Source organism: Hyla sarda, chromosome 8 (assembly GCF_029499605.1).
Source record: "Hyla sarda isolate aHylSar1 chromosome 8, aHylSar1.hap1, whole genome shotgun sequence".
In the NCBI taxonomy this organism is placed as follows: domain Eukaryota; kingdom Metazoa; phylum Chordata; class Amphibia; order Anura; family Hylidae; genus Hyla; species Hyla sarda.
This window is the reverse complement of record NC_079196.1, coordinates 69,649,036-69,793,214: the sequence shown is the minus strand read 5'-3', so window position 1 is coordinate 69,793,214 and position 144,179 is coordinate 69,649,036. Positions and strand designations below refer to the sequence as shown.

Below are 144,179 nucleotides of genomic sequence, written 5' to 3'. Positions count from 1 at the left end.
GTCGTGTTGTGACGAGCAACCCAGCAGCAGTGATTGATCGGTTCACTCGGTCATCCACGTCATCTCAAGTGACATCCGACACCCCCAGTCAACAGTCGGTGGGTTCCTCACACTCAACCCTCAGTTGGCATGGCCTTCATGCTGCTGCCACCTCCAGGCCTTGTCATTGTGCTTCTCTATGGTCTCCTCATGCTATTGCTACCACCTCTAGGCTCTGTCATTGTGCCGCAATATGGTCTCCTCATGCTGATGCTGCCACCTCCAGGCTCTCTCATTCTGCTGCTCTATGGTCTCCTCATGCTAATGCTACCACCTCCATGCTCTTTCATTGTGCCACCATATGGTCTCTTCATGCTGATGCTACCACCTCCAGGCACTGTCATTGTGCCGCCATATGGTCTCCTCATGCTGACGCTGCCACTCCAGACTCTCTAATTGTGCTGCTCTATGGTCTCCTCATGCTGATGCTGCCACCTGTGCTGCTCTATTGTCTCCTCATTCTGATGCTACCACCTCCAGGCTCTCTCATTGTGCTGCCAAGGACACTGCAAAACATAATTAAGGTACTGGTCCCCAGTTTCAGAAATTCCTTTTATTAGGGTCACTTTCAGGACTCCTGATGCCACCTCCAGGCTGTGCCATTCAGCCACTATATGGTATCCTCATGCTTCAGCCACCTCCAGGCTGTGCCATTAAGACACTACATGGGCTCTTTATGCTTTCCAGGCTGTGTCATTCAGCCAATATATTGTTTTCTGATGCTGCTGGGACTGTCTTGGATATTACTTAAACATTTTTATGGTAGCACTAGCAAACATACATGCTCAATAAAAATTTAAACATTGATCTTTTAATGTTAGGGGTTGTGAAGCCCTCTTATGTACACATCCTGTTGCCTGATCCAGGCTGTGTGTTTCAGGAAATACTTGGCTAACTGATGCTGCTGGGCCTGTGCCTAATTTTTTTGGGATGTTATCACTAGCTAACATACATGTTCTATACAGATTTCAATATTCATCTTTTAATGTTAGGGGTATTAAGCCCTCTTGTGTACTTCTGCTGCTGCCTGATCCAGGCTGTGTGTTTCAGCAACTATATGGTTCAGTGATGCCTCTGGGCCTGTGTCTAAAATTTTTGATGTTAGCCCTAGCTAACATACATCTTTACAGATTTCAACATTAACATAATGTTACGGGTTGTGAAGCCCTCTTGTAAACTCATTCTGATACCTGCTCCAGGCTGTGTGTTTCAGGACCTACTTGGCTTAGTGATGCTGCTGGGCTTGGGCCTTCAATTTTTGGATGTTAGCACTAGCTTACATACATGCTTAATTGAGATTTCAACATTGATTTTTCAATCTCAGGGGTTATGAAACCCTCTTTTGCACTCCTGCTGCTGACTGCTCCTGTCTGTGTCATTCAGCAACTACATGGTTTAGTGATGCTGCTGGGCCTAGGACATTACCTATATATGTTTATGGTAGCACTAGGTACCATAAATCTTCAATGGAAATTTCAAAATTCATCTTTTATTCTGAGAGATTGTGAGGCCCTATTGTCTCCTCATCTGCCGCCAACTCCAGGCTGTGGCATTCAGACACTATTTGGTCTCCATATATTTACTATGTATTGTAGGAAACATTTGGCTATCTTTGAGTTACTCTCCCAGCATTATTGCCATGTTGATACCAGACCAGTAATAAAAGGAATATTGCCAAGGACTAGAAGAAACAGGGAACTGTGGATATTGACCACTGGCTGTTGGAATTGACTGACTATCCCAGGTGGTAGATTTACCATTTTGAAGTTCCTCAGTTCCAGTAGTCTTTAAGTTGTTCATTCTTTGTTGTGGTTCTTCAGTTGCAGAATTAAGTTGTATCATGTTTTCCTGTTCCTCCGATGAGATAATGTCACTGGAAAACACAATACTCATATTCTCATCTAATGAAGGATCATTTTCTTCAGAGAACCTATCTATCATTTTATTATTTTGAATGTCAGGTGGTATTCTGACAATTTCTGATTTTAAAGGAATTTTGTAATCTGGTACACAGGCAAAAATAAGTATTTTTAAGCGTACTGTAGCACATTTTTCTGCCCTCATTAGTGCATACCACATACCTACATTTAAGTTGTGTACTATTTTGTACTTGTTAACCTCCCTGGCGGTATGATTCTGTCTGGAAATGTGTACCAAAAGCGGTACAATTTTTTTTAACTCAATTTCACATCTCCCTCCACCCATTTCACATCTCCCCCGTCACATTCCCCTCTCCCTTGTCACATCCCCCGTCACATTCTCCCCCCTCCTTGTCACATTCTCCCCCCTCCTTGTCACATTCTTCCCCCTCCCTTGTCACATTCCCCCCCTTGTCACATTCTCCCCCTTCATGTCACATTCCCCTCCCCCTGTCACATCCCCCCCCTTGTCACATCCCCCCTTCATGTCACATTCCCCTCCCCCCCTGTCACATCCCCCCTTCATGTCACATTCCCCTCCCCCCCTGTCACATCCCCCCAGTCACATTCCCCCCCAGTCACATTCCCCCCCAGTCACATTCCACCTCACTCACATTCCCCCCTTGTCACATTCCCCCCCAGTCACATTCCCCCCAGTCACATTCCCCCCAGTCACATTCCCCCCTTGTCACATTCCCCCCCAGTAACATTCCCCCCCAGTCACATTCCCCCCAGTCACATTCCACCTCACTCACATTCCCCCCTTGTCACATTCCCCCCCTGTCACATTCCCCCCTTGTCACATCCCCCCCTCTGTCACATTCATCCCCCCCCCCCCTTGTGACCTTCTTGTCCTGCAGCAGCATACACTAGGTTTGCCGGCAGATTTCAAACCTAGTGTATTTGCTGCAGAACAAGTCCTTTCCCCTTCAGCCAATCACAGGCTTTACACCACTGTGGCCTGTGATTGGCTGAAAAGTGAAAGGTCCTAGAAGATGAATAGTGAAGAGAGGACACCCCGGACCGCACGGAGAGGAACGACATCTGCAGGGACCGGGACTAGGTGAGCAAAAGGTTTTTTTATTTTACTACTTCTTCCCTTTACACTTAGCTCAGTGTTTTTCTACCAGGGGGCCTCCAGCTGTTGTGAAACTACTACTCCCAGCATGCCCGGACAGCCTTTGGCTGTTCGGGCATGCTGAGAGTTGTAGTTTTGGAACAGCTGGAGGCCCCCTGGTAGGGACTTTTAGTATTTTTCTTTACCTGCTCTGGCCGGTCCCCGCAACGGGAGCCGACCCGAGCAGATAATCGCATGTTTTCCCGGGGGGCCACATCGCTTTATCGCACTGCTTTTGCGATATATCGTGCAGCCCGGCCGGGAACTCTGCAATTCTACCCCGAGCGTGACTCGGGGTTACCGATCCTGGCTGGGAAAATTAACCCCGAGTCACGCTCGGGAATACCGCTCAGGAGGTTAATCTGTCAAGGGTCTATATACTGTGAAAGGACAGCCAATAGTACACACCTGCTGCTGTTCTAGACAAATACTGTTTTAAGGGAACTGAAGCGTATTGTACTCCCCTCATATACGCAATAACTATGTCAGGCAGAGTAGTGAAATTTTAATGGTCTCGTCATGCTGCTGCCAACTCCAGGCTGTGCCATTCAGACACTATATGGTCTCCTTATGCTTCAGCCAACTCCAGGCTGTGTCATTCAGCCAATATATGGTTTACTGATGCTGCTGGGCCTGGGAATATTTTTTTGTTGTTGTAGTAGCACTAGCTACCCAAAATCTTCAGTTTAAATTTCAAACTTCGTCAGTTTTTTCTTAGGAATTGTGAAGCCCTGGGGTCTCCTCGTGCTTCAGCCAACTCCAGGCTGTGCCATTCAGACACTACATGGTCTCCTCCTACTGATGCCACCTCCAGGCTCTGTCATTGTGCTGACATGTGAATGGGACTCCTTGTTAGATTAGGTCCTTTGTACCCACATGCTGGGGCCCGGGACACTAAAACTTGGGAGTTAAAAGTTCCATTTAAAAATCCTAAATTTCAATAGCAAAATCTTAGATTTCTATTTAAAATTCTTGTATTTCAATGGTCTCCTCATGCATCAGCCACCTTCAGGCTGTACCATTCAGACCATTATTGATGCTTCTGGGCTTGGGCCTTACATTTTTGGATGTTTAGCACGAGCTAAATACATGCTTAATAGAAATTTCAACATTGATCTTTCAATGTAAAGGGTTATGAAACCCTCTGGTGTACTGCTGATGCCTGCTCCTGACTGTGTGTTTCAGGAATTACTTGGCTTACTGATGCTTCTGGGCTTTGGCCTTAAATTTTTGGATGTTTAGCATGAGCTAAATACATGCTTAATAGAAATTTCCAAAATATATTGTTAACCCCTTAAGGACTGAGCCCTTTTTCACCTTAAGGACTCAGCCATTTTTTGCAATTCTGACCACTGTCACTTTAAACATTAATAACTCTGGAATGCTTTTAGTTATCAATCTGATTATGTTTTTTCGTGACATATTCTACTTTAACATAGTGGTAAAATTTTGTGGTAACTTGCATCCTTTCTTGGTGAAAAATCCCAAAATTTGATGAAAAATTTGAAAATTTAGCATTTTTCTAACTTTGAAGCTCTCTGCTTGTAAGGAAAATGGATATTCAAAATAATTTTTTTAATTCACAAATACAATATGTCTACTTTATGTTTGCATCATAAAATTGACGTGTTTTTACTTTTGGAAGACACCAGAGGGCTTCAAAGTTCAGCAGCAATTTTCCAATTTTTCACAAAATTTTGAAACTCGCTTTTTTTCAGGGACCAGTTCAGGTTTGAAGTGGATTTGAAGGGTCTTCATATTAGAAATACCCCATAAAAGACCCCATTATAAAAACTACACCCCCCAAAGTATTCAAAATGACATTCAGTCAGCGTTTTAACCCTTTAGGTGTTTCACAGGAATAGCAGCAAAGTGAAGGAGAAAATTCACAATCTTCATTTTTTACACTCGCATGTTTTTGTAGACCCAATTTTTGAATTTTTGCAAGGGGTAAAAAGGAGAAAATTTTTACTTGTATTTGAAACCCAATTTCTCTCGAGTAAGCACATACCTCATATGTCTATGTTAATTGTTCGGCGGGCGCAGTACAGGGCTCAGAAGGGAAGGAGCGACAAATGGTTTTTGGGGGGCATGTCACATTTAGGAAGCCCCTATGGTGCCAGAACAGCAAAAAAAAAACAACACATGGCATACCATTTTGGAAACTAGACCGCTCGGGGAACATAACAAGGGGTAAAGTAAACCTTAATACCCCACAGGTGATTCACGACTTTTGCATACGTAAAAAAAAAGAAAAAAAAATTCCCTAAAATGCTTGGTTTCCCAAAAGTTTTACATTTTTAAAAAGGGTAATAGCAGAAAATACCCCACAAAATTTGAAGCCCAATTTCTCCTGATTCAGAAAACACCCCATATGGTGGTGAAGAGTGCTCTGCTGGCGCACTACAGGTCTCAGGAGAGAAGGAGTCACATTTGGCTTTTTTGAAGGAAATTTTGCTCTGGGGGCATGCCGCATATAGGAAGCCCCTATGGTGCCAGGACAGCAAAAAAAAAACACATGGCATACCATTTTGGAAACTAGACCCCTTGGGGAACGTAACAAGGGGTAAAGTGAACCTTAATACCCCACAGGGGTTTCACAACTTTTGCATATGTAAAAAAAAAAAATTTACCTAAAATGCTTGGTTTCCCCAAAAATTTAAATTTTTACAAAGGGTTAAAGCAGAAAATACCCCCCAAAATTTGAAGCCCAATTTCTCCCGATTCAGAAAACGCCCCATATGGGGGTGAAAAGTGCTCTGCTGGCGCACTACAGGTCTCAGAAGAGAAGGAGTCACATTTGGCTTTTTGAAAGCAAATTTTGCTCTGGGGGCATGCCGCATTTAGGAAGCCCCTATGGTGCCAAGACAGCAAAAAAAAAAAACACATGGCATACCATTTTGGAAACTAGACCCCTTGGGGAACGTAACAAGGGGTTAAGTGAACCTTAATACCCCAAAGGGGTTTCACAACTTTTGCATATGTAAAAAAAAAAAAAAAAAAAATGTACCTAAAATGCTTGGTTTCCCAAAAAATTTACATTTTTACAAAGGGTTAAAGCAGAAAATACCCCCCAAAATTTTAAGCCCAATTTCTCCCGATTCAGAAAACACCCCATATGGGGGTGAAAAGTGCTCTGCTGGCGCACTACAGGTCTCAGAAGAGAAGGAGTCACATTTGGCTTTTTTGAAGGAAATTTTGCTCTGGGGGCATGCCGCATTTAGGAAGACCCTATGGTGCCAGGACAGCAAAAAAAAAAAACACATGGCATACCATTTTGGAAACTAGACCCCTTGGGGAACGTAACAAGGGGTTAAGTGAACCTTAATACCCCAAAGGGGTTTCACAACTTTTGCATATGTAAAAAAAAAAAAAAAAAAATTTACCTAAAATGCTTGGTTTCCCAAAAAATTTACATTTTTACAAAGGGTTAAAGCAGAAAATACCCCCCAAAATTTTAAGCCCAATTTCTCCCGATTCAGAAAACACCCCATATGGGGGTGAAAAGTGCTCTGCTGGCGCACTACAGGTCTCAGAAGAGAAGGAGTCACATTTGGCTTTTTTGAAGGAAATTTTGCTCTGGGGGCATGCCGCATTTAGGAAGACCCTATGGTGCCAGGACAGCAAAAAAAAAAAAAACATGGCATACCATTTTGGAAACTAGACCCCTCGGGGAACGTAACAAGGGGTTAAGTGAACCTTAATACCCCACAGGTGTATCACGACTTTTGCATATGTAAAAAAAATATTTTTTTTTTTACCTAAAATGCCTCTTTTCCCAAAAATTTAACATTTTTAAAAAGGGTAAAAGCAGAAAATACCCCCCAAAATTTGTAACACAATTTCTCCCGAGTACGGCGATACCCCATATGTGGCCCTAAACTGTTGCCTTGAAATACGACAGGGCTCCAAAGTGAGAGCGCCATGCGCATTTGAGGCCTGAATTAGGGACTTGAATAGGGGTGGATATAGGGGTATTCTACGCCAGTGATTCCAAAACAGGGTGCCTCCAGCTGTTGTAAAACTCCCAGCATGCCTGGACAGTCAGTGGCTATCTGGCAATACTGGGAGTAGTTGTTTTGCAACAGCTGGAGGCTCCGTTTTGGAAACAGTGGCGTACCAGACGTTTTTCATTTTTATTGGGGAGGGGGGCTGTGTAGGGGTATGTGTATATGTAGTGATTTTTACTTTTTATTTTATTGTGTGTTAGTGTAGTGTAGTGTAGTGTTTTTAGGGTACAGTCACACGGGCGGGGGTTCACAGTAGTTTCACGCTGGCAGTTTGAGCCGCAGCTCAAATTTGCAGCCGGATACTTACTGTAATCCTCCGCCCATGTGAGTGTACCCTGTACGTTCACATTGGGGGGGGGGGGGTGGGGGAACATCCAGCTGTTGCAAAACTACAACTCCCAGCATGTACGGTCTATCAGTGCATGCTGGGAGTTGTAGTTTTGCAACCGCTGGAGGCTCCGTTTTGGAAACAGTGGCGTACAGAGGTTTTTCATTTTTATTGGGGAGGGGAGGGGGGTTGTATAGGGGTATGTGTATTCGTAGTGTTTTTTACTTTTTATTGTGTGTTAGTGTAGTGTTTTTAGGGTACAGTCGCACGGGCGGGGGGTTCACAGTAGTTTCTCGCTGGCAGTTTGAGCTGCGGCAGAAAATTTGCCGCAGCTCAAACTTGCAGCCGGATACTTGCTGTAATCCTCCGCCCATGTGAGTGTACCCTGTACGTTCACATTGGGGGGGGGGGGGGGGGGAGAACATCCAGCTGTTGCAAAACTACAACTCCCAGCATGTACGGTCTATCAGTGCATGCTGGGAGTTGTAGTTTTGCAACAGCTGGAGGCACACTGGTTGTGAAACACAGAGTTTGGTAACAAACTCAGTGTTTTGCAACCAGTGTGCCTTCAGCTGTTGCAAAAGCTACAACCCCCAGCATGTACGGACAGCGGAAGGGCATGCTGGGTCTTGTAGTTATGCAACAGCTGGAGGCATACTACTTTGGCTGGGGATGCTGGGGACTGTAGTTATGCAACAGCTGGAGACACACTGGTTTGCTACATAACTCAGTGTGCCTTCAGCTGTTGCAAAACTACAACTCCCAGCAGTCACCGACAGCCAACGGGCATGCTGGGAGTTGTAGTTATGCAACCAGCAGATGCACTACTACAACTCCCAGCATGCACTTTAGCTGTTGGTGCAAGCTGGAAGTTGTAGTTACACAACAGCTGAAGGTACACTTTTCCATAGAAAAAATGTGCCTCCAGCTGTTGCAAAACTACAAGTCCCAGCATGCCCATAAGGGCATGCTGGGAGTTGTGATGGTCTGCCTCCTGCTGTTGCATAACTACAGCTTCCAGCATGCCCTTTTTGCATGCTGGGAGCTGTTGCTAAGCAACAGCAGGAGGCTGTCACTCACCTCCAACGATCCAGCCGCATGAGGTCAGTCCCTCGTCGTCGCCGCCGCGACCGTCGCTCCTGGGGCCCCGATCCCAACATTGATGCCGGGGATCGGGGTCCCCAGCACCTGGGGTGCACGTCCCGCACCCGCTCACATCCTCCGGAAGAGGGGCGGAGCGGGTTGCGGGAGTGACACCCGCAGCAGGCACCCTGATTGGTCGGCCGGTAATCCGGCCGAAGAATCAGGGCGATCGTGAGGTGGCACCAGTGCCACCTCACCCCTGCAGGCTCTGGCCTGTAATTCCGGGTCACCGGGTCACTGGAGACCCGATTGACCCGGAATCTGCCGCAGATCGCTGGACTGAATTGTCCAGCGATCTGCGGCCATCGCCGACATGGGGGGGCATAATGACCCCCCTGGGCGATATGCCCTGATGCCTGCTGAACGATTTCAGCAGGCATCGGGCACCGGCTCCCCTCCAGCTAGCGGCGGGGGGGCCGGGATTTGACAGGACGTACTCAAACGTCCTGAGTCCTTAAGGACTCGGAAAAGGGGCCGTTTGAGTACGTCCTGCGTCCTTAAGGGGTTAATTAAACTGCATGGTCAATGGCGTATGCACAAAAAAATTCCAAAGTACAAAGTAGCATATTTTTGGTCACTTTTTACATCATGAAAAAATGAATAAAAGACGATCAAAAAGTCTGATCAATACAAATGGTACCACTAAAAACTTCAGATCATGGTGCAATAAATGAGTCCTCATACCGGCCCGTACGAGGAAAAATTTAAAAGTTATAGTGGTCAGAAAATGACAATTTTAAACATATACATTTTTGTGCATGTAGTTATGATTTTTTTCAGAAGTAAGACAAAATCAAACCTATATAAGTAGGGTATCATTTTAATCATATGGACCTACAGAATAAAGAGAAGTTGTCATTTTTACAGGAAAATGTACTGCGTAGAAACGGAAGCCCCCAAAGTTCCAAAATTGTGTTTTTTCTTCAATTTCGTCGCACAATGATTTTTTTTCTTTTGTTTCGGCGTAGATTTTTGAGTAAAATGACTGATGTCATTACAAAGTATAATTGGTGGTGCAACAAATAAGTTATAATATGGATTTTTAGGTGCAAAATTTAAAGGGTTATAATTTTTGAATTAACTATCCTATATTTTAAGTGGACATATAAGTAACATGTGACCGAGTATTATCAAAATATCTCCAGCTGTTTGGAAGTCATGCAGTAACATATATTTCCCATAGACTTGTATGGGACTTTAAACAAAAACCCCAACCCTAGCAAATTGGGGTGAGGGAGGGTTAAATCACCTATCCTATGTTGGTTGTTGATATATAAGTAACATGAGTACCAAGTTTAATGTTAATGAGGGAGATTTATCAAGGGATTTAAGCAGTTTTTTTTGCTAATAAAAGCCACACAAAAAGTTGCACAAGCTTGTCACCCGCCCACGCAGCATGACTACAACTCCCAGCATGTGCTTACTGTAAGGGCATGCTGGGAGTTGTAGTCATGCAGTGGGGGCAGATGACAAGCTTGTCACAAGCTTGCACATCTCCCCCCCCCAGCCCTCCTGCATGACTACAACTCCCATTATGTCCTTACTGCAAGGGAATGCTGGGAATTGTAGTCATGCGGTGCAGTGCGGGCGAAAATGTGCAGGTGGGTCACAATAAATGTTCTAACCTATTTTCCTTGTTTTTTTTTTTTCCTTCTCATTTCAGGTCCGTGTATCCTGTGGACTATGACGATGACCAGTGTTTTTTTTATGTTAATAAAATGGATAACGAGGGCTTGTGGAGGAGTGTTTTTTGGAATAAAAGTTTTTTAAACATTTTTCTTTTTTTTGTTACTTTACAGGCTTATTAGTTGAAGCTGTCTTATAGACAGAATCCATTACTAAGACAGCACTTAGCATTAGCACCAAAAACAGCTGGCGCTAACCCTGATTATTACCCCAGTACCCACCGCCACAGAGGTGTCGGGAAGAGCAAGTACCAACTGGCTTGGAGCATCAAAAATGGCGCTCCTGGGCCTAGGCGGTAATAGGCTGGCATTATTTAGGCTGGGGAGGTCCAGTAACAATGGTCCTCACCCACCCTGGTAATGTCAGGCTGTTGCTCCTCGGTTGGTAGAAATACCCAGGGTGGGCGAGGACCATTGTTACTGGCCCTTCCCAGCCTAAAAAACGCCAGCCTGTTACCTCCTAGGCCCAGGAGCGCCATTTTTGACGCTCCGGGCCTTTTCCCGACACCCCTGTGGCGGTGGGTATCGGGGTAATAATCAGGGTTAGCGCTAGCTGTTTTTGGGGCTAACTCAGTCTATAAGACGCCTTCCACTAAAATTTTATTCCAAAAAACATTCCTCCACAAGCCCCCATTAAAATATGCTGTTAATATTAAACAAAAAAAAAATGCTGTCATCATAGTCCACCAAATCTGAAGTAGCCAACAGGATAGACAGATCTGAAATGAAAAGAAAAAAAATGGTTTAGTACATTTAGGGGGAAAAAAAGTGGTAAAAAATTTAATAAACACACACACATTTTTTTTTGCTTATGTGTGCTAAGTAAATGCTATTCCAAAGTGATTTTATTGGTTTTTGCTTATGTGAGCAAAATGTATCAACCCCCTGTGATGGTATAATAAACATGTCACGGAATAAAAACAGCACCTAGCCAGTGGTGCATGGCGCTTTAGCAATGATATTACCATCCCCTTTGAACTGGATACGCACTATAGTATTGCTCCACTATAGTTAGCTTTGTGGTAGATTCTCATTTTCTAAGTGGATTTAGTTGAAATGAGAGATATAAAGGAAGGACTTTTACTTCTCCTTCCTGCTGCATCCACTATTTTATATGGTATTGAAATGTATATCTTTATATAATTGATATATTGTTCATTCATTAATTATTATAACAGTTCCCATTTTGGCCCTGTACATTACATAGAGAATGTTATGAGTTTTATAGTATATTTATTGTATTGAGTATCCTATAAGTTTTATAGAATACATATATACAATCCCATATCCTTATTTTTTATATGGTGGATAATTGCTCCAGAGTTGACCTTTTAGATATTGAAAAGGATAAATACTTACCCAACGGACTTCACATTTCAGCTGGTATCTCTGTGCATCTGAGAAAGAGGCCTTTTGACCAAACTATAATACACAGATACCATCTAGTGGCAAAAATAGGCAACTACACTTTCAGTTGAGATACGGCTGATAATAGTATGCTGTATAAAAAATGTTTTAGCATATCAGAGTGATGTCATTGAAAATCTGTTGAGGGATGTTTTTTTGTTTTTATATTCACGTTAACCCTTTAAGGACACAGTTTTTTTTTTCATTTTTGAACTTTCAAAACACTTTCAATTTTCCACCTACAGACCCATAGAAGAGCTTGTTTTTTCCACCACCAATTTTCCTTTGTAATGACATCAATAATTTCACCACAAAATCTATGGCGAAACCAGAAAAAAAATATTTGTTGGGCAAAACTGAAAAAAAAACAAAAAAAACCCACAATTTTGTAACTTTTGGGGCTTCTGATTCTACGCAGAGCACTTTTCAGTAAAAATGACACCACATCTTTATTCTGTAGGTCCATACGATTAAAATGATACCCTACTTATATAGCAGGGGTACTCAATTATTTTTATTGAGGGTCCGCTTATTCAGGTCTGCCACTGGTAAAGGTCCAAGCAATGCGCTGAGGCCTGGTTCACACCTAGTGGCCGCGGTGCCATGAAGGAAATAGGTAAAATGACTGAAGTCTGGAGGATGTAAATGTACTGTTTCCTGTATTTTCGGAATACTGCCAGAGACTGTACCCCTGAAAATAATACTGCTGTATTGTGTTTCCCTGAGTATAATACTGCCGCATTGTGTGTCCCTGAGTATAATACTGCTGCATTGTGTGTCCCTGAGTATAATACTGCCGCATTGTGTGTCCCTGAGTATAATACTGCTGCAATGTGTGTCCCTGAGTATAATACTGCCGCATTGTGTGTCCCTGAGTATAATACTGCTGCATTGTGTGTCCCTGAGTATAATACTGCCGCATTGTGTGTCCCTGAGTATAATACTGCTGCAATGTGTGTCCCTGAGTATAATACTGCCGCATTGTGTGTCCCTGAGTATAATACTGCCGCATTGTGTGTCCCTGAGTATAATACTGCCACCTGCTGTGCCCCTGAAATTAATACTGCCGCATTGTGTGTCCCTGAGTATAATACTGCTGCATTGTGTGTAACTGAGTATAATACTGCCGCATTGTGTATCCCTGAGTATACTACTGCCGCGTTGTGTGTCCCTGAGTATAATACTGCCACATTGTGCGTCCCTGAGTATAATACTGCCGCATTGTGTGTCCCTGAGTATAATACTGCCACACGCTGTGCCCCTGAAATTAATACTGCCGCATTGTGTGTCCCTGAGTATAATACTGCTGCATTGTGTGTCCCTGAGTATAATACTGCCGCATTGTGTGTCCCTGAGTATAATACTGCCACGTTGTGTGTCCCTGAGTATAATACAGCCACATTGTGCATCCCTGAGTATAATACTGCCGCATTGTGTGTCCCTGAGTATAATACTGCCACACGCTGTGCCCCTGAAATTAATACTGCCGCATTGTGTGTCCCTGAGTATAATACTGCTGCATTGTGTGTCCCTGAGTATAATACTGCCGCATTGTGTGTCCCTGAGTATAATACTGCCGCATTGTGTGTCCCTGAGTATAACACTGCCACATTGTGTATCTCTGAGTATAATACTGCCGCGTTGTGTGTCCCTGAGTATAATACTGCTGCATTGTGTGTCCCTGAGTATAATACTGCTGCATTGTGTGTCCCTGAGTATAATACTGCTGCATTGTGTGTCCCTGAGTATAATACTGCTGCATTGTGTGTCCCTGAGTATAATACTGCTGCGTTGTGTGTCCCTGAGTATAATACTGCCACATTGTGCGTCCCTGAGTATAACACTGCCGCATTGTGTCCCTGAGTATAATACTGCCACACGCTGTTCCCCTGAAATTAATACTGCCACACGCTGTACCCCTGAATATAATACTGCCATATGCTGTACCCCTGAATATAATTCTGCCGCAGGCTGTGCCCCTTGTACATTACTGCCACACGCTATGACCATGAATATAATACTGCCACACACTGTGCCACTGAATATAATACTACCACACGCAGTGCCCCTGTATATAATACTGCCATATGCTGTACCCTTGAATATATCACTGCCACACACTGTGCCCCTGGTATATTACTGCCACATGCCATGCCCCTGGTATATTTCTGCTAGGGATGTCCCGATACCATTTTTTTAAGACCAAGTACGAGTACCGATACTTTAATTCTAGTACTCGCCGATACCAAGTATGAGTACTTATATTTTAAAGGGAATCTGACACCATGGTGACCCAGTCTCTGGTGCTGCTTACCGTGCTGATATGTGGGTTCCTTGTTGTGCGCAATGGAGGCAGCTACTGTAGTATGAGCCAAGATTCCTCTCTTCTGCATTGGGCAGAACAGGGAATTTGCATTGGCAGCGAGACCGATGTTCACATGGTGAGCAGCGGTTGAAACCGGCACCTACCTATAAATTCAAGTTAGTACAGGTGACTCTGCTGTAAGATTGCCTTTAATAGTAGGTAGTATCCCCTTGCAGACATTCGCAGCAGCCCCCCGGCAGTCATTAGTAGCAGCCCTCCTGTAGAAAGCAGCCCCCCTTGTAGAAAGCAGCCCCCCTTGTAGAAAGAAGCCCCCCTGTAGACTGCAGGCCCCCCTTGTGGACATTAGTAGCAGCCCCCCTGTAGACCGCAGCTCCTCTTTAGACAGCGGGCCCCCATTTAAACAGCAGCAGGCCCAACCTTTAGACAGCAGCAGGCCCCCCTCTGTTTAGAGAGCAGCAGGACCCCCTCCCTATTTAGACAGCAGCAGGCCCCCCCCCCCATTTAGACAGCAGCATGCCCCCCCCCCCGTTTAGACAGCAGCAGGGCCCCCACCCCGTTTAGACAGCAGCAGGGCCCCCCATTTAGACAGCACCATGGCCCCCCCATTTAGACAGCAGCAGGGCCCCCACCCCGTTTAGACAGCAGGCCCCCCCCCATTTAGACAGCAGCAGGGCCCCCCCATTTAGACAGCAGCAGCGCCCCCTCCCCCCGTAGACAGCAGGTCCCCCTCTTTAGACACCAGCAGGCCCCCCTGTAGACATTAGTAGCAGCCCCCTCCTTGCAGACAGCTCACGCATCTGTCCTCTGTCGGGTGCTGCCGCTCCACTGCCCCTTTCACCCGTCCTCCCCTCTGCATCATGGCGTCCTATGGAGGAGCATGTGACATATACGTCACTCTGCTCCCTCCGTAGTGTTATGCTGCGCTCAGGCGATGAGGTGGAGTGACGTGTGTGTCACATGCTCCTCCATGGAACACTATGATGCAGACTGGAGGCGGAGAGAATGGGGCATCGGAGCCAAATGCTACACACCTGTATATATTACTGCCACACGCTGTGCCCCTGGTGTATTGCTACCACATGCTATACCCCTGAATAAATTACTGCCACACACTATATCCCTGGTATATTACTGCCACACATTATGTCCCCAAATATTATGCCACAATGAATGATGCCACCGTGCCCCCACAATGAATTATGCCACCGTACCCCCACAATGAAATATGCCCCCGTGCCCCCACAGTGAATGATGCCACCGTGCCCCCACAATGAATGATGCCACCGTGCCCCCACAATGAATGATGCCACCGTGCCCCCACAATGAATGATGCCACCGCACCCTCACAATGAATGATGCCATTGTGCCCCTACAATGAATGATGCCACTGCGCCCCACAATTATTCATGCCACCATGCCCCCACAATTATTCATGCCACCATGCCCCCACAATTATTTATACCACTGTGCCCCACAATTATTCATGCCAACAGGCCCCCAATTGCTGATGCCACCGTGCCCCCACAATTATTGATGTCTCCGTGCCCCCCCAATTATTGATGCCACCGTGGCCTCCCAATTATTGATGCCACCTTGCCCCCACAATTATTGATGCCACCTTGCCCCCACATTTATTGATGCCACCTTGCCCCCACAATTATTGATGCCACTGTGCCCCCACAATTATGCATGCCACCGTGCCCCCGCAATTATTGATGCCACCGTGCCCCCACAATTATTGATGCCACCATACCCCCACAATTATTGATGCCACTTGCCCCCACAATTATTGATGCCACAGTGCTCCCCTCCAATTATTCATGCTACTATGTCCCCAAATTATTCATGCCACCACATAAACTGTGCTACTGTGCCTCTTCAGCTGCTGCAAACCACAACTCCCATCATGCACAGACAGACGTCATGATGGGAGTTTTAATTCTGTAACAACTGGAGAGTCACAGGTGGGGAACACATAACACACAATCGCGCTGCCTGCATCACAGAAGCGCCAGGCGGCCGGGCAGGGGGCACAGTGTTCCCTTGCTCTGGGCAGCGGCTATTCATTTGTCTCAGTGTCTTAGAGACACCTATGCAAATTAATGAGGGGAGATCCGCCGGGCGGTCAGGATGACTGGCGGCCGGGGTCCGAATCTGGAACGCTGTCAACCAGTTAAATACCCCTGTTATATAGGATTGATTTTGTTTTACTTTTGTTAAAAATGATAACTTTTTACACAACAATGAGCATGTTTAAAAATGTCCTCCTCTGACCTCGCACCGTGGTCTGTAGTTTTTATAGGTGCCATTTTTGTTTTGATCTTTTTGTTTTGACTTTTTGATCGCTTTTTGTAATTTTTTTAGGTTATGCGAAGTGACCAAAAATACACAGCTTTGGACTTTGGTATTTTTTTATGTATACGCCATTTACTGTGCGGTTTAATTAACGTTATTTCTTTATAGATCGGACATTTGTGCACACAGCAATACCATATATGGTTATTTTTATTATGTTTATATGTTTTTTATATAGAATTTGGGAAAAGGGGGGTGATTTAAATGTATGATATGGAAGGGGTTAATCTGTGTTTTTTTTTTTTTTTAGGAGAAATCATTAGATTCCTCATACAGATCAATGTAGTTCCATAGAACTACATTAATCTGTGCACTCTGTGCTCCATTGATAAAGCCTGGTCCAGCCCTGGCTAAGCCCTCCAGCTACATCAGAAGTGGATTTCTCTCCCGTGATATAGGGGGGGGCATCCACTCCACTGGACCACCAGGGACTGATTAAAGGTCCCTTTAGATGCTGCTGTCAACTTTAACAAGAGCGATCTAAAGGGTTAATAGCCTTCCGTGGCGATCGCTGAATAGCGGCTATTAATGGCGGCCCCCAGCAACAGGAATCAGCTGAGGGCTGCCGGGTATGTTGCAGGCTCCAGTCAGGAGCCTGTGCCATACACTGTTTGCTGTCTTAGAACGAGGTGGCTCTGTTCATGTCAGGAACTGTCCAGAGCAGGAGAGGTTTGCTATGGGGATTTGTTCCTGCTTTGGACAGTTCCTGACATGGATATAGCTGTCAGCAGAGAGCACTGTGGTCAGACTGAAAAGAAATTCAAAAAGAAAAGAACTTCCTCTGGAGCATACAGCAGCTGATAAGTACTGGAAGGCTTAAGATTTTTAAATAGAAATAATTTACAAATCTGTTTAACTTTCTGGCACCAGTTGATTTTAATAATATTGTTTTCCACCAGAGTACCCCTTTAAGGGGTTGTCCAACTGTTAATGTCTTTATTTAACCATTCCCCTATCCCCTCCTGAGGTGCCCAACAGGGTACTAGAGCCTTCAAATATATTCCTCACATGTGTGGTGTACATATCAGCGTTTTCCAACCAGGGTGCCTCCAGTTGTTACAAAACTACAACTGCCAGCATGCCCAGGTCATGCTGGAAGTTGCAGTTTTGCAACAGCTGGCAGCACCCTGGATGGAAAATCCTGGTGTGTGTGTGTGTGTGGAGATGTATATATACAGTGGGGATCAAAAGTTTGGGCACCCCAGGTAAAATATTGTATTAATGTGCATAAAGAAGCCAAGGAAAGATGGAAAAATCTCCAAAAGGCATCAAATTACAGATTAGACGTTCTTATAATATGTCAACAAAAGTTAGATTCTATTTCCATCATTTACACTTTCAAAATAACAGAAAACAAAAATAATGGCACCTGCAAAAGTTTGGGCACCCTGCAGAATTTGTAACATGCACTGCCCCCTTTGCAAAGCTGAGACCTGCCAGTGTCATGGATTGTTCTCTATCATCATCTGGAAAGACCAAGTGATGTCAATCTCAAAGGTTTTAAATGCCCAGACTCATCTGACCTTGCCCCAACAATCAGCACCATGGGTTCTTCTAAGCAGTTGTCTAGAAATCTGAAACTGAAAATAGTTGACGCTCACAAAGCTGGAGAAGGCTATAAGAAGATAGCAAAACGTTTTCAGATGTCAATATCCTCTGTTCGGAATGTAATTAAGAAATGGCAGTCATCAGGAAGAGTGGAAGTTAAAGCAAGATCTGGAAGGCCAAGAAAAATATCAGACAGAACAGCTCGCAGGATTGTGAGAAAAACAATTCAAAACCCAAGTTTGACTGCACAATCCCTCCAGAAAGATCTGGCAGACACTGGAGTTGTGGTACACTATTCCACTATAAAGAGATACTTGGGCAAATATGGTTTTCATGGAAGAGACATCAGAAGAAAACCTCTTCTACGTCCTCACCACAAAAATCAGCATTTGAAATTTGCAAATGAACATGTAGACAAGCCTGATGCATTTTGGAAACAAGTTCTGTGGACCGATGAGGTTAAAATTTAACTTTTGGCCGGAATGAGCAAAGGTACATTTGGAGAAGAAGGGGAACAGAATTTAATGAAAAGAACCTCTGTCCAACTGTTAAGCATGGGGGTGGATCAATCATGCTTTGGGGTTGTATTGCAGCCAGTGGCACAGGGAACATCTCACCAGTAGAAGAAAAAATGGATTCAATAAAATTTCAGCAAATTTTGGATGCTAACTTGATGCCATCTGTAAAAAAGCTGAAGTTAAAGAGAGGATTGCTTCTGCAAACGGATAATGATTCTAAACACACCTCGAAATCCACGGGGAATTACATAAAGAGGCGTAAACTGAAGGTTCTGCCATGGCCTTCACAATCTCCTGACCTCAACATAATTGAAAATCTATGGATAGACCTTAAAAGAGCAGTGCATGACAGACAGCCCAGAAATCTCAAAGAACTGGAAGACTTTTGTAAGGAAGAATGGGCAAAGATACCTCAAACAAGAATTGAAAGACTCTTGGCTGGCTACAAAAAGCGTTTACAAGCTGTGATACTTGCAAAAGGGGGCAGTACAAGATATTGACTCTGCAGGGTGCCCAAACTTTTGCAGATACCATTTTTTTGTTTTCTGTTATTTTGAAAGTGTAAATGAAATAAAATCTAACTTTTGTTGACATATTATAAGAATGTCTAATCTGTAATTTGATGCCTTTTGGAGATTTTTCCTTCTTTCCTTGGCTTCTTTATGCACATTAATACAAACTTTTGATCCCCACTGTATATAAATATATATATATATATATATCTATATATATATATCTATATATATATATCTATCTATCTATATATATATATATATATATATATATATATATATATACACACACACACACACACAGGGCTGGTTTTAGACATAATGTGGCCCTGGGCAAAATTAAAAGGGGGGTCCCAAAAGCCATGTCAGTCACATTTAGTTAATTCAGGATGTAGCATGCCAAGAGTGTTGCAAGTTTATTGACCTCTTAAGGATGCAGGTTGCATGCCATGCTCCCCTGTTATGACGCGAGCTATCAACCGCCAGGACACATGTCTAATGCCGTGCATCACCAATCGCGGTGATGCCCAGCATTAAAGGGGTTCTCTGGTGCTTACACATCTTTTCCCCTATCCAAAGGATAGGGTGCCTGATCGCGGGAGTCCCGCCGCTGGGGACCCCCGGGATCATGCACGCGGCACCCCGTTTGTAATCAGTCCCCGGAGCGGGTTCGCTCCGGGACTGATTACAGGCGACCACCGGGCCGGCGGCGTGTGACGTCACGCCTCCGCCCCCGTGTGACGTCACGCTCCGCCCCTAAGCGCAAGCCTATGGGAGGGGGCGTAACAGCTATCACGCCCCCCCTCCCGTAGGCTTGCATTTAAGAGCGGAGCATGACGTCACACGAGAGCTGAGGCATGACGTCACACGCCGCCGGCCCGGTGGTCGCCTGTAATCAGTCCTGGAGCGAACACGCTCCGGGGACTGATTACAAACTGGGTGCCGCGTGCATGATCCCGGGGGTCCCCAGCGGCAGGACTCCCGCGATCAAGCACCTTATCCCCTATCCTTTGAATAGGGGAAAAGATGTGTAAGCAGCGGAGAACCCCTTTAACCCCTTAGACATGGCGATCAAAGTTGATCGCCGCATTTAACATGAAAGTAAAACCGTTCCCGGCAGCTCAGTCGGGCTGTTTGGGACCACCGCGGTGAAATCAGCTGGATTAGCTGAGTGCCGATAACACTGATCTATGCCATAGCATAGCATTGAACAGTGTATGCAATCAGAAAAAAAAATGGTGTAAAAAAGTAAAAAAAATAATAGTTAATAAATGTGATTTAATCCTTTCCCTAATAAAAGTTTATATCACCCCCCTTTTCCCTTAAAAAATTTTTTTTTTAACAAAAATAAATGTGGTGTCCCGATACTGTACAAGTACTGTACCTTGTCTTATAAGTCCCCAAAGTCAGAGTTCCTCCATACCGATAGGATGCTCTTAGTGGGATAACCCCTAGTCACCTCTTCCTTCTTTAATTTTATGTGTTTGTAATATATATATATATATATATATATATATAATGTATAGTGTAAATATTGCTTCCAGGACCTTAGGTCACGTGATTAATAATTATATTGTTTTGCTAAGGTTAAGGACCTTCCAGGTCAGGTGCTCATGTCACATGGTGTACCACAATGCTTTGTATTAGGAATGAAAGGTCTGGGGGACCAATAAGCTTGAAGCCCACCCCTTTAGATATGAGGGCGCTGTTATCCAATCCTCGCTCTCTTGGGTTCCGGACTAGCAGAGAGAGAGAGAGAGGAGCTCTGTGTTTATCTGCAAGATAAATCTAGGCCTGAAGCCTGCTAACTTCAGCCAAATACAAAACCGTGAGTTCAATCTAACTCAATCCCAATCCTACGTGACTGCTGGACCTAAACAATTCCCCTAAATCCAGTGGAACAGCGTAAAGCACTTGCTTCAAGCTTATTCCCTACAAGGTCCCAACCAAACCTGTGAGGAACCTAAAGTCCGATCCTCTGTAAAGATTGTTACTATGTTTAACCTGCATAAAATCTGCAGTAAAGTTATCTTCAGTTTACTAAAACTCCGGTTGTGGACAATCCTTTATTCCTCCCTATTGTTCCTGGGACGGGTGGCGGTAGGATATATATACAGAGAGGAACCCTCACCCTGGCGTCACGACAGTTAAGGGTTAATCCCACACCCTTTCATTACTGCACAGCTACACACTACCTACCCTACACCCCCAAGCTACCACATAAACATAAACATATGTGGTATTGCCACGTGTTTAAATGTCCGAACTATAAATATATATAATGTTATTTAAACCGCACGGTGAATGGCATGTACGTAAAAAAAATTCCAAAGTACAAGATTTGCTTATTTCGGGTAATTTTGTATACCCTAAAATTTTTTTTTTTTTAAAGCGATCAAAAAGTCCCACCAAAACAAAAATGGTATAAATAAAAACTACAGACCACGGTGCAAAAAATGAGTCCCATACATCCCCATATTTGGAAAAATAAAAAAGTTATAGGGATCAGAAGATGCCAATTTTAAACATACTAATTTTGGTGCATGTAATTGTATTTTTTTTAAATTAGTATGATAAAATAAAACCTGCATAAATTGGGTATCCTTGTAACCATATGGACCTACAGAATAAATATGTGTCACTTTTACTGAAAAGTGTACTGCGTAGAAACGGAAGACGCTAAAAACTACAAAATGGCATTTTTCCCACAAATATAAATTTTTTTGGTTTCGTCATAGATATTGTGGTGAAATGACTGATGTCATTGCAAAGTAAAATTGGTAGCGCATAAAACAAGCCCTTGTATGGGTCTACCGGTGGAAAACTGAGAAAAAAGAGTTATGGTTTTTAAAAGGTGAGGAGGAAAAAACGAAAGTGCAAAAACGGAAAAATCTGAGTCCTGAAAGGGTTAAAAGATCAGGAGCACAAGCCACAAAGCGAATGTCCCTGTAGACACACAATATTTGCTAAACACACACAATACCGCTATATTGTTCCTAAATAAAAACCACGATACATAGACCAATATTCTCACATACAGTAACATATTTGACGCTGGATGGTCAAATGTTAGCGCCATGAGATTTTGCAATATTTGCTGCACTAGGGTTGAGCCCTTAGGTAGGCCTAGTGACAGATAGTGACAAATGCACCACTGTATATCACATATATTTTTTAAAAACTATACATATACACATGCATACATACAACACATACATTCTCACTCACACATATATCATACATGTGTATATCCATACATGCATTAGACACAGATACAGCACAAATACATGTAACAGATTAACTGTTTACATCACACATGTACCTCTACACATTACATCTACTTACTTTTATTGAAGGCTGACTTTAGGAGCTGCTAGATATTCATGGCTCCTGGTGCCTGCAGACTACCACACCCATCGTTTGCCGACAGGCAGCAAAGCTGTGCGACATCTAAGGGGGGTGTTAAAGGAGCCTCTCACTGCTAGCATTATGTAAATGAACTCTGCAGCGAGGCTTAATCTCTGCTTCCCCCAACTACAAACACAATAGCAGCCGCAGGGGGCCCTCTGGAGAACGGGGGCCCTGGGCAATTGCCCAGTTTGCCAGGCCCTAATTCTGGCCCTGCACACGCACATATACAGTCATACTCCCCCCCCTTCCCTCACATGCAGGGACGTGATAAGGGACCCACTTACAGGGAGATGACAGTCTTTACTCCCCCACCCAACCTTCCAGTCAGGCAGTGAACACAGGAGTCAGGAGACTGATAGCAGACATCCCCAGCGTGGCGGTGTCTGCTCAGGGGGAACTTTTTTTTTTTATCTTAAAGGGCCATCCATATAAGAAGTAGTAGAGTTTAACTCTATCCGTGTCCTAGAGGACACAGGTAGAGTTAGAAACATAGAAACAAAGAATGTGTCGGCAGATAAGAACCATTTGGCCCATCTAGTCTGCCCAATAATCTGAAGTTAAACTCTGCTGCTCCTTCTAATCTTAATTTTTGTCTGGGCCCCTGAATGCAGACTCATCTCGGGTGGACATTAAAACTAGGAAGAAAAAAAAAAAAAGAGCAGGCAGGCAGTGACAGATCCCCCTCAGCCCCGGCCCTTGGGCAGTGCCCATCTGCCCGACCTATCAGTCTGCCTCTTGACTGGATAATACCATGATACTGAGTAAAAACCAGTATACACACACTAACAATAACAATAATACCAGAATGCAAATAATACAAGGGCAAAATAATTCCAGAGCATCAGGAACACACTAAAGATCACATAGTGACTGACTAATGCACTGTACTGTTACTGTACACAGACTGGTATTCCCCCATACAGTGCTGATATAGAGGTAGATGCCAGCTGTCCACAGAATCTATATACTATATGAAAGATTATATACAGGACCATATAGAGGTAAATACCAGCTGTACACATGATCTGTATACCATATAAGTGATTATATACTGGACCATATAGAGGTATATACCATCTGTACACATGATCTGTATACCACATAAGGGATTAAAGTTACATCTAGGGACTCACATAAGACATTTTCTGATCAGCAGTGTTTTCTTTCCTTTTTTCACTGTCCTGATCAGACCGCCATGATGACTTCTTTCAGCCAAAACTCATCTCTTTGGCATCTGCAGGACAAACACATTAAACTCTGCATTTTTCAGTGCCCTCTACACAATCTCCCTATCTATAGGACCCAAACTGTTATAATGTCCCCCTTGGTGTCTGCACAGTAAAAATAGGTAGTTAGCCAGGTAAGTAGGTAGCTAGTAGTGATGATTGGCATAGGCCATATTCCAATTCGCAATATTTCACGAACATATGGACAAATATTCGTCCTATATTCGCAAATTTCGAATATTTGTTCACTTTTTTTTCATGCGAAATTTGTAAAGAAATTCGCAAAATGCGCATGCAAAATTATATCTTTCAACTAACTACTTTCCTATTGGTTGCTAGGTATGTTGCTAACCTCTGGCCCACAAGCTAAAAGAAGGGAAGGATCAGTGCCCTCTGGAAGTGCCGACATTCGCAAATTTTTGCATATTCACCTTCTTTGGACCACAAGCTGTAAGCAGGGAGGGATGATCACTTTTTATTTAAACAGTACACATCATTGTGATGTGTACTGTGAAAAAAAAATATATATATATACTTCATAACGAATATATTTAGCTATATTCTAAATATTCGCAAAATCGCGAAAGTGCTGATAGTCGCGATAAACATTTTCTATTCAAATATTCTCCTTAAACACTAGTAGCTAGCTATGTAGGTAGACAGCCAGGTAGGTATGTAGCTAGGTAGGTTGCCAGGTAGGTAGCTATCTAGGTAGGTATTACCTAGCTAGGTAGTTAACTAGGTAGGTAGTTAGGTGGATATATAGCCAAGTAGCTAGCAAGCTTGGTAGGTAGACAGCCAGATAGGTAGGTTGGTAGGTAGACAGCCAGGTGTTTAGGTTGGTGGGTAGGTAGACAGCCAGGTAGGTAGCTAGCTAGTTAGGTAGACAGTCAGGTAGGAGGGTGGGTGGTTTAGGTAGTTAGACAGAGAGGTAGGTAGGCAGCCAGGTGGGTATCCATAAATCTGTCTCTTTTGATAACTTTTTTGATGACTCTTTTTTAAATGACTAATATTTTATTAAGAAAGTAGTAAACACAAACAATGTATAGTAACAGCCATGACACAAAAATGTCAGGAATTACATGGTTATATGACAAGTCCAAGGCAATAGACAACAGGTAGAGCAGGTTGGTAAAGGAAAATTCTAATAAAGTTGTGATGTAGGATGACTAAAAACATAATATAAAAATTGGAACAAAAAGAACAGGAAGAACAGTCCCTGCAGAACACGAGTCGTAATTCCATAACAAATCCTAATAATACTCACATGTCATGTTATACATATACACAGACTGGTATTCCCCCATACAGTGCTGATATAGAGGTAGATGCCAGCTGTCCACAGAATCTATATACTATATGAAAGATTATATACAGGACCATATAGAGGTAAATACCAGCTGTACACATGATCTGTATACCATATAAGTGATTATATACTGGACCATATAGAGGTATATACCATCTGTACACATGATCTGTATACCACATAAGGGATTAAAGTTACATCTAGGGACTCACATAAGACATTTTCTGATCAGCAGTGTTTTCTTTCCTTTTTTCACTGTCCTGATCAGACCGCCATGATGACTTCTTTCAGCCAAAACTCATCTCTTTGGCATCTGCAGGACAAACACATTAAACTCTGCATTTTTCAGTGCCCTCTACACAATCTCCCTATCTATAGGACCCAAACTGTTATAATGTCCCCCTTGGTGTCTGCACAGTAAAAATAGGTAGTTAGCCAGGTAAGTAGGTAGCTAGTAGTGATGATTGGCATAGGCCATATTCCAATTCGCAATATTTCACGAACATATGGACAAATATTCGTCCTATATTCGCAAATTTCGAATATTTGTTCACTTTTTTTTCATGCGAAATTTGTAAAGAAATTCGCAAAATGCGCATGCAAAATTATATCTTTCAACTAACTACTTTCCTATTGGTTGCTAGGTATGTTGCTAACCTCTGGCCCACAAGCTAAAAGAAGGGAAGGATCAGTGGCCTCTGGAAGTGCCGACATTCGCAAATTTTTGCATATTCACCTTCTTTGGACCACAAGCTGTAAGCAGGGAGGGATGATCACTTTTTATTTAAACAGTACACATCATTGTGATGTGTACTGTGAAAAAAAAATATATATATATACTTCATAACGAATATATTTAGCTATATTCTAAATATTCGCAAAATCGCGAAAGTGCTGATAGTCGCGATAAACATTTTCTATTCAAATATTCTCCTTAAACACTAGTAGCTAGCTATGTAGGTAGACAGCCAGGTAGGTATGTAGCTAGGTAGGTTGCCAGGTAGGTAGCTATCTAGGTAGGTATTACCTAGCTAGGTAGTTAACTAGGTAGGTAGTTAGGTGGATATATAGCCAAGTAGCTAGCAAGCTTGGTAGGTAGACAGCCAGATAGGTAGGTTGGTAGGTAGACAGCCAGGTGTTTAGGTTGGTGGGTAGGTAGACAGCCAGGTAGGTAGCTAGCTAGTTAGGTAGACAGTCAGGTAGGAGGGTGGGTGGTTTAGGTAGTTAGACAGAGAGGTAGGTAGGCAGCCAGGTGGGTATCCATAAATCTGTCTCTTTTGATAACTTTTTTGATGACTCTTTTTTAAATGACTAATATTTTATTAAGAAAGTAGTAAACACAAACAATGTATAGTAACAGCCATGACACAAAAATGTCAGGAATTACATGGTTATATGACAAGTCCAAGGCAATAGACAACAGGTAGAGCAGGTTGGTAAAGGAAAATTCTAATAAAGTTGTGATGTAGGATGACTAAAAACATAATATAAAAATTGGAACAAAAAGAACAGGAAGAACAGTCCCTGCAGAACACGAGTCGTAATTCCATAACAAATCCTAATAATACTCACATGTCATGTTATACATCAAAAAGATTTAGACAATAGATAAAATGACTGCACAACAGATGCTCAAGTTGGTGTAAGAATGGGATCTGATAAACCAAAACAGCAAACTCAAAATCATGTCCAAGCCCTTGTAGGTGCACAACTTAAGTCATTTATTTTTAAATGTTACCAAGGAGATATAGTAACTATGGAAAACTCAATGGAGTTCTTAAATTGTAACAGTGATTCGTATAGTAAAAATAACAACAACGTTTTGCAATACAATTACTAGAAGTCAATAAAACATGCACCAGAATAGTGAGATGACTGGGAGAGATAGGTCATCCAGGTACGGGGTCAATAATAATAATACAGTAATAATACTAGAGAATACAGGTTTACGCAGGGCCATGAGGGAGAGGAGGAGTTTTTCATCCAGTGCAATTCTAAGGAGGAATTGCAGGTTTTAAGCACTAAAACACTTGAGCACAGATTTCTGATATTGTGCGAAAAGGAAATGAAGCTTTTTTGGACTGTCAACTCGCTACAATCCTACAGTAGCAGTGAATGGGCCCCCAGGGGCTTACACTCTTACAAAGAGATAAGTCACTTTTTTGATGACCCCTCATGGAGAGACATTCATAAAGAACTTGCCATGAAACTTATCTGTCTAATCCTGACTCGGATGGAGCAGGAATATTCTACCGTAACTATGGAACTGTTAAAAACTAAAATGCAACTCAAAACCAAATTAACCGACGAACAGTTCACAGCTATGCTCTAACGGATTGAGAAAAGATTAATACCTATGCGGTCAGAGCTCAAAGGGAAAAAAAAGGATAAGTTATTACGTGAATTATGACACCGGCAAGATCTTTGAATGGAATGCATGGAGACAATGTTGAGGAAGACGCACTCACCAACACAATAGAAATATGGAGTACTTGACCATGGATTCTGGGTCCGATTCGAGTGCAGGAGAGGACTCTTAATGGACTTCCGTTCCACCAAGCCAGGTGGCTGGAGATGGAAATATCCCTTTAGGCGGAGAACGCGTAGGGGGCGGACAAGAAGATCTAAGTTACAAAAAATCGGAGGTCAAGCGGAAGCAGGTGACCTGGAGACGGTAGGTCCCCCTGCCTCAAGGACCACCACAGCTGTAAGTACCCCATCTAATGTAATCAATCTCACCAACATAACACTAAGCACAGACTGTCTTACCATGCTATCTTGAGGGCTGAATTATGGTTTAACCAGTGAATTTGATCCTGTAGGTTTTGAGATTGACCTTCGTAAGGCTATTCGTAAGATCAATTTATACCATCATTTTTCTACAGTGTGTCATAGAGGTCAAAGGGGGCCATTTAAGGGAGAACGTGTGGCTAAAGTGGGCCCATTAGATTTCAGTCTCAGTGACAGGTTCAGAAAAGTTACTAGTTGATTTTCCTAAGAGACCTTACTGGTAATGGCTGCCAAAAATCCACAAGTCTGCTGATCGCCCGCCCGAATGGCCCATTGTCACCGGGCAGAGGTCGGTTACTGAACAGGCATCAAAATATCTAGATTGGGTCTCGTCCGCGTGGATAAAATTCCTGGAGGAGGCGACAGCAACAAATTGTTATTCCAAAAAGATAGCCCTGATTATTAAAACTCGGGTGCTAGGCTTGGGCGGCTTAAACAAGCGCAGTGACATTAATGTGTTCACATAGAAATGGAGCCCTATTCTCTGCTACATAGAATATAAAGTAGGATTATACAGTTGTTAAATAGTAGTATTGTATTTATTGATGTGCACATTTTATATCACATTGTTACGTCATCTCTAATTCAAGTGCTTGAGCCCGTTTTGTTCTCTTTAAAAGCATTGTGAATGATTACCAACCCTGGCCAAACGCACCACTAGTAGCGCCTGGGTTAATGAAGGTTGTCTTGCTACCATGCACAGGGAACAATAAAGTTCATTTTGGATTTAAGGATGCCGCCAGGGCTGATGACGTAGGACAAGTTGAAGCGACTGACGCCATGAAATGGACGTTGACCATCTTGCTCCGCTCCCTCGATGTCATCGGCTGTTTGTTTCTGCTTTTGGAATAAAACCAGCACTTTGTTGGCAGCAACACGTGAGTGCTGTGTGTTTCCATCACTTCACTACTGGCTATCAGAGGATCTGGCAAGTTTTACACTGAGCACCAGGGCAGGCGCCCTGGCTGGGAATAGTGAGTACGTGCACCACTTCTGCTTTGGGACATTGTGGGACTAGTAGTGCCGATCCACCAATATTTCCCTTGTAATTATCCTTAAGTAACTGATATAGGGTAAAATACCATTCATAGACTAACTTTCTAGAAGCCCAAAGAGCTGGTCGTAGGGTTGGATTATCAGACATAACTGTTTCCATCTTTGCCCAATTCTTAGAAGTGTCGCCCATCAATACTTAATTTGGTCTAAAAAAGTAGCATGATAATGTGGTATCCCAGTACAGGATGTTGTCCTGTTGGCTAAATACTGCCTCAGGCACCTATGGTGTTACTGTTCTGGGCCCTCTACTCTAAGGTGTTCTTGTTCTGTTGTAATGTAATGTGTTTTTCTGCTATGTTATAATCAACTATGTTACTGTCCCCTTAAGGAAGTATTGTAGAGTGACCAAGGTGACCCTGACACCCAATGGGAGCCCCCCACATTATTCCTATATAGTGTGTGTCTGTGTGTGTGTGTGTGTGTGGGGGGGGGGGGGGGGGGCAGTTTAGTCCAATTCAGGTCAGTGTTAGTTAAGTAGTTTGAGAGCTGAGGAACAGTGTGGAAAAGTGTGTGGAGAAGTCCGAGGAGGCCTAAGGAGAAGAAATCTAAAATCTGAAGCTACGCAAATCTCAGAAAAAAAACATCACTCAGGTGAAGTTAAAGCCTGGCGGTAAACACAACGCTCCGGGGGAAAAATAATCATCAGTCAGCCAGTATAAGTCTTTGTCAGAGGAGTAGACTCTGGCAGAGAATGTGGTATATAAAGCCATGATCGCTCTAAATAAACAGCCTGTTAGCCAAATTTTACTAGCACCTCATGGAGGTAACCCCAACAACAGGGCTCGAGTCCTGCAGTAACGTGCAGGAACGGCGTTCCTTTGCTTTTTCCAGAGCAGGAACGCCTTCCCTGTTACACTACTCCTGCAGGACCGACCTCTGAATTATTATTTTACCCTCCCTCCATCTCCTCCCCCGGCCCGGACAGCTAGATGCTGGAGATGTAGGACCTGTGATGATGTCACCATCACATGTTGGGAGCAGAGCTTAGCTGTGGAGAAGAGGAAAGATCGTGGTTGAAGGACCTGTGTGATGCTGTGGAGGAGGCGGGGCTGAGCTGGAGGAGACATGTCACATGTCCCCCCAGTAAGGTAATTACATGGAAGAAGATTTGTTACTGTGTGCCACCCCAGTAGTAAGGAGATTATATGAGGAGGAGGTTTGTTACAGTGTGTCACCCCAGTAGTAAGGAGATTACTTGGGGAGGAGGTTTGTTACAGTGTGTCACCCCAGTAGTAAGGAGATTACATGAGGAGGAGGATTGTTACAGTGTATCATCCCAGTAAAGTACTTACATGGAAGGAGATTTATTACAGTGTGTCACTCTTATACTCCACAGGCAGCTGTATGCCTGTGGCCTGTAGGAATCCTGGAACCGTGCAGGATGTCAAGTTTTAGCTTGGACGTTTTTTTTTTGTTTTTTGCGCAAACTGGGGTGTATTAGAAATCTTGGGTGAGTTCCCACGCTTTTTTTTTCCAGGACTTGACCTCTGCCCAGTGAACTAAGATGAACCCTTTCTCCACGTCCAGGGTAAGAAGCAGAAAAGGTATTTGCAGGTTCTCCATAATAAAAGTGCTGGGTTTCGTACATGATTTGTCTCCCTTAAGGTTAACTTTATCTTTCCCAACAAGTTTGGAAAAATGTCAGTACGTCTACATGTCAGTAATTTGTCGTAGATCTTCAGATCTGTATTCAGAAGAGATGATAGCCTAAACTAGGGATGAACGAATTGAATCTGACAAATCCAAATTTGTTACGAATTTCAGGAAAAATTTGATTCGTAACAAATGCAAATATCGCCACGATTCGATCGCTCGAATCGCTTCATTAATCTCCATTTAGTGCGGTTCAGGCTCCAGGGGCCGGGCATCTAAAATGGCAGATCCACATGTGTGGACATGGGGCAAGGATTCCTGGGGAGGAAAGAAGGCAAGGCAGGAAGGCAGGTAGGCAGGATGACCCTGAATCATAAGCAGCATGCAGCCTATCAGTAGCCAGCCACTCCTGTGATGTCGCAGCCCTATATAATCAGTAGCCATCTTGCGGCCAGTCACATCAGCGTTCTATTACAGAGATAGAGGGACAGACAGGAGTGTGTGTTGCACAGAAAAGCATTTTTACAGCAGCGATTCACCCACCAGTCACATCAGCATTCTATTGCAGAGAGGGACGGAGAGCAGTGTGTTGCACAGAAAAGCTTTTTTACAGCAGCGATTCACCTCAAGCCCAAATCCAGCCTAGAAGCACTGACAGGGAAGGGAGAGAGATTGAGAGAGAAAGTGCAATTTTGGGTGTAGTACACAATGACTGTGGGCTGCAGCACTGGTGTGTACAATAACTGAAAAGCTAATAGTAGCCAGCCAGTTAGGGTGCGCAGAGCACTAAAAGCATATTGTCCTCTATTAAGTGTAACCAGTGTGTACATGTAAATGGTGTACCATTTTGTTCCTGTTAAAGTCTTAAGGGCTTAGATACTGTGAAAGGCCAGCCAAAAGTACACACCTGCTGGTTTTGTAGAAAAATACGGTTTTAAGCGTACTGGAGTGCATTGTCCTTTCCTCATAAGTGCATACCACATCGTACATCTAAATGGTGTACCATTTTGTTCCTTTTAAAGTCTCCAGCCACCTCCGGGCTGTGTCATTCAGCCACTATATGGTCTCCTCATGCTTCCGCCACTTCCAGGCTGTGTCATTCAGCCACTATATGGTCTCCTCATGCTGCTGCCAACTCCAGGCTATGTCATTCAGCAACTATATGGTCTCCACATGCTGCCGCCAACTCCAGGCTGTGTCATTCAGCCACTATATGGTCTGCCCTTGCAGCCGCCAACTCCAGGCTGTCATTCAGCCACTATATGGTCTCCTCATGCTTCCGCCACCTCCAGGTTGTGTCACTGTACCACCATGTGGTCTCCTCATGCTGCTGGCACATTAAATAAAACTTTTTAGGTTATTCTATTTGAAATTTTCAATTTAAATGTTAATATGAAAATATCTTTAATCTCTTCAATTGTGAGGCCGTATGGTCTCGTCAGGCTGTTGCCACCTCCAGGCTGGGTCATTCAGCCACTAAATGGTCTCTTTATGCTGCTGCCAACTCCAGGCTGTTTCATTCAGCCACTATATAGTCTCCTCATGCTGCCGCCAACTCCAGGCTGTGTCATTCAGCCACTATATGGTCTCTACATGCTTCCGCCACCTGTCCTTTATTAAGTTCATTTTGTTCCTGTAAAAGTCTTAAGAGCCAAGATGCTGTGAAAAGCCAGCCAAAAGTACATACCTGCTGGTGTTGTAGACAAATACTGTTTTTAAGTGCACTGGAGCACATTGTCCTCCCTTCACAAGTGCATGCCACATATGTACATCTAAGTGGTGTACCATTTTGTTCCTGTTAAAGTCTTAAGGGCCTAAAATAAAAACTTTTTAGGTTCATCTATTTGAAATCTTCAATTTAAATGTTAAAAAATATCCTTAGTCTTTTCAATTGTGAGGCCCTATGGTCTTGTCAGGCTGTTGCCACCTCCAGGCTGTGTCATTCAGCCACCATATGGTCTCCTCATGCTGCCAACACCTCCACGCTGTGTCATTCTGCCACTATATGGTCTCCTCATACTGATGCCCCCTCCAGGCTCTGTCATTTTGCCACTCTGCATCAGGGATTCTAATAGTGACGCCTCTCATCTGCATGTCATACTGAATAACAGGATTATTTCACTAACCCAGCACACACCTTATGTGTGTTACAGCAAAGCAAAGTGTTCTGCACCCCTATTCAGGCTCTCTGTAGGCTAGAAATAGATGTTTTTAATACAGATTTGCAGCGAATAAATTCGGACCGAAACAAATTTTTCCGGAAAATTCGGCCAAATCGCATTTTTCAAAAATTCGCTCATCTCTATCCTAAGCGTCTGGGGTTTTACCCAGCTTTCGTAAAACATAATCACAAGAGACTTGAATATTTCCAAAGGAAGATCACCTTTGGCGATGGTGTTGTTAAAGGTTCTTGCTTAGTGGGGATCAAGGATTAGCTTGAAGGTTTTGTAATACTTCCTAGAGAGTCTCTCAGGCCCTGGCAACTTGTTAGTTTTTATTGATTTTATAATAGTAAGAATTTTAGATACAAAAATAGGTTCGAATAAGTCTGTCAATCGTTTAGGCAAAAGCTTTGGCAGTGTAAGAGAATCAATATTTCTCTGATTGCAAAAAGATTAGGCTGAGAAATATTGGGCTCATAGGCTAAGTTATATAAAGAGTCATGGAAATGTGTTATAGTATCAGCAATGCCCTGTGGGTCCTTTACTTTGGTCCTTTGACTATTACATTTATATATATATATATATATATATATATATATATATATATATATATATCATAAAATGTTGCAGTATCTTGTAATACCTTTTTTATTGGACTAACAGAATTTTATAGAGACAAGCTTTCGGGATTCCTCCCTTTATCCCGAAAGCTTGTCTCTACAAAATTCTGTTAGTCCAATAAAAAAGGTATTACAAGATACTGCAACATTTTATGATTTGCATCACTGGACTAATACGGCTACTCAAATTTACTATATATATATAAATATATATATATATATATATATATATATATATATATATATATATAATGCAAGATTTCACAGATTGGGCATTAAGATGCTTATGGAGCAGTGACAAAGGTTTATTACCTTACCAGTAATATGACATTTTTCGTATTGATATTAGTGTTAAGCTAGCAGAGGAAATGGGCGAGTAAGAATATTGCCTTAGCTCTTGTAGAGTCATAGTCATGTCTGTTATGTCTATGGAGAGTGACGATTGTTTCCAGTAAATTAAGTAAATCTTGGTGCCTCAAATGTTTATCCTAGGATTGTTTAAGAAAGTGTTTTGAATAGTTAAATGATCAACTTAAATGTAATCAATTCTTCATTCAATTTGTCAAGGTAAGAGAAAAAAGTAAAATCATTATCTATAGGGTGTTGTGTAGGTGATGATTGTACAGGGTAGTAGTGAAAGGAGAGGGTCCAGGGGCAGTAGTAGCAGAAGAGGTGTTTATGGATGGATACAGTGTCTGATTGAAGTCATAGCCATAATTAAAGAGCCCTGTTTTACCCCAATTACTTGGGTGTGTATAATGCTACAAGAGTATATAATGCTACAAGAGTATATGATGCATTGTTAAGAAGGCCTACTAGGATTACATTTAGACCTTCCGCATCAATGATAGATGTGATCACAGGAAATAAAGGGATACTTTTTATGTTTTAGCCTACTTAAAGGGGTACTCCACTTTACTACAGTATGGAATCTATGCCATGATAAAATGCCTCAATACAGTATGGAATCTATGCCATGATAAAATGCCTCAATACAGTATGGAATCTATGCCATGATAAAGGGCTTTACTACAGTATGGGATCTATGCCACGATAAAGTGTTTCACTACTGATGGAATCTAAGCTTTGGAATAGGGCAATGGGGAGAACATGATTATTTAGGGTAAAGCCTCTGGCATAGAATTGCCACAATATATACACAATACTGGGAAAGAATGTCAGTGCTTACAAATGAAACTTCAAGGTCACTGGCGAATGCAATATAGTAGGAAATGCATTGGACCTATTAACAGTCATGGAAGCAAATGGAGCAGAGGGGAACCCGGTAGTGAAATGGCGGCATGACAGGGGTTAGTGGGACCCCTCACATGTTATAGGGGTTAGAAACTGTAGGGAATTATGGTAGGGTTTTTTGGGGGGCTAATGAGCGCCTGGCATTTTAAGAAGAGCTTGCAGGAAAGTCAGTGCACAGGTGAGGCGGAGGTCATAAATTTAAGGGGGGAGGAGTTCAGGGGAGTACTATAGGGCCAAGGGGGGTAGCCATCATTTCAGCGGGAGAAGAGTTAGGAACAGGTCCCACCCACCCTATCTTTTAGTTTTTGGAAGTTGTGCAGGTGTGTTGGCAGGTGAAAGGATCCTTTCAGGTGGTAATTTTCAGGGTAATTCAGAGTATGGTGAGGTAATGGTGGAACCTCTTGGTTGTGGTTCGGGCCCAGGAGTTTTTGGGAGAATGCACTAAGGCATATGGGTGCCCTTGGGTCAGGTGGATGTTGCCAAGAGTAAGAGATTGTTCGTGCATGAGGTTATTCATGAAAATATATTAATATATTTATATGGTTTAGCCCTCCAGGGACCCTTCTTGTCACATGTGATTATATTTTCATGTAAATCTGTTTATAGTGTTAATGAATGTTATTTAAATATTTATAACATTTTGTTAACTAAATAGGCCGAATGGCCCATTTTCACCATAACATGTTTTCTTGTTTTCTGTGGGTAAAAGAGGGTTTGGAAGTTATGGAAGGGGTTTTTCTTATAGGGGTTCTCCGGTGGTTAATTTTTTTGACTATATGACATCTTCTTTGTAAGTTTATTTATTTTTTTGCAATATACATGTGTTATATGTTTTGGCAGCATGTGTGTGTGTTTCTTACCTGTTTCTTACCTGTAGTTCAGAAGGTTTTCTTTTACTGTTGTCCACAGTTCTGAGTCTGTTGTGGACAAGATGTCACAGCTTTTTTTTTTCTCTCTGTCAGCATGAGAAAAATAAGCCACGCCCCCTCATCTCATCCAGCTCCTCCCCTCCCCGCTCCTCCCCTCCCCTCCCCCTGCTCTGTATTCTGAGGACGCAGGTCTGCACAGGAGAAGGACCTCACAGAGAAGATAAGTGTTATCTGAAGGGGAGGATGAGAAGGTGCACAGGCTGGGGATGTATGGACTGCAGGGGAATAAATCTCATACTGGGAATGAAGTATGTGAAGGGGGAGGGGGGGACTCCTGAATGACGCATGCTGGGAGTTGTAGTCCCTGTTGTGTGTGTGTGTGTGTGTGTGTGTGTATGCTAGTGTTTACAAACCAGTGTGCCTCCAGGTGTTGCAAAACTACAACTCCCAGCATGCCCTGACAGACTTTGGGCATGCTGGGAGTTGTAGATTTGCAACAGCTGGAGGCACACTGGTTGGGAAACACTGTTCTAGCCTAGTCAGCATACACATCATGTTACATCAGTGTTTCCCAACCAGTGTGCCTCCAGCTGTTGCAAAACTACAACTCCTAGCATGCCCAAAGGCTGTCAGTGCATACTGGGAGTTGTAGTTTTGCAACACCTGGAGGCACCCTGGTTGGGAAACACTGGTGTATGCCATTTAGAGGTGTGGTGAACTACAACCCCCAGGAGACTACAGAGGCAGCATGCTGGTGTTATAACACAGACTGAAGACTCCTGAATGACACATGCTGGGAGTTGTAGTCCCTTTTGTGTGTGTATGCCAGTGTATCCCAACCAGGGCTGATTATATTAGTGTGCTGTGTATAAGGGAGCTGACCCGGGAAAATAGTAGGGTAGGTAAAGGGCGGAACAAACAAACAAACAAAAAAAGGAGCCGCCCCAAACCAGCAAGGCATGTGGCATGCTGGGATTTGTAGTTTTCAGCACAGCAAGAAACAGGAAATAGAAGCAAAGATAGGAAAACAAAGTGGGGGATAAAAAGACAACAAAGAACAGAAATAGAGTAGGCTAAACAACAAGAATAGAAATGAAACAAAACAAATATGGTAAGTCACAAACGGAAAACACGTTGACCACCGGAGTATCTCTTTAAGGGGTTTTCTAGGTTTAAGGGGCGGAAAACATATCTAAAGTCTTATCTAAAGATTTGAACCATGGACAGCAAAAACGGGAATTCTATATAATTGCATAATGTGCCTTATATAACAAAATATCACCGCCATACTAATGTTATGATCTATGAAAGATGATGCAATCATGTGAATAAGTGACTAACATGTTGGTTTAGGATGATAGGAACCTGACTAACTCATTATTATATCTCTGACGGCTGCCTTAGAGTTTGATTAACCATTAATGGGCTGTGCAACTTTTCCTAACCGTACTAACTTTACAACTATATAGAAGATTGTTATATTTTGGAGGATTCCTTTTTCCCATTATTGAGATATATTTCAACTTGATGGTGTGCTGGATAGCCCTCTCCTGTTTTTGAGGTTAAAGCTCAACATTTTATTGAACTTGTTAAATTGTTTTTGATTCTGTCTTTTTTATAATGGTATATCTTCTTGACTAATCAAGGTACACATTATATTTTCTCATTTATGAGTTTTTTTTTTGGGTGTGCCATGCATAATTCAGTGTTCTTTCTCGGTGCTATTTAATTGTTTTAAACACCCTATTAGCACCCCTTGTATATTGTATATTAATTTTCTATGTTTTGAAGGATTGACCAGACAGTTAATGCATTGAAAAATTTGGGGATATCAGGACTGTGATGCGCAAAATCTAAAGAAGGCTTCTATTGTTTGACCACATTGATTGTTTCATTACATGAAGGCATAATAAGAGTTGGATGAAAAGTGCATGAACCATGGGATTATCAGGTGCATGCATACTAAGAGCAACCATACTAAGAGAATATAAGGTCATGTCTAAGGATAAGTTCACACAGCCGTTGTCCCCGTCTAGATTTTGTCCGTTATTGCCTCCTAAACGGACCATTCTATTAACGGGTACAAACTGATGCAAAGGGATGCTATTTAGTGGCATCCGTTTGCATCAGTTTTTCATCCGTTAGTATCAGCTGTCTACAGACTCCTGCAGCCGGGACTACTACTACTCCCATCAAGGAACATACTTCTTTTCATGATGGGAGTAGTAATTCCCAGGCTGCGGGAGTCTGCCTGCAGCTGGGGAGCCTACATTAGTGCTTGTACTACTACCCCCATCATGGAACAAAGTCTGTTCCATGATGGGGGTTGTAGTACAGGGGCTGAGGGATTGATCGCACCAGGTCTCACTTCTGAGACCCGATGTGATCTGAAGTTATTAACCAGGGGAGCAAGCGGCATGGTCCACAACCCTGCGATGTAGATCGTGTGCATGTTTTACTTTCATTTTTTAAATATCCTGCTGGGAGCCCTGAATGGCCAAGGGACCATTTAGTGCTCTCAACAGGGTTTTTAAAGTAATTGGCGAGGATTGTAATGTCTCACTACACTGGCAGCTGGGGAAGCATTGCGCTGCATTCTCTGGCTGCCCTTATGCGCTGCAGGAGGGCAAGATCTATAGGTAGCGCAGCAGTGGGCAATATACATTGCTAGGGCGGGGGGGTATAATGCCCCCTGCTGCGCTAGCTATGTGTAATGCCCCCCGCTGTGCTAGCTATGTATAATGCCCCCCACTGCGCTAGCTATGTATAATGCCCGCCGCTGCGCTTACATATGTCCCCCCCAGCGAGCGCATACATAAATCCCTTGCAGCGCTATCTGTGAACAGTATACTTTCAGCAGCACATCATGCTGCTGGCCGGGAAAGGCAGCGCAATGCCGCCCACTCCCCTGGTTAATAACTTTTGATAGCATGGGGTCTCAGACGTGAGACCCAGTGCGATCAATCCCTCAGCCCCTGTACTACTACCCCCAACATGGAACAGACTCTGTTCCATGATGGGGGTAGTAGTACAAGCACTCATCTAGCCTCCCCAGACTCCCGCAACCTGGAAACTACTACTCCCATCAAGGAAACAAGTCTTTTCCATTATGGGAGTAGTAGTAGTAGTCCCACAGCACAGCAAGAGTTTGCTGATTTCACTCCTTCTGAGCATGCTCAGAAGGAATAACGGTTGAAAAAGGGACATTAAAAACTGGGTACAAACGGATGACATTATATGCTCATCCGTTTGCCATAGACTTTAATGTTAAATTTTTCATATCCGTTTCCATGCCGTTATTTTTGACGGGAGAAAAAATTGTGCATGCAACGTTTTTTCCCCGTCAAAAAAAAAAAAAAAACGGAACAGGAAGGAAACGGGTGCAAACGGGTGAAAAATGATTGTAAAAAAATCCCATTGAGATCAATGGGATTCGTTTACAGCCCTTTACAACCCGTTTGCAAAATTATCAAACGGGTTGCATAACGGGCATTTTTTGACGGGAGCAGGCGGCTGTGTGAACGAGCCCTAGTATTCTCTGTCCAGAATATTATGGATTGTTTGTTATGCAGTCATCAGAAGTCACAAATACCCAAATGACAGCACAACCTCTTGCTGCACAATAATATTGACAAAATAATAGGTGTAAACAGTTACAGATATTACATATTATATATTAAAACAATAAACACTGCTAAGTATTACCTTCCTAGTACAATGGAGATTTTATATAATTCTTAATAGAGTCACTTTATGCACTAAGAGACTGTAAATAACCATAATCATTGTAGAGTTCATCTGCACAAATTTATCTACACTAATAAGAACTACGAGTAGCATGTGATATAAAAACAGACTACTGTACTTTGCACTTCTTGAATACATTATTTAATATGAATAAATAAATAAAAGGTATGTTTTTAAGGGTAACTCACTAAAATAAATTTTTGCTATTGCACTCCTTATGGTAATTTAAAAATATTTCCAATATACTTTGCTTAAAAAAAAATGAAGTTTTCTATGTTTTATTTGTGCTTAAAAAAGCTCAAGAGCACATTTTCCCCCATCTTATACACAGACTTAGGACCGATGCCCAAACACAGAAAGATTAGAAATCTTTTTTATTTACCATAAGGAGTGCAATAGCAAAAATTTGTTTTAATGAGAGTGACCATTTAAGGTCTTTTACTTCACTCCAGACAAGTCCGCAATTATAGAAAGAGCCCCAAATCTCTCTGGCATGTCTGGATTAGTTTTTACAGCCTCCAGGATTCTTTCTTTCTTTAATATACACGGTAAGTCATGGCCGTAAATGTTGGCCCCCATGAAATTTTTCAAGAAAATGAAGCATTTTTCATAGAAAAGGATTGCAGTAACATGTTTTGCTATACCCTTTTATTCCATTTGTGTGTATAAACTAAACCAAAAAAGGGAGGAAAAAAAGCAAATTGGACATAATGTCACACCAAACTCCAAAAATAGGCTGGACAAAATAATTGGCACCCTTAACTTAATAGTTGGTTGCACACCCTTTGGACAAAGTAACTGAAATCAATTGCTTCCTATAACCATCAATAAGCTTCTTACACCTCTCAGCCGGAATGTTGGACCACTCTTCCTTTGCAAACTGCTCCAGGTCTCTCTTCTTGGAAGGGTGCCTTTTCCCAACAGCAATTTTAAGATCTATCTACAGTTGGGATTTAGATCTTGACTCATTGCTGGCCACTTCAGAACTCTCCAGTGCTTTGTTGCTATCCATTTCTGGGTGCTTTTTGACATACCGTATTTATCGGGGTATACCACGCACCGGCCTATAACACGCACCCTCATTTTACCAAGGATATTTGGGTAAAAAAAGTTTTTTACCCAAATATCCATGAAAAAATTAGGGTGCATGTGTGCGCGTGTATACCCCGATATACCCCCAGGAAAGGCAGGGGGAGAGAGGCCGTCGCTGCCCGCTTCTCTCCCCCTGCCTTTCCTGGGGTCTAGAGCGCTGCTGTCGGCCCTTTTCACCCCCTGGTTATCGGTGCTGCCCCGTTGCCTCCTCCCCATCCCCGGTGGCATAATTACCTGAGTCCGGTCCGCGCTGCTCCAGGCCTCCGTCGTGCGTCCCCAGCGTCGTTGCTATGCACGGCGCGGCGCTCTGACGTCATGCGCCGCGCCGTTCAGCGCATAGCAATGACGCCGGGGACGCACGACGGAGGCCTGGAGCAGCGCGGACCGGACTCAGGTAATTATGCCACCGGGGATGGGGGGGAGGCAACGGGGCAGCGGCGCCGGCAATGGGTGCCGCTGCCCCTTCTCTCCCCCTGGCTGTCGGCGCCGCTTCTCTCTCCCTGGCAATCGGCGCCGGCACCGATAGTCAGGGGGACAGAACGGGCAGCGGCGCCGATAACCAGGGGGTGAAAAGGGCCGACAGCAGCGCTCTAGACCCCAGGAAAGGCAGGGGGAGAGAAGCGGGCAGCGACGGCCTCTCTCCCCCTGCCTTTCCTGGGGGTGTATCGGCGTATAACACGCACACAGACTTTAGGCTAAAAATTTTAGCCTAAAAAGTGCGTCTTATACGCCGATAAATACGGTATGTTTGGGGTCATTGACCTGCTGGACCATTGCTAATCCTCAGATTTCATGATGCCTTGCACACATTAAGGCAGCCAGTGCCAGAGGCAGCAGAACAACCCCAAAACATCATTAAACCTCTGCCATATTTCACTGTAGGTACTGTGTTCTTTTCTTTGCAGGCCTAATTCCATTTTCGGTAAACAGCAGATTGATGTTCTTTACCAAAAATCTCTATCTTTGGTCTCATCTGTCCACAAGACATTTTCCCAGAAGGATTTTGGCTTACTCAAGTTCATTTTGGCAAAATGTAGTCTTGCTTTTTTATGTCTCTGTGTCAGCAGTGGGGTCCTCCTGGGTCTCCTGCCATGGAGTTTCATTTCATTTAAATGTCGACGGATAGTTCGCACTGAAACTGATGCTCCCTGAGCCTGCGGGACAGCTTGAATATCTTCTTGATAATGTTGCGCACTATGGACAATGGCAAATCTAGATCTTTTGAGATGGACTTGTAACCTTGAGATTGTTGATATTTTTCCACAATTTTGGTTCTCAAGTCCTCAGACAGTTCTCTTCTCCTCTTTCTGTTGTCCATGCTTAGTGTGGCACACACAGACACACAAAGCAAAGACTAAGTGAACTTCTCTCCTTTTTATCTGCTTTCAGGTGTGATTTTTATATTGCCCAAACCTGTTACTTGCCCCAGGTGAGTTTAAAGGAGCATCACATGCTTGAAACAATCTTATTTTTCTACAATTTTGAAAGGGTGCCAATAATTTTGTCCAGCCCATTTTTGGAGTTTGGTGACATTATGTCCAATTTGCTTTTTTTTCCTCCCTTTTTTGGTTTAGTTCCAATACACACAAAGGGAATAAACATGTGTATAGCAAAACATGTGTTACTGCAATCCTTTTCTGGGAGAAATACTACATTTCAAAGATGCCAAAATTTACGGCCATGACTGTTTAAAAAAAAAAAAAATGCAGTTGCATTATCACATCCATCAGGATAACAGATGAGAGATTCCTTGGTCTCAGGAGATGATGCACTCGGTCTATAAGCAGATCCGTCTCAGATTCTGAAGAAAGAAATAATGCAAAGTAATAAGTCACTCATTTGTTCCACGCATCCAGCTTAATAGACTCGCAGGCAAAGTATACCTTGCAATCAAAGGTTGTTTTTAAGTCACTTGTCCTCCATGTTGGCTAGTATTAGCTTCAGCAATTCAATCTCATCTTCCAAAGAGGTCACATCAACCAAATAGTTTTATGCCAATATCCGTTCAGACATTTTTCTTTCTATATGCCTGGTTTTATTGCCAATAGAAGAAATATTGTGCTGCACACTAGTGAACATTTGTGGGATATCCGCATTCAGAGAGGCTTTCAGATCATTCAGGAGCAGTCTCATTGTAGTCTCAGAGATATGGGGACAGTTAGTTTTAGCAAGTGTTAGTGAGGCAGGTGACAGTGGCCTTGCAAGTTGGGGCACCTTCCAGGATTGAGGTATCAGAGATAGAGATGGAGAGTCTTTGTCAAGGAGATAGTCCGCAAGCAGGGATGATGGCTGGTGTTTATCTGCTTCTGGAGGCTGCTTATCATTGCATTCCTCATGGCCTTCTGAGTCGGGGCTATCAGTAGAGGAGGGCAGAGAGCGCAGAGGGGGCTGGGAGATCTGGTTCCTCAATCACCTCATCCATCACAACTTCTAACGGTGAAGGCGAATGTGCTGTAGTTCTCACTGCCGTTGTGCATCCAAGAAGTGCATTGACATCACAGGGTTGCTTGGCGGCATGTTGTAAGGCCTTAGAGGCCAGGGAGAATTTAATAAGTTTGAAGGGCCTTGTTTTCTTCCAATGTTTCTACTTAAAGCAGGAGCGGTGCTCCCACACACCCTACTCTATACATGGCAGGACACTCCCCCATTCCATATGCCTGTCTAAAGTAAAATGCCCCCCCCCCATTAATCATGCCAGATTTATTGAGAGGAGCATGTCTCTTAATAAACCTACAAAAAGTTCTAGCCTTATATCTATCAAAAGTATATCACAACAACATGTATCCAAATGAATGTACTCTTTATTAGAAAATTCTTAATAACAACACTGACCCCCCCATAAAAACATATAACACTCAGACATGATTAAAATCAAACAGTGGGGGAACACTGAGTAGAATATATTACATGTGACAATCAAGGTACAGCTAGCACACACACAAGGCTCCCAAAATATAGCCCTTAATACATTCAAGTAAATAGGATAATGTGCATATGTGAATATAGTATCAAGAAATATACCAACATACATATGTCAATTGTTATTCTCAGCAGCACATATTGCACATCCTACAACCTAGTTATGCAGAGTTGGCAGCAGACTAGGGGCGAGTGGCAGCAGGAGTTGCAGTGAGAGCTCCTGTTATCAGCCAGCGATCGTGTCTCCACCAGCAACCCATCTGCCGTCGTCGATTGGTTAACACGCTCATCCACATCATCACAAGTGACATCTGACACCCCCAGTCAACAGTCGGTGGGTTCCTCAGACACAACCCTCAGTTGGCATGGCCCGGGAGCAGTCCCTGTCCTCCCATTGCCTTTTTCCTATGCTGTTCCCTCTCCTAGAGAAGTATCTTATGCTGTGGGTTCAGCTCCACTATTCACTGAGGACGATCTAATAGAGGACAGTCAGAAGCTACTGCCCAGCCAAGAAGGGGAGGAGACATGCGCCGCTTGCTCCGCTAGGCGGCCAAGTAGTGATGTGGAGAATGACGTGGGAGGCGGTGTTGCAAGGGTTCAGAGTCCTGAAGCAGACACTGTTGGGGAACCTGAGGAGGACATCAGTGACGTGCACACACCTGTTGATGATGATGAAGCTGATCGCAATTGGGAGCCGGGTGCAGAAGGGGCTTCATCATCATCAGGAGAAGAGAGTTGCAGCTTGCCCTTGAGGCAGCAAGGCGGTAGCATGGTTGGCAGTCAGCGTGGTGGCAGAAGCGGAAATTCAGGAGCCAAACGTGCCCGGGGAGACCACCTGCTTCGCGGCAGCCTACCTTTCCGGGAGGTAATGGAACAGTGGTTCCTGGAGACGGCGCCATTAGCAGTCAATTAGTGCGGACTGTAGGTGGGAAAATCAGCTACTTGGCGGTGTGGCAGTTTTTCATCAGGCATCTGGAGGAGGTTCATGTAGCCACATGCAAGATATGTCGGCAGAAGGTGAAGCGTGGCCAGGGTCCCAATGTCGGCACCACGGCCCTGCGTGAACACATGCTTCGCCACCATAAAGCGGCATGGGATAACCGTGGCTCTGATGTAGTGGTCCAGCCTGCTGCATCACCCAGTGGCCATCTGCTCCCTCCTTCATCCAGCCAAGGCTCCATCACCTCAGCCGAAGGGAGCTGTGTGTCAAACCCTCCTTCTGTCACTCCAGATGCTCCTGCTTCTTCCGCTTTTAGTCAGCCATTCCGCCAACAATCCATCGGCGAAGCCATGTCCAAGAGACAACAGTATGCACCCACTCATCCAATGGTGCAGAAGTTGAATGTGCTCCTGTCCAAGTTGCTGGTGCTACAGCCCCTCCCTTTTCAAGTGGTGGACTCTGCACCTTTCAGAGAATTGATGGCTTGTGCCAAGCCGACGTGGAGAGTCCCAAGCTGTCATTTCTTTGCGAAGAAGGCAGTACCAGCCCTGCATAAGTTTGTACAAGAGAAGGTGGGCCAGTCCTTGAGCCTGTCGGTGTGTTCAAAAGTGCACTGCAGCGCTGACGTGTGGAGCTGTAACTATGGGCAGGGACAATACTTGTCTTTCACGGCCCACTGGATAAATGTGGTTCCTGCACAGCCACAACAGCAACTTGGACAGGTCACACCGCTTCCTCCTCCACGCTCTCGCTCTCAGGCAGTTGGTCCTGTTACAGTGTGCGACGCCGCCTCCTCATCCTCCACCGTGTCCTCGGCCTCCACTGCACGTCCAAATCTCGGTGGCCCTTCATCGTACCATGTGTGTAGGGCACGGCGGTGTCAAGCTGTTCTTCACATGGTTTGCCTTGGCGAACGGAGTCATACAGGGGAGGAACTGCTAAAATTCATTCGTAAAGAAATCCGAGTATGGCTTACTCCACAAGATCTGGAAATGGGAGCCATGGTGACCGACAGTGGGAAGAACATCGTGTCTGCCGCTGCGACAAGGAAGTGGGAAACATGCGCCCTGCATGGCACACGTGTTGAATCTGGTTGTCAAGCACTTCCTCAAGTCTTCACCCCATTTGCAAAACATCCTGAAAATGGCAAGGAAACTGTGCATGCACTTCAGCTACTCGTACACCGCCAAGCACACCTTCCTTGAGCTGCAGCGTCAGAACGGTATCCCACAACATAGTCTTATTTGTGATGTTGCCACACGTTGGAATTCCACCCTTCATATGTTGGACAGACTATACGAACAAAGAAAAGCCATCACCGATTTCTTGATGATCCAAGCGGATAGGAGTACTCCCCTGTGTAACTTCAATGTGAACCAGTGGCAGCTCATACGTGACACCTGCCGTTTGCTGAGGCCCTTTGAGGAAGCCACATTATTTGTAAGTCTCCTGGATTACGGCATGAACGACGTAATTCCACTCCTACATTTCCTACAACAAATGATTGAAACGATGGCTGGTCACGGCAATGGAGACGTTGCGCCTACATCTCAAGGCTACATGAGTCCTGTGGGGGCTGAACTGGAGGAGGAGGATGAAGGGGCAGAGTGGAGCACAGTTTAGGTTGGATGAGATGGCCGGTGTTTCTAGTCATCGGACAGGAGAGGAGGAGCAGGAGCAGCCAGAGGAGCTGGAGGGTTATGAGGAAGGTGAGACAGAGGACCCAGACACACTGTGGCAGTATGCAGTGGAGATGGAGGCAAGTAGTCCCTCAGAGTCACTGGCACAAATGGCCCGATGCATGCTCAGTTGCTTGCGTAGTGACCCCCGAATTGTCAAAATTCATCAGCGGGATGACTTCTGGATCTCCACCTTATTGGACCCTGGCTACCGTCCCAGAATGGGGGCCTTTTTTACACCCACTGAGAGGGAGGACAAACTGACCTACTACAGAGAGATCCTAAGTAGTCAGTTGGCCAATGCCTATCGGCGACATGATCCATCCACTCGCAGGTCTGACTCGGAGGGCCCTCTGCGCTCACCTTTCACTGCCATGGCTGCTGGGGAGGGGAGGGGTGGCAGGAGCAGTACCAGCTCAATCAGCAGCAGCCTGAGTCTACAGTCGCTGATGAGTAGCTTTCTTAACCCGCATAGTGAAGCAACTCATCAGCAGCAGGTAGACATGGAGCAGGACCTGAACCAGCAGGTGGCATACCTTGACATGGCCATGCCAACAAACATTGAAGATCCGCTGGACTTCTGGGCAGCCAAACTTGATTTATGGCCGCAACTAGCAGAGTTTGCCCTGGAAAAGCTGTCCTGCCTGGTCAGTAGTGTGCCATCAGAGCAGGTGTTTAGTGCAGCCGGGGCCATAGTCACCCCAAGGCGAACTCGTCTGTCCACAAAAAATGTGGAGAGACTGACGTTTGTCAAGATGAATTAGGGATGGATCAGCCTGGATTTCCAGCCACCAATGCCAGATGCCTCAGAGTAGATTGACCATGCTGCTACACCAATTCAGTAATAAACTTGAATTTTCCAGAATAATAACCATTATACCATTGAACACTTGTTGTGTGTGATTTTTTAATTAAAATTGTCAAAAATAATACGGAGATGGATGAACTCTGCTTCTTTATTTCAGAAAACATTACTTTAGAGAAGAATGTCTTTTTGTGGTCCACCGTCCTTGTTCTTAAACAAAGCTACAAAAAAAAAAAAGGGACAGTCAGGGCAATGGAGACGTTGCGCCTACATCTCACGGCCACATGAGCCCTGTGGGGGCTTGTTACATTTGATTTAAATTTCAAATAAAAAAATCAGACATTTCAATGGTCTCCTCATGCATCAGCCAACTCCAGGCTGTGTCATTCAGGCAATATATGGTTTACTGATGGCGCTGCTGGGCCGGGTCTGGGAATTTCACATTTTCTCATAGGTAGCACCCGCTATCCAAAAGTCTTCTTCATAAATTTCTACAATTGTTGTGTTTTTTGGGGGGGATTGTGAAGCCCTGGTGTGTACTCATGCATAAGCCAACTCCAGGCTGTGTCATTCAGGCAATATATGGTTTACTGATGCCGCTCTGGGTGCTTGTGAGATTTGGTCCTTCCTACCCACACGCTGGGGTCCGGGACACTCAAAGTTTGATTTAAATTTCAAATAAAAAAAATCAGACATTTCAATGGTCTCCTCATGCATCAGCCAACTCCAGGCTGTGTCATTCAGGCAATATATGGTTTACTGATGGCGCTGCTGGGCCTGGGTCTGGGAATTTCAAATTTTCTCATAGGTAGCACCCGCTATCCAAAATCTTTTTCAAAAATTTCTAAAATTGTTGTGTTTTTTGGGGGGGGATTGTGAAGCCCTGCTGTGTACTCACGCATCAGCCAACTCCAGGCTGTGTCATTCAGGCAATATATGGTTTACTGATGCCACTCTGGGTGCTTGTGAGATTTGGTCCTTCCTACCCACACGCTGGGGTCCGGGACACTCAAAGTTTGATTTAAATTTCAAATAAAAAAAATCAGACATTTCAATGGTCTCCTCATGCATCAGCCAACTCCAGGCTGTGTCATTCAGGCAATATATGGTTTACTGATGGCGCTGCTAGGCCTGGATCTGAGAATTTCAAATTTTATCATAGGTAGCACCCGCTATCCAAAATCTTGGGTTTAAATTTCTAAATTCATCTTTTAATCTTAGGGATTGTGAAGGCCTAGTGCCTACTCATGCTGCCAACACCTTCACGCTATGTCATTCAGCCACTATATGGTCTCCTCATGTGGCGCCAACACCTCCACGCTTTGTCATTCAGCCACTATATGTTGTCCTCATGCTTCAGCCTCATCCAAGCTGTGTCATTCAGCCACTATATGGTGTCCTCATGCTGCCAACACCTCCATTCTGTGTCATTCAGCCACTATATGGTGTCCTCATGCTGCCAACACCTCCACGCTGTGTCATTCAGTCACTATATGGTCTCCTGACACTGATGCCACCACCAGGCTCTGTCATTGTGCTGCTGTGCGGCAGTGATTCTAAGAGCGATGCCGGTAATCTGCATGTTATTCTGAATAACAGTATTATTTCACTACCCCAGCACACTCCATATGCATTTAAGAACACAGCAAAGTGTTTTATACCCCTATTGAGGCTGTATGTAGGCTAGAAATTGCCTTTTTTAATATAGATTCGCTGCGAAAAAATTCGGATCAAAGCAAACTTTTTCGGAAAATTCGGCGAATCGGCTGAATCAAATTTTTCAAAAGTTCGCTCATCTCTACTCCTTATGTACATAGAAATTGACAGAGGTGCTTTATTTCTCTTTATGGAAAACTTTCTGTACATTTTTTGAAAATCATATTTTTGTGCCACATGATGGAAATTGATGACTAGCAAAAAAAAAAAAAAAAAAACAACAAGAATAACTTAATGACTACATTGTGCTTGAGTGGTGGAATTGTGATCAGTACATAACATTTTCTCTATATGACCAAGCAGCACATGCTAAAAGGGGGTGTTTATGGGCTCTGATGATCTGGACATAGGGAGATGGTACCCCCAATCCCACACTGTCTGAACTTATGGAAAGGTGACTGTACAGGATGCACTTTCAATGCCTAGTTAATTGATTGGACAAATAGTTTTTCTTACATTATAACAATGTACACCAACAATGGCATTAAGGCAACAGTGTATTATGATATCATTATTATAAAACACTACCAAATAGAATATTGTGACATCATAAGGATGAGAAACTAAACCACTGAGAAACTAAAGCAAACTCTATTGTGACATCAACAGACTAAATGTTACCACTACTGAGGCATCATCAGAATGGAGGTCAGATAAAAGACAAGTAGTTTGTGGCACTATCCCAATGGAACTCTGTCTACGACAAAAGACAAACACCATGATGACATAATCACAATGGAACTGTATATCGTAATGAAGAACTGTAGAGCTGTGGCATGTAATACAAGTATGAAGACAAGCTGTAATGTGATATCAACATATTGGAACACAGCCAATAAATAAAGACTAACACTTCTATTACATAATCATGCCAAAATGCAGGAATAAAGCAAACTCAGCAGAATCAAATACTGTGTAAAAACAAATCCTATGTAGCTAGCTCTAGAATGAGCCCCCTCCCCATACATATATTTGACATAATGGCCAAAGTTGCTAGAGGCGGCCAGGGTTCCAAGAACAGCCCAATAAGCAGTTTTACAGTTTACTGTAGATGTTAATGGAAAAAGCATGAACAGCACTGGGAGCTATGCTGGTTATGTCAAGTTATCACAGTGCTGTGCTGTCCATACAACTCTTGGTTAAGTCCAACACAACCATTCCATCTCATCATGCTGGCCATGGGTGGGGCATGTTAATCCTACGTCGATCCTGGACTCTCATAGACCACAGGCTTAAAGCAGTTTGAAGTAAGTGAGAGGTTAAGGAGACAATGGCTTCTTTGATCCACCTCACACAGCATTGCTCCACTGCAAGTATGGCCTAAGGTGTATTTGGAGTGTAAACTGGTGCATGCTCGCCTAGGAATCCAAGGAAAGTTCCCTAGAATCCCCAGTGCTATGGAGCCTCCCAGGATGGGTAGGCAGTGGTGCCCTAGGTGAGTGCCTATGTTCACCTAACTGTCGTCTTGGCCCTGGTGGTAGTAGATACAGCTATTCAGAGTACTCATAAAGAATACCCAAAAGTTGGGTTTTACACTATATAGAATTTGTAGGCGTATTTTTTCCGTAATCATCAGAAATTCCTTCACAAAATTAAAATTTGCAAACACATTTTTGGCAATTACGGGTGAAAATGCATGTAAAAAAATAAAATCCGCCTACAAAGATAACATCAACCATACCATTAAGTGAAATAAGGTGAAAAGTGCAGCAGTGCTCAGTAGTCTTCGACTCCATGCCACGCTTCCACACCCTCCTTTGCACGGACCATGCTTTACAGTATGTATGCCAGCTCTTGCATTCTGTCCCTACCTGGGGGTCTGAATTAAAGGGGTACTCCGCTGTTAGGCATCTTATCCCCTATCCAAAGGTATAAGATGTCTGATCGCGCAGTGGGGGGTGCGCCACGATTCCCCCTTGCAGAAGCCCGGAGCTAAGTTTTCTCCGAGGCTGGTGATGAGCGGTGCAGGGGACAGGGCATCGTGATGTCATTGCGGCATGCCCCCTCTCATAGATTTGTAATGAAACCACGAGGAGGGTGGGCCGTGACATGAAGATGCCCCATCCCCTGCACCGCTCGTCATCAGCCTCGGAAAAAACTTAGCTCTGGGCTGCTGAGGTACCGGCTGCTGCAGGGGGGGATCGCGGGACCCCCGCAATCCACCCTGCAGCAGCCGGTACCTCAGCGGCCTGGAGCTTTGGATAGGGGATAAGATGTCTAACAGCGGATTACCCCTTTAAGGTCATCTGCATAGCATAAGGGTGGTGTTCTGGAGAGGTTTTTTTTCACACCATTCTGCTGGGGGAGGCAGGGTAGGATTAGGTATGCTTGGGCAGGGATTGGGCATGGCTAAAAAAGAAATATATTACTGTGGAGCCCTGCACTTGCTGCCTAGTTTATCTCTTTTTCTGTTTAATAAAAGTAAGGAGGTATGTTTATAGCAAGATATAATGTTCATTTGTTGCTCAGGCATTGATGTATGATAAAATCTTAATACAAAACATTTAGGAGGATTGAGGCTTATCTCACCATATTTTTATTGTGGACCTTTGTCAGACAGATTGTTAGGGAGTAGACGCCTGCTTAAACAACAACAACAGTGTGATGTCAGTGGAAACCTGAATGTTCACTTCAAATGATTCCCTTTGGATTCCCCTCCCATGACATGTCCTCCGACAATTCTATCTGACTATAAATGCAGGTGATCAGCCCAAAACAGTTACAAATCTCCCTGCACCAGTACAAGGTATGTGAACGAGGTCAATATTCTTCTCAATCATGACGCTTTTCATGATGTAGAACAATGAACAAATAATTTTTTTACCAAAGAAATAAGAATATTTTTGCACATTTTATCCCCGTAACTGTTGCGCTAAAAATAACTATTTTTTTTAGAAATGTCACTTTTTATTGTAAATTTTAGACGATTCAATTTTTCGAAAAATCTAGGGGGCACATATGTCTGAAACATGACTTTGCGACATAACTTATTTTTGCTAACAGTCATAACTTTTTTTTCTTATGCGTGACTGTATGAGACCTTGTTGTTTTGAATATGTTGTAGTTTTTATAGAAATCATTTTGAGAGGAGATGTATTGAATAGCGTTACCAATCAATTTTTTGGGACGAAATACAAGAAAAAAAAAAACAACAATTCTGTTTTTCCCACTGGTTCTTCCACATGGTAAAACTAACATGTAATTATTATTCTCTGAGTCAGTATGAATGCAACAATGGCAAATATGTATATGTTTTATTATGATTGTATGTATTGTGTTTTCTGTCATCTTTTTCCAAGTGGCTGGGACCAAGGGAGTGCACATTCTAGAGCATTCGCACTAACCCCCACTCCCCATAGACCTCTATAGTACTGTCAGAGATAGAGAACATCAGAGGGATAGAGCCATGTATGTGTGTGCACCGGAGTTGTAGCTAGCTCCTTTTGCGCCCGAGGCGAGAACAGAAGATTGCGCCCCCTCTCACCCATTTTGACACAGGGCACCCATCGGAAATTATATTTTTGCGGGGCACTCCTACTGAATAATTTTTTCATTTGTTGGCTATGTAGATTACAATAATGCTATATGCAGTGACTCACAAATGACGTCTTCACTGATTGGAGTTGTTCTCTGGTTCTTTTCTTCCCCATCTGGCCTAGGACATCATGATTATCACTTCTAGCCAAAACTGTTTAGCACAGAAACTGCAACACAAACATATTAGGCTCTGCATTTTTCCAGCATTATCCTCCCTTTTCTCCACAAATGCATCCAGTCTCTTCCAAAAAAATGCCACCAGCCTCCCTGCAACACACAATGTTTCCAGCCTCACTTAAATGCCTCCAGCCCCCCCCCCCCCACAATGCCTCTGGCCCCACCTCACACAAACTCAGAGTGCCTCCTGTCTTACCCAAATGCCTCAAGCCTCCCACACACATAATGCCTCCAGCCTTAACCACACACAATGCCTCCAGTCTCACACACACAAATTGCCTCCAGCCTTTCTTTTAATAGGTGTATAGGAGTACAGAGGCATATAGGTGTACAGGAGTGACACAGGGGAGTACATGCCACACTGTGAGTGGGTTAGGGCCAGAGTGGAAAATTCAACAAAATTTTGGTGTCATCTTTAACCACCGGAGTGTCCCGGCACCCCTGCCAGGACACCCTGATTGAGAATCACTGCCATGAGTAATGTGTGCCGGACATCTCTGGCCAATGTGCCCCCTTGCAGCAGTGCATAGGAGGTGATTGCCTCAATCGCCTTATGGGATCTACAGCGCTGGGGTGCACCCCAAACTGTTATCTGTACAATCACATTTACAGATACCAGTGCCAGTGGCAGGGAAAGCACATTTTACTTTATAAGGTATTTTATTCCACTTTTGTTGCTACTGTGCAAGTGGGCACATACACTTGAAGCAAAACTTCACCTAACAATATGTATGTAAGCAATCTTCCTAGACCCTGCTATATTTTATGTATTTTTTGGTGTTACTGAAAATATCTTCTGAGCATATTGATTTGTGATATAAAATTACATCTCTATACTGTACTGGAAAAATCCAAAGAATTATCGTATTTTTCGCCCTATAGGACGCACCGGTATATAAGACGCACCCAATTTTAAAGGTGCAAAATCTAGAAAAAAAAGATTCTGAACCCAACAGTGATCTTCAACCTGCTGACCTCTAGATGTTGCAAAACTACAACTCCCAGCATGCCCGGACAGCCAATGGCTGTCCGGGCATGCTGGGAGTTGTAGTTTTGCAACATCTGGAGGTCCGCAGGTTGAAGACCACTGGTATAGGAGGTAATACTCACGTGTCCCCGCCGCTCCGGACCCGTCACTGCTGCCCTGGATGTCGCTCCATCGCTGTCGCTGCGTCCCCGTGGTGTCCCCGACGCTCCGGACGTCTTCTTCCCCGGGATCCCCGCTTTCCATCGCCGTCATCACATCGCTACGCACGCTGCTCCTATTGGATGATGGGACGGCGTGCGCAACAACGTGATGACGTCGAAAGAGAGCGCCGGCCATGCAGGGGATCCCGGCGCGGAGCAGACACCGAGGAGGCAGGTAAGGTCCCTCCCGGTGTTCTGTAAGCTGTTTGGGACACTGTGATTTCCCCCCGGCGGTCACGAACAGCCCGACTGAGCAGCCGGGTTAGTGTCACTTTCGCTTCAGACGCGGCGGTCAGCTTTGATCGCCGCGTCTGAAGGGTTAATGCAGGGCATCACCGCGATCGGTGATGTCCTGTACTAGCAGCGGGTCCCGGCCGTTGATGGCCGCAGGGACCGCAGCGATAGGTGTGTATTCGCCGTAGAAGACGCACCAACTTCCCCCCCCCCCCCAGTTTTAGGGAAGAAAAAGTGCGTCTTATACGGCGAAAAATACGGTATGTATCAACACATTTTTTTAAGCCAATATATACGTCTTTTACCAGTTGTTTTTGAATCTTTTTATTCATTTTAGTCTAATATATGTATACACATATACATATATATATATATATATATATATATATATTAGACTAAAATGAATTAAAAAAGTCAAAAGATGTATAAACAACTGGTATAAGCCGTCTTTATTGGTTTGAAAATATGTTGACATACTTTGAAGGTTTTTATTAGAATCTTTGAGTCATTTGCATGAGTTTTCTGTTTTTCTTTGTACCATAACATTAGATCAGAGAGTATCTAATAGTGTAAAAACTTTTTTTTTATTGTGCTATTAAATGTTTTTAACCCCTGTTGTTTCTATATAATATAGGATGTGAATTGTTACAGTGAGGTATAATTCTACATTTTTACTGCAGAGAGCTGTACATATAATCAGTTTTGTAAGCTCAGGACATACTGTACTAATAATTATGATAATACCGTATATACTCGAGTATAAGCCGACCCGAGTATAAGCCGAGACCCCTAATTTCAACCCAAAATCCCAGGAAAAGTTATTGACTCGAGTATAAGCCTAGGGTGGGAAATACATCATCCCCCCCTGTCATCATCCAGACACCTCCTCTCCGGACAGTCCTGCAGCACCGGACCAGCGCCGAGCGGAGGTGAGTACTGTACAGAACTAAAGGGGGTGAGAGGGGGCTGGATGATGTCGAAGGCCGCAGTGGTCTTCAACCTGCGGACCTCCGGAGGTTTCAAAACTACAACTCCCAGCAAGCCCGGACAGCCGATGGCTGCCCGGGCTTGCTGGGAGTTGTAGTTTTGAAACCTCTGGAGGTCCGCAGGTTGAAGACCACTGCGGGTGGAGAGTTCACTCGAGTATAAGCCGAGGGGGGTGTTTTCAGCATGAAAAATCGTGCTGAAAAACTCGGCTTATACTCGAGTATATATGGTAATAATAGCAATCTAGTAGTAGGAATAATATTGACGACAAGGGTATTCCAAATGAATAAAAATTCATCAGGTACTATATTGAAGCAATTAAATGATAACTATAGTTCCTATGAATGGCTCATGATTGTTCTTTCTTTCTCCAGGTTAAAGCCATAATGGGAAACTCCAACCAAGGTTAGGATCACTATGTATGATTTTTCAATGATATTTTCTTGCCTTTAATTACTAGTTATACATTGGGAGAAGTGACATTCTGTCACTTTAAGATTTACTTACACCAACTGGTTTAGGTCTATTTAAGTTACTGGCACAATATGTTGTAATAATTATACAGTATTTGTATACATGAATGTGTGGAACTACCAGGAAAACAGGCACTGCAGCTTCTAAGGGGCGCACCAAGTGAGAGGAACTGTTTACTTCCAGAGGTAAATAGTCATAAGGGTTATGGAATAAGTACTGAAGATTTAATGCAGATCACTGGAGAAGCAAGGAAAGGACATCATTTTTATTCTGTTACATCACTGTGTTCTGTTACAATACTGTGCATTATTATTTCTATGCTTTTTGTGCTGAAATGACATATCTTACATGATATTTTAAAGGTGTACTCCAGTGGAAAAAAATGTTTTTAAAGAGGTTATCCAGGAAAAAAAAATTCAACTGTCTCCAGAAAGTTTAAGCGCAACTGTCATGAAATTTTGGTGCAACAACCTGCACACAGCCTTTGTACTGTGTGCAGGTGGTGGGTATAGCAATATTTTTACCTCATATTTGCAGGCTTTTATGACTGCAAAAAAGGCTTTTATTCAAAGCCACTGACGGTCGGATAGGCGTGGCTCGAGGTACGCGATGCCCCGTCGCCGCCACGGGGGTGGGCGTGGCGGTGGCAGGGCATCGCGTACCTCGCGCCATGCCTATCCGACCGTCAGTGGCTTTGAATAAAATCCTTTTTTGCAGTCATAAAAGCCTGCAAATATGAGGTAAAAATATTGCTATACCCACCACCTGCACACAGTACAAAGGCTGTGTGCAGGTTGTTGCACCAAAATTTCATGACAGTTGCTCTTTAAACAGATTTGTAAATTACTTCTATTAAAAAATCTTAATCCTTTCTGTACTTATGAGCTGCTGAAGTTGAGTTGTTCTTTTCTGTCTAAGTGCTCTCTGATGACACCTGTCTCGAGAACTGTCCAGAGTAGAAGCAAATCCCCATAGCAAACCTCTTCTACTCTATGCAGTTTCTGAGACAAGCAGAGATGTCAGCAGAGAGCACTGTTGCCAGACAGAAAAGAACAACTCAACTTCAGCAAATGATAATTATTGGAAGGATTAACATTTTTTAATAGAAGTAATTTACAAATCTGTTTAACTTTCTGGAGCCAGTTGAATTTTTTTCCCCTGGATAACCTCTTTAAAAAAATAGCTTTCAACTGGAGTACACCTTTAAAATATCATGTAAGACATGCCCTTTTGTGCCACCTCACGATCATGTGATTGATTGGTCAGAACGACCGACCAATCACTTCCCTGCCGGCGGTGATCGGGGCGGTGATCGGGGCTGGCGGGGGTCTCCTACCTCCCCCTGTTCTGGCAGGGGTCCCCTCATAAGCGGCGGTGGAGGTCCTGGCAACAGGAGCAGTGGCAGCAGCGGCGGTTGTCCCGTCGGCAGGATACAGCACAAGGTGAGGCATGTTCACCTCCTGCTGTTGCTTAGCAACAACTCTCAGCATGCACAGCCAAAGGGCATGCTGGGAGTTGTAGTTTTGCAACAGCTGGAGTTCAGACTACAACTCCCAGCATGCCCTTTGGTAGTCTGTGCAGGCTTTGCATTCTATGAAAAAGTGTGCATCCAGCTGTTGCATAATTACAACTCCCAGCATGCACAGACTACCAAAGGGCATGTTGGGAGTTGTAGCAGTGTGCCTGCAGCTGTTGCAAAACTACAACTCTCAGCATGCCCTTCGACTCAATGCATGCTGAGTGTTGCAGTTTTGCAACAACTTGAGACACATTGGTTGGGAAGCAGAGTTTGTGTCCTATCTCAGTGTTTCACAACCAGTGTGCCCCCAGCTCTTGCAAAACTACAATTTCCAGCATCCACTGAGAGACTGTACATGCTGGGAGTTCTAGTTTTGCAACAGCTGGAGGATCACACATTGCGAAACACTGAATTAAGTAACAAACTGTGTTGCGCAACCAATGTGCCTCCAGCTGTTGCATGACTGCAACTCCCAGCATATATGGTCTGTCAGTGCATGCTGAGAGTTGTAGTTTTGCAACAGCTGAAGGGTCCCCCCCCATGTGAATGTTTTGTCGATACTTGCATCATTTCTTGGTGAAAATTCAAAAATGTTATGAAGAATTTGAGCACTTTGCATTTTTTTTTTAACTTTGAAGCCCTCTGATGTCTTCCAAAAGTAAAATCATGTCAACTTTATGATGAAAATATAAAGTTAACATATTTTATATGTAAATAAATATAACATTTATTTGTTATGACTATTTTCCTTATAAGCAGAGAGTTTCAGAGTAAAAAAATGCTACATTTTCAAATTTTTCATCAAATTTTTGAATTTTTCACCAAGAAATTATGCAAGTATCGACAAAAATGTACCACTGACATAAAGTAGAATATGTCACGAAAAAACACGCTTGGAATCAAATTGAAAAGTAAAAGCATTCCAGAGTTATTAATGCTCAAAGTGACAGTGGTCAGATGTGCACAAAACGCCCAGGTCCTTAAGGTGAAAATGGGCTGGGGTTAACAGGGGTGGACTTTATATGCACCAAAATGTGCAACATTTTGGTGCACATGTTTTAGCTTAAAAGTATACCAATTTAAAAATGATGTAAAGCAAACAGTCTAAATTTTCAAGCAGTCAGAGTTACTTTTGTAAATCTGGTGCATTTGTGGACTGTCTAGTTTAAGGTCTACACTGAGCAAGACAATTTTTATCTCCCCCAGTCGGAAAATTTATCAAGGTCTGTGGTGGACAAAGGCTGTAAAAAGTTGCAAATTTATTGCAAAAATTATTTTTACACTTTGCGCCTCACTCAATGCAGCTTGGTGTAAAGTAAGCGTGAAAGGGGGTGTGGCAGGGATCCGGACTGGAGTGGTCATCTGATGTGCCCTTATGAGTATATGGGTGTGAAAGCAACGGAACAGTACTAAATTGGACCTTGATGTCATCGGATTGCTGTGACAGATTGTATTGGACATAACACATATGGAGGAATGAAAACATCTGTTGATATATATATATATATATATATATATATATATATATAAAAATACTCCATCGCAACCCTGGACTTCACAGTGATGCCGATATTCATCTGCTTTTATTAACATCATAAGGAATCATTACATGTGCTCAATATATACTGTCTGCTATTTGTTATATGTTTCGTTGCTGTATCTACTTTACAGAATGGAATAAGTTATATTATCTAATTCCTATTATACTCTAGTTAGCACTTTTTAACCCCTGATGAACCGTAGTGTTACCTTAAGTACAGGGAAACGCGTCGGGTTTCTAAAGTTTACTTATTGTAGGGTATTGTCCCTGTTGTATGTAAGGGTATTGTCCCTAACAAAGGTCTCCTTACTGGAGTCCTATATACTCCGGATATCTATTGATGTGAATTCCTACGTGCATTATCTTACTATTGTGACATCATTGGGTCACTCGCTGTGTACATTATTCCTGCACAGAGATATCACTATGTGCATTATACCACTACTGGGCATCACATACAGTGTGATATATAGTACTTTTTGTTACCTGGCAATACATATTTATTATATTACCATTATATACAGTGGTACATGATTTTGTAATTCATAATGAATGGTTATTTCAGGACCACATTCCCAAACCCCACATGGAGATCCCCACCATAACGACCACCATCAGCATGATCCTCATCCAGGACCTCCTTCACCTCATCACCAAGGTCCCAACATACAGTATGGTAGTTCTGGACAGTTTAATCCACATGGACAAACTGGTTTACAGGAACACCATGGACATCATGGGCATCAGGATCACCATGGGCAACATGGGCATCAGGATCACCATGGGCAACATGGCCACCATTAAACCTTACTATCTAGCCATTCAGGGTGAGTCTTAATTAAGAAATTTGTATAAAGTTGTACTACTTATTATCTGTCATTACTTTTATGTTGCTGTATCATAAGTCATCAAGGTAGTTTCTGACATCTTCTCCCACTCACTGGCCTTGACTGATAGATCTTTCCTATGCCCAAAGAAGGACAGCTGGTGCCGGGAGAAGCTGCCGGAGACCTCCCTCATGACTCCAGGTCCAGGCAGCAAGTGATGACAGGTTTCCATTAAAGATTCTAACAACGAGAGTATTATTTGCATGCTGTGCTTGCCTTATAGAAAGAGTAATGCTATTCAATAGTATAGCTTTATTCAGTGGTAGCAATCCAACTATTGCATGTAAAACTCCCATATGGGGACTTAAAAAGAGTTCATCAAATAATGATTTATTTATTTTTTAAATAGAAATATACCGTCCTCTAATAAAAATTTTAATCACTCCTCCTTTCTATAAAAAAAAAAATCTAAATATTTGGTATCACCACATGCCGAAATGTCGGAACTATAAAGACATAATGTTTATAATCCCATATAATGGCGTAAACATAAATCAAGATTTTTGGTCACATTACGTGCCAGAAAGAAACTAACTAGTGTGATCCAAAAGTCACATATGAAGTGGAACTAATAAAAATACAGATCACAGGGCAGAAAAATGAGCCCTCATACAGCCCTGTATACAGAAAAATAAAAATGTTATAGGGGGGCCAGAATAGAACTATTCTAAACACACTTATTTTCTTTAAGTTTAACTGTTTTTAAAAGCAGTACAATAATAGAAAAGCATGTAAACACAGGTATGGTTTCAATTGTATTGATCCACAGAATAAGGAAAACATGGCAGTTTTACTGTGAAGCGCACTGCGGAAAAACTAGACCCCCCCCCCCCCCCCAAAATGGGCAGTTTTCTCTCCAATTTCCCCCAATTTGTGCTGTATATTTTATGGTAAAATAAAAGGTGTCATTACAAATTACAATTGATCACACAAAAAACAAGCCCTTAAATGGATCTGTGGATAGAAAAATAAGAGTTATGGCTCATAAAAAAATTAAGAATAAAAAACAAAAATGCAAAAAGCATTGGTGGAACAGTCCATTTTTTACTTTCCTGCATGATCAACAGCTAAGGGCAACTTATCTAATTACTTGACAACAGTTTTGATACATTTCCCCCAAAGTGTCTTATAATAGTCTTTATGATATTGAGAAATAAGTACCGTATTTTTTGCCGTATAAGACGCACTTTTTCTTCCCCAAAACTGGGGGGAAAAAGTCGGTGCGTCTTATACGGTGAATACACCCCTATCGCGGCGGTCCCTGCGGCCATCAACGGCCGGGACCCGCGGCTAATACAGGACATCACCGATCGGGGTGATGCCCTGTATTAACCCTTCAGACGCGGCGATCAAAGCTGACCGCTGCATCTGAAGGGAAAGTGACACTAACCCGGCTGTTCAATCGGGCTGTTCGGGACCGCCGCGATTTCACCGCGGCGGTCCCGAACAGCCCGACTGAATTGCCGGGTTAGTGCTTACAGGACACCGTGGGGGAGGGGGGACACCTTACCTGCCTCCTCGGTGTCTTCTCCGTTCAGGGATCCCCTGTATGGCCGGCGCTCTCCTTCCTCGTAATCACGTCGTCGCGTACGTGCGTCGGCGTGCGTAACGACGTGATGACGGAGACGGAGAGCGAGGATACCCGGCCGGCAGCAGAGACGTTCCAGAGCGACGGCGACACGGCGACAGCGATGGAGCGACATCCAGGGCAGCGGTGACAGGTCTGGAGCGGCGGGGACACGTGAGTATTACCTCCTCCTATGCAGTGGTCTTCAATCTGAGGACCTCCAGATGTTGCAAAACTACAACTCCCAGCATGCCCGGACAGCCGTTGGCTGTCCGGGCATGCTGGGAGTTGTAGTTTTGCAACATCTGGAGGTCCGCAGGTTGAAGACCACTATTGGGTTCAAAATCTTTATTTTTTTTTAGATTTTGCCCCTAAAAATTGGGTGCGTCTTATACGCCGGTGCGTCCTATAGGACGAAAAATACGGTATACACATGCCTTGTGCACTTACTGGTATTTTTGTGTTTGCAGTGCCAAAATGAAAGAAAAACACTCATGATGCTGAGATACAAGAAGAGTGAATGCAAGAAGAGCACCATGCTACATTTACTATACATGACTATATAAACAGACACGTTTACTGTATATGTGTTAATAAGTTACTGTTATCTTTAGTTTTACATATTTCTTTTTTTCCCCCAAGGTTGAGGCAGCATGGTGTCCCATGTTGTACCTTTTTCTGGTGTTTCCCACCATATAGCTTACAATTATACAATCTACAAATAACCATACCAATCTGTGCTTCATTATAAATGTTGTTTGGTGCCCAAATAATAGTGTCATCAGCTAAATAATTCTTCCACATAGTTACCTCAATAACAATTTACACAATACCACCAACAACATACAGTGCAGATATAATGCAGTTTAAAATGACAAGTAGCAATACTACTAAATATCTATCAATCTATCTATATATGTTAAAATTTACCTTAAAAAAAATGGCAGCCAGCTTTAATGACAGGTCTTAAGGGGGCAGGTTGGGGGGGGGGGGGGGGTGGGTTAAGTAGGTTGGTAGGTGTTGTCTGTTTTCTATATGTCCCACAGTTTGCCTATTCGTGGGCGTTATACTATTGTGAATGACTAATCATGAACAATTTAATAATAAGCTTGAAATGATTATTTACTATAGCATGTGTAAGCCTATCATTATATAGTCCATAGAAATATTTGTGAGCCTGTTATTAAATTGTTCCATCGTTATTTATTCATAATTGTATATCTGCCATATCTTCGCATTATCACAATAATGAGACGCTTTACACATTTGATACGTATTAAGAATAGTTGTATTTTAAATGTAATAATGTTCTATGGAAAAGTGGCCATCAGAGCACACACTGTTTAAAAATAAATAAAAACAACATAGCAATTATAGCATAATCACCTGCATTATGCTGATTATGAATCATGTGATTTATTGATTATGTGACTCTAGGATTTCTATAAAAAATTGTGAGGAAAAGCTGTAGAAAAAATGACACCAGAGCATGCTGTGTTTCGGAAAAACAATCACTAACCTAAAAAACACCACTAAAGAGAGAAAAACGGAACAAAAAAAATAAAAAAAAAATAAAAAGCATTGTAGACATGGCGTTTTCTATTTCCCATTGACTTCCGGCTAACGTATGGACACAACTTCATCCATGGAATTTTTTGGCCAACATTTTTTTTTACATCAAAACTGCCTTGGGTAAACCCATCCTTAAAATATAATTGAATGGGTTGGAGCTCACAATAGCAGACCTGAGGTTAAAGGGGTATTCCAGGCAGAAACTTTTTTTTTATATATCAACTGGCTCCGGAAAGTTAAACAGATTTGTAAATTACTTCTATTAAAAAATCTTAATCCTTCCAATAGTTATTAGCTTCTGAAGTTTTCTGTCTAACTGCTCTATGATGATGTCACGTCCCGGGAGCTGTGCATGATGGGAAAATTTCCCCATAGGAACTGCACAGCTCCCGGGACGTGAGTCATCATTGAGCAGTTAGACAGAAAACAACAACTCAACTTCAGAAGCTAATAACTATTGGAAGGATTAAGATTTTTTTAATAGAAGTAATTTACAAATCTGTTTAACTTTCTGGAGCCAGTTGATATATATTAAAAAAGTTTTGGGCTGGAATACCCCTTTAACTGCAAATCTCTCACTCAAAGAGAAGCAAAAAAATTATATATACAAGAAAACCAAGAGAGCAGTCCTCAATGTCTCAGTCAGTCAGAATGCTGAGGGTGTGGTGGGTATATGGTGAGATAATTACATGAAGCCAGCTAAACCATATCAAATATTAAATAATAATAAAATGCAAAATATTAATGAAACACAAATTATATGAGAAAGACGGAATATCTGCTCCTACTAAAATTGCCTCCACAGGGCCTTTGCGGTGTACTATATAAAGGCATACAACAAAACAATACAATCATGGCTTGTCACACACTCTGTGTGTATATGTAACACACTAGGATTATGGGTTCATATCACCTGTACAAAGAAAATGTTGCACTTAAATTTCAAACACTGAGCCTTAATCATTCACATAAATGACTAGTTTGCGGCGATATATTCCATCTGTAATAAAAAATGATCTGCATGTAACTAACTGGTATCAGCACTTTAGTCCACCTGTGAATAAAGAGGGAACATTCCTAAATTTCAGTTTAAAGGACCAACAGAGTTCCAGACAAATCAGACAGTTCACATCGTATGCTCCATAGACTGATACCGGCACTGGGTAGGCTGACCTGCGAGAGAAAACTTGATGCTACTGGCACTCTGTGCTACTCGCCACTCCACGTCGACCGGTTCAGCTCCTGCCTGTGGCTGCGTGCCCTCTCGCTCCAGCCGGTGGCGGCTTATGATGTTCAATGCGGCTGCACACGCTGGCGAGCTTGCTGGAAGTTGCGGTCAGCTAACTGCAGATCATCTGACCAGGTATGGGGCGTGCGCTGCCTGGAACAGGTTATAGCTTATATTTTGCAGATATGTTAAATGCAAAGTCCCAATAGGAAGGGGTATAGATGGCAGATGCCAACCTCTTACCTATTTCCTCTGGGTCCAGTAATTCTCCGCAGGTGTAAAAAAGTCTCAGTGGCGTACTTCAAAAAACACTTGTATTTGTGTGTATAAGGATCAAGCCTGGATAGCCGCTTTCTCATTAAATACAATCACCAAACGCATTTCTGGGTATAGTAAGGTATAGCCTGACCCCTTTCCCTGAAACGCGTTTGGTGATTGTTTTAATGAGAAAGCTGCTCAATAATCCCTTAGACTGGGATTCCACTTGCCAGTGAGCCAAAGCCAGATGTAGGTTCAATAAGAAAGGCAAAGAATAAGTCCTTCCTTATATTTCCCATTCCTTTTCAATACATTGCTGGCTTTGGCTCAAAAACTAAAGTGGAATCCCAGCCATAAACTGTTGTTACTGAAAACTTCTCCAAGGACACAGGGGGAGATTTATCAAAACCTATCCAGAGGAAAAGTTACCCAGTTGCCCATAGCAACCAATCAGCTCGCTTCTTTCATTTTTAACAAGGCCTCTGCAAAATGAAAGTATCGATCTGATTGGTTGCTATGGGAAACTGGGCAACTTTTCCTCTGGACAAGTTTTGATAAATCCCCCCCACAATATGGGAATTCCCTTAGCAAATTCCATACCACAATGAGAGACATTTCATTGTGAAGATTGGACAAGGTCTCCCTGCCCCTCTGATCCCTTGTGGCTCTGGATCTCATACCTCTTTGGGAGTGTAGCCTGGCACTGTAGTCTTCTTTGCAATTTATTACAATGTATCTGATCACTCTTTATAACAATCTAGAGTTAATGTAAATTGCCACTATAAAAACAGAAGCAGTAAACTTTGTCAAAAACAAAATGTGTCAGTTTCAAAACGTTTGGCCACGACAGTAGAGCTATATTCTGGTAAAATACACATTTGTTACTCAGCTGCAGGGGCTAGGGGGGCTAAAAGGGGTCTGATGCCCCTGGTCTGACATCCATAGCCCTGGGTCTTCAGCATAGCCGTTTACTACACTCATGGAACACAGAACTAAAGAATGCTGAAGGACCTGCGGAGAAGTGCTGTATATGTGTCAGAGCTGTAAGTATATGTGTCTGTCAGTGATGTATGTATATGTGTCTGTCAGTGATGTATGTATATGTGTCTGTCAGTGATGTATGTATATGTGTCTGTCAGTGATGTATGTATATGTGTCTGTCAGTGATGTATGTATATGTGTCTATCAGGGATGTATGTATATGTGTCTGTCAGTGATGTATGTATATGTGTCTGTCAGTGGTGTATGTATATGTGTCTGTCAGTGATGTATGTATATGTGTCTGTCAGTGATGTATGTATATGTGTCTATCAGGGATGTATGTATATGTGTCTGTCAGTGATGTATGTATATGTGTCTGTCAGTGCTGTATGTATATGTGTCTGTCAGTGATGTATGTATATGTGTCTGTCAGTGATGTATGTATATGTGTCTGTCAGTGATGTATGTATATGTGTCTGTCAGTGATGTATGTATATGTGTCTATCAGGGATGTATGTATATGTGTCTGTCAGTGATGTATGTATATGTGTCTGTCAGGGATGTATGTATATGTGTTTGTCAGTGATGTATGGATATGTGTCTGTCAGTGGTGTATGTATATGTGTCTGTCAGTGATGTATGTATATGTGTCTGTCAGTGATGTATGTATATGTGTCTGTCAGTGATGTATGTATATGTGTCTGTCAGAGGTGTAAGTATATGTGTCTGTCAGTGATGTATGTATATGTGTCAGAGCTGTAAGTATATGTGTCTGTCAGTGATGTATGTATATGTGTCTGTCAGTGATGTATGTATATGTGTCTGTCAGTGATGTATGTATATGTGTCTGTCAGTGATGTATGTATATGTGTCTGTCAGTGATGTATGTATATGTGTCTATCAGGGATGTATGTATATGTGTCTGTCAGTGATGTATGTATATGTGTCTGTCAGTGCTGTATGTATATGTGTCTGTCAGTGATGTATGTATATGTGTCTGTCAGTGATGTATGTATATGTGTCTGTCAGTGATGTATGTATATGTGTCTGTCAGTGATGTATGTATATGTGTCTATCAGGGATGTATGTATATGTGTCTGTCAGTGATGTATGTATATGTGTCTGTCAGGGATGTATGTATATGTGTTTGTCAGTGATGTATGGATATGTGTCTGTCAGTGGTGTATGTATATGTGTCTGTCAGTGATGTATGTATATGTGTCTGTCAGTGATGTATGTATATGTGTCTGTCAGTGATGTATGTATATGTGTCTGTCAGTGATGTATGTATATGTGTCTGTCAGAGGTGTAAGTATATGTGTCTGTCAGTGATGTATGTATATGTGTATGTCAGGGATGTATGTATATGTGTCTGTCAGTGATGTATCTATATGTGTTTATCAGTGATGTATGTATATGTGTCTGTCAGTGATGTATGTATATGTGTCTGTCAGTGATGTATGTATATGTGTCTATCAGGGATGTATGTATATGTGTCTGTCAGTGATGTATGTATATGTGTCTGTCAGTGATGTATGTATATGTGTCTGTCAGTGGTGTATGTATATGTGTATGTCAGTGATGTATGTATATGTGTCTGTCAGAGGTGTAAGTATATGTGTCTGTCAGTGATGTATGTATATGTGTCTGTCAGTGATGTATGTATATGTGTCTGTCAGTGGTGTATGTATATGTGTATGTCAGTGATGTATGTATATGTGTCTGTCAGAGGTGTAAGTATATGTGTCTGTCAGTGATGTATGTATATGTGTATGTCAGTGATGTATGTATATGTGTCTGTCAGAGGTGTAAGTATATGTGTCTGTCAGAGGTGTAAGTATATGTGTCTGTCAGTGATGTATGTATATGTGTATGTCAGGGATGTATGTATATGTGTCTGTCAGTGGTGTATGTATATGTGTCTGTCAGTGATGTATGTATATGTGTCTGTCAGAGGTGTAAGTATATGTGTCTGTCAGTGATGTATGTATATGTATACTTGTTGATGATGATGAAGCCGATCGCAATTGGGAGCCGGGTGCAGAAGGGGCTTCATCATCATCAGGAGAAGAGAGTTGCAGGTTGTCCGTGAGGTAGCTGCTGAGCCAGCAAGGTGGTAGCATGGTTGGCAGTCAGCATGGTGGCAGAAGTGGAAATTCTGGAGCCAAACGTGTAGGGAGAGACCACCTGCTTTGCGGCAGCTTGCCTTCACGGAAGGTAGTGGAACAGGGGTTCCTGGAGACGGCGGCAGAAGCAGTCAATTAATGCGGACTGTTGGTGGGAAAATAAGCTACTCGGCGGTGTGGCAGTGTTTTATCAAGTATCCGGAGGAGATTCACATAGCCACATGCAAGTTATGTAGGCAGAAGGTGAAGCCAGAGTTTCAGTGTTGGCACCACAGCCCTGCATCAACATATGCTTTGCCACCATAAAGCGGCCTGGTAGAACCGTGGCTCCAATGTAGTGGTCCAGCCTGCTACATCACCCAGTGGCATGCTGCTCCCTCTTTCAGCCAGCCCAAGCTCCACCACCTCAGCCAAAGGGAGCTGTGTGCCATACCCTCCTTCTGTCACTCCGGCTGCTCCTGCTCCTCCTACTTTTAGTCAGCCATTCCGCCAACAATCCATCGGTGAAGCCATGTCTGAGAGACAACAGTATGTGCCCACTCATCCAACGGCGCAGAAGCTGAATGTGCTCCTGTGGACTCTGCAATTTTCAGAGAACTGATGGCTTGTGCAGAGGCGAGGTGGAGAGTGCCAAGCTGTCATTTCTTTGCGAAGAAGGCAGTACCAGCCCTGCACAATTTTGTGGAAGAGAAGGTGGGCCAGTCCTTGAGCCTGTCGGTGTGTACCAAAGTGCATGGCAGCGCCGACGTGTGGAGCTGTAACTATGGTCAGGGACAATACATGTCCTTTACGGCTTACTGGGTGAATGTGGTTCCTGCACAGCCACAACAGCAACTTGGACAGGTCATGCTGCTTCCTCCTCCCCGCTCTCAGGCCGTTGGTCCTGTGACTCCGCCTCCTCATCCTCCACCGTGTCCTCAGCATCCACTGCCCAGACAAGTCTCAGTGGCCCTTCAGCATATCAAGTGTGCAGGGCATGGCGGTGTCATGCTGCTCTTCACATGGTTTGCCTTGGCAAAAAGAGTCACACAGGGGAGGAACTGCTAAAAATCATTCATAAAGAAACCAGAGCATGGCTTACTCCACAAAAACTGGAAATGGGAACCATGGTGACTAACAATGGGAAGAACATCTTGCATGCGCTGTGACTGGGAAGGCTGAGCCATGCGCCCTGCATGGCACACATGTTCAATCTGGTTGTGAATCAGTTCCTGAAGTGTTTCCCCAATTTGCAAGACATCCTAACAATGGGAAGGAAACTTTGCATGCACTACAGCCACTCGTACACCGCAAAGCACACCCTCCTTGAGCTGCAGCATCAGAATGTTATCCCCCAACATAGTCTGATTTGTGACACTGCCACATGTTGGAATTCCACCCTCCATATGTTGGACTGACTGTACAAACAGAGAAAAGCCATCACCGATTTCTTGATGATCCAAGCGGATAGGGGTAATCTCGTGTGTAACTTCAATGTGAACCAGTGGCAGCTCATAAGTGGCACCTGCCGTTTGCTCAGGCCCTTTGAGGAAGCCACATTATTAGTAAGTCACCAGGATTATGGGATGAACAACGTCATTTCACTGCTTCATTTCTTACAACACGTGTTGGAAACAATGGCTGGTTAGGGCACTGGAGACATGGCATCTAAATCTCACAGCCACATGAGCCATGTGGGGGCTGGACTGGAGGAGGAGAAGAAGGGGGAGTGGCACAGTGGAGCACAGTTTAGGTTTTGTCAAATGTGCATTTTTTCTATTAATCTGACACGAGATGAGGAGCAGGAGCAGCCAGAGGGTTATGAGGAAGACGAGACAGAGGACCCAGACACACCGTGGAAGTATGCAGTGGAGATGGAGGCAGGGAGTACCTCCGAGTCACTTGCACAAATGGCACGATGCATGCACACTGGCTTGCGTAGTGACAGCCAAATTGTCACCATTCGGTAGCGGGATGATTTCTGGATCTCCACCTTATTGGATCCTCGCTGCCGCAACAAAATTGGGGCCTTTTTTACACCCACTGAGAGGGAGGACAAAGTGAGAGGCATCCTATGTAGTCAGTTGACCTTGAAGATCCGCTGGACTTCTGGGCAGCCAAACTTGATTTGTGGCTGCAACTAGCAGAGTTTGCCCTGGAAAAGCTGTCCTGCCCGGCCAGTAGTGTGCCATCAGAAAGGGTGTTTAGTGCAGCGGGAGCCATAGTCACCCCAAAGAGAACTCGTCTGTCTTCACTCACCTTTGTGAAGATGAATCAGGCATGGATCAGCCAGGATTTCCAACCACCAATGCCTGATGCATGAGAGTAGATTGACCATGGTGCCACACCAACACTTCCCAAATATGGATAGTGCCAAACAGTTTTCATCAACGGGTACTGGTATTGCCACATACCGCAACACTCTGTCATAGGCTCCCTTTCAGGACTCCTGATGCTGCTGCCACCTCCAGGCTGTCTCATTCAGCCACTATATGGTCTCTTCTCATGCTTCAGCCAACTCCAGGCTGTGCCATTCAGCCACTATATGGTCTTTTCATGCTTCAGCCACCTGCAGGCTGTGCAGTTCAGCCACCATATGGTCTCCTCATGCTTCAGCCACCTCCAGACTGTGCCATTCAGACACTATATGGTCTCCTCATGCTTCAGCCAACTCCACGCTGTGCCATTCAGCCACTATATGGTCTCCTCATGCTTCAGCCACCTCCAGGCTGTGCCATTTAGCTGCTATATGGTCTTTTTATGCGGCCCCAAACTCCAGGCTGTGGCATTCAGACACTATATGGTCTCCTTATGCTTCAGCTACCTCCAGGCTGTGCCATTCAGACACTATATGGTCTCCTCATGCTTCAGCTACCTCCAGGCTGTGCCATTCAGACACTTTATTGTCTCCTCATGGTTCAGCCAACTCCAGGCTGTGCCATTTAGACACTATAGGTTCTCCCCATGCTGCCACAAACTTCAGGCAGTCAATCAGCCACTGTATGCTCTCCTCATACTGATACCAACTCCAGGCTGTGCCATTCAGCCACTATATAGTCTCCTCATGCTTTAACCACCTCCAGGCTGTGCCATTCAGCCACTATATGGTCTCTTCATGCTGCCACAAACTCCAGGCTGTGCCATTCAGACACTATATGGTCTCCTCATGCTTTAGCCACCTCCAGGCTGTGCCATTCAGCCACTATATGGTCTCTTCATGCTACCCCAAACTCCAGGCTGTGCCATTCAGCAACAATAGGGCCTGGGCCTAAAAAATGTTATGGTAGCATTAGCTACTATAAATCTTCAATTTAAATTTCAAAATTGATCTTTTAATCTTGGGGATTGTGAAACCCTAGTGTCTACTCATGCTGCTGCCAGCTCCAGGCTGTGTCATTCAGCAACTATATGGTCTCCTCATAATGCCAACACCTCCACGATGTGTCATTTTGCCCCTGTATGGTCTCCTCATGCTTCATCCACCTACAGGCTGTGCCCTTCAGACACTATATGGTCTCCTCATGCTTCAGCCACCTCCAGGCTGTGCCCTTCAGACACTATATGGTCTCCTCATGCTTCAGCTACCTCCAGGCTGTGCCATTCAGACACTATATGGTCTCCTCATGCTTCAGCCAACTCCAGGCTGTGGCCTTCAGACACTATATTGTCTCCCTATGCTGCCACAAACTCCAGGCAGTCATTCAGCCACTATATGGTCTTCTCATACTGATGCCACCTCCAGGCTCTGTCATTGTGCTGCCATGTGACATGTGGCTCCTTGTTATATTTGGTCCTTTGTACCCACACGCCGGGGCCCGGCACATTAAAACTTGGGAGTTAACATTTCAATTTCAAAATCTTTAATTTCTATTTCAAAATCTTAAATTTCAATGGTCTCCTCATGCTTCTGCCAACTCCAGGCTGTGACATTCAGACACTATATGGTCTCTTCATGCTTCAGTCAACTCCAGACTGTTTCATTCAGCCACTATATCAGTGATGGGGAACCTTTTTGAGCCCGAGTGCCCAAACCGTAATGCAAGCCAACTTTTTTCCCTCAAAGTGCAAGCACAGCAATGAAATCAGAATACTGAGGTTTAAGTTTAGGAAAAACAACTTAGGTAGGCAGTATGTTCCCCCACATTAGGTTGCAGTTCCCCCGCATTAGGTTGTAGTTCCCCCACATTAGGTATGCAGTATGTTCCCCTACATTAGGTAGGCAGTATAGTTCCCCCACATTAGGTTGGCACTATAGTTCCACCACATTAGGTTGGCAGTATAGTTCCCCCACATTAGGTTGGCAGTATGGTTCCCCCACATTAGGTTGTACTTCCCCCACATAAGGGCGCAGTATGCTCCCTCAAATTAGGTTTTTGTTCCCCCACATAAAGTTGTAGTTCCCCCACATTAGGTTGCAGTTCCCCCACATTAGGTTTCAGTTCCCCCACATTATGTAGGCAGTATAGTTCCCCCACATTACATTGTAGTTCCTCCACATTAGGTAGGCAGTATAGTTTCCCAAATTAGGTTGTAGTTCCGTCACATTAGGTTGTAGTTCCCCCACATTAGGTTCTAGTTCCCCCACATTAGGCAATAGTCCCCCCGCATTAGGTAGGCAGTATAGTTCCCCCACATTACGTTGTAGTTCCCCCTTATTAGGTTGTAGTTTCCCCACAATAGGTTGCATTTCACCCACATTAGGTGTAGTATGTTCCCCCACATCAGGTTGTAGTCCCCCCACATTAGGTGCAGTATAGTTCTCCCACAGACATACAGCCTTCAGCCATATACAGTGTATGGCTGGAGGCTGTATGTTTGTGTACTGCCTCACAGTGCTCCATCCACCGCTCCTCCAGTCAGGGGTAACAACCTATTACTATGGCCTATAGGCCATAGCAGTAGGTCCCGGGACCGGAGGAGCGGTGGTCGGAGCATCGAAGCTGAAGTGTAGCTGGTAACTTACCATGCCGGCCAGCGCGCGTCCTCCTCCTTGATGCTCCGACGCTCCGCTCCTCTGTTCCTATGGGTGCATGCACGGGACATCAGTGATGTCCATGCGTGCGCTACCTCTCGGCGGCCCCTGCGTTTTTAAAGTTAACACGGGGCCGCAGAAAGGTAACCAGGACATCCTTGTGTCCCGAAAAGATCCGGGACACAGGGATGTACCGGTTTGCCCCGCCTGGTGAACTATGGCCGCGTGCCCACAGAGGGGGCTCGGCGTGCCACCTGTCAGTGGTTCTCCATCACCACACTATATGGTCTCCTCATGCTTCAGCCACCTCCAGGCTGTGTCATTTAGCCAATATATGGTTTACTGATACTGCTGGGCCTGAGCACTAGCTACCATAAATCTTCAATTGAAATTTCAAAATTCATCTTTTAATCTTAGGGATTTTGAAGCCCTAGTGTCTACTCCTGCTGCTGCCAGCTCCAGGCTGTGTCATTCAGCAACTGTATGGTCTCCTCATGCTGCCAACACCTCCATGCTGTGTCATTCAGTCACTATATGGTCTCCTCATACTGGTGCCACCTCCAGGCTTTGTCATTTTGCCGCTCTGTGGCAGTGACTCTAATAGCGATGCCTGTAATCTGCATGTCATACTGAATAACAGTATTATTTCACTACCCCAGCACACTCCATATGCGTGCTAGAACAAAGTAAAGTGTTCTACACCCCTTTTGAGTCTCTCTGTAGGCCAGAAATAGCTGTTTTTAATATAGATTCGCCGCAAATAAATTCGGATAGAACCAAATTTTTTAGGAAAATGCGGCAAATTATTTCAAAAGTTCGCTCATCTCTACTTGTCAACTATGGTTACACTACATGTATGTGTCATTATTACTTTATGGATTGCTGCATCTCTCAGGTCACAATCGGCTTCTAGCAGATACCAATACCTTTTTATTGCTGATGTTACTACCTGATTCATTGTGTTATTGCCAAAAGAGAATGTAAATCTTTTCCTTTTTTCATCTGATGTTTTTCTTTTCTTTAACAGGTTGATTCTAGGTATTTTTTCTGCTTTTCTATAACTCTTTAACTCTTTTCAATTATATTTTCTGAATATTTTCTTCTATTTCTTCCTTTTTAGTTCTTCTGCTTGTGTTAAAGGACAACTGTAGTGGTCAAAAATCCCTGCCCAAATGTTCCCCAAACAAAAGTTATACAATTCAGTCAATTAGTTCTATTTACCTATATGCAGCCGTTTCTGAGATATTAGAGTTGCCAGCATAGCCCAGTAGTCCTGCGTCCGTCCCCTATTCATTACATTGCAGCCGCCATCTTGGGGACAGAGATCTCTTCCTCCCAGCAGTGTTTGTGCTCCCCCTAGCCTCTGTAAGGTCCTCCCTGCTTATGCATATGCATGAGCAGGTGCTTTCTGAGGCAGCCATAGGCTCATCCTCAGAAACGCCCCTATCTGTAAGATTCAAGCAGGAGGAGAATGAGGACGTCCACAGCTCCTCCCCCCTCCCCTGCTCTGTCTACATAGGACCTCACTTATCACCGGGAGGATTCAAGTTTTCATGGGGGAAACACAGAGCAAACCACAGAGCAGGGAGGGGGGGACGTGTGTGTGAAGGAGACATATTACACTGCACGGGCTGGTGGTGTATACAGGGAATAAATATCATACTGGAGATGATTCTGTGTGTGAGAGGGGGAGGGGGACTACTGAGTGACACATGCTGGGAGTTTTAGTCCCTGTTATGTGTGTGTGTATGCCAGTGTTTCCCAACCAGGGAATGCTGGGAGTAGTAGTTTTGCAATATCTGTAGGCACCCTGGATGGGAAACACTGGTGTATGAACTACAACTCCCAGGAGACTACAGAGATACAATAGAGGTGTTTGTGAACTACAACTCCCAGGAGATTACAGAGATACACTAGAGGTGTTGGTGAACTACAACCCCCAGGAAACTACAGAGATACACTAGAGGTGTTGGTGAACTACAACCCCCAGGAAACTACAGAGATACAATAGAGGTGTTGGTGAACTACAACTCCCAGCCAGGAGACTACAGAGATACAATAGAGGTGTTGGTGAACTACAACTCCCAGGAGACTACAGAGATACAATACAGGTGTTGGTGAACTACAACTCCCAGCCAGGAGACTACAGAGATACAATATAGGTGTTGGTGAACTACAACTCCCAGGAGACTACTGAGATACAATATAGGTGTTGGTGAACTACAACTCCCAGGAGACTACAGAGATACAATACAGGTGTTGGTGAACTACAACTCCCAGCCAGGAGACTACAGAGATACAATATAGGTGTTGGTGAACTACAACTCCCAGGAGACTACTGAGATACAATATAGGTGTTGGTGAACTACAACTCCCAGGAGACTACAGAGATACAATACAGGTGTTGGTGAACTACAACTCCCAGCCAGGAGACTACAGAGATACAATATAGGTGTTGGTGAACTACAACTCCCAGGAGACTACTGAGATACAATATAGGTGTTGGTGAACTACAACCCCCAGGAGACTACAGAGATACAATATAGGTGTTGGTGAACTACAACCCCCCAGGAGACTACAGAGATACAATACAGGTGTTGGTGAACTACAACTCCCAGCCAGGAGACTACAGAGATACAATATAGGTGTTGGTGAACTACAACTCCCAGGAGACTACTGAGATACAATAGAGGTGTTGGTGAACTACAACTCCCAGGAGACTACTGAGATACAATACAGGTGTTGGTGAACTACAACTCCCAGCCAGGAGACTACAGAGATACAATATAGGTGTTGGTGAACTACAACTCCCAGGAGACTACTGAGATACAATATAGGTGTTGGTGAACTACAACCCCCAGGAGACTACTGAGATACAATATAGGTGTTGGTGAACTACAACCCCCAGGAGACTACAGAGATACAATATAGGTGTTGGTGAACTACAACCCCCAGGAGACTACAGAGATACAATAGAGGTGTTGGTGAACTACAACTCCCAGGAGACTCCTGATACAGTAGAGGTGTTGGTGAACTACAACTCCTAGGAGACTACTGAGATACAATAGAGGAGTTGGTGAACTACAAATCCCAGGAGACTACTGAGATACAATAGAGGAGTTGGTGAACTACAACTCTGAGGAGACTACTGATACAATAGAGGTGTTGGTGAACTACAAATCCCAGGAGACTACTGAGATACAATAGAGGTGTTGGTGAACTACAACTCCCAGGAGACTACTTGTGTGATTGATTGTATACAGGAGAGCCGAGTGTGATTGTGTGTCTCTGCTCTGCTGTATACACTCGATCACACACTCAGCTCTGCTGTATACACACGATCACACACTCGGCTCTGCTGTATGCACCTGATCACACACTCGGCTCTGCTGTATACACACAATCACACACTCGGCTCTGCTGTATAGACACAATCACACTCGGCTCTCCTATATACACTCGATCACACACTCAGCGCTGCTGTATACACACAATCACACTCTCGGCCCTGCTGTATACACACATTCACACACTCGGCTCTGCTGTATACATATGATCACACACTCGGCTCTGCTTTATACACTCAAACAGCAGAAAGCTGTCACGGCATGCTTGGATGTACAGTCTTACAACAGCTGGAGTCACCTCTGCAACTCCAAGCATGCACATACAGCAGAAAGCTGACAGGGCATGCTGGGATTTGTAGTCTTGCAACAGCTGGAGGCATCACTGGAATTCCCAGCATGCCCGAACAGCATATAAAATAACTGGGCATGCTTGGAGTTGTAGTTGTGAAAAAGATGGAGGGACCCCTATCAGGACAGTTTTATAGACAAACAATTATGGTTTTTTTTAACCATTTTTACTTTCACTATCCACTCTCCAGTGCCCACACTGATTCTGCTGATTCTAGCTATGCAGACTGTCTGTCTACAGTGAGCACGGAGGCAGCCTGCTTCATCACTGGACAGGAGCCAGCATGGAGAGGGGTAGATGAGCAGAAGGGGAGGGTGTATGCATAGGGAAGGGAGATGTGGGCAATACAATATAATAATTTGCTCGGGGGGATAGAACAGGGGGAGGGCAGCAGCTTACAGGAAGTAAGCACAAGGCATGATGGGAGATGTAGTTTTACTTTCACTTCTCCTCTGTAATTCGTGTGCTGATAACGGGAGAACGACTGGGCCAATTTTGATGGGGGAGACATCGTTGGAAAGGTCTTTCAAAGACCTATTAAATGAGGTAAAAACAAGTTTTTCTGCCCAGCACTGCAGATGTCCTTTAAATAGGTTTCCTTAATCTTTTTTAACCCCTTAAGGACGCAGCCCTTTTTCACCTTAAGGACTCAGCCCTTTTTCACAATTCTGACCACCGTTGCTTTACGAATTAATAATGCGAAAACGCTTTTACCGAATATTCTGATTCTGAGATTTTTTTTTCGTGACATATTCTACTTTATTTTGGTGAAAAATTTTCGGCGTTACTTGCATCCTTTTTTGGTGAAAAGTCCCAAAATTTCATGAAAATTCTAATCTAACTTTGAAGCTCTCTACTTGTAAGGGAAAATGGATATTTCCAATAAATTTTATTTTTATTCACAAATACAATATGTCCACTTTATGTTGGCATCATAAAATGGACATATTTTTGCTTTTTGAAAAAATTAGAGGGCTTCAAAGTAGAGCAGCAATTTTCAAAAATGTTATGAAAATTGCTAAATCTGAAGGGACAGATGTTACAGAACTACAACTCCCAGCATGCCTGGGCAGTCCAGGCATGCTGAGAGTTGTAGTTTGGCAACATCTGGAGGGCTACCGTTTTGGCACCACTGTAACATGCTGGGAGTTGCAGTTTGGCCTTCCTAGTGGTTGCCACAGTAAAGATCACTTTACTTTCACTTTAAATCCCCCTCTGCCGACCGTCGCTTCCCTACCTGAGCCAGGATCCAGCAGTCTCCAGCGAAGATCGGGGGGTCCCCAGGCATCTTCTTTGCAGGTACCCGGCCTCCATCTTCTGTCCATGTTCCCCTCGACATCCAGGGGTGGGCAGAATGGGGGGTTGCCATGGCAACCCACTGTCCTGCTCTGCCAGGTCAGAATCAGTTCTGACCAATGGCAGGGGATAGGAGGAGATCGCAGCACTGCGACCTCACTTCTAGCCCTCAGGATGATCGGAGCTGTCTCTGACCAGAGACCCGATCAGCCCGGAATAGCAGAAAATCGCATGTCTGAATTGACATGCGATTTTCTGCGATCGCTGACATAGGGAGGTCTCAGGACCCCCCTGAGCGATGTGCCGGGATGCCTGCTGAATGATTTCAGCAGGCATTCCTGTCCGGTCCCCAACCGGCTACTGGCGGGGACCGGAATTCCCATGGGCGTATGCATACGCCCCACGTCTTTAAGGACTCGGGATGCAGGGCATATGCATACGCCCAGCGTCCTGAACAGGTTAATAGTAAAAATAGTACCAACTTTTTGTCTGTACCAATTTTCGCCATGCTTAAGCGCATTATTGGAGAGGATAAACTGTAAAGAGTCACAAATGAATTCATTGAATTGAATAGATTTCTCTGTGGATGTAAGGAGTTTACGTATAGCCTTCACACCAGCATCATGTGGGATGAGGGTGTACAGGCTCTCTACGTCAATTGAACAAAGATGGTAATTTTCATTCCAAACTGTATCTGAAAGATGACATAATACATAGCCAATGTCTTTTACATGCGTAGGCATATATTTCTACAATGGACGCAACAACCAGTCAAGGCACTGCGACAATGATTCAGTCACAGGGGTCGGCTCTGTAACTTGTGAACCTTTGGTAAAAAAGTACCATTTAGGGTACATTGGAAATTTAAGAAGTAGAAGTTCTGCAGTCTTATATGAGAGGATGCCTTTTTCTGTCTGTGTTCTTAAAAAACATCTCAAGTGATCCTGAATGCACTGTACTGGATTATCTGGGAGGGGTTCATACATATTATTATCTTCTAGCTGGTGTTTAGCTTCATAAGTGGAGGGGATTTAGCCTTGCACTGGAGGAGATAGACATTATCTTCTCTTTCAGTGTGATGTCGAGTGGATTATAAAACTTTTTGCACTGGGACTAATCGATTTAAATGATCGCAACGGCTTGAGACCGTTTTTGTAACAATTTTATTTCTTTCTATGTGTTTGTTGCTATGTATTGTTACAAGTTCAATCTGCACACAGGTGTGAATGGTGACTGAAGGATTACCTGTGTGTAGTGAGATCAGCAGCCTGACGAAGCATGCAATGATGTGTGAAACAGCTGTTGCTGATTAGCTCCTCTGTCTGCATTCGGCAGCTCCCCGCTGCATGTATGTTTTTATGCACAAGATGGAATAAAACCTAAGAAGTTTGTCACAGATGCTGAGCTGTAATTTTTGTAATTTTTCTATGGTTGACTTCATCTTGGAGGTGTGTTTGGGGTGGTTATTATGTTGAAATTCTGCCCTTCGGCCCAGTCTTCAAGGGGAAGGGATCATGTTTTGCATCAGTATTTCACAGTAATACTGTTGGAATTTGTTGGAATTGATTTGCCATGAGGTACCCTGTTGAACTTCTAGTGACCAGTATTAGAGAGTGTGAGAGCAATAACACCAATTTTAAGACACCTGCTCCCATTTCAAACCTGAGACCATGTAACACTAACGAGTCACAGGACACTATGGAGTGAAAATGGACATTTGCCCACACTTTTGTTGCCAAAGTTTATACATTAATGTGTGGTGAGTTATTTTAAGGGAACACAACATTAAGCACTGTTATACAGGCTTTACATTGTAGCAGATTTCTTCAGTGTTGTCACATGCAAAAAATATATAATAAAATATTTACAAAAATGTGAGGGGTGGACTCACTTATGTGAAACACGGTATAATGCAGTGTTATAAGAGGAGCATCTGATATCAGTCACATTTGATGAAAATGTCTAAGGGGGTTATATTGGTGCTGTAGCCTTATAAGAGGAGCAGCTAATGTCAGATACATGTATGATATTGACTTTGCTGAGCCCTCTACTGACCTCTAGGGGTCAACTTGGGAACAGAATCTGTGTGGCCAATAACCTACACTGTTCTACTGACATCTGCGGTGGATTTATCAAAAAAGCTGAGAGGCCTCTGAAAAATAGAAGCCAACTTTTTCTCTGCACAGGATTTGATAAATCCCCACTATAGTATCTATTCACGATAGAGTATTCTTTATGTTGACATCTTGGGAATGTGATTGTACCTTCTTGTTCCACCCACAGCAAGAGATACTGGTATTGTTTAGGGGCAATTTATTTATTTATTTATTATTTATTTAATAAAGGCATGTTTACTTACTATATGTTGCAGATTTTCTGATGCAGATTTTATTAACCCCTTAAGGACCAAGGACGTACCGGTACGTCCTTGGTCCTGCTCTTCTGATATAACGCGGGGTTACACAGTAACCCCGCGTCATATCATGGCGGGCCCGGCGTCATAGTGAAGCCGGGACCCGCCTCTAATAGCGCGCAGCGCCGATCGCGGCGCCGCGCGCTATTAACCCTTTAGCCGCGCGCTCAAAGCTGAGCCGCGTGGCTAAAAGTGAAAGTTCCCGGCTAGCTCAGTCGGGCTGTTCGGGATAGCCGCGGCTAATCGCGGCATCCCGAACAGCTGACAGGACAGCGGGAGGGCCCCTTCCTGCCTCCTCGCTGTCCAATCGCCGAATGACTGCTCAGTGCCTGAGATCCAGGCATGAGCAGTCATCCGGCAGAATCGTTGATCACTGGTTTCTTATGAGAAATGCACCCATTTACTATAATACCATTAATAAAGTAAGACACAATACGACAGGAGAACACTTTATTGTCTTTACAGCAGGATATTTCAGGACATACAAAAGTCTCCTAATACCTGGCTAGATGTATCACTTGACAACAAGCTGTTGTGAGGGCGAGATCTCCTTTTACAGATGTACTAAAATACACTTTTATGTCACCAACCCTTTGCCCCCAGGTCCCCTGCCACAGGTTTAAGATTCAGGACACCACGACATGTGACCTGCAGTTAGCACCGCATGAATGTAACACTGACCACGCTTCAGCATGAGCCAATGCATTGTGCACACCCAAGAATGGTTTCCTGTAGCTACACAATTACAACCCAAAAGATTCCTGTTTTAGAAACATTAAAGGGGTACTCCACCCCTAGACATCTTATCCCCTATCCAAAGGATAGGGGATAAGATGTCTGATCGTAGGGGTCCCACCGCTGGGGACCCCCGCAATATAGCATGCGGCACCCACCTGTTACTGCTCCAGAAGCGCTGGAGGGTCTGGCTCCCGACCACGGGAACGGAAGATCGTGACATCACGACTCCACCCCCCCCCGTGTGACGTCACGCCCCGCTCCCTCAATGCAAGTCTATGGGAGGGGACGTGACGGCCGTCTCCCATAGACTTGCATTGAGGGGGCGGAGCGTGATGTCACACGGGGCGGAGTCACGATATTCCGTTCCCGTGTTCGGGAGCCAGACCCTCCAGTGCTTCCGGAGCAGTAACAGGTGGGTGCCGCATGCTATATTGCAGGGGTCCCCAGAGGCAGGATCCCCGCGATCAGACATCTTATCCCCTATCCTTTGGATAGGGGATACGATGTCTGGGGGTGGAGTACCCCTTTAATTATACCCATTTACCTGCCATTGAATGTAGCCATATATGTGTATACTTCCCAACCCCTATGTCTCGTGTTCACAAATAGTTTGTTTTTTACTGTTCACTTTGAAAAAATATATACCCCGATTTTGTTTACGTCAGTGTCTGTCCATGTATGTATCGGTGTATATGTGTGTGTTCTTGTGTGTTTTAGTATAAAATGTGTACTGTTGGTCATGATTTACCAAGACATGAGAAAATGTTTTGCCATTATATGTGCAAAATCCTAGGAATTTAGATTTTTAAGCAGGGGCCTAGTTTATACAGTACATAAAGCTTGAAAGATACTGATATTTTTCTGTTACAGAAACTGTCGGTCTCAAGAGCATTATGTACTGATAAAAAAGGTCATGCAAGAAGGTTTCTTGATAGATCTAGGCTTGTGTTTAACAAACCCAATTCACAAATCTGTCCATAAATGCATTTTGAGAGAGTCTGCCATAATCCTTCTCTTTAAAGATGGCTGACCACTCTCCTAAACTGAGCTTCTTCAGCACCTGCATATCAAGATCTGAACCAACAGACACCAAAGTAGGCACAACATTATGTTTTTTCATGGCTGTCACAGACTCCTCCAGACCCTCCTGACCAGTGACGCCATCAGTGATGAGGATAAATGAGGTTTCTGCAAACTTCCGTGCCCCTTGGCTGCTGTGCCCAAGGATATTATTGATGGCAAATACAATGGCATTTCCAATATTGGAGGAGGAGTCATAGTATTTAAGACGTCCTAGGCCTTGGTAAATCTCTGTTAGATTATGGGTAAGTGGAAAGACCACTTCTTGCTCATCCTTTCCACCATATTGCAATAGGGCCACCCGGGCATTGTTTGAGTCATCATTAGTCCTTGACAGTGACAGGCGTCTAGAAACCTCCTCGATAAATGTTGATGCTTGTCTGAAGTTTTGCTTTCCAATACGTTCAGAGCTATCCAGAAGGAAGACAACATCCACTGGGCGCTGAGTGCATTGTGCAACTGCAAGTTCTGTAGGAAAAAGGTGTATATATACTATGTATACAGCTGATATACTCACTAAATATACTAATCAAGCCTGCATGCATGTATATAGCTTAGTAAACTGTAGGGAACTGGGTTAACAATATCACCCTAATAACTATCTCTTAACAGATTACTTCATGGGAGCAATAAAGGAATGGCATTGAAAGGAAAGTAATATGTCATACCATTGCAGTAAGTTGTTTTGCGTAGCCCAACAATGGCTTAGAAACATTTACTGCTAAAGGGCTGCAGGAAAACCAGAAAATGGGTGAGTTTCCCAGCACTACCCTCAGCAGCTCAGCTATAGGGGTTGCAAAGCAAGCAGTTCTACCTATACCAACTGTATGTGTTGAGGGCTCCTATATTCCCCTGTACCACATAAGAAGACAACAGTAATACTGCATTAAAGGGGTTTTCTGACAATGAAACTTAATTTCAACTATCTTAATATTAATTTATAGTGGTAAATGAAGTTATTTTACTACCTTTCTGTGGTCTTTTATGCTTTCCTTCTGCTTTTGATAAAACTGTCTCCTCTTTTGTCTTTATGAGCCCAACTTCCTGTTTAATGTACATCCTGTATTAAGCTTTCTGTTCCAGTTGTACACTCTATCTGGGAATTCAGCCAACTCTATCTCTCTCCCACTATGTGAAAGGCTACTGTGAGGGTAGTGGGTTACAGTTAAGTCAGTGTGGTGGGAGGGAAATAATGATGGCTGAATTCCTTGATAGAGTGTACAACAGGAACCAAGTGTACAACAGGAACCAAAATAGAATGTGCACTACACAGGATGTGGGGCGATGAAGAGAAGACAACAGAGCAGACAGTTTGAACCAGATACACAAGTAACGCATAAAGACCACAGAAAGGTAATAAAATAACTTTATTTACTCATATGTAAATTTATTGCAGACAGTTATCATTAGTTGAAAATAGGTTTTATGGACAGAAAATTCCTTTCACAGTTCAGAAGCCCTTTGTAACAATGAGTTTATTATGGGTCTATAAAAGAGTAATGTTACAATACTATAAGTACTTTTGACAGTCATACTATAAGGGTATGTTCATACGGGCGGGTTTATTTGCGGGTTTCCTGCCACGTAATTGAAAGGGGGCGGGTTTTTTGTGGTTGTCCGCAGCAGATTTTCTGCTGCGGAATTTACGCTGTGGAAAATCTATCGCAAGCCCCATTGAAGTTAGTAGGGTCTGCGGTGTATTTTCCGCAGCGGAGATTCCGCTGCGGAAAATCATCTGTGGACAGCCGAGAAGAGTCCGCCCCCTTTCAAATATGCAGCGTGAAATCTGCAAATAAATCCGCCCATGTGAACATAACCTAATATTGTATTACACCCCTATATTTGTGGCCAAGAACAGCAGCAGGCAGAAAACATTTCTACTTTTTGGATCTGTTCCATTGTGGAAAGAACTATATGGGCGTAACATATCATAAAATATGACTTCCCATTATTTGTGTATTTTGCAGTTTGCAAACTGTATTTCTTTGTACACATTCACACGAGAGCGCATGCAAACATGTATACATCTCATAGAGCAGTGAGATGAGGACAAAATGACAAAAGCAACAAAAAAAAAAAAGGAAAAAAACTGAAACAGTAAAAGTAGATAATGAAAGACTGTTACTAAGGTCAAAAAGAGCCTTTGCTGTCATATATTATGTATTTTAAATTATGGCAAGTCATGCCAATAACTCAGTAGCATTGGCTATACTAGATAGTAGGGTGAATGGACATTAAAGACTCCCTTCTATGATATGGAGAGGAGAGCTGCAAACAAAGCAGCTCTGGCCTCTCGTTCTACAGTATTTCATAGTTGACTATTAATTGGAATAACCAACATGTAATGCTACATTTCCCCTGCAGAGGCCATTACATGCAAAATGTATGGCTAGAGGGGGCTTCTCCCAGTGTTGGCTGGGGGTTACATTGGTAATTCCAGCAGTAAACAGACTGCAGGATCAAATTTTATTTACCAAGAGGTAGTCTAATGCTACACAAGTATAAATTCTTTAACCCAGGTTATCAACTGAGATATGTGGAGTTATGAGCATGCACATGATAGGGGAAAAGTGGATAATCAAGGGGGTCCGACCTCTGGAACCCCCGCAATCTCTAGAACGGGACCCGACTCTCAGTGAGGAGTGTGTGCACTACACATCACGCATTCCATTCATTTCTATGGAGGCCCGAGTACAGCACATGAGCATCATCGGTGCTCCCATAGAAATGAATGGAGCACATGCTGTCTACCAGTAGATGACACACGCTCCTCACTGAGAGAGTTGGGTCCAATTACGTAGATTGCGGGGGGGTCTGGGCGGGGTGTGTGTGCTCCCATGATCAGCTATTTCTCCCCTATCTTGTGAATAAGGGATAATTTAATTTTGGCTGTAGTTCTCCTTTAATCTTTCAAGTTCCTCAAGTCTTACAAATATTACATATTACTTTGAAGGGAAGGAATAGGATAAACTCAGAATAAGCCATCAGATGGGGACTGACTCTCAGTACCTCCTCTGATCATCTCATTGATGGGGCCTCCCTTTCGGATGAGAGCAGTGGCATCCCTTTTTATTAACACTGCTCTACACACACTTGGTAGCACCAGTGCAGCCTACTGCAGCTTTGTTCCATTTAAGAGAATAGGATAAGGTTGCACAGTTGCTAAAAAGAGGTCACTTTTCTCACCAAACATGCACAGCCCCTTCAAACAAGTGATCATTGAGGGTGCAGGGATTCGGCCCCACCTATCTGATATTAGTGGCTTATTGTAAGGATAAGCCATTAATATTCTTAACTTAGAAACCCCTTTCATTTTCAAGTTTTGAATGGAAGTAAGCATTAGTAAATTTATCATTTAATGTAAAATATTTTAAATAAATGTTCTTTGTAACTATATTATATTTTATGTAAGTGTAATGAATTACATTACAGAAAATGTAATATATCTATCTCTCTTTATTAATAACGTGGCCATGCCAGAGTCCTGTCTGGGATATAGCTATCTATATATATATATATATATATATATCTGCTTTGTAAGTACATTGGGAACACTCATAAACCTCATTATATATGCCTGTTAAACCTGTAACAGGTACATTCCTCCTCTATGATAAATGTGGAATAAGAAAACAGCTTTAACAAAGTCCAGTCAGTGCATTGGCATCGCCTACAATGTCTGTATGAACCTTCCTAAAAGCATCAACAAACAGCCCGGTCCAGTTCTGCCTCTCCTCTCCGTTGGAGAATTTGGCTCTTTCGGCCGTATAAACCATCATAGCAATGAGCTGGGAGTGCGTTGGGGGCTCGGAACTCGCCTTCTGAGACTCAAGGAATTCAGCAACCTGAGGGAAGGTTTTAGGAAAGGCGATCTCCACACCCTCTTCATTAAGGTCGTAATTAACGATTGTTTCGGGGTTATGTCCCCTCCCACCTGCAAGTGAGGGCCAGAAGGACAGGGTCAGGGTTCCCTTTCCCCTGAGATAGTAAACATTTAACTGTTTATAGAATGAAGATGTCTCTTCTGCCCTTGAATATTACGTCATCCTTGACCACTGTTTTACTATGTCTCTTCTGCTTATCCAAACAGCCCAAGTCAAATAGGAATCGGTAATATAAAAAAAACTTAGAAAACTTGGGTTGTGAAAACGTGCAATGGAAATTTGGGCAACAGATGCAGTTATTGAAAGTGTGACAAAACAGTGTATCCTGTCTTTGTATAGTGTACTGCTATCATATCATTTTTTTTGCTGGAAGTAAGGGGTTAAAATCTTCCTTTGTCTTTTCAGTATGTTGGAAAAAAACATATGAACGAGGTTAGCATAAAGTGTAGGCATCTTTAAATATGTTAGGTGAGCATTTAAAATGTTGTCCTGGGATTTTTAGAAGGTCAGTGAGGCGGTAAAAACAAAAAACTACCATTCCCGCTCCCCTGCCACTGCTGATGTCATGGAGCCTGCCCCCAAGTGCAAAACTTCCTGGGCACTGTAGGCACAAGCACTTGCCCGCTCAATCAGCAGCCTACTGATTGGCTAAGCAAGTACCTGCATGTGGCAACTCTGAACACAGAAGGTACTGGGCATCGGGATCGGGCTTCGTGACAATGGCAGTGGCAGGGGGGATAAGTGAGTAGAGTTTTTTTCTTAAATGCTTACCACCCACCTTAGGTTTTTTTTTTTTTTTTTTTTTTTTTACTTTCAGTTAGAGTGTGATCAAATAAATATTCAATTGCTATATAATAGAATGAACATACCTACCACACACTGCAGAAAAGAAAAGACACATATAAAGCCAAGCTAAAATACAAGTATGCCCATAGAAGTAAGACAATGGCTTATGCACATACACACAAGAACATGTAATTCCAGGATCAACCATTGCTAAAACTAGAATAATTAATGTTAAATGTATTACCTGCTTGACATGGTAGATCGGGACATACAACCTGAGGATCTAGAAAGAGGAAAAGATAAAGGAGTTTGATGTTGAAATTTAGCAATATTTTTAATTTGTTCTCCAATGTTTTCACGCTGCAATAGTAATACAAAAACAAGATAAAAAATGTTCATAAAAAAAAAATAGCAACGCAGTTAAAGGTATACTCCACTGGAAAAAAAAAAATTTAAATCAACTGGCGCCGCCAGATAGTTAAACAGATTTATAAATTACTTCTATTAAAAATTCTTAACTTACCAGCTGCTGTTATGTTCCACAGGAAGTTATTTTCTTTTTGAATTTCTTTTCTGTCTGACCACAGTGATCTCTGCTGACACCTCTGTCCATTTTAGCAACTGTCCAGATTAGGAGCAAATCCCCATAGAAAACCTCTCCTGCTCTGGACAGTTCCTGACATGTACAGAGGTGTCAGCAGAGAGCACTGTGGTCAGGCAGAAAAGAACTTCAAAAAAAGAAAGAACTTCTTGTGGATCATAACAGCAGCTGATAGGTACTGGAAGGAATAAAATGTTTTAATAAAAGTAATTTACAGATCTGTTTAACTTTCTGGCTCCAGTTTATTTAAAAATAATAATAATAATCATAATGTTTTCCAGTGGAGTGAGTACCCCTTTAATGAAGTTTGAGAGCCTGTAGCATAATAATATTGTTTCTGCTGATAGACATACTTGTCAGGCAGAATATATGTATAATAAGGCTGGGTTCATACTACAGAAATTCCAAGCAGAATACCTCTTAGAAATTACACTCAGAAATTCTGATGCAGCAGAGTCCTATTGCTGTCAATGGGATTTCGCTGCACAGAGCAAACAACAGATTTTCCGCCGCTAAACTTCCATCAACGAAATAATGATCTTACTCATTCTTTTAGCAGAATCTGCATAAAATTCATTGTTGTCTATAGGGAGGGCAATGTCCGCATGTTCCTATTGCCAACTAATTCAGTTGGAGCTGGCCACCCTTGGGATTTTATGTAGATTCTGTAGTCTAAACATAGCCTTATACATATTCTAAAACTATATACATATTTTGTACATCACTAAACTATTGCTGTAAAGGCAATTCCTAACCCATTTCACATACCTGGGCAGAGAAGTTGTTCCATGTTGCTAATGAACTCATCAGCTACTAGTTCAGAGAAGAGCTTCATCTTCTGGACTTGTTGCTTATTGTCGCAGGCAATGGAGGTCAGGGTTTCAGAGTCATCCTCTTTGTTAAACATATCACCAATGCCAATAGCGTTTACTATCACATTGCGGTTACACAGTGACTGCAGACGATCATCTGGGTCTCTTGGATCATGGCGTCCATCGGTTATGACCACAGCAAAGACTTTAGCTTTGTCTCGTCTTGTCTCCTTGATCAGCTGGTTATAAGCAAACTGCAAAGCGGATGGGGTCCATGTTCCTCCAGCAATCCACTCAAGGCGCCTCACTGCCTCTTTGAAGCTTGATAGAGAGTCAATACGGGGGTCATTCAGTTGAATGGCTTCAAATGTGCCTTCATGACTGTACTGCACAACACCAACTCGAGTACCTACAGGGTAAATCGTTCTTGGTTATAATGCACTTTCATTACTAGGTAAGCATCAATGTCTAATATAAGTTCTAATCTATATATATATATATATATATATATATATATATATATATATATATATATATAACTCAATGACAGACATTTATCAACCGATTTACCCGAGTTTTTTCGCATAAAATTGTCGCAAAAAATTTGCAATTGCGCCACCGGCTTTTTGATGACATTCTGCCATGAGAGCGAGAAAAGCTTTTTTTTTTTTACAAATTGGCGTACATAAGCGTTTTTACAATTTTGACTTGCCATAGTCAGAAATTTATCAACCGCGAAATTCGCAAAAAAGTCGCTAAGGCTTTAAAAACCTACTAAATATACTCCAGCTGAACCTTGGCTTAACTAACAGAAACTGACTATTGTTTTCGCTTAGGTGAGAAAAAACTCCCGCTTTTGCTTACCTGCAAAAAATTTATTAACGCCGTGCAACAATATAGTACATTTGTCGCACGTAAGCAGAATGGAAGTAAAAAAAAAAATCTAAAAAATAGCATACCTAAGCAAACTTTCATAAATGCCCCTCAATGTGTGTATGTGCATGTTCCAGCATCACGTCCAAACCGCTAAAGAAATTAACATGAAACTTGGCACACATGTTACTTATATGTCAACAACAAACATAGGATAGGTCATTTAACCCTTACTCATCCCCGTTTGCCAGGGTCAGGGTTTTTGTTTAAAGTCCCATACAAGTCTATGGGAAATATATGTTACTGCATAACTTCAAAAAGGCTGGAGATATTTCAATAATACTTAGTCACATGTTACTTATATGTCCGCTTAAAATATAGGATAGTTAATTTAACCCTTAACTACCCCCATTTCTGAGGGTTGGGGTTTTTGTTTAAAGTCCCATGCAAATAACTTCCATACGGCTGGAGATATTTCAATAATACCTGGTACACATATTACTTATATGTCAAATAAAGATATATGATAGTTAAATTAACCCTTACCTACACCCTTATATAAAAGATGGCTTTTTGTTTCAAGTCCCATGCAAGTATATTAGACTTCCAGTACCTTACTCCACAAGCTCCGCTCTGCATCTCCTGGTGAATGTGTCAGTCCGGCTTGCAAGCCACACCCCAGCTCACAAAGACACACCCACAGTTTAAGCCCCACTCCTTTTATTCCCTACCCTTTTTGTGCATCGGCCTGGCTTGGAAATCATGCCCAGCCCCACAAAGCTACATCCCCTTCTATTTTAAGCTTACAATATCTTCATCACAAATCAGTCCCACCTGAGGACAGGATATGAGGATGGGACATATGAGGTCAGCATATGAGGACCGGATATGAGGTTGGGATATGAGGACAGGATACGAGGTCGGGATATGAGGACGGGATATGAGGTCAGGATATTAGGACAGCAAATGAGGACAGGATATGAGGTCGGGAAAAGAGGATGGGATATGAGGACGGGATATGAGGACGGGATATGAGGTCGGGATATAAGGACGGGATATGAGGACAGGATATGAGGATGGGCTATGAGGATGGGATAGGAGGTTGAGAAAGGAGGATGGGATAGGAGGACAGGGTATGGAAGGAAAAACCGTCAATGCCGGGTACTCAGCTAGTTTGTTATAAAGAAAAAATAGATAAACATGTTTAAATGAACAGAATCTGGAAAGACCAATAGCAATGCTTCATGCAAAGGCTAATTTGAATGTAACCTGCAAGCTAGCTCTCTTTTCCAGTTTCTGTCAAGGACATATGTAATACATCAGGGCTTTAAAAGCTTTCTGTGATTACAATATTAGGGATAAAGCGCAAGTGTCACATTAAAGAGGCATTCCCATCTCAACATTTATACATACCCAGAGGATATGTGTTACGCCGAGCGCTCCGGGTCCCCGCTCCTCCCCGGAGCGCTCGCTACACTCTCCTCACTGCAGCGCTCCGGTCAGATCCACTGACCCGGGGCGCTGCGATACCGCCTCCAGCCGGGATGCGATTCGCGATGCGGGTAGCGCCCGCTCGCGATGCGCACCCCGGCTCCCGTACCCGACTCGCTCTCCGTCAGTCCTGTCCCGGCGCGCGCGGCCCCGCTCCCTAGGGCGCGCGCGCGCCGGGTCTTTGCGATTTAAAGGGCCACTGCGCCGCTGATTGGCGCAGTGGTTCCAATTAGTGTTATCACCTGTGCACTTCCCTATATCACCTCACTTCCCCTTCACTCCCTCGCCGGATCTTGTTGCCATCGTGCCAGTGAAAGCGTTTCCTTGTGTGTTCCTAGCCTGTGTTCCAGACCTCCTGCCGTTGCCCCTGACTACGATCCTTGCTGCCTGCCCCAACCTTCTGCTATGTCCGACCTTGCTTCTGTCTACTCCCTTGTACCGCGCCTATCTTCAGCAGCCAGAGAGGTTGAGCCGTTGCTAGTGGATACGACCTGGTCACTACCGCCGCAGCAAGACCATCCCGCTTTGCGGCGGGCTCTGGTGAAAACCAGTAGTGACTTAGAACCGATCCACTAGCACGGTCCACGCCAATCCCTCTCTGGCACAGAGGATCCACTACCTGCCAGCCGGCATCGTGACAGTAGATCCGGCCATGGATCCCGCTGAAGTTCCTCTGCCAGTTGTCGCTGACCTCACCACGGTGGTCGCCCAGCAGTCACAACAGATAGCGCAACAAGGCCAACAGCTGTCTCAACTGACCGTTATGCTACAGCAGTTACTACCACAGCTTCAGCAATCATCTCCTCCGCCAGCTCCTGCACCTCCTCCGCAGCGAGTGGCCGCTTCTGGACTACGACTATCCTTGCCGGATAAATTTGATGGGGACTCTAAGTTTTGCCGTGGCTTTCTTTCCCAATGTTCATTGCACTTGGAGATGATGTCGGACCAGTTCCCCACTGAAAGGTCTAAGGTGGCTTTCGTAGTCAGCCTTCTGTCTGGAAAAGCCCTGTCCTGGGCCACACCGCTCTGGGACCGCAATGACCCCGTCACTGCCTCTGTACACTCCTTCTTCTCGGAAATTCGAAGTGTCTTTGAGGAACCTGCCCGAGCCTCTTCTGCTGAGACTGCCCTGTTGAACCTGGTCCAGGGTAATTCTTCCGTTGGCGAGTATGCCGTACAATTCCGTACTCTTGCTTCAGAATTATCCTGGAATAATGAGGCACTCTGCGCGACCTTTAAAAAAGGCCTATCCAGCAACATTAAAGATGTTCTGGCCGCACGAGAAATCCCTGCTAATCTACATGAACTCATTCACCTAGCCACTCGCATTGACATGCGTTTTTCCGAAAGGCGTCAGGAGCTCCGCCAGGATATGGACTCTGTTCGCACGAGGCGTTTCTTCTCCCCGTCTCCTCTCTCCTCTGGTCCCCTGCAATCTGTTCCTGTGCCTCCCGCCGTGGAGGCTATGCAGGTCGACCGGTCTCGCCTGACACCTCAAGAGAGGACACGACGCCGCATGGAGAATCTCTGCCTGTACTGTGCTAGTACCGAACACTTCCTGAAGGATTGTCCTATCCGTCCTCCCCGCCTGGAAAGACGTACGCTGACTCCGCACAAAGGTGAGACAGTCCTTGATGTCTACTCTGCTTCTCCACGTCTTACTGTGCCTGTGCGGATGTCTGCCTCTGCCTTCTCCTTCTCTGCTGTGGCCTTCTTGGACTCCGGATCTGCAGGAAATTTTATTTTGGCCTCTCTCGTCAACAGGTTCAACATCCCGGTGACCAGTCTCGCCAGACCCCTCTACATCAATTGTGTAAACAATGAAAGATTGGACTGTACCATACGTTTCCGCACGGAGCCCCTTCTAATGTGCATCGGATCTCATCACGAGAGGATTGAACTTTTGGTCCTCCCCAATTGCACTTCTGAAATTCTCCTTGGACTTCCCTGGCTTCAACTTCATTCCCCAACCCTGGATTGGTCCACTGGGGAGATCAAGAGTTGGGGGCCCTCTTGTTCCAAGGACTGCCTAAAACCGGTTCCCAGTAACCCTTGCCGTGACTCTGTGGTTCCTCCTGTAACCGGTCTCCCTAAGGCCTATATGGACTTTGCGGACGTTTTTTGCAAAAAACAAGCTGAGACTCTACCTCCTCACAGGCCTTATGATTGTCCTATCGACCTCCTCCCGGGCACTACTCCACCCCGGGGCAGAATCTATCCTCTGTCCGTCCCAGAGACTCTTGCCATGTCTGAATACGTCCAGGAAAATTTAAAAAAGGGCTTTATCCGTAAATCCTCCTCTCCTGCCGGAGCCGGATTTTTCTTTGTGTCCAAAAAAGATGGCTCTCTACGTCCTTGCATTGACTACCGCGGTCTTAATAAAATCACGGTTAAGAACCGCTACCCCCTACCCCTCATCTCTGAACTCTTTGATCGCCTCCAAGGTGCCCACATTTTTACCAAACTGGACTTAAGAGGTGCTTATAATCTCATCCGCATCAGAGAGGGGAATGAATGGAAAACGGCATTTAACACCAGAGATGGACACTTTGAGTATCTGGTCATGCCCTTTGGCCTGTGCAACGCCCCTGCCGTCTTCCAAGACTTTGTTAATGAAATTTTTCGTGATCTCCTATACTCCTGTGTTGTTGTATATCTGGACGATATCCTGATTTTTTCTGCCAATCTAGAAGAACACCGCCAGCATGTCCGTATGGTTCTTCAGAGACTTCGTGACAATCAACTCTATGCCAAAATAGAGAAATGTCTGTTTGAATGCCAATCTCTTCCTTTCCTAGGATACTTGGTCTCTGGCCAGGGACTACAAATGGATCCAGACAAACTCTCTGCCATCTTAGATTGGCCACGCCCCTCCGGACTCCGTGCCATCCAACGTTTTTTGGGGTTCGCCAATTATTACAGGCAATTTATTCCACATTTTTCTACCGTTGTGGCTCCTATTGTGGCTTTAACCAAAAAAAATGCCGATCCCAAGTCTTGGCCTCCTCAAGCGGAAGACGCCTTTAAACGGCTCAAGTCTGCCTTTTCTTCGGCTCCCGTGCTCTCCAGACCTGACCCATCTAAACCCTTCCTATTGGAGGTTGATGCCTCCTCAGTGGGAGCTGGAGCTGTCCTTCTACAAAAAAACTCTTCCGGGCATGCTGTTACTTGTGGTTTTTTTTCTAGGACCTTCTCTCCGGCGGAGAGGAACTACTCCATCGGGGATCGAGAGCTTCTAGCCATTAAATTAGCACTTGAGGAATGGAGGCATCTGCTGGAGGGATCAAGATTTCCAGTTATTATTTACACCGATCACAAGAACCTCTCCTACCTCCAGTCTGCCCAACGGCTGAATCCTCGCCAGGCCAGGTGGTCTCTGTTCTTTGCCCGATTTAATTTTGAAATTCACTTTCGGCCTGCCGATAAGAACATTAGGGCCGATGCTCTCTCTCGTTCCTCAGATGCTTCTGAAGTTGAACTCTCTCCTCAACACATCATTCCTCCTGACTGCCTGATTTCCACTTCTCCAGCCTCCATCAGGCAAACTCCTCCAGGAAAGACCTTTGTTTCTCCACGCCAACGCCTCGGAATCCTCAAATGGGGTCACTCCTCCCATCTCGCAGGTCATGCGGGCATCAAGAAGTCTGTGCAACTCATCTCTCGCTTCTATTGGTGGCCGACTCTAGAGACTGATGTGGTGGACTTTGTGCGAGCCTGCACTATCTGTGCCCGGGATAAGACTCCTCGCCAGAAGCCCGCTGGTTTTCTTCATCCTCTGCCTGTCCCCGAACAGCCTTGGTCTCTGATTGGTATGGATTTTATTACTGACTTACCCCCATCCCATGGCAACACTGTTATTTGGGTGGTCGTTGATCGATTCTCCAAAATGGCACATTTCATCCCTCTTCCTGGTCTTCCTTCAGCACCTCAGTTGGCTAAACAATTTTTTGTACACATTTTTCGTCTTCACGGGTTGCCTACGCAGATCGTCTCGGATAGAGGCGTCCAATTCGTGTCTAAATTCTGGAGGGCTCTCTGTAAACAACTCAAGATTAAATTAAATTTTTCTTCTGCATATCATCCTCAATCCAATGGACAAGTAGAAAGAATTAACCAGGTCTTGGGTGATTATTTACGACATTTTGTTTCCTCCCGCCAGGATGACTGGGCGGATCTTCTACCTTGGGCCGAATTCTCGTATAATTTCAGAGTCTCTGAATCTTCCTCCAAATCCCCATTTTTCGTGGTGTACGGCCGTCACCCTCTTCCCCCCCTCCCTACCCCCTTGCCCTCTGGTCTGCCCGCTGTGGATGAAATTTCTCGTGATCTTTCCATCATATGGAGAGAGACCCAAAATTCTCTCTTACAGGCTTCTTCACGCATGAAGAAATTCGCGGATAAGAAAAGAAGAGCTCCTCCCATTTTTTCCCCTGGAGACAAGGTATGGCTCTCCGCTAAATATGTCCGCTTCCGTGTCCCTAGCTATAAGTTGGGACCACGCTATCTTGGTCCTTTCAAAATTTTGTGCCAGATTAATCCTGTCTCTTACAAACTTCTTCTTCCTCCTTCTCTTCGTATTCCTAATGCCTTTCACGTTTCTCTTCTTAAACCACTTATCATTAACCGTTTCTCTCCCAAATCTGTTCCTCCCACTCCTGTCTCCGGCTCCTCGGACATCTTCTCCGTCAAAGAGATTTTAGCATCAAAAAAGGTCAGAGGGAAAACCTTCTTTTTAGTGGATTGGGAGGGTTGTGGTCCAGAAGAGAGGTCCTGGGAACCTGAGGACAATATCCTGGACAAAAGTCTGGTCCTCAGGTTCTCAGGCTCCAAGAAGAGGGGGAGACCCAAGGGGGGGGGTACTGTTACGCCGAGCGCTCCGGGTCCCCGCTCCTCCCCGGAGCGCTCGCTACACTCTCCTCACTGCAGCGCTCCGGTCAGATCCACTGACCCGGGGCGCTGCGATACCGCCTCCAGCCGGGATGCGATTCGCGATGCGGGTAGCGCCCGCTCGCGATGCGCACCCCGGCTCCCGTACCCGACTCGCTCTCCGTCAGTCCTGTCCCGGCGCGCGCGGCCCCGCTCCCTAGGGCGCGCGCGCGCCGGGTCTTTGCGATTTAAAGGGCCACTGCGCCGCTGATTGGCGCAGTGGTTCCAATTAGTGTTATCACCTGTGCACTTCCCTATATCACCTCACTTCCCCTTCACTCCCTCGCCGGATCTTGTTGCCATCGTGCCAGTGAAAGCGTTTCCTTGTGTGTTCCTAGCCTGTGTTCCAGACCTCCTGCCGTTGCCCCTGACTACGATCCTTGCTGCCTGCCCCGACCTTCTGCTACGTCCGACCTTGCTTCTGTCTACTCCCTTGTACCGCGCCTATCTTCAGCAGCCAGAGAGGTTGAGCCGTTGCTAGTGGATACGACCTGGTCACTACCGCCGCAGCAAGACCATCCCGCTTTGCGGCGGGCTCTGGTGAAAACCAGTAGTGACTTAGAACCGATCCACTAGCACGGTCCACGCCAATCCCTCTCTGGCACAGAGGATCCACTACCTGCCAGCCGGCATCGTGACAATATGCCAGAAATGTCTGATAAATATGTGTCCCACCTTTGAGACCTGACACCTAAAATGAGATCGAGAACCCCAGCATAGAACGGGCTGTTCTATGGATATTGCACACTGTTATTGAATATAATGGGAGTTGTGTAAACAGTGGAACTCACGAAACTGTCCTGTTTATGTATCCAGACGATGAATGGAGCAGCAGTATGTGCACTGCCACTCAGTTTAAAGAGTCCAACCAAGAGTCCAAGGTGGCAAATCCTTTTTTTATAGTCCCACTTAACAACATTTTGACACTTGGGGGATGCCAAAGTAGTTACTTGCACTTACCTGTATCAGCATTTGGATCTTTAGCAATGGATCCAAGTTTGCTCACAACGTTGATGACAAAGTTCTTCTCTAGAGTAAAGTTTGTATATCCAATACTCTCAGAGCTGTCAATAATAAATACAATGTCCAGAGCACCACAGCGCTTCTCACAGTCTGCAGGAACAAGAAACAAGTACAACTGATGGACACCAACAAAATAACACTATAAATACTGAATCATATGCCAAATCAGCATAAACAAGTACATGGATGTATGTCGATTCTAGTTTAAGAGATAAGACAACAAATAAGTAATTATTAGCAGGACGAAGTTGAGTTTGTCACTCAGTAAACCGTATTGCATGTAAAATGCTTTACCTTATTAACTTTGTGACATCTAAAGCTTTATTTAATTTTAATGGGCATGGTCAATTGAAAAAGTTTTTGACATGCAACAGGGACATGTCAAAAGTCTTGATCGATTGGGGTCTCAATGCTGAAACCCCCAGCAATCAGAAGAACAAGCGAGGGGCAGTGCCCCGCATTGCTGTTAACTCCTTGGCTCCTAGTGATCTTTGTCTTCCTGCTTTATTATTGAGCAGTAAGACAAGGATCACTACAAGCCATCGAGTAAACAGCAATGCTATGCCCTTCTCTGGACTTTTTCTCCTGATCAGTGGGGGTCTCAGTAATGAGACACCAACAGATCAAAACTTGCATGCGGTTATCCTTTGCTTAGTTTTCCATGTGTACTTGCTTTAGAAATATGCAGTAAACCATATAAATTGCAAAATGTTCAGAATTCTTTTCAATTACAGATAAAGTACAGACAAGGATTAGTGTAACTGTATACACTTACTACAACATATATGGTTATCCATACACATATTCATGACATGGAGGTTGATGTGTAGGTAATGCCCAGAGTCTGCCTGGGTAATCATCACCTACTATACATTCAGGATGCTATAAAAACTTTAAAGGGGTACTCCACTGGAAAACATTTTTATTTTAAATCAACTGGTGCCAGAAAGTTAAACAGATTTGTAAATTACTTCTATTAAAAAAACATTGATCCTTCCAGAGGAAGTTCTTTTCTTTTTGAATTTCCTTTCTCCCTGACTACAGTGCTCTCTGTTGACACCTCTGCCCATGTCATGAACTGTCCAGAGTAGGAGCAAAACCTATCCTGCTCTGGACAGTTCCTGACATGGACAGAAGTGTCAGCAGAGAGCACTGTGGTCAGACAGAAAAGAAGTTCAAAAAGAAAAGAATTTCCTCTGTACAATACAGCAGCTGAAAACTCCTGGAAGGATTAAGTAATTATCAAATCTGTTTAACTTTCTGGCACCAATTGATTTAAGAATTTTTTTTTCCAGTGGAGGACCCCTTTAACATTTCTTTAGGCAATGAAGCAAGAGAAAAATTGTTTTAGGTTACTATCTCAATCATACTGAATTGATAAATCTTTAAAGGGGTACTCCACTGGCCAGCCTTCGGAACTAAATGTTCCGAATGCTGTTTTTGTGCTGCGAGGGTTGGCCATGCCCCTCGTGATGTCATGGGCACACCCCCTTGATGCAAGTCAATGGGACGGCCACCACGCCCCCTTCCCGTAGACTTGCATTGGGGGGTGTGGTCATGACATCAGGAGGGGTGTGGTCGACCCCCGCAGTGCGAGAACAGCGTTTGGAACATTTAGTTCTGAACGCTGGCCAGTGTAGTACCCCTTTGAAAGAGTTTTTTCCACTAGCAACATTTACCACCCTATTCCCAGGGTAGGAGATCGATGTTTGATTGCTAGGGGTCCGACTGCCGGGATCCATCGACAATCATGACAATGGAAGTCGGTGGGGGTCAGACCCTCAGCAATCACACATTGATCACCTGTCCACTGGTTAGGGTAGAAATTGTTAATAGGAAAAACCTTGCAAAAAAACCCATAAAGGACGGTGTATATAATGAAAACTTGTAATTTTATAGTTTATAACTGACCACAGCATCCACATGTCTCCCGAACATAGGACATGACATCGCATTCCTAGGAAAGGAAAAAGAAAAAGTTGCAGCAAAGGGAACTTACAAATGTAGCAAAATGTTTGGTGTTCATGTCATTTGGAAACAAACAAGAGACATGTCAAGAGTTTTTATTGGTCTGGGTGTGAGTGTTCACCTTCCACGATCATTAGAACAAATAGGGAGAAGCGTGCACCTGTGCGCTTCACTCCACGGCTTGCTGAGCGCTCTGTCCAGTTGTACTAGGTGATCCCAATAGATCGATAATGGAGCCCATCTAGTATAACTTGTAGAGAAAAGAAAAGAAAGGACCGACGGACGGCGCCTCGTGTATTTACCCTCAATAGATCGGGTGGGGGGCAACCCCACGGGGCTTATAGATGGCCGCTCACCTTGAGATCTATGCAAAAAAGCATATCACCCACAATATAATCGGGGTACTGTAGTGCGAGTCGCTGCTATGCTGATGGGTTGCAGGAGGAAACAAGTTGTCCTGGGAGTCAATATTAGAAGTAGAGCAGGAAGAAACCCTCAGGTATGGCGCTGCAGACTCTTGTAGATGGATGAGGCGGATGCCAAAGGTAATAGGAAAGTCCTCAGCAGGACATTTTATTAAAAAAACAATAAAACGGACAAGATTACGCATTTTGGGAGGATCCCTCCCTTTCTGATCTGAGGAAGGGAGGGATCCTCCCGAAACGCGTAATCTTTTCCGTTTTATTGTTTTTTTAACACTTAGGCCAAGCCCAATTAAAAGTTTTACAAATGGCATACACTTTAAGTAACAACCCTTTAATAGTTTCATATTATTGCATCATTACATACATGATAGAATACTTACTGTCAAAGCAGGATCACCAGAAGGGCCCAGGTCACCCTAAGATGAAGAAAACAAAATGTTATTAAGCAAGCAATTTTTTAGTCAGTCAAAGCTAGAGACATTCCCCAAATAATAGAGCCCCCCGCCCCCCAAAAAAGATGATTGTTGATCCATACTAGAAACAAGTTAGACTCCTATGCTGTATTTTCTCACACATTAGCAATCCATGTCACTGGCCTATACTTTCTAGACAAAGGCTACAAAATACAGCAGATATCTATGCTAGGGGCATGGGATATAGGGATCTAAGTTTGTTATACCAGTTCATATAAAAAGGGAACATAAAATGACTATTGTGTAAATATATACCGGAAGTCCAGGTCCTCCAGTTGGTCCACGTGGGCCTGGTTCTCCTAAAGGTCCAGGGTCACCCTGTACAAGAGGAAAGAAAATTACATTATGACTATTTTAAATGCTACTTTGTTCTATAAAATGGCAATGTTGAGAATCTTACAGCATAGTGAAATTACTGGGAATCATACACAGGACAATGGCTACTTACTGGCTCTCCTTTATCTCCCCTTAGTCCAGCTGTTCCTTTAAGGCCAAAGTCTCCTCGCCCCCCCTGCAAAAATATAAAGATGGGACATGCTTAAACATAAAGAAATCATATATTAGAAATAAATCATATATTAGATATACAGTATAGTGCATTAGTAAGCCTGTGGATGTCATATAAATAGAGTGTGCAATTTGCTAAGATATAGAAATATTTGACCTGCACTGAAGGGGACTGGTGCCTTGAAGAATAGCAGAGACTGCTTAAATTAATATCACAATGAAGGTCTTTATAATAATAATGGCCCTACAGCAACCACAAAACATTTTATCATAGGTCCAAAAATTCATTTTCTCACCAGTGGTCCTGGAAGTCCCTTGTCTCCTTTATCACCCTAGAATCATACATAAGAAAGTCAATTTACCGGCCGCTACTGCACCATTTTTTTTTTTTTTTTTTTAGAAAACTAGATATTATACTTACTGATGGACCACGAGGTCCTGGGTAGCTAATGCCAGGTCTTCCTCTGTCTCCCTATAGAAAAAAAAAAAAAAAACACACATAAAAATAATAAAATTCATTTATAGAGAATATTTCATACATGAAAGCATTTGTCCGCTTTTAGAGACTTTTTCTAGATCAATTTTTTTTATTTTGAATATATATGATTATAAAAACCTTTTACAAATTCCAAGTTAAACGGATACGCATCCAACGTATATATATTTTAATGGAGAACACCAGGATATGAAACTTACCCCTTAGCCTAAGGATAGGGGATAAGTTTCACATCACGGTTTTCTTATCCCGAAGTACTCCTTTGAGATCCTACAAAATCAAGTGGTTACCCTTTTTTACCTTAGGTCCCGCTTGTCCTGGGTTCCCTCTTTCTCCCATGTCACCTGGGTCTCCTCGTGACCCCTGCAAAGAAAAGCACAGGCATTAATGACAGGACTAGGGACAATTCCAAGCAAAATAGAAATAAAGTGTTCATTATGTTAGCATACCATATATTTATTTTCGATTTAGAAACAAAATATGCTAAATTTATGCAGTTATACCCGAATATGCTATCACTTTTTAATTGATGAGGATTCAACCTTTTGTGCTCACACTGGTCTTGTGCATAAAGAGGCCACCGCACAGCAGATGTTTTACCACTGTAGAAGCATATCTCCTATCAACAGAATAGGGTATAAGTGCTTGATCGTTGGAGTCTGACTGTTGGGACCTCCTGTGATCTCGAGAACGAGCCTTGCAAACACAACTCTGAATGGAACGACAATGCGCAGACTTGACCGCTGCTTCATTTTCTGTCTATGGAAGTGGTGAAGATAGCTTTGGCTATGAGTATAGCTGCATTTGAGTCTGCTCTCCATTCAGAGTTGGGTTAGGCTCTCAGGATGGCAGGGTTAGGGAAAGGAGTCTACAGGGGTAAAGCCCATGTAAAAAAAAAGCAGTCAACTCTTAGATCACAATGGGGGGCATTTACTAATCTTTTACTATGTAGTCTGGTTTTTACCCTGTTTTTTTCTACTTCATTTTTGACTATGTGCGACAAATTTACTAAATTGTTGCACGGCATTAATAAATTTGGCACACATAGGCAAAAGTGGGAAATTTACTTCATGTAGTAGAAAAAATAGTCTGTTCCTTTTTCCTGCTGTCTGAATAGGTTTGGCTGCTGGTTTCCTTCTGGATCTTTTGTTTTTGAGTTTTTTTTAGCTTTTTGACCACATCTAAATAATTCAATAACTACAGTGGTCCCTCAAGTTACAATATTAATTGGTTCCAGGAAAACCATTGTAAGTTGAAACCATTGTATGTTGAGACCATAACTCTATGGAAACAGGGTAATTGGTTCTAAAGGCACCAAAATGTCATCCAAAAATAGGAAAAAGTGACAAAGAAAAATAAGTAGATAACTGATATAGATAAAGCAAATCCTTACATATAAAAGTAATAAAGATCTGCTGGGAGCTGTAAATCACTGTCTATGTCAGTGTTTCCCAAGCAGGGAGCCTCCTGTTGCTGTTGCAAAACTATAACTCCCAGCATGCCTGGACAGCCAAAGGCTGTCCGGGCATGCTGGGAGTTGTAGTTTTGCAAAAAATGGGGCCACCCTGCTTGGCAAACACTGGTCTATGTAGAGGACAGGAGCTTCTTCAGGGGTCCTGTACAGTACAGGCAATGTCCAAAACAAGTAATGGAGTTGCCCTCACCTGGTGTCCAAAAGAGCAGCTAACCCTGATACAGGTAAAGTGTACAGAACATGTAATACCAGTCAGTGCATACACTTCAGTAATACAGGGGTTTTACCAGTGAATGCCCATTTTGATTGGTTGGTTCTTCCAGCCATTGACACGTTTTACAGATCTGGACTGTCTGTAGCATTGTATGTTGAGTCTGGTTTCAACTTACGATGGTCCAGAAAAGACCATTGTATGTTGAAACTATTGTATGTTGAGGCCATTGTAAGTTGAGGGATCACTGTAAATTGTAGTCATGGCTCAGAAGTGGTAAACGGCGTTTAGTGTGTGTGTGTGTGTGTGTGTTTATTACATTTTTTTAACACAGTTTTTTTCTCCCTAAATGTACTTACACTTTTTTTTTTTTTGGTTACTTCTTCTACAGATCTGTGTATCCTGTGGACTCCTTCGGATTCGGTGGACTACTTCGATGACCAGCGTTTTTCTTTGCTTGATGTTAATAAAATGGTTAACGAGGGCTTGTGGGGGAGTGTTTTTTGTAATAAATTTTTTTTAAAACCTGTTGTGTTTTATTTTTATTTTACTTTACTAGACAGGCTTAGTAGTGGAAGCTGTCTTATAGACTGAGTCCATTACTAAGCCGGGCTTAGCGTTAGCCACAAAAACAGCTAGCGCTAACCCCCAATTATTACCCCGGTACCCAACACCACAGGGGTGCCGGGAAGAGCCGGTACCAACAGGCCCGGAGCGTCAAAAATGGCGCTCCTGGGCTTAGGCGGTAACAGGCTGGCGTTATTTAGGTTGGGGAGGGCCAGTAACAATGGTCCTCGCCCACCCTGGTAACGTCAGGCTGTTACTGTTTGGTTGGTATTTGGTTGAGAATAAAAATAGGGGGACCCTATGCGTTTTTTTAATATATTTAATTATTTATTTAAAAAAAAAAAACGCATAGGGTCCCCCCTATTTTCATTCTCAGCCAAATACCAACCAAACAGTAACAGCCTGACGTTCCCAGGGTGGGCGAGGACCATTGTTACTGGCCCTCCCCAGCCTAAATAACGCCAGCCTGTTACCGCCTAGGCCCAGGAGCGCCATTTTTGACGCTCCAGGCCTGTTGGTACCGGCTCTTCCCGGCACCCCTGTGGCGTTGGGTACCGGGGTAATAATAGGGGGTTAGCACTAGCTGTTTTTGTGGCTAGCGCTAAGCCCAGGTTAGTAATGGACTCTGTCTATAAGACAGCTTCCACTACTAAGCCTGTCTAGTAAAGTAAGAAAAAAACACAACAGGTTTTAAAAAATTTTTATTACAAAAAACACTCCCCCACAAGCCCTCGTTAACCATTTTATTAAAATCAAACAAAGAAAAACGCTGGTCATCGAAGTAGTCCACCGAATCCGAAGGAGTCCACAGGATAAACGGATCTGAAATGAGAAGAAAACAAAAAAATGGGTTAGTACATTTATTATCACCTGCTCACACATCTCCCGCCCGGCACGACTACAACTGCCAGCATGCCCTTACAGTAAGGACATGCTGGGAGTTGTAGTTGTGTGGTGCAGGAGATGTGTGAGCAGGTGATAATAAATGTGACAAGCTTGTCCCCTGCCCCCAGCTGCAGGACTACAACTCCCAGCATGCCCTTACAGTAAGGTGGGGCGGAGGCCGGGCACAGTGTTTCCCAACCTGGGACTTGTAGTTTTGCAACATCTGGAGGCACCCTGGTTGGGAAACACTGTTTTAGGCCAGTGTTTCCCAACCAGGGTGCCTCCAGATGTTGCAAAACTACAAGCCCCAGCATGCCTGGACAGTCAAAGGCTGTCCAGGCATGCTGGGAGTTGTAGTCTTGCAACATCTGGAGGCACCCTGGTTGGGAAACACTGGCCTAAAACAGTGTTTCCCAACCAGGGTGACTGTTTTAGGCCAGTGTTTCCCAACATCTGGAGGCACCCTGGTTGGGAAACACTGTTTTAGGCCAGTGTTTCCCAACCAGGGTGCCTCCAGATGTTGCAAAACTACAACTCCCAGCATGCCTGGACAGTCAAAGGCTGTCTAGGCATGCTGGGAGTTGTAGTTTTGCAACATCTGGAGGCAACCTGGCTGGGAAACACTGGCCTAAAACAGTGTTTCCCAACCAGGGTGCCTCCAGATGTTGCAAAACTACAAGTCCCAGCATGCCTGGACAGTCAAAGGCTGTCTAGGCATGCTGGGAGTTGTAGTTTTGCAACATCTGGAGGCAACCTGGCTGGGAAACACTGGAATAAAACAGTGTTTCCCAACCAAGGTGCCTCCAGATGTTGCAAAACTACAAGTCCCAGCATGCCTGGACAGTCAAAGGCTGTCTAGGCATGCTGGGAGTTGTAGTTTTGCAACATCTGGAGGCAACCTGGCTGGGAAACACTGGCCTAAAACAGTGTTTCCCAACCAGGGTGCCTCCAGATGTTGCAAAACTACAAGTCCCAGCATGCCTGGACAGTCAAAGGCTGTCTAGGCATGCTGGGAGTTGTAGTTTTGCAACATCTGGAGGCAACCTGGCTGGGAAACACTGGCCTAAAACAGTGTTTCCCAACCAGGGTGCCTCCAGATGTTGCAAAACTACAAGCCCCAGCATGCCTGGACAGTCAAAGGCTGTCCAGGCATGCTGGGAGTTGTAGTCTTGCAACAACTGGAGGCACCCTGGTTGGGAAGCCTGCGCAACTTACCGGCTTCCGTAGGATCCAGCGCTGCACGACACTGCCGCGCGACACTGCCGCGCGACAGTGCCGCGCGACGATCTCCGACAGCGATCGTCGCTGGAGCCTCGGAAGGGTAAGTGAACCTCTTCGCCGGTCCCCTTCAGCTGTTTAGTTTTGCAACAGCTGGAGGACTACAGTTTACAGACCACAAACCAGGGGTCTGCAAACTGTGGCCCTCCAGCTGTTGCAAAACTACAACTCCCAGCATGCCTGGACAGCCAATGGCTGTCCAGGCATGCTGGGAGTTGTAGTCTTGCAACATCTGGAGGCACCCTGGTTGGGAAACACTGTTTTAGGCCAGTGTTTCCCAACAAGGGTGCCTCCAGCTGTTGCAAAACTACAACTCCCAGCATGCCCGGACAGCCAATGGCTGTCCAGGCATGTTGGGAGTTGTAGTCTTGCAACATCTGGAGGCACCCTGGTTGGGAAACACTGTTTTAGGCCAGTGTTTCCCAACAAGGGTGCCTCCAGCTGTTGCAAAACTACAACTCCCAGCATGCCCGGACAGCCAATGGCTGTCCAGGCATGCTGGGAGTTGTAGTCTTGCAACATCTGGAGGCACCCTGGTTGGGAAACACTGTTTTAGGCCAGTGTTTCCCAACAAGGGTGCCTCCAGCTGTTGCAAAACTACAACTCCCAGCATGCCCGGACAGCCAAAGGGTGTCCAGGCATGCTGGGAGTTGTAGTCTTGCAACATTTGGAGGCACCCTGGTTGGGAAGCTTGCGCAACTTACCGGCTTCCGTAGGATCCAGCGCTGCACGACACTGCCGCGCGACACTGCCGCGCGACAGTGCCGCGCGACGATCTCCGTCAGCGATCGTCGCTGGAGCCTCGGAAGGGTAAGTGAACTTCTTCGCCGGTCCCCTTCAGCTGTTTAGTTTTGCAACAGCTGGAGGACTACAGTTTACAGACCACACACCAGTGGTCTGCAAACTGTGGCCCTCCAGCTGTTGCAAAACTACAACACCCAGCATGCCCTGACAGCCAAAGCCTATGGCTCTCAGGGCAGGAGCCCGGGCTGACATTACAGTGCAGCCGCCCGGGCTCCTCATACGGTCTCCCCGCTACCCACCCCCCCCTTGTCTCCCGCCCGGGCTCCTCATACGGCCTCCCTGCTACCCCCCCCCCCTTGTCTCCCGCCCGCGCCGCTCAGCTCCCGCTGCTACAAGACTACAACTCCCAGCGTGTCCTCACTGTAAGGCCATGCTGGGACTTGTAGTCTTGCAACAGCAGACAGATGGGAGTTGTGTGGCGCTGGCAGGTGAGAGGGGGGGTTGTAAATCACTGTAGTGCCCCGGTAGCGCAGTGAGGGTAGCGGGGAGAAAGTATGTCGGAGCCCGGGCGGCAGCAGCTTTTCCTGCTCCATGTTGGAGCTGGAGTAAATTTAGTCAATTTTTACGGCCGTTGCGACAGTTTATTGCGCAACTGCGACTGTCTCAGTTAATAAATTCCTGACCACTGCAAGTAAAAACTGAAAACTTGCGTAAATTAAGCGGGAAAATTTTTTTTGACTTTCTAGCTCTTGCTAGGGAAAGTCGCACAATTTATAGGGTAGGCGCAATTGCGACAATTTTGCGCCAAAAATAGTCAGAAAAAAATGACTAAACCCCTTAGTAAATGCCCCCAAATGAGAATGGCTTAAAAAAAGTATATAGCTAATAGGTTAACTTACATTTCTACCAACTGGGCCAGCAGGTCCTTGAACTCCTCTTGGGCCTGGAGCTCCACGATCACCCTTTAGGAACAACAGAGAGTATGAGATTAACATAATTACAAAGCTTAATTTTCATTAATGATCCTTCATATTCTATAATTACATGTTAAATTGTGCTACGAATACATGACACCACCTAACTTGAATAACACTGCTTGAATAATATATATATGTGATAGGTGGGTTGAGATGCTGATGTAATGGATACTTAGCTGACAAACTGTCAAGTTTGTGACATCAGAAGTAGACTTGTTATTGTAGTGTGTGCTAGATGATAAGGGTTGTAGTGTCACGTTGCAGGAATGGTGCAATCCTATGTAGAGCTGTATAGTCCCACACGCAACCACTTTAAGTAGTAATCCATACTAAGGCCCTGGGAAAAGAATACCTTAAAAGCCATTTTTTTTTTTTTTTTTTTTAGATAACAACTTCTTCTTTACCCAGTCCTTACTTTGCAGTGGAGCCTGTCGGTACTGCCATTATCTTCAATGCTAACGCTTATAGATGTAGTACCCCTGTAGCGGGACAAACTAGACAGGTTGCAGCTTTGGTGCCTTGTGCTACAATGTTTTAGTTTGTGTTGCTTCTTCTCTGGTTGGGCCAGAACTAACTCTAACATGTGTTTTTGGATCCTCCCCCTCTCCCTCTCCCTGGGGATTAGGGCAGAGTTGGATAGCCCTTAGCCCCATTGGCTGAGGGGTGGATATTTGACATTTTACCAGAACCTTACAGTGGAGAGAAGAATATTAGACTTTGCAGTAAAAATTAAAAGAAACAAAAAAAAACAAACACATTTTCCCTGGAATATATTTAGAGATAGACTTAAAGGGATACTCCGCCCCTAGACATCTTATCCCCTATCCAAAGGATAGGGGATAAGATGTCAGATCGCCGTGGTCCCGCTGCTGGGGACCCCGAGGATCGCTGCTGCAGCACCCCGCTATCATTACTATGCAGAGCGAGATCGCTCTGCACGTAATGATGGGCAATACAGGGGCCGGAGCATCGTTACATCACGGCTCCGCCCCTCGTGATGTCACGGCCGGCCCCCGTCAATACAAGTCTATGGGAGGGGGCGTGGCGGTCGTCACTCCCCCTGCCATAGACTTGCATTAAGGGGACGGGCCGTGATGTCATGAGGGGGCGGAGCCATGATGTAACGCTGCTCCGGCCCCTGTATCGCCCGTCATTACACACAGAGCGAACTCGCTCTGCGCAGTAATGATGGCGGGGTGCCGCAGCGGCGATCCCCGGGGGCCCCTGCAGCGGGACCACGGCGATCTAACATCTTATCCCCTATCCTTTGCATATTAGTGTGGATAAATTTAGTGACTATAAATTAAAAAGTATCCACAATAATTTTTATGTATATATGACTTTACCTTTCCTCCTTTCACACCAGCTTCTCCACCTAGACCTCGTTGTCCCTCTGGTCCAGGATCACCCTAAATTCAAAATCCAAGAAAAAACAAAGAACATCATGAGAGACCTTGAAAGTAATATCAAGCAACAGAACCTAAAACAAAAATGTAGACCACCAGTTAGTTTACCTTTTCTCCTTTGGGCCCATCAGTTCCAGGACCTCCTTTGGTACCAGAATCTCCTCTACGACCCTAAATGAAAACAAATTTTCAGAAGGTGTCCAGAAGAGAAGAATTAGTTATCACAGATGATTCCTATTAAGTCAGACTACTGTTTTCGAGAGAAAATAGATAACATAACTGGCAACAATAATATCAACAAGTTGAGCCTGATGCTCCTGTCTGACATACTGTGATTTGGTTTAAAAGTTTACTGGGGCTGACCGGTGAGGATCTAACAGTTATGGTATATACTAGAACCTAGAATAATATCTACTACTTTTTTTCTGTTGACACATTACGTTATTTGCATAGTACACCACAGGCAGTGCACACTGGAGCAGTGAATCATATATATTCCTGGACCTGCTCCTGTAGGGACAGTATTGTAGTATGCCGAGATGCACACAGTATAGTATATGCATCGTCACTCATGTCCACTTGTCCCTATTGCTCCTGCCTATGGCTAAGAAGAGTTGGGCGGGTGTGGGAGCTGCATCCTGCTGGTGCTCTAGGGAAGTAAGAGGTTATGCTGCTGTGATGTGTTTGGTGGTGACTACATCTGGAGGTGGAACATCTTTAAAAATTATCTCAGGGACTCAGGCCAGGTCAGGCCCTCAAAGTAGTATTTCTGCACCAAATGCAACATCAGTTAGACAGCTGGAGATTTTCAGAACATTTGGTTTTTCCCCTACAGTAAGTCTAGAAAAAAAAAATCAAACACCAACATACAGTAGAAAATGTTTTTTTACCGTAAGAGCAGTGAGACCATAAAACTCTTTGGTCATGGTGTATTCACTATAAGTGCAAAAGGGGCCTGGATAACTTTAATGCATGTAATATTATTACAAGGTTCTATATACAGTAGTAACACAATTCCTGGAGATAAAGAACTACTTATGATTACCAGATTTAGAATCAGGAAGGAATATTCTTTAAACTTAGGAAAATATATATATATATATATATATATATTTTTGCCTTATTGGAATTGTTGCCTTTTTCTGGATCAACATTGTAGCGTGATAGCCTGAATTGGATGAACTTCTGGTTTTGGACTTAAAAGCTATGTTATGATGCTATGCTATGATACAAAATTTGTAAATTGATTACGAGTTGTAAATTACAATAAAATATGCAAGAAGACAAATATGGACTTACTGGCTCCCCTTTTGGTCCTTGAATTCCTGGTCCACCTTTACCTCCTTTCTCACCTGGAGATCCAGGTGCTCCAACATTTCCTGCAGGACCCTAACAAAGGAAAATGGGGAGTCAAAAATGGACAAATAAATAATATGTTAAGAGACAAACCAGCAGGCAAGTCACGTTGAGAGTATAGAAGTATAGAATTTTAATATATCGAAAAATGCCAAACAGGAGAATCATTTGGCCATTAGGAATGTTTGCACTCAGCTCAGCAACATTTGGAAAGCCCATAGGCTTTTATCAAATGCGCAGCCCTCTCCGTTCTTTCGGGGCCCTAATTTTACTGCATCCTGAGGCCCCCCACGATCCACAAGATATTCCCTATCCTACGGATAGGAGACAACTTGATGAAATGAAAAAATCCCTTTAAAAAACTCTTTTTTTTTTCTTTTTTAAAATAAATCTTATTTACAAATTGGAATCTGTACAAAAGAACAAATATCCCTTTAAGATTATAGTTAAAATCTATTTCTAGACCTTACTGTACATTGCCCATATGTTGCTATATTTATTACCTTTTCTCCTCTCTCTCCAAAAGCCCCGGGAGGTCCACTACTTCCAGGCCGGCCTGGATCACCCTAAAATAAAATAATACAGACAATTTGAGACATGTCTTAAAAACTATTCCAAACCAATGGCAATGAAATAACAAATAAGTAAGAGTTTACTTAGACTATGATCAAATATACTTGTAATTCCACATTCTTATCGCACATATCAATGGGGCAGTCACTTTTTTGTCTGGCTCAGTATCTTACGTCTATAATCTTTTAATTGTATATGGTTAATAGAATACTAAATAGAAGCTATCTGCATACTTTGATTCCATTGTCACCATCTTCTCCTCTGTCTCCTGCATCTCCCGGATACCCATCAGGACCCTGAAAAAAAAAGGTACAAAATATTTTACTTAAATTACAGCTGTACTAATTAATGCAGAATATACTTTACTAAGTTTCTTAGCTCTGTTTGACATGATCAATTGCACAATATACATAACACGTACAACATACTATACCATACTAAATCAGCATTTGCAACAAAATATGTGGTCTTCCTTTGGGTATTATATAACATTATTCAACTGGGGCAATAAATTACAGACTTCATTTAGATCATGTAAAGTTGTGGCCAAATGTTTTGAGACTGACACAAATTTGAACTTTTACAAAGTTTGCTGCCTGAGTGTTTATGGAACTTTTAGTCAGACATTTCTCTGGTTTACTAAAATTCAATTCTGAGCATTTTGTTAGTTTATGCAAAGTCTTAAAGGGGTACTCTGCCCCTAGAAATCTTATCCCCTATCCAAAGGATAGGGGACAAAATGCTTAATCGTGGGGGTCCCGCTGCTGGGAACCCCCGCAATCTCTCCTACAGTACCCCCTGTGATCTGCTGCATGGAGCAAAGATCGCTTTGGGCCTGATGACTCATGATACAGGGGCCTGAGTATCGTGACGTGGATAGGACATAAGATGTCTAGGGGCAGAATACCCCTTTAACCCCTTAAAGGGGTAGTCCAGTGGTGAAAAACTTATCCCCTATCCTAAGGATAGGGGATAAGTTTGAGATCGCGGGGGGTCCGTCCGCTGGGGCCCCCTGCGATCTCTCTGTACGGGGCCCCGGCTCTCCGCCGTGATAGCGGGTGTCGACCCCCGCACGAGGCGGCGGCCGACACTCCCCCTCAATACATCTCTATGGCAGAGCCGGAGATTGCCGAACGCAGCGCTTCGGCTCTGCCATAGAGTTGTATTGAGGGGGCGTGTCGGCCGCCGCCTCGTGCGGAGGTCGACACGCCCCCTTCCCACGGGCTGTCGGGGCTCCGTACAGGAGATCGCGGGGGGCCCCAGCGGTCGGACCCCCCGCGATCTGCAACTTATCCCCTATCCTTAAGATAGGGGATAAGTTGTAAACCACTGAATCACCACTGGACTACTCCTTTAAGGAGAATTTTATTTTTACGTTTTCGTTTTTTCCTCCTCGCCTTCAAAAAATCATAACTCTTTTATATTTTCATCCACAGACTAGTATGAGGGCTTTTTTTTTGTGCGACCAGTTGTCCGTTGTAGTGCCATCACTAACTTTACCATAAAATGTGTGGCGCAACCTACTATACTATTTGTGTGGGGAAATTAAAAAGAAAACCGCAATTTTGCTAATTTTGGAAGGTTTCGTTTTCACGACGTACAATTTACGGTAAAAATTACATGTGTTCTTTATTCTTTGGGTCAATACGATTAAAATTATACCCATGATAACATACTTTTCTATTACAGTTACTCTTAAAAAAATCGCAAACTGTTTAACCAAATTAGTACATTTAAAATCCCCCTATTTTGAAGACTTATAACTTTTTAATTTTTCCGTATAAGCGGTGGAATGAGGGCTTTGTGATGAATGGGGTACTCCGCCCATAGACATCTTATCCTCTATCCAAAGGATAGGGGATAAGATATCTGATCGCAGGGGTTCCGCCGCTGGTCTCGGCTGCGGCACCCCAAACATCTGGTGCACGGAGTGAACTTCACTCCATGCCAGATGACTGGCAATGCCGGGCGGAGGGTCAAAACGTCATAACGCCCCACTCGTGATGTCAGGGCCACGCCCCCTCAATGCATGTCTATAGGAAGGGGCTTGATGGCCGTCACGCCCCCTCCCATAGACTTGCATTGAGGGGGCATGGCCTTGATGTCACGTGCGTGGGCATGACATCACGAGCCTCCAGAGCTGCATCCGATGCTCTAAACGAACGCGGATTGCAGCAGAGAGACCGTCGCGAACGGCGTCAGCGGCGGGAGCCCTGCGATCAGAAATCTTTTCCCCTATCCTTTGGATAGGCAATAAGATGTTTAGGGGTGGAGTACCCCTTTAAAGGGGTACTCTGGTGGAAAACTTTTTTTTTTTTTTTTTATTCACTGGTGCCAGAAAGTTAAACAGATTTGTAAATTACTTCTATTAAAAAATCTTAATCCTTTCAGTACTTATTAGCTGCTGAATACTACAGAGGAAATTATTTTATTTCTGGAACACAGAGCTCTCTGTTGACATCACGAGCACTGGGCTCGTGATGTCAGCAGAGAGCTCTGTGTTCCGAAAAGAAAAGTATTTCCTTTGTAGTATTCAGCAGCTATTAAGTACTGAACGGATTAAGATTTTTTAATAGAAGAAATTTACAAATCTGTTTAACATTCTGGCACCAGTTGATTTAAAAAAAAAAAAAAGTTTTCCACCGGAGTACCCCTTTAGGCTCACTCCTTTTGGGTGAAAAGCAACCCCACACACATGAATGATCTCAGGATGCTTACCGTTAGCATGACATGCGTCCTTCAGGCATTAAAAATGTATTGGTTGCTATGGGCAACTGCACCCCTCTTTCTCTACACAGGTTTTGATAAATCTCCCCAATAAATCTCCCCAATTTTTAAAATTTTTGTGTAAAATGACAATTGGTGGTGCAAAATACGAGCCTTCACATAGATGTGCAGGTCTAAAATTTTAAGTGTTGTGATTATTAGGGTATGTTCCCACTACGGATTAAGGGCTGAATTCCATGCGCTGAATTGCGCGTCGGAATTCCGCGGTGTGAACTCCTACCATTAGGTCTTCCGCACTGCAGAATTTCAGCAGCGTACGATTCCGCTGCTGAAATTGATCTGCGCAAAGAAGTTGAGTTGGCCTAATCGCAGAATAAGCAGGGGGTTCCATGTGTTTATGTGGGTTGGTGAAGTTAGGGGGATTGGCATTGCCATCTCTTGAAGTACACCCCAGCATCTAATACACTGCACCCCCTGTTCCTTTCTATGGTAACTGTTCATATACATACTAACTGTGTTATTCCACAACAGCCTTCTCGTCTGCCAACCAGAACAGCCAGTTTGCCTTAGCAGCCAGCATTAGCAATGGAGGAGGCTGGAGCCAAGTTGGACTGGGGTCCCAAGTTGGCATAAAAGGAGGAGGATCGTTCAGTGTTTTTAAGCACTTGATGTAGTTAAGGTGATTGGCATTGCCATCCCTCAAAGTACACCATAGCCTCAAGCGCACTGCACCCCCTATTGCTTTCTATCGCAAATATTCATATACATACTGGGCAGGAATAGGGACGGGGGAAAGGTGGGGCCAGGGGTGGAGTCTTGCTGGGGGCCCTTACTGTATTTGGTCCGGGGGCCCAGAGTGATGTCTTACCTTGTCTCCAGGATCTCCTTTACAACCAGGAGCACCAATCCGACCTGTTCTACCCTAGAAATAGAGTCAGTATGATGTGATTAATATTTGTTCTTATTTTCTTTCATTCATGATATTAAAACATATGACAAAGAGGCATGAACAATCTGTATGCATTAAAAATAATGTAAAATTAGATAAAAATTTACTGGAATCAAACGTGCAGAAACACTGTTGAAATATTAAACCACATTAACCATTACTTAATAAGAAAGAATTGATAGGATTTGCATCCAAGAATTCCTATTACATAAGCTTCACTGGGAAGGATGTGCAGAAGAAATGACAGGGGTCACTAAAGGGGTTTCAATATGTACTTATTTGGGATTTTGGAACTGAGCAGCAAAGAGGCTGCTTTCAAACTATGAGCATTAATCCGTTATTAAGCGTCCGTTCTCTGTGTAAAAACGGACGTTTAATAACTGATGAAATAACCGGTGTTAACGGATTAATAAATATTCATCCGTTAAAAGACCCGTTATCCCTCATGTATGGCCGAACACCTCTGCCTACAGACTCCCACAGCCGGGACTACTACTACACTCATCATGGAACAGACTTGTTTGCGGGGTCTGCAGACAGGTGGGGAGGCTACATTAGTGTTTGTACTACTACCCCCATCATGGAACAGAGTCTGTTCCATGATGGGGGTTGTAGTACAGGGGCTGAGGGATTGATCGTACTGGGTTTCACTTCTGAGACCCGATCCGATCAGAAGTTATTAAGCAGGGGAGTGGGCGGCATGCTCCGCAACCCTGCGATGTATCAGTGTGTTTTAACTTTAATTTTTGAATCCCCCGCGGGGAGCCCTGAATGGCCGGTACCGAGGAGCCATTCAGGGCTCTTGGCACAAGAGTTAAAAATGAACTTTGTGACTAGCAGGGGGGCCATATCTATAGTAAAAGCACTGTGGGGAGCAAGATATATAGCGCTGCAGGGGGGGGGGGGCAGACATATAGCCTATATATCTAGCCCACCAGCAGCGCATTAGATATGACCCCCGCCAGCGCATTAATAAATATATACCCCCCGCCAGCGCATTAAATATATACCCCCGCAGCGCATGTATATGTACTCTGGCAGCGCTTTTATATACCTATGCGCTATATGTGAAAAGCATTCTAGCAGCAGCATCGGCCGCCCGATGCTGCTGATAGAAATACTTTGCATACATAGCGCTGCAGCGGCATATGTATATGGAAGCGCTGTGGGGAGCAGATAACGCTATATGTCTACCCCCCAGCACTTCTATATTCATATACCCCTGCAGCGCTATTAATGAAAAGTATTTCTATTTGCAGCGCATAGTGCCAGGAGACAGCTGCTGGCACTATGTGCTGCTAATAGAAATACTTTTCATTAATAGCGCTGCAGGGATATATGTAAATAGAAGCACTGGGGGGGCAGACATATAGCATTATCTGCCCCCCACAGCACATAGGTATATAGAAGCGCTGCAAGAGTACATATACATGCGCTGCGGGGGTATATATTTAATGCGCTGGCAGGGGGTATATTTTTTATTCGCCGGCAGGGAGGGGGGTGTCACGATGCCGGCTGGCAGGTAGTGGATCCTCTGTGCCAGAGAGGGATTGGCGTGGACCGTGCTAGAGGATCGGTTCTAAGTCACTACTGGTTTTCACCAGAGCCCGCCGCAAAGCGGGATGGTCTTGCTGCGGCGGTAGTGACCAGGTCGTATCCCCTAGCAACGGCTCAACCTCTCTGGCTGCTGAAGATAGGCGCGGTACAAGGGAGTAGACAGAAGCAAGGTCGGACGTAGCAGAAGGTCGGGGCAGGCAGCAAGGATCGTAGTCAGGGGCAACGGCAGAAGGTCTGGAATCACAGGCAAGGAACACACAAGGAACGCTTTCACTGGCACTAGGGCAACAAGATCCGGCGAGGGAGTGAAGGGGAAGTGAGGTGATATAGGGAAGTGCACAGGTGTAAACACTAATTGGAACCACTGCACCAATCAGCGGTGCAGTGGCCCTTTAAATCGCAAAGACCCGGCGCGCGCGCGCCCTAGGGAGCGGGGCCGCGCGCGCCGGGACAGAACTGACGGGGAGCGAGTAAGGTACGGGAGCCGGGGTGCGCATCGCGAGCGGGCGCTACCCGCATCGCGAATCGCATCCCGGCCGGAGGTAGTAACGCAGCGCCCCGGGTCCGTGGAACCGACCGGGGCGCTGCAGTGAGGGAAGTGTAGCGAGCGCTCCGGGGAGGAGCGGGGACCCGGAGCGCTCGGCGTAACAGTACCCCCCCCCTTGGGTCTCCCCCTCTTCTTGGGGCCTGAGAACCTGAGGATCAGACTTTTGTCCAGGATATTGTCCTCAGGTTCCCAGGACCTCTCTTCTGGACCACAACCCTCCCAATCCACTAAAAAAAAAGTTCTTCCCCTGACCTTTTTAGAGGCCAAAATCTCTTTGACAGAGAAGATGTCCGAGGAGCCGGAAACAGGAGTGGGAGGAACAGATTTAGGAGAAAAACGGTTGAGGATGAGAGGTTTAAGAAGAGAGACGTGAAAGGCATTAGGGATACGAAGAGAAGGAGGAAGAAGAAGTTTGTAAGAGACAGGATTAATTTGACACAAAACTTTAAAAGGACCAAGATAGCGTGGTCCCAACTTATAGCTCGGGACACGGAAACGGACATATTTAGCGGAGAGCCATACCTTGTCTCCAGGGGAAAAAATGGGAGGAGCTCTTCTTTTCTTATCTGCGAATCTCTTCATGCGAGAAGAAGCCTGTAAGAGAGAATTTTGGGTCTCTTTCCATATGGTGGAAAGATCACGAGAAATTTCATCCACAGCGGGCAGACCAGAGGGCAAGGGGGTAGGGAGGGGGGGAAGAGGGTGACGGCCGTACACCACGAAAAACGGAGATTTGGAGGAAGATTCAGAGATTCTGAAATTATACGAGAATTCGGCCCAAGGTAGAAGATCTGCCCAGTCATCCTGGCGGGAGGAAACAAAATGTCGTAAATAGTCACCCAAGATCTGGTTAATTCTCTCTACTTGTCCATTGGATTGAGGATGGTATGCAGAAGAAAAATTTAATTTAATCTTGAGTTGTTTACAGAGAGCCCTCCAGAATTTAGACACAAATTGGACGCCTCTATCCGAGACGATCTGTGTAGGCAACCCGTGAAGACGAAAAATGTGTACAAAAAATTGTTTAGCCAACTGAGGCGCTGAAGGAAGACCAGGAAGAGGGATGAAATGTGCCATTTTGGAGAATCGATCAACGACCACCCAAATAACAGTGTTGCCATGGGATGGGGGTAAGTCAGTAATAAAATCCATACCAATCAGAGACCAAGGTTGTTCGGGGACAGGTAGAGGATGAAGAAAACCAGCGGGCTTCTGGCGAGGAGTCTTATCCCGGGCACAGATAGTGCAGGCTCGCACAAAGTCCACCACATCAGTCTCTAGAGTCGGCCACCAATAGAAGCGAGAGATGAGTTGCACAGATTTCTTGATGCCCGCATGACCTGCGAGATGGGAGGAGTGACCCCATTTGAGGATCCCAAGGCGTTGGCGTGGAGAAACAAAGGTCTTTCCTGGAGGAGTTTGCCTGATGGAGGCTGGAGAAGTGGAAATCAGGCAGTCAGGAGGAATGATGTGTTGAGGAGAGAGTTCAATTTCAGAGGCATCTGAGGAACGAGAGAGAGCATCGGCCCTAATGTTTTTATCAGCAGGCCGAAAGTGAATTTCAAAATTAAATCGGGCAAAGAACAGAGACCACCTGGCCTGACGAGGATTCAGCCGTTGGGCAGACTGGAGGTAGGAGAGGTTCTTGTGATCGGTGTAAATAATAACTGGAAATCTTGATCCCTCCAGCAGATGCCTCCATTCCTCAAGTGCTAATTTAATGGCTAGAAGCTCTCGATCCCCGATGGAGTAGTTCCTCTCCGCCGGAGAGAAGGTCCTGGAAAAAAAACCACAAGTGACAGCATGCCCGGAAGAGTTTTTTTGTAGAAGGATAGCTCCAGCTCCCACTGAGGAGGCATCAACCTCCAATAGGAAGGGTTTAGATGGGTCAGGTCTGGAGAGCACGGGAGCCGAAGAAAAGGCAGACTTGAGTCGTTTAAAGGCGTCTTCCGCTTGAGGAGGCCAAGACTTGGGATCGGCATTTTTTTTTGTTAAAGCCACAATAGGAGCCACAATGGTAGAAAAATGTGGAATAAATTGCCTGTAATAATTGGCGAACCCCAAAAAACGTTGGATGGCACGGAGTCCGGAGGGGCGTGGCCAATCTAAGACGGCAGAGAGTTTATCTGGGTCCATTTGTAGTCCCTGGCCAGAGACCAAGTATCCTAGAAAAGGAAGAGATTGGCATTCAAACAGACATTTCTCTATTTTGGCATAGAGTTGATTATCACGAAGTCTCTGAAGAACCATACGGACATGCTGGCGGTGTTCTTCAAGATTGGCAGAAAAAATCAGGATATCGTCCAGATATACAACAACACAGGAGTATAGTAGATCACGAAAAATTTCATTAACAAAGTCTTGGAAGACGGCAGGGGCGTTGCATAGACCAAAGGGCATGACCAGATACTCAAAGTGTCCATCTCTGGTGTTAAATGCCGTTTTCCATTCATCCCCCTCTCTGATGCGGATGAGATTATAAGCACCTCTTAAGTCCAGTTTGGTAAAAATATGGGCACCTTGGAGACGATCAAAGAGTTCAGAGATGAGGGGTAGGGGGTAGCGGTTCTTAACCGTGATTTTATTAAGACCGCGGTAGTCAATGCAAGGACGTAGAGAGCCATCTTTTTTGGACACAAAGAAAAATCCGGCTCCGGCAGGAGAGGAGGATTTACGGATAAAGCCCTTTTTTAAATTTTCTTGGACGTATTCAGACATGGCAAGAGTCTCTGGGACGGACAGAGGATAGATTCTGCCCCGGGGTGGAGTAGTGCCCGGGAGGAGGTCAATGGGACAATCATAAGGCCTGTGAGGAGGTAGAGTCTCAGCTTGTTTTTTGCAAAAAACGTCCGCAAAGTCCATATAGGCCTTAGGGAGACCGGTTACATGAGGAAGCACAGGGACACGGCAAGGTTTACTGGGAACCGGTTTTAAGCAGTCCTTGGAACAAGAGGGCCCCCAACTCTTGATCTCCCCAGTGGACCAATCCAGGATTGGGGAATGGAGTTGAAGCCAGGGAAGTCCAAGAAGGATTTCAGAAGTGCAATTGGGGAGGACCAACAGTTCAATCCTCTCGTGATGAGATCCGATGCACATTAGAAGGGGCTCCGTGCGGAAACGTATAGTACAGTCCAATCTTTCATTGTTTACACAATTGATGTAGAGGGGTCTGGCGAGACTGGTCACCGGGATGTTGAACCTGTTGACTAGAGAGGCTAAGATGAAATTTCCTGCAGATCCAGAGTCCAGGAAGGCCACAGCAGAGAAGGAGAAGGCAGAGGCAGACATCCGCACAGGCACAGTAAGACGTGGAGAAGCAGAGTAGACATCAAGGACTGTCTCACCTTTGTGCGGAGTCAGCGGACGTCTTTCCAGGCGGGGAGGACGGATAGGACAATCCTTCAGGAAGTGTTCGGTACTAGCACAGTACAGGCAGAGATTCTCCATGCGGCGTCGTGTCCTCTCTTGGGGTGTCAGGCGAGACCGGTCGACCTGCATAGCCTCCACGGCGGGAGGCACAGGAACAGATTGCAGGGGACCAGAGGAGAGAGGAGCCGGGGAGAAGAAACGCCTCGTGCGAACAGAGTCCATATCCTGGCGGAGCTCCTGACGCCGTTCGGAAAAACGCATGTCAATGCGAGTGGCAAGATGGATGAGTTCATGTAGGTTAGCAGGGATTTCTCGTGCGGCCAGAACATCTTTAATGTTGCTGGATAGGCCTTTTTTAAAGGTCGCGCAGAGTGCCTCATTATTCCAGGATAATTCTGAAGCAAGGGTACGGAACTGTACGGCATACTCGCCAACGGAAGAATTACCCTGGACCAGGTTCAACAGGGCAGTCTCAGCAGAAGAGGCTCGGGCAGGTTCCTCAAAGACACTTCGAATTTCCGAGAAGAAGGAGTGTACAGAGGCAGTGACGGGGTCATTGCGGTCCCAGAGCGGTGTGGCCCAAGCCAGGGCTTTTCCAGACAGCAGGCTGACTACGAAAGCCACCTTAGACCTTTCAGTGGGGAACTGGTCCGACATCATCTCCAAGTGTAATGAACATTGGGAAAGAAAGCCACGGCAAAACTTAGAGTCCCCATCAAATTTATCCGGCAAGGATAGTCGTATTCCAGAAGCGGCCACTCGCTGCGGAGGAGGTACAGGAGCTGGCGGAGGAGATGATTGCTGGAGCGGTGGTAGTAACTGTTGTAGCATAACAGTCAGTTGAGACAGCTGTTGGCCTTGTTGCGCAATCTGTTGTGACTGCTGGGCGACCACCGTGGTGAGGTCAGCGACAACTGGCAGAGGAACTTCAGCGGGATCCATGGCCGGATCTACTGTCACGATGCCGGCTGGCAGGTAGTGGATCCTCTGTGCCAGAGAGGGATTGGCGTGGACCGTGCTAGAGGATCGGTTCTAAGTCACTACTGGTTTTCACCAGAGCCCGCCGCAAAGCGGGATGGTCTTGCTGCGGCGGTAGTGACCAGGTCGTATCCCCTAGCAACGGCTCAACCTCTCTGGCTGCTGAAGATAGGCGCGGTACAAGGGAGTAGACAGAAGCAAGGTCGGACGTAGCAGAAGGTCGGGGCAGGCAGCAAGGATCGTAGTCAGGGGCAACGGCAGAAGGTCTGGAATCACAGGCAAGGAACACACAAGGAACGCTTTCACTGGCACTAGGGCAACAAGATCCGGCGAGGGAGTGAAGGGGAAGTGAGGTGATATAGGGAAGTGCACAGGTGTAAACACTAATTGGAACCACTGCACCAATCAGCGGTGCAGTGGCCCTTTAAATCGCAAAGACCCGGCGCGCGCGCGCCCTAGGGAGCGGGGCCGCGCGCGCCGGGACAGAACTGACGGGGAGCGAGTAAGGTACGGGAGCCGGGGTGCGCATCGCGAGCGGGCGCTACCCGCATCGCGAATCGCATCCCGGCCGGAGGTAGTAACGCAGCGCCCCGGGTCCGTGGAACCGACCGGGGCGCTGCAGTGAGGGAAGTGTAGCGAGCGCTCCGGGGAGGAGCGGGGACCCGGAGCGCTCGGCGTAACAGGGGGTATATATTTAATGCGCAAGCGGGGGGTATATATTTAATGCGCTGGTTGGGGGTATATATTTAATGCGCCAGCGGGGGGTATATATTTAATGCTCCGGCAGGGGGTATATATTTAATGCGCCGGCGCGGGGTATATATTTATTAATGTGCCGGCAGGGGTCATATCTAATGCGCTGCTGGGGGGCTAGATATATAGGCTATATGTCTGCCCCCCCTGCAGCGCTATATATCTTGCCCCCCACAGTGCTTTTAATATAGATACGGTCCTCTGCTAGTCACAATGTTCCTTTTTAAATCTTCCGCTTTGAGCCCTGATTGGCTCCTCAGTACCGGCCATTCAGGGCTCCCCGCGGGGGATTCAAAAATGAAAGTTAAAATCGCAGGGTTGCGGAGCTTGCCGCCCGCTCCCCTGCTTAATAACTTCAGATCGCATCGGGTCTCAGAAGTGAAACCCGGTGCGATCAATCCCTCAGCCCCTGTACTACAACCCCCATCATGGAACAGACTCTGTTCCATGATGGTGGTAGTAGTACAAACAATAATGTAGCCTCCCCAGCTGTCTGCAGACTGCTGCAGCTAGGGCATTACTACTCCCATCATGGAAACAAGTCTGTTCCATGATGGGAGTAGTCGTAGTCCCTCAGCACTGCAGGAGTCTGCTGATGTCACCTCTTCTGAGCATGCTCAGTACAAATAACGTCCGTTATAATAACGGGCATTAACGGGTGTATTTACTAACATCTGTCGGCAATAGACTTCAATGTTAAAAATAACGTCCGTTAATTTATCCGTTTCTTGTGACGGAAAAAAAATTAGTGCATGTTCAGTTAATTCTTCCGTCACAACTAACGGCCGTTATTCATGAAGGACTATTACGGATCATAACGGATAATCAAAAATCCCGTAGACTTGAATGGGATTTTGTAACGGACATTTAACATCTGTTATTAAGACTTTTCTAACGGACGTTTATAACGGATCTTTTAACGGATTAATTTTATAGTGTGAAAGCAGCCTTAACTGTAACAAGGTGAGTTAAACATGAAACATCATCAATAGGGCCAGAAACCAATGGTATTTACTCAAATGTGTTCATAGTTCTAGTACGGTATGTTGACTGTAAAAAAGTTGCTTTCAACCTGCATTTTATACTAGAAAAATATAGCTTTAAAGGGGTACTCTGGCTCAAAACCATCTTATTCCCTATCCGTGTTCGCTCCGGGTCTGATTACTGTCGATCACAGGGCCGGAGCGTTGTGATGTCAAGGCTCCGCCCCGTGTGACATCACGCTCCGCCCCCCTCAATACAAGCCTATGGGAGGGGGTGTGACAGCTGTTGACAGTAATCAGACCCGGAGCGAACACACTCCGGGGACTGATTATAAACAGGGTGCGGCGTGCAAGATCACTGGGGTCCCCAGCGGCGGGACCCCTGCGATCAGGCATGTTATCCCCTATCCTTTGGATAGGGGATAAGATGTCTAAGCGCTGGAGTACCCCTTTAAATAGAAATATCTGTGCTTTATAAATGTCGTGAGTAGGGAAACTTTTTAATGTGACATGTATAACCTTGACTTTAAAAGTCAGGAACTTATACATTCTAAAAGCCTAAGCTCTTCAAAACCTGTATGTAACCAAATAATTCATACAGTTTAGCTATTCATGTATTAATTTAATATAGTTTTATCTCCTTACCTTCTGCCCATCTGTACCATTTCTTCCATGAAGTCCGGGTATACCCTGTTATAAATAGAGATACAGTGGTTATTTTACAGTCCACTCCATGTTAAAAAAAAAAAAAAAAAATATATATATATATATATATATATATATGTGTATATATATATATATATATATATATATATATATATATATATATATATATAAAAATACTAGAAATCCAGCTTACCCTTCTTCCATCTGCACCAAAATCTCCCTAGAAAATAAAGGCAACATGTTAAGTTGAGAACAAATATTGATGCTATTTGAATACAACTTCTGTATATTAGGTAGTTACCTTTTCACCTTTAGCACCAGGAACACCCTAAAACACAAGAAAAGAAGAGGTTACATGAGCATCACTTGAATTACATTACTAAAAACTCTGTAATAGCTATAAGTACATCTAAAAATTACACCATACCTTAGGACCAGGGTATCCAATTGGTCCCTCAATTCCAGGATCTCCCTAAAAGTAAAACATAGGAATGTAAGCTCTTCAAACAATAAATAATAAACAGCAAAAATGATAGATAAATCGATATTGCCTACCTGTCGACCTTTTAGGCCAGCACCTCCAGGTTCTCCAGTGTTACCTTTAGCACCCTGAAATACAGCAAAAAATTAAATTACATAGAGACATTTTTCAGTCAGAGAGGATCAATTCTCCACCATCTTCCATATAGTTAAATGTAAATGGTTGCATTGACTTTATTAACTATATGTATTTATGTTATTTTTGTTGTTATCAGTTCAGATCAGTTATTATTTAATTCTAGAGTGTAGCTTTGATTACTTTATATAATCAATTCTTACATTGGGCAAAGTTCCTCATGCAAAATTACTATGCACTAGCTCCCTGCGCAGGACTGTTTTTTTTTTTTAATCCCACTCCCGCCCGCTCACGCTGGATTTCTGGCCATTACTGCCCGTTCCTGCAAGGTGTGTGTTCCACCCCCACCCGCTGCCGCAACATGTGTGTCCAGTCCCGCCCCCTCCCACAAAAATGTTGTCACAACTTTTAGAAATAGTACCCCCTTGTCATTTCATAACTCCCGTGCCATTTCATTACCTCCTTCATTAGCCCTTTGTGCCATTTCATCAGCCCCCTGTGGCATTTCAGAGGTTTGTGGGACTGCACAGGATTCTGCAGGACCTGCTGTGTGTTCTGTTGCTGTGTGTTCTGTAACCTTATTACAATTTTTTTATTGGGACCCGCTAGATCCCAATCTCGATGTAGGGCTCTATTATGTACAGTATTATATTACATTACTGAAAAGGGGTACTCCACTGAAAAAAACAAATATATTTCTTAAATCAACTGGTGCCAGAAAGTTAAACAGATTTTTAAATTACTTCTGGACAGTACTTATCAGCTGCTGTATGCTCCACAGGAATTACTTTTCTTTTTGAATTTCCTTTCTGCCTGATCACAGTGCTCTCTGCTGACACCTCTGTCCATTTTAGGAACTGTCCAGAGTAGGAGCAAGTCCCCATAAAAACCTCTCATGCTCTGGACAGTTCCTGATATGGACAGAGGTGTCAGCAGCGAGTACTGTGGTCAGACAGAAAGGAAATTCAAAAAGAAAAGAGCTTCCTGTTGATCATACAGCAGCTGATAAGTACTGTTTTTAATAAAAGTAATTTACAAATCTGTTTAACTTTCTGGCACCAGTTGATTTAAAAAAAAAATGTTTTCCAGTGGAGTACCCCTTTAAATGTAACTTCAATACTGTAATAGGAAAATATAGCCAGTGCTAAGGATGTGACGGCTGAATGGTGAGTTAGATGGATGTTGGGGTGTCAAGAGCACATATTGGGTATAGTATATGTGTACACAGAGTTCAAAGTATCGGGTATAAATATATCTATGTGTACAGTATAACAAAATTAAGCAATGTTCACTTACCTTCTGTCCTCTCTGACCAGGCAGACCAGGAGGTCCCTTAATCTGCAGACAGCTCAGTCTGTAACACTGCAAGAAGTCAAACATTAATATGTAGAAAGAAACACAGTATAAAGTTAATACTAAACAGTTAACACTATGGTGTAGATTTCAGTGAGCACAGGTAGCTCCAGGCGTACACCCAAGCGCGATCACGCAGGATTTATGTAGAGGCTGTTACGCCGAGCGCTCCGGGTCCCCGCTCCTCCCCGGAGCGCTCGCCACATCCTCGCTACTGCAGCGCCCCGGTCAGATCCACTGACCGGGTGCGCTGCGATACTGCCTCCAGCCGGGATGCGATTCGCGATGCGGGTGGCGTCCGCTCGCGATGCGCACCCCGGCTCCCGTACCTGACTCGCTCTCCGTCGGTCCTGTCCCGGCGCGCGCGGCCCCGCTCCCTAGGGCGCGCGCGCGCCGGGTCTCTGCGATTTAAAGGGCCACTGCGCCACTGATTGGCGCAGTTGTTCTAATTAGTGTGTTCACCTGTGCACTCCCTATGTATACCTCACTTCCCCTGCACTCCCTCGCCGGATCTTGTTGCCATTGTGCCAGTGAAAGCGTTTCCTTGTGTGTTCCTAGCCTGTGTTCCAGACCTCCTGCCGTTGCCCCTGACTACGATCCTTGCTGCCTGCCCCGACCTTCTGCTACGTCCGACCTTGCTCTTGTCTACTCCCTTGTACCGCGCCTATCTTCAGCAGTCAGAGAGGTTGAGCCGTTGCTAGTGGATACGACCTGGTTACTACCGCCGCTGCAAGACCATCCCGCTTTGCGGCGGGCTCTGGTGAATACCAGTAGTAACTTAGAACCGGTCCACTAGCACGGTCCACGGCAATCCCTCTCTGGCACAGAGGATCCACCTCCTGCCAGCCGAATCGTGACACTAGATCCGGCCATGGATCCCGCTGAAGTTCCACTGCCAGTTGTCGCCGACCTCACCACGGTGGTCGCCCAGCAGTCGCAACAGATAGCGCAACAAGGCCACCAGCTGTCTCAACTGACCGTGATGCTACAGCAGCTACTACCACAGCTTCAACAATCATCTCCTCCGCCTGCTCCTGCACCTCCTCCGCAGCGAGTGGCCGCTTCCGGCCTACGACTATCCTTGCCGGATAAATTTGATGGGGACTCTAAGTTTTGCCGTGGCTTTCTTTCACAATGTTCCCTGCACTTGGAGATGATGTCGGACCAGTTTCCTACTGAAAGGTCTAAGGTGGCTTTCGTAGTCAGCCTTCTGTCTGGGAAAGCTCTGTCATGGGCCACACCGCTCTGGGACCGCAATGACCCCGTCACTGCCTCTGTACACTCCTTCTTCTCGGAAATTCGAAGTGTCTTTGAGGAACCTGCCCGAGCCTCTTCTGCTGAGACTGCCCTGCTGAACCTGGTCCAGGGTAATTCTTCCGTTGGCGAGTACGCCATACAATTCCGTACTCTTGCTTCCGAATTATCCTGGAATAATGAGGCCCTCTGCGCGACCTTTAAAAAAGGCCTATCCAGCAACATTAAAGATGCTCTGGCCGCACGAGAAATTCCTGCTAACCTGCATGAACTCATTCATCTAGCCACTCGCATTGACATGCGTTTTTCCGAAAGGCGTCAGGAGCTCCGCCAGGATATGGACTTTGTTCGCACGAGGCGTTTTTTCTCCCCGGCTCCTCTCTCCTCTGGTCCTCTGCAATCCGTTCCTGTGCCTTCCGCCGTGGAGGCTATGCAAGTTGACCGGTCTCGCTTGACACCTCAAGAGAGGACACGACGCCGCATGGAGAATCTTTGCCTGTACTGTGCCGGTACCGAACACTTCCTGAAGGATTGTCCTATCCGTCCTCCCCGCCTGGAAAGACGTACGCTGACTCCGCACAAAGGTGAGACAGTTCTTGATGTCAACTCTGCTTCTCCACGCCTTACTGTGCCTGTGCGGATATCTGCCTCTACCTTCTCCTTCTCTACCATGGCCTTCTTGGATTCCGGATCTGCAGGAAATTTTATTTTGGCCTCTCTCATCAACAGGTTCAACATCCCGGTGACCAGTCTCGCCAGACCCCTCTACATCAATTGTGTTAACAATGAAAGATTGGACTGTACCGTACGTTACCGCACGGAGCCCCTCCTAATGTGCATCGGACCTCATCACGAAAAAATTGAGTTTTTGGTCCTCTCCAATTGCACTTCCGAAATTCTCCTTGGACTACCGTGGCTTCAACGCCATTCCCCAACCCTTGATTGGTCCACAGGAGATATCAAGAGCTGGGGTACTTCTTGTTTCAAGGACTGTCTTAAACCGGTTCCCAGTACTCCCTGCCGTGACCCTGTGGTTCCCCCTGTAACCGGTCTCCCTAAGGCTTATATGGACTATGCTGACGTATTTTGCAAAAAACAAGCTGAGACTTTACCTCCTCACAGGCCTTATGACTGTCCTATTGACCTCCTCCCGGGCACTACTCCACCCCGGGGCAGAATTTATCCTCTGTCCGCCCCAGAGACTCTTGCTATGTCTGAATACATCCAGGAAAATTTAAAAAAGGGGTTTATCCGCAAATCCTCCTCTCCTGCCGGAGCTGGATTTTTCTTTGTGTCCAAAAAAGATGGCTCCCTACGTCCTTGCATTGATTACCGCGGACTTAATAAAATCACGGTAAAGAACCGCTACCCCCTACCTCTTATCTCAGAACTCTTTGATCGCCTTCAAGGTGCCCACATCTTTACCAAACTGGACTTAAGAGGTGCTTATAATCTCATCCGCATCAGGGAGGGGGACGAATGGAAAACTGCATTTAACACTAGAGATGGACACTTTGAGTATCTGGTCATGCCCTTTGGCCTGTGCAACGCCCCTGCCGTCTTCCAAGACTTTGTTAATGAAATTTTTCGTGATCTCTTATATTCCTGTGTTGTTGTGTATCTGGACGATATTCTGATTTTTTCTGCCAACTTAGAGGAACACCGCCAGCATGTCCGCATGGTTCTTCAGAGACTTCGAGACAATCAACTTTATGCCAAAATGGAGAAATGTCTGTTTGAATGTCAATCTCTTCCTTTCCTAGGATACTTGGTTTCTGGCCAGGGACTACAAATGGACCCAGATAAACTCTCTGCCGTCTTAGATTGGCCACGCCCCTCCGGACTCCGTGCTATCCAACGTTTTTTGGGGTTCGCCAATTATTACAGACAATTTATTCCTCATTTTTCCACTATTGTGGCTCCTATCGTGGCTTTAACCAAGAAGAATGCCAATCCTAAGTCCTGGTCTCCTCAAGCGGAAGACGCATTTAAACGGCTCAAGTCTGCCTTTTCTTCTGCTCCCGTGCTCTCCAGACCTGACCCATCTAAACCCTTCCTATTGGAGGTTGATGCCTCCTCAGTGGGAGCTGGAGCGGTCCTTCTACAAAAAAATTCTTCCGGGCATGCTGTTACTTGTGGTTTTTTTTCTAGGACCTTCTCTCCGGCGGAGAGGAACTACTCCATCGGGGATTGAGAACTACTGGCCATTAAATTGGCACTTGAGGAATGGAGGCATCTGCTGGAGGGATCAAAATTTCCAGTTATCATTTACACCGACCACAAGAATCTCTCCTATCCAGTCTGCCCAACGGCTGAATCCTCGCCAGGCCAGGTGGTCTTTGTTCTTTGCCCGTTTTAACTTTGAAATTCATTTTCGCCCTGCCGACAAGAACATTAGGGCCGATGCTCTCTCTCGTTCCTCGGATGCTTCGGAAGTAGAGGTCTCTCCGCAACACATCATTCCTCCTGACTGTCTGATCTCCACTTCTCCAGCCTCCATCAGGCAAACTCCTCCAGGGAAGACCTTCGTTTCTCCACGCCAACGTCTCGGGATTCTCAAATGGGGTCACTCCTCCCACCTCGCTGGCCATGCGGGCATCAAAAAGTCTTTGCAACTCATCTCTCGCTTCTATTGGTGGCCGACTCTGGAGACGGATGTTGTTGATTTTGTGCGGGCCTGTACTGTCTGTGCCCGGGATAAGACTCCTCGCCAGAAGCCTGCTGGTCTCCTTCATCCTCTGCCTGTCCCCGAACAGCCTTGGTCTCTGATTGGTATGGACTTTATTACAGACTTACCCCCATCCCGTGGCAACACTGTTGTTTGGGTGGTCGTTGATCGATTTTCCAAGATGGCACATTTTATTCCTCTTCCTGGTCTTCCTTCAGCGCCTCAGTTGGCAAAACAATTTTTTGTACACATTTTTCGTCTTCACGGTTTGCCCACGCAGATCGTCTCGGATAGAGGCGTCCAATTCGTGTCAAAATTCTGGAGGGCTCTCTGTAAACAACTCAAGATTAAATTAAACTTCTCTTCTGCTTATCATCCTCAATCCAATGGGCAAGTAGAAAGAATTAACCAGGTCCTGGGTGACTATTTACGGCATTTTGTTTCCTCCCGCCAGGATGACTGGGCAGATCTTCTACCATGGGCCGAATTCTCGTACAACTTCAGAGTCTCTGAATCTTCTTCTAAATCCCCATTTTTCGTGGTGTACGGCCGTCACCCTCTTCCCCCCCTCCCTACTCCCTTGCCCTCTGGTTTGCCCGCTGTGGATGAAGTGACTCGTGATCTTTCCACCATATGGAAAGAGACCCAAAATTCTCTTTTACAGGCTTCATCTCGCATGAAAAAGTTTGCCGATAAGAAAAGAAGAGCTCCCCCCATTTTTTCTCCCGGAGACAAGGTATGGCTCTCCGCTAAATATGTCCGCTTCCGTGTCCCCAGCTACAAACTGGGACCACGCTATCTTGGTCCTTTCAAAATCTTGTGCCAAATTAATCCTGTCTCTTACAAACTTCTTCTTCCTCCTTCTCTTCGTATTCCTAATGCCTTTCATGTCTCTCTTCTTAAACCACTCATCATCAACCGTTTCTCTCCCAAACTTGTTTCTCCCACTCCTGTTTCCGGTTCCTCTGACATCTTCTCCGTAAAGGAGATACTGGCCTCCAAGACGGTCAGAGGGAAAAAAATTTTTTTGGTCGATTGGGAGGGCTGTGGTCCTGAAGAGAGATCCTGGGAACCTGAGGACAACATCCTAGACAAAAGTCTGGTCCTCAGGTTCTCAGGCTCCAAGAAGAGGGGGAGACCCAAGGGGGGGTACTGTTACGCCGAGCGCTCCGGGTCCCCGCTCCTCCCCGGAGCGCTCGCCACATCCTCGCTACTGCAGCGCCCCGGTCAGATCCACTGACCGGGTGCGCTGCGATACCGCCTCCAGCCGGGATGCGATTTGCGATGCGGGTGGCGCCCGCTCGCGATGCGCACCCCGGCTCCCGTACCTGACTCGCTCTCCGTCGGTCCTGTCCCGGCGCGCGCGGCCCTGCTCCCTAGGGCGCGCGCGCGCCGGGTCTCTGCGATTTAAAGGGCCACTGCGCCACTGATTGGCGCAGTTGTTCTAATTAGTGTGTTCACCTGTGCACTCCCTATGTATACCTCACTTCCCCTGCACTCCCTCGCCGGATCTTGTTGCCATTGTGCCAGTGAAAGCGTTTCCTTGTGTGTTCCTAGCCTGTGTTCCAGACCTCCTGCCGTTGCCCCTGACTACGATCCTTGCTGCCTGCCCCGACCTTCTGCTACGTCCGACCTTGCTCTTGTCTACTCCCTTGTACCGCGCCTATCTTCAGCAGTCAGAGAGGTTGAGCCGTTGCTAGTGGATACGACCTGGTTACTACCGCCGCTGCAAGACCATCCCGCTTTGCGGCGGGCTCTGGTGAATACCAGTAGTAACTTAGAACCGGTCCACTAGCACGGTCCACGCCAATCCCTCTCTGGCACAGAGGATCCACCTCCTGCCAGCCGAATCGTGACAGAGGCGCATGTCTCCGCATTAATCTGGCATGATCATCCGCTGGCGTGTGGGATGCGCTGCTCACCATAGTTGCTTATATCTTGTATACACTGACATGTCCAGACACTTTGGCACATCATACCCCTTTGACACATCGTATAACTTTTTTGGGAAGGAAAACAAACTCATGTGCATTAGTTGGTATGATTCTGAAATTATGAAAACTCATAGTTACCTCATGGATAGAGTTGTAAAGATTTGACTATTTAATTTAAATGAACATGGCTTCTATAAATATTAGCTGAAAAGGTATTTAAAGGGAACTTGTCACATAAAAATGCTGTCTAATCTGCAGGCATTATGTTATAGAGCAGGAGGAACTGAGCAGATTGATATATAGTTATGGAAAAAGCTTAGCGATAACTTGTCACGTATTCATGTTAATCTCTGCTCATTCTGGGCATAGTAGTCATGTGGGTGGTCCTATCCGTGACACACAGCTCTCTTTACATGTACCCTTATGCACAAATAACTTTTTAGTCACTGAGTAAGAAGGCCTACCAGACTACTCAGCCCAGAATGAGCAATGATATACGTGAATGAATGACAATTTCTCCTATATATCAGTCTGTTCAGTTCTCTTCTTCTGCTCTATACCATAATACCTACAGATTGGACTACATGTTCAATATGACAGGTTCTGTTTAACATGATTTAACTCAGGACCTGTCTCATATCCAATGAGAATTCTAATCTAATAAAAAAACAACAAAATGGCAAAAAAACAAGAAAGCACATACCTCTCCATAAGCCTCATGTTTCTGCAAAGACAAACAGAAAAATGTAATTAGTCTCATTAATGTTACCATATTAACAGATATATAGGTTAAATGTAATAGCCATAAACAAACATAATCTATGCATGACCATAATAAGATTTATATAAAGTTTTATAGCCATAAAATCACATTTACAATATTGAAAAGATGCCAGGAAACCAGTGACTGATAATATAGTGTGAAAATCTCTTCCTATCTGCATCACTATTTTTATTGTAGATAATGACATTAAAAAAAAGCTAATCATTTTTGGTATTGTACATGCTACCATTGTATAAATGTAAATTCCCATGGGGGCATCACACCCATCTCACGTGGTAGCAGACAGACCTGATCCAGGTTTATCTGTCACTTCTTTCCAAATCCCTAGTGGCCCCATGTTTAAGGTTTTTCCTTCCTTTATTTCTCCCAGTAGTTACATTAAAGAGAAACAGTGTATGTGCTGCCACCATCAATCTAAGTATCCATCTGTGGCTCTTGTGAGAGTCATGGTGGTCTTTTTTTTTTGTATGTTAACATAACTCCTATTACTTGCAGTATAAAGAGGCCCTACTTGCGAGGCCACCAGCCCATTAGTAGTTGGCACTTGTCTTGAAAATAACCTAGCAGCTAAAATGTCATTAAAAAAACAATCAAAACACTTTTGACATTTCCTAGAGTCACGACAACATCTGTAGGGGTCTCCTTTTTATTAAAATAATGCTATTTTCAATCAGTCATCATAAACACACATGCAATGTTCTGCAACACGGTGAAGGCTAAAAAGCAGCACACAAAAAATTAATAACATTACCATTTTATACAGCACATGTCTCCTTATGCTATTCACCATACCACTTGCTACACTAACATTCCTGCTTACATTATGAAATGAAGTCAGACAATAAAGCATTGCAGATGGCAGATAATGTTGTGAAATAAGTTTATAGGGAAAGGAGATTAGAGCCCCAATGCTTTATTGAGAGATAAATCAAAGGAAGGGTGAGTGGCGTTAAGGCTCTTCTCTCTCTATGTCCAAACTATCCATGATGGAATAATCTCTTAGTAGACTGAAAACAAGCTGGTGGACAAGCTGTGCATAACTAGCTTGCCCCCTGACTTTGGAGCAGTTTAGGAGTTAATAAACCCCTGCTGTTATGGGCTGATCCCCTCCCTCACCTGTTATTCTGCCAAGCAACTAGGTGGCATCTCTCATGGGGGTGGGGATTTGGAGATCACCCAATTACAAGGTTTTGTTGTTTTCCAGGCTTATATGCTCAAGGTGCCCCCCCCCCCCTCCTAAATCTGCCCTTGACCTGGAGTTTTGTCCCTCCCTCCCTGTTGTTTTGTGTTGTTTTGTAAGTCACAGCTGGCGGTAAGAAGGTGGAAAGCGGGGTAGACCTGTACACCGGCAGGTGTGGCAGCACCTCCCAGAGTTGACAAGAAGCCAATTGTGCCTTGTTTTACAGTTTTTTGTTATTTATAAATAAAGCTGTGGCCGACCCTCACCCACACAAAGATTTAATAGTTGTTATTTCTTTTATTTATTATTAGTTAAGTAAGGGGGGGGGAGGGGTAATACATTTGTTAAGAAAGAGGTAATGTCATCTCAGCAGTCTTGCAACAGTCTTGGATGGACATCCTCTCCAAATTAATAATCAGGCATTTCTCCAACATTTCTTAGAAATTAAGATATTAAAATATTCTAATCCAAACTAAGAAGATCAAATAGGGCCGGCACTGCTATAGTTATATACTGGAATCCATGAAGCTGGCTTTATTACACTCAGGTGATGCATTCTTAATAAATCAAAGCTTCAATCACCATCAAGTGTCAGTTTATGTAAAGTTGGTCATACATTCTATTATTCTCTTTCTACCTCAAAACCATTCATGTGTAGGCTATCTTGTTAATTAGTCTACTGTTCTGAATGGGCTGTGATTTTAAAAGACATTACTTTTTTGATTCCTTAAAAAGTAGCCTGATTAACATATTGTCTATGAGTAAATAAGCTGGGTTTCAGATGGTATTATATTATAACCAGCAAGATCTTTAGCCTATTTACAACAATTTATTGCATTTAAATACTATGGACACCTTTGCTTTTTAGTTATTATAGTGTTTAACATTATCTCCATAGGCCTTTGCTTAATTTCTCTTCTATAGCCACTACAGTTTGCTTTGTGAGCTCTATTTTCTCTCTATACTTGTACATTTCCCTATATAATTCAAATTTACAAGCTGTCTTTTGTGTGATCTCTTCTCTTTCACCAGTCCGTGTGAGCTATCCTCTGAGAATTCTCTCCTCCCTGCTCACTCTTTGAGCTGCTGTGTATCTCACCCCCTTCCTGCTACAGTATCTTTAACATTGAGATAACAAAAATTCTGTTTGATTTATCAATCTTATCTTTCCCTGAGTAAAAGCTAAATTGTTGAAAAATTTTAATGAAGACTGTAGAAAAGTGCCCATAGCTTTTGAAACATTAGATAGCGACACATAGGATATGTCAACTACAAAAAACCTTCTTTTATCCAACTACCAGCAAAGATTATTTATCCTGCACCAACTATAAAGCAATTTAGTGTTGTATTGTAGTTGGCGTTCTTTTTTGGGCTGTGTGCTATTCTATACTTGCCATTAGAATTCATCCAGGCACAACATGAATGTGCCCAAAAGTAGAATGATCAGAAATTTACCAGTATTAAAATATATATTTTATAATTGAACATAACATTTTTTTTTCAAACCACTTACCATAACTTGAATGATTTTATCAATGGTTCTCTGATCAATCTCGGTTTGGTCATCAGGGTTGGTCACTGTGTAAGCATTCCTGAAGAGCTCATGAGGCATGTTAGCAATCTCTCGTAGGCCAGATTCATAAACATCACGACTTGCAGCTACTGAGAAAAGTTTGATACCAGCAAGCTGTGCTCTGTCTGCCTGAGTCTTCACTCCTCCACATGGATTACCAGTCACATGACCATCAGTGATCACGACAGCAAAATTTACAGGTTCACGTCCCCCCTGGCTGGTTTGGGTCTGCACCTGTGCCTTGATCTGAGCGGTCATGTTTGAGATGGCACAATCTGTAAAGGTACCTCGTCCAATATATTGGACACCTCGTAGTTTGGAAATGTATTCATTCTTGTCACTGGTGAGTGGGCTGTAGATCTGGACCTCATCTGAATAGTGTAGACCTCCATATTGCCAGTTCAGATACACCTGATCCAGGTATGCCTCATTTTCTAGCTTTGCCAGGAAAGCAGGAATGAATTTCTTCATGTGATCCAGCAAGCTTTGGATGGGAGCGGTCTGAAGGATTATACTCTCAGATGTGTCAATGATGAAGTACACATTTATCGGACATTTGGACTTATCTACAAGAGATGTCCACAGCAAATGTCAATGTACAGGATCGGGAGAAGATCCATGCAGTATGTTATCAATGTTTCTCTTGATTCAACATAATCCCACACTACCAATAAAAAGTTTGTAGAAGAAACCTAATCTATTCTGAAAATGAATTCATAAGAATTGAAAAGATTTCCCAAACTTATCATAGATTGTTACTTGCTACCACATGAAGATTATATAGGCAAATGTGTCCTCAGACCATATTCTAGAACTCAAAAAGCTGCTCCTTTAAAAAAAAGGACAGGACACATTCTGGACATATATTGAATAGAACAGCATTCCAAGTTTCAAAATTGTGTGGCATGGGTAATATATAGGAAGGAACATCTATAATATAAATAATAAAATAACATTCTTTTAATTTAGTATACGTTAGACCATAAAATTCTTACATGGAACAGAACAATAATCTGGAATTTCTCAATAGCAGAAGACTAATCAGAGATCGACCTTTAGATGATACCTATGGTAAAGGGGGTTATCCCAACATCACAGCCTGTTGTATGCTTGCCTGTTTCTATGGCAAATACATGTCCATTTGTACCACATCACACTTGTTGCAGTAGTACTGAGGGATAGCTGGATAACATTGTAGATTGTAGATTAGCAGGTTACCTTCACATGTCTTTGGGTCATCACTCTGCGCTGATATAGAACCAAAGGCAACACAGAGCAGCAAACATAACAGTTGTAGCTGGGCCATGGCTACTCTGTAAAGAAAGGTACAGACATAACATAGAATTGTAAATAGGACATAGCAATATATCTTTATACTGAGTTTTAGACATGCCCTATATTGAGATTGGTGCTTTTCAAATACTGTATTGATTTCATTCAAGAAAGACCATGGTTGGGAAAGTGCACATAAAATGGTTTCCATAGATGTTCTAGGAATACTTCCTAGAACTGCTTCTTTAAATGGGTTTTAGATTCTAGGATATGACATCACTTCCTGATTGGTGGGGATCTGACCGCTGGCACCTAATTAAATCGATCATGGTGAAAATTATATGCGGCAGATCCATAATAGTTTTTTTTTTCATACAATACCTCTTTTGTCTGTGCAGGAGACTGCAACACACCTCATTCACTTGAATGGAGCTATATTACAGGTAGACTTGGCAGGGCTTTCCATGTGTTCTCTGAATCAACAGGGGTCCTAATGCTGAAATCTGCACACAACTACCCCACCACCAATGCGCCAATCATGAAGTAGTGTAAATACTTTGTAATGACGGAAACCAATCACCAACAATCACCATGTCTGCATAGGTGCTGTATATCTGACGGGCCTAGTAGTGGGATACTGCTTTCCTTCTGATGAATGTTACCAACACAACTCTCACACACAAACAACTTCTCTTTTTGTTGCATCTCTTACAGAGAGTTATAGACACTTGGCGGTCACAGAGGTAACAAAAAGTTGTCCATTGCATTTTTTCTCATAGTTAGTGGACACAGTCTCCATATTGGCAGACCAGATGTACAATACTTTATAGTCTTTTTTGAAGTCTAAATTGAGCTCCTGCCCAAGAAGGCTGACAGCTTCTGCCCAAACCAATATGTGTCAATAGGAGGATACCCACTACCACAGCACACCCCATCTGGCAATACATGAGGCACTCCACCAAGCATTACTATACAATCCAATAGCGTAGAAGAGAAAAGTAGTGGCACTCACCCGAACATGAAATCAGCCAAAGCTGACTGAACAAAGACAGCTATGACTTTTGCGTTTGTCTGTTCCTCTGTCCAGCTTTGGCTGATCCACACTTCTCTACTATGAGCTCATTGAAAGAATTATTTTAAAAAATTAGATAATTTTACTTATTGATGAGTACTGCTACTTTTCTCATCTACAATATTGTATTGTTTTCCACTATATTTTTGTTGGTTGAGCACCACTGTGTACTCTTAGCTCTCTGATTCCTTCCTTATTCTTATCTCCATGCAAATGAAAAGTTGGTGTTACCAAATGAGCATGCACTCTGAATGGGTAGAGGGTAGTAAGATGTTTTCAGACAACTCTGACCAGTGGCTTATCTTTCTAAGAACAAAGGGACAGGACATGTTAAAATTCCCCTGCCCAACTGTTCTCTCCCTAATCATGAGTAGTCAGGAGGTCCCATACACATTAGATGGCCTATCGATCCTGCCAAAATCAACCCTCTGGCAATCAACAATTAACAATCTCATGTGTATGGCCATCTTTAATCCCTTAATTGGGTTTCAGTAATTAGGCCTAGCAAAGAGATGTCTTTCTTTCTGAAGACAATTAGGCCACTTAGTGCTGGCAGTCTCCTTTGGCACTGTCTAGAGCCATTCTCCAAGAAGTCACGCTGTGGCATTCTTTCCTGTAGTAACTGTACTACAGTGACTTCCCTGGCATGCTCTGATTTGGCATCAGAACCAGATGTATCTAAGACTCTGTCCTTCCGCTGTCACTATTTTTTTTTTGCAAGATGCTGCCCTTTACCACTTCAGTTGGATGAGGCCTACAGTCTCCTAACTCTTATGTCACACAGTCTACCCATGCACTCCATGTGATTTCAACCACACTAACTTTCTGCTCACATACAAATATTTATAACCTATTGTGCTATAGCAGTATTTAGTAGCAACCATTTACATACTGTACCATACATACATTGAATGCATTTGGTTACATACAGTAAGTGTAAGGCAAGGCACTGCCCTCTATCGCTTGAGTTTGGATGGGGTCTACAGTCTCTTAGCTGAGTTACACAGACTCCCCATTCACTCCATGTGGTTTCAACCACACTAATAACTTTCTGATCCCATCCAAATATCCATAATCTATTATGCTATGACAACATTTAGTAGCATCCATTAACATACTGTAGCATTCATACATTAAATGCATTTCCTTACATATAATAGTTGCAAAGCATATTAGAAAGTCCAAAACATAAAATTACAACTTTGTTAGGGGGCAAATGAAATCTACATGCAGTTTACTCTACTTACACAAGATAATAGGGTATATAAATCAAGATAAAGTGGAACAATACAAAATGTCTTAACAGGTGGAAACACTGTCTTTTCTATAGTATGATATCATTTCCTGATACAGTTTTGCGCTACTAACTTTCTTATAAAGAAGTCACCTGGAAGAAAGTGCAGGCCTTTTCTGCAAATTTTAGTTCAGTCAATAGATAATTTAATGAAAGTCAATCTAAATGGACTTACATTATTAGTTCTACAATACATACTACAGTGTTTTCTACAGGGGCCATAATAACACTCAATCAGGAATTGGGAAACATTAGTCCCACCCATTGTGATCTCTGGTTGGTCATCCTTTTGATCTGGTATGCTATAAATGGTTGCACTTACTGTTACTGACAAAGTACATTATTCACACTATGTTGCAAATAAATATATAAACCCAAAGAAACATATATGCAAACATACAAGCAATACATACATATACAGCATAAATGTTTATTGTCGTTGTTGTATCTTATTTGCTACATGGTTTGCAAATGGATACCAAGTTTTGACAGCTTTAAGACCACTTGTTGCCCATGTCGTAGCCCAAACTTAGGCTTGTCAACTCTTCTGGGACTACACTTCCAAAAAACAGCTGGACAGACACAATTTACAGATTTGACAATATTTGGAGTGATAGATTACTGATAATATTCACCTTTTTGGGGGATAAAAAATGATTTATAGTATCACACAGAAGCATTGAAGCACTATTGTGCTGATCTACAACTGGTTAGTGCTGTCAGTCAGATATATATAGGATGCTTGAGAACTGACCCTCTTATAAAGAATGTTTGAAAGATTGAAGGGACTTTATACACTTTATACTAAGATAGTAACTCAGTAATTATATAGTATGTGGATGTCTGATCTGTATTAGATCAAAGATTACGGTATATACAGTACAAGCTAGATTTCTAAGCTTATACTCTTCCTATTACTGCCTGTTACTGCCTGTACAATAATAATAATAATAAAAACATTTTATTTCTTTTTCTTCCACATTTTTTCCAGGATCAATGATAGTTGTTATAATCAAATCCATCAGATCATAAAATGATTAGACTTTTTTTTCAAGACACTGCAGCAATTCTGTAAACTATGTTGGTTAGAAAGAACTTTGTTATAGGTAATAGGTGGGTTTTATATGAATACAATGGGAATAAATTTCCCCGTGTGTAAATTTCTGTCTTAGATCGTCCAAAATCTGGAATTTTTATCCGAGACAGCTTTTGATACATATATATATACCTGATTCTATTAACTATAAGCATGCCAAAGCAAGCCCCTTCAGTGTTACAGTATGGGGCTGATCCCTTGTATCCTTGTGCCATAGCAAAACCCCACATTTTACATAAAGCTTTAGAAGTCTTACCTTAAGGAAAGTAACAAAGCTAATGTTTTCTATACGGTTAGCTGCCGGTGGGACCTGAGCATTCTCTGCAGTGAGGGAGAAGCTGATGCTTGAGATGGGACCTTCTTCTCAGGACAGAAAACGTTCCCTTCCTACACCCAAACTCCTTCTATCCCTGCAGATTTTTTTTTCTAACCAAGTTTGGTTCAGCCCCTTCGAGTCATTGCAAGTTATATGGAAGTGTCATGACGACTCTTACCACTGGGTGACACTGTGGATCCACTAAAGGGTGTGGAAGTAACCCCCAGTGTTTCATGCTAACGGAATGTGTGTGATCTTCCGCAGATTTTCCAACAAATCGCTGTTTTCATGAGAAAAATCTTTTTTTTTATTCCGCATTTAATGTTTCCTGTGAAATAAGAAAAGAAAAAAAAAGACTAAAAGCTAGGATGTTAATCTTTCACTGGAAGATTGTTGTAGGACTACAAGTCACAGCATACTCTGGCTTTTTACAGTTCTAGTGCTGGAGTATTTGGTTTACAGTAGTAAAATTAGACATGAAATTTTTTTTGAAATAATAATATTTTTTTTTTTTTAGATAATTCTGCTATCTGTAGCCATATATATTTGTCACACACTGCAGAGGGTGTTGTAAAAATGGCAACTGTATGTCAAATTATACAGTATCGAAACTGATAGCTCACTAATGCTGCTATAGACCATTTGTTAGTCTATAGTCTGTGTGATATACAGAAACAAGGTCATACATAGGATACAGGCAGCTCATGCAGCTGCAATGGGTTCATAAAAAGGGGAACCCAGCTTAGGTTCTCCATAGGTGGTATCCCGTATATCGGATAAAGTGGCATTTGCAAACCATGACGGCCAAGTAAAGGTGGCATTAAGTAAACCTGCCATTAGAATTTACCATATATAACACGTGGCAATGTGTTATATATGGTAAATCTTTACCATGCTCAGGAGACATTCCTATAGCAGCGATGGTGAAGCTATGAAGATTGAAAGGTGTCACCTGCTGCCCAAAAGTAGTCTTCTGGGCAGGAGACCCTCTCTTCTAGTCCTGTATGCGCCAACTGTAATAAAGCCCTTTCAGTGTGATTGGCAGACCTGGTGCGGCCCGCACCTTCGCTCCGCTCCATCTGCTCAGGGAGCGTTAATGGCCGCTGTCAATAATGCTTAGGGTGTGTGATTACAACGAGAGCAGCAGAACTAGAAGAGGATGGCTCCCGCCCAGGGGACTGCTTCTGGCCAGCAGGGGACACCTTTCAAACTGTATATCCTCGTCATCGCTGCCGGCAGGAATGGCATGATAAGGAAGAAGATTTTACCATATAAAATGTGTTGCCGCTTAGTGCTCACACTACGAACATTCCTTAGATGAACTTCTGTAGCAGATCCAGATTGCACCAAAATAATGAACGTGTTCATTATATTGGCAGAATACTGCCTGGAATGCCGATTGAAAATGTCATGTACATTTAACCCCGATTTCGGGCAGCATGAATCTGCTGATGAAACTCACCAAGGAAACTCCTCACTGAATTTGTGCAATGTACATGGGCCCTTACTACTAGCATGCACAGATTTGCAACAATCACTTGCAGCTGGACATGCTGGAAGTTGTAGTTTCCCAATCTATAGAGGGACACACGTACTTGAGCTGAACAAACCTCGGTGCAGTATGATGATTTATTTCCTATACAAAAGAGTAGGGACCCTGTACTACCTGAGTTAGGCCCCTTTCACACTACCGTTGTAACACGGCAGTGTGTTGGCCATCGGGGCCGCCGGGGAGAATAACTGGAAAAAAAAATACTGCTTGCATCATTTCTCGTTGCGCCCCGTCGAAACGCCAGCCGTCAAACTAAAAAAAAAGAAAAAGAGAGTTTAACAGCCGTTCTTGACGAGGCGCACGGCAGTGTGAAAGAAGACTAAGTTGTGATGGCCAACCCTCCGTGTCAGAGTATCTCTAAAATGGCAGGTCATTTGGGGTGCTCCTGGAATGCAGTGTTTAGTGCCTTCCAAAGCGGTCTAAGAAAACAAACGAGGAGATTTATCAAAACCATTGCAGAGGAAAAGTTTATCAGTTGCCCACAGCAACCAATCAGATCGCCTATAGTTTTGAGAGGCCTTTTTAAAAATGAAAGCAATCTGATTGGTTGCTATGGACAATTAATCAACTTTTCCCTCTACACAGATTTTGATAAATCTCGGTCTGGTCCACTTTCACTTAGAAACTTCTAAAGCACAATTTGCTGAAGAACATATAGCTGTCTATAATAGTAACACACAATGAGGCAGATTTATCAAAACCTGTGTAGCGCAAGAGTGGGGCAGTTGCAATAGCAGATCGCTTCTTTTATTTTTCAGAGGCCTTTTTAAAAATGAAAGGAGCAATCTGATTGGTTGCTATGGCCAACTCCACCACTTTTCCTCTACGCACAGATTTTGATAAATCTCCCCCTATAGGTTTCTGTAAGGCTGGGTTCACACTACGTTTTGTCCCATACGGGAGCGCATACGGCAGGGGGGAGCTAAAAGCTCGCGCTCCCGTATGTCACCGTATGCGCTCTCGTATGTCATTCATTTCAATGAGCCGACCGGAGTGAAACGTTTGGTCCGGTCGGCTCATTTTTGCGCCGTATTCGCTTTTACAACCGGACCTAAAACCGTGGTTGACCACAGTTTTAGGTCCGGTTGTAAAAGCGCATACGGCGCAAAAATGAGCCGACCGGACCGAACGTTTCACTCCGGTCGGCTCATTGAAATGAATGACATACGGGAGCGCATACGGTGACATACGGGAGCGCAAGCTTTTAGCTCCCCCCTGCCGTATGCGCTCCCGTATGGGACAAAACGTAGTGTGAACCCAGCCTAACAAAGGACCGGTCAGAGTGTCCTTGTTGACCACTGTCCATCACCAATGGACCTGTGAGAATCTCTATCTCTTGACCAGGATTCATGTTTGGTGCATCCAATGAAGTAACCATGTAGTGTATACAGTGTATACACTGATACACAAAGGAATAATGGTACTCCCACATTTTACTATTATCACAATGTGCATGATTTCGAGACATCCTCAACTTACTTGATACATGATGACTACAAACATGCTACAGTTACTTCCTTTATTTGTGTATCTCTAAGGATTGTCCTTTCTGTGGCTTTTTATTGTTATTTTTTGGTTTGTAAATTAAAATGATACTACAAGGGTAACATGTTACATGGTCCTGTTAATTTAGCTGTTCTGGTTTACTTTACAGTTTTCTTTACTTCTTTGCTGTGGCCAAGGTATCCCTGGGGAGCTGTATACTTTACGTTGTTGAGGTGCACATCATGAGGATATTGTGATTATATGGTGAATGCAAGCATTTTACAGGCTTATAAAAAGAGGAATTCCCACACAGCGTAATTGATTCCAGAGGAGCCCTGTTTGATGCTGCATCCATGTCTAGAGCTCACCAGGTGATAAAACCCTAAATATGAGAAGTGGGATAGGGGGGGATATACTACTTCTATGTCTCTTGCTCTCAATGCATCTAAAAGAGTCACTTTACGAATGCAAGCAAATAAGATTTGATTCTGAAAAGCTGACATTAAGTTAAGATTAGCGAATCGAGTCTAAATTAATCAAATTTGCTCTCAATTTTACAAAATAAAAGTTTGATTTGTTTGAAAATTATTCTTTTGGGGATTTGCTTAAAGAAAATCAATAATGGGACTGGGACTTCTTTACAGACTTTGAGAGGGGAGGCATTGTTGGACTGAGAGAAGCAGGACTGTCAGTTTGATAAACTACCCGCCATCTTGCATGTTCTGTCCTAGCTGTTAGGTGGTGTTGGGAGCAGTAGTTATGTGAAGGCACACACACGGTGTAAAGGCACAAATCAACCCAGACAGACCTTGAGCAGATAGAATTGTTTCATCAACCCACAATCACAAGCAGCATCCACAGTTTCCTTGTCCACCATCCATAAACAGTTGACAATGACTTTATTACAACCCCCTGTCTGTGCATGGACCATTTCCAGGTGCTTAGTAAATGAAATGTTGGTGTCATGGCACCCATTAAGTGTCCTTCCATTGACAGCCACCCACCATATCCTTTGATTGCAGTGGTGTTGTGACTAATAAACCTGGTGCTACAGACTGGAACTGTATTACCTTAAGTGATGAATCCAGGTTCTGGTTGTGATCTGACAATGGTAGAGTTCGAGTATGGAGGCCTTGTGGTTAGCGCTTCAGTCCAGCCTTTGCTGTGGAGTCACACACTGTCCCAATTGCTGGGGTCATTAGCTGGGGGTCATTGCATATGATATTTGATCACCCTTAGTGATACTAGCAACAATAACAGTGATATGTGTAGGACATCCTGCACCCACATTTGTTGTCTCTCATGGCTTCTAACTGGCATTATACTCTCCCACAAACAGCAAGGTTTTCCCAGGAATGTCTACATACATAAGAAAAAGAAATTGCGGAGCAGCTCACCAATTCCAAGGGATCAGGTCGGTGACATCGTGGTCAGGCGACAGAAGGACGGGGAGGCTGAGATGTTACGGGGGGAATCAGACGTCAGGGCCACATACGTATCGCACCCTTTGGTGCTTCGTCAGGCCCCTGTTTCCCAGGAATGTTCCCCCAGATTGCAACACTTTCTTGGCCTGTTCCCAATAAACTTGCCCTTTGTAATGTTCAGCGCTCCGGACAGACACGCTGGCAGTGAGTGCTTTTCTCCTCTCTCCTCCTCAGCTGGCGAGCCCGTCACTCACATCTGCTCTCTCTTGTCCCTCCGGTCCTCTCGCAGCTCCAGCGCCTGTGCCCCCACCTCCTAGGGTGCGCACGCGCCGGAGCTCTAAGATTTAAAGGGCCAGTGCACCCGTTATTATGATCCACACCTGCACCTATCCTATAAGTATCAGCACCTCCCATTAACCCATGATGGATCTTTGTTTGCCTTAGTGCCATTGAGAAAGCGTTTGTTGTCTTGCCTTGCTGTGTTCCAGACCCCATTGTTCTGTGACCTGGCCTTGCTCCTGTGCCGCCTGCCTATTGACCTTCTGCTACGTTACTGACTTCGCACCTGTGCCGCCTGCCCTGACCTTTTGCTATCCTGACCACGAGTTGCATATATTCCTTCTTTGCCTCTAATCTCCTCAGCTGCCTGTGTGGTTGAGTCGTGCCGGGGTAGCAATCTAGTTGCCGCCTGCCGCAGAAAATCCATCCCGCTTTGCAGTGGGCTCTAGTGAAAACCAGTGGCACCTTAGACTCCGCTCCCTGGCACAGCCCAAGTCATCTACCATACAAGTCCAGCGGATCCACTACTACCCTAAGTGCTACAGCCTACTGCCGTGAGTCTTACAGTAAGATCCAGCCATGGATCCCGCTGAGGTACTTCTGCCTGAAGTTTCAGATCTTTCCTCCATCGTGGCTCAACAGTTGCAGCAGTTAGCCCATCAGGTGCAACAACTAAACCAATTGTCTGCCTTGATGCAACAGCTTCTTGCTGTACAGCAGCAACAACAGCAACTGCAGCCGCAACCTGCTTGTTACGCCGAGCGCTCCGGGTCCCTGCTCCTCCCCGGAGCGCTCGCGGCGTTCATCTTCTGTTAGCAGCGCCCCGGTCAGACTCGCTGACCGGGAGCGCTGCTCTGAGTCCCCCGGCGGGGACGTGCCTGCCCGCGGGTCGCATCCCGTTCTGCTCACCTGCCCCGTCCTCCTTCCGTCCCATCCCGGCGCGCGCGGCCCCGCTCTCTAGGGTGCGCTCGAGCGCCAGCTCTCTGAAATTTAAAGGGCCAGTGCACCACTAATTGGTGCCTGTCCCAATCAAGTGCAATCACCTCCACTTGTTGCCCTAGTGCCCTGAGAAAGCGTTTTGTGTATCCCAAGCCTGTGTATCCAGACCCTTGCCATTGCCCCTGACTACGAACCATTGCTGCCTGCCCTGACCTTCTGCTACGTCCGACCTTGCTTTTGCCTTGTCCCTGTGTACCGCGTCTGTCTCAGCTGTCAGTGGGGTTGAGTCGCTATCGGGTGGAACGATCTGGGGGTTACCTGCCGCTGCAAGTCCATCCCGCTTTGCGGCGGGCTCTGGTGAAAACCAGTAACCCCTTAGATTCCGTTCCCCTGGTACGGCCCACGTCATCACCTCACTGACACAGAGGATCCACCTCCAGTGTCCTCTCTGCATACCAGTCTGGATCCTGACAGTAGATCCGGCCATGGATTGCGCTGAGGTCCCGTTGCCTAGTGTCGCTGACCTAACCACCGTGGTCGCCCAGCAATCACAGCAGATCGCGCAACAAGGACAGCAGCTGACTCAACTGACCGTTATGCTGCAACAGCTTCTGCCGCAACTACAGCAATGATCTCCTCCGCCAGCTCCTGCATCTCCTCCGCAGCGAGTGGCTGCTCCCAGCTTCCGCCTGTCTCTACCGGACAAGTTTGATGGGGACTCAAAACAGTGCAGTGGATTCCTGTCCCAGTGTTCCCTACACCTGGAGATGATGTTGGACCAATTCCCTACTGAACGGTCTAAGGTGGCTTTCGTGGTCAGTCTCCTGTCTGGAAAGGCCTGGTCATGGGCCACACCGCTTTGGGACCGCAACGATCCCGCCACCGCTACTATCCAGTCCTTCTTCTCTGAAGTACGTAGTGTTTTTGAGGAGCCAGTCCGGGCTTCCTCAGTCGAGACTGCTTTGCTGAACCTTGTCCAAGGGAGTTCTTCTGTGGGTGAATACGCCATCCAGTTCCGCACCCTCGCCTCAGAGCTATCCTGGAATAATGAGGCCCTCTGAGCGACCTTCAAGAAAGGCTTATCCAGTAACATCAAAGATGTCCTGGCCGCACGAGAAATTCCTGCTAATCTGTCAGAACTCATCCGTTTGGCCACCCGCATCGACATGCGTTTCTCGGAAAGACGGCAGGAACTTCGTCAGGAAAAGGATCTTGTTCGCACCAGGCGGTTTTTCTCCCAGGCTCCTCTCTTCCAACGTCTTTTGCAATCTGTTCCTGT

General features: G+C 44.3%; 1 protein-coding gene and 2 long non-coding RNA genes across 9 annotated transcripts; 1 reads left to right on the top strand and 2 right to left on the bottom strand.

Moving 5' to 3' along the window:
* Positions 1-29,737: 29,737 nt before the first annotated feature.
* LOC130284571 (uncharacterized) lies at positions 29,738-61,163 on the top strand. 6 transcript variants are annotated; one of them, XR_008847086.1, is made up of 6 exons: positions 29,738-29,787; positions 30,177-30,243; positions 50,656-50,841; positions 54,593-54,623; positions 58,317-58,578; positions 60,676-61,163. It is a non-coding gene; the product is annotated as an uncharacterized LOC130284571 (long non-coding RNA). The 6 variants fall into 6 exon arrangements; XR_008847088.1 differs by having other exon boundaries at positions 29,753-29,787; positions 30,177-30,227; XR_008847085.1 differs by lacking the exon at positions 50,656-50,841 and having other exon boundaries at positions 29,749-29,787; positions 30,177-30,227.
* Positions 61,164-62,411: 1,248 nt separating this feature from the next.
* Positions 62,412-63,642, bottom strand: LOC130285152 (uncharacterized). Its single transcript, XR_008847272.1, has 3 exons — positions 63,249-63,642; positions 62,951-63,158; positions 62,412-62,831 (listed from the first exon to the last, which is right to left on the bottom strand). It is a non-coding gene; the product is annotated as an uncharacterized LOC130285152 (long non-coding RNA).
* A 16,298-nt stretch (positions 63,643-79,940) lies between these two features.
* Positions 79,941-137,334, bottom strand: COL6A2 (collagen type VI alpha 2 chain). Of its 2 annotated transcripts, none has more exons than XM_056536522.1 (28): positions 137,162-137,331; positions 133,390-133,484; positions 132,112-132,737; positions 129,338-129,358; positions 122,722-122,787; positions 121,365-121,418; positions 121,237-121,281; positions 121,111-121,137; positions 121,003-121,029; positions 120,789-120,833; positions 111,876-111,929; positions 108,514-108,576; positions 108,211-108,273; positions 107,651-107,740; positions 106,460-106,522; positions 106,292-106,354; positions 104,868-104,930; positions 99,110-99,172; positions 98,735-98,785; positions 98,610-98,645; positions 98,255-98,317; positions 98,062-98,124; positions 97,714-97,749; positions 96,852-96,897; positions 94,878-95,030; positions 86,584-87,036; positions 85,459-85,497; positions 79,941-81,012 (listed from the first exon to the last, which is right to left on the bottom strand). In XM_056536522.1, the coding sequence occupies exons 2-28, from the start codon at positions 133,475-133,477 to the stop codon at positions 80,414-80,416; spliced, it is 3,060 nt and encodes a 1,019-aa protein (XP_056392497.1). In that variant the 5' UTR covers positions 133,478-133,484; positions 137,162-137,331; the 3' UTR covers positions 79,941-80,413. The 2 variants fall into 2 exon arrangements, with proteins under 2 accessions (XP_056392497.1, XP_056392498.1); XM_056536523.1 differs by lacking the exon at positions 79,941-81,012 and adding an exon at positions 83,451-84,478 and having other exon boundaries at positions 137,162-137,334.
* Between the last annotated feature and the right edge of the window lie 6,845 nt (positions 137,335-144,179).

What these genes read in the sequence shown, in the direction of transcription:
- COL6A2 (XM_056536522.1), bottom strand. Translation starts at nt 133,477, where the DNA reads ATGGCCCAGCTACAACTGTTATGTTTGCTGCTCTGTGTTGCCTTTGGT. An exon ending in TGACCCAAAGACATGTGAAG is followed by an intron (nt 132,738 to 133,389) that starts GTAACCTGCTAA and finishes CATCTCTTGTAG; the next exon opens with ATAAGTCCAAATGTCCGATA. An exon ending in AAGGACCAAAAGGGGAGCCA is followed by an intron (nt 106,523 to 107,650) that starts GTAAGTCCATAT and finishes GTTTTCATTTAG; the next exon opens with GGTCGTAGAGGAGATTCTGG.